The sequence below is a fragment of the Rosa rugosa genome, chromosome 6, assembly GCF_958449725.1.
Source record: "Rosa rugosa chromosome 6, drRosRugo1.1, whole genome shotgun sequence".
NCBI lineage: Eukaryota > Viridiplantae > Streptophyta > Magnoliopsida > Rosales > Rosaceae > Rosa > Rosa rugosa.
Window position 1 is genome coordinate 14,140,828 of NC_084825.1, and position 140,765 is coordinate 14,281,592.

The 140,765-nt window shown below is 38.5% G+C and overlaps 11 protein-coding genes and 5 long non-coding RNA genes across 37 annotated transcripts; 6 read left to right on the plus strand and 10 right to left on the minus strand.

The window, feature by feature from the left end:
- Nucleotides 1-15,571: 15,571 nt before the first annotated feature.
- LOC133717856 (uncharacterized) lies at nucleotides 15,572-19,214 on the minus strand. 6 transcript variants are annotated; one of them, XR_009849978.1, is made up of 6 exons: nucleotides 18,956-19,214; nucleotides 18,650-18,838; nucleotides 18,030-18,132; nucleotides 16,723-16,802; nucleotides 16,016-16,233; nucleotides 15,572-15,726 (listed from the first exon to the last, which is right to left on the minus strand). It is a non-coding gene; the product is annotated as an uncharacterized LOC133717856 (long non-coding RNA). The 6 variants fall into 6 exon arrangements; XR_009849975.1 differs by having other exon boundaries at nucleotides 16,016-16,261; XR_009849976.1 differs by having other exon boundaries at nucleotides 16,016-16,271.
- Nucleotides 19,215-23,290: 4,076 nt separating this feature from the next.
- Nucleotides 23,291-26,057, plus strand: LOC133716271 (methyl jasmonate esterase 1-like). The gene is made up of 3 exons (XM_062142980.1): nucleotides 23,291-23,824; nucleotides 23,885-24,013; nucleotides 25,788-26,057. The coding sequence occupies exons 1-3, from the start codon at nucleotides 23,291-23,293 to the stop codon at nucleotides 26,055-26,057; spliced, it is 933 nt and encodes a 310-aa protein (XP_061998964.1).
- Nucleotides 26,058-35,860: 9,803 nt separating this feature from the next.
- LOC133713430 (uncharacterized) lies at nucleotides 35,861-41,253 on the plus strand. Of its 2 annotated transcripts, none has more exons than XM_062139451.1 (8): nucleotides 35,861-36,004; nucleotides 36,493-36,572; nucleotides 36,656-36,751; nucleotides 37,285-37,388; nucleotides 37,489-37,625; nucleotides 37,741-38,517; nucleotides 38,797-38,928; nucleotides 40,693-41,253. In XM_062139451.1, exons 2-6 carry the CDS (start codon nucleotides 36,513-36,515, stop codon nucleotides 37,821-37,823), a joined length of 480 nt encoding a protein of 159 aa, XP_061995435.1. In that variant the 5' UTR covers nucleotides 35,861-36,004; nucleotides 36,493-36,512; the 3' UTR covers nucleotides 37,824-38,517; nucleotides 38,797-38,928; nucleotides 40,693-41,253. The 2 variants fall into 2 exon arrangements, with proteins under 2 accessions (XP_061995435.1, XP_061995436.1); XM_062139452.1 differs by having other exon boundaries at nucleotides 37,741-37,849.
- A 980-nt stretch (nucleotides 41,254-42,233) lies between these two features.
- Nucleotides 42,234-46,459, plus strand: LOC133715959 (pentatricopeptide repeat-containing protein At2g19280). Of its 7 annotated transcripts, none has more exons than XM_062142669.1 (6): nucleotides 42,234-42,386; nucleotides 42,498-42,617; nucleotides 42,704-44,940; nucleotides 45,189-45,363; nucleotides 45,468-45,782; nucleotides 46,177-46,459. In XM_062142669.1, exons 2-3 carry the CDS (start codon nucleotides 42,505-42,507, stop codon nucleotides 44,628-44,630), a joined length of 2,040 nt encoding a protein of 679 aa, XP_061998653.1. In that variant the 5' UTR covers nucleotides 42,234-42,386; nucleotides 42,498-42,504; the 3' UTR covers nucleotides 44,631-44,940; nucleotides 45,189-45,363; nucleotides 45,468-45,782; nucleotides 46,177-46,459. The 7 variants fall into 7 exon arrangements, with proteins under 7 accessions (XP_061998653.1, XP_061998654.1, XP_061998650.1 ...); XM_062142670.1 differs by having other exon boundaries at nucleotides 45,506-45,782; XM_062142666.1 differs by having other exon boundaries at nucleotides 42,234-42,396; nucleotides 45,189-45,782.
- A 445-nt stretch (nucleotides 46,460-46,904) lies between these two features.
- On the minus strand, nucleotides 46,905-49,580 carry LOC133717655 (MATH domain and coiled-coil domain-containing protein At3g58210-like). Of its 2 annotated transcripts, none has more exons than XM_062144365.1 (4): nucleotides 49,428-49,565; nucleotides 49,162-49,302; nucleotides 48,683-48,858; nucleotides 46,905-48,039 (listed from the first exon to the last, which is right to left on the minus strand). In XM_062144365.1, the coding sequence occupies exons 1-4, from the start codon at nucleotides 49,460-49,462 to the stop codon at nucleotides 47,162-47,164; spliced, it is 1,230 nt and encodes a 409-aa protein (XP_062000349.1). In that variant the 5' UTR covers nucleotides 49,463-49,565; the 3' UTR covers nucleotides 46,905-47,161. The 2 variants fall into 2 exon arrangements, with proteins under 2 accessions (XP_062000349.1, XP_062000350.1); XM_062144366.1 differs by having other exon boundaries at nucleotides 46,906-48,039; nucleotides 49,162-49,299; nucleotides 49,428-49,580.
- Nucleotides 49,581-51,854: 2,274 nt separating this feature from the next.
- On the plus strand, nucleotides 51,855-52,697 carry LOC133716272 (pentatricopeptide repeat-containing protein At2g19280-like). Its single transcript, XM_062142981.1, has one exon. It carries the CDS (start codon nucleotides 51,855-51,857, stop codon nucleotides 52,695-52,697), a length of 843 nt encoding a protein of 280 aa, XP_061998965.1.
- Nucleotides 52,698-53,556: 859 nt separating this feature from the next.
- Nucleotides 53,557-56,312, minus strand: LOC133717281 (MATH domain and coiled-coil domain-containing protein At3g58210-like). 3 transcript variants are annotated; one of them, XM_062143970.1, is made up of 5 exons: nucleotides 56,186-56,312; nucleotides 55,926-56,066; nucleotides 55,390-55,565; nucleotides 54,579-54,680; nucleotides 53,557-54,485 (listed from the first exon to the last, which is right to left on the minus strand). In XM_062143970.1, the coding sequence occupies exons 1-5, from the start codon at nucleotides 56,218-56,220 to the stop codon at nucleotides 53,788-53,790; spliced, it is 1,152 nt and encodes a 383-aa protein (XP_061999954.1). In that variant the 5' UTR covers nucleotides 56,221-56,312; the 3' UTR covers nucleotides 53,557-53,787. The 3 variants fall into 3 exon arrangements, with proteins under 3 accessions (XP_061999954.1, XP_061999952.1, XP_061999953.1); XM_062143968.1 differs by having other exon boundaries at nucleotides 53,558-54,680; XM_062143969.1 differs by having other exon boundaries at nucleotides 53,559-54,680; nucleotides 55,926-56,063.
- A 21,246-nt stretch (nucleotides 56,313-77,558) lies between these two features.
- Nucleotides 77,559-81,180, minus strand: LOC133717518 (uncharacterized). Of its 3 annotated transcripts, XR_009849690.1 has the most exons (9): nucleotides 81,080-81,180; nucleotides 80,390-80,545; nucleotides 80,032-80,191; nucleotides 79,745-79,842; nucleotides 79,582-79,654; nucleotides 79,203-79,283; nucleotides 78,286-78,339; nucleotides 78,097-78,170; nucleotides 77,559-77,884 (listed from the first exon to the last, which is right to left on the minus strand). It is a non-coding gene; the product is annotated as an uncharacterized LOC133717518 (long non-coding RNA). The 3 variants fall into 3 exon arrangements; XR_009849691.1 differs by lacking the exons at nucleotides 80,390-80,545; nucleotides 81,080-81,180 and having other exon boundaries at nucleotides 79,582-79,657; nucleotides 80,032-80,320; XR_009849689.1 differs by lacking the exons at nucleotides 80,390-80,545; nucleotides 81,080-81,180 and having other exon boundaries at nucleotides 80,032-80,319.
- Nucleotides 81,181-81,434: 254 nt separating this feature from the next.
- LOC133713665 (uncharacterized) lies at nucleotides 81,435-82,408 on the minus strand. 3 transcript variants are annotated; one of them, XM_062139695.1, is made up of 3 exons: nucleotides 82,052-82,408; nucleotides 81,853-81,958; nucleotides 81,435-81,745 (listed from the first exon to the last, which is right to left on the minus strand). In XM_062139695.1, exons 1-3 carry the CDS (start codon nucleotides 82,235-82,237, stop codon nucleotides 81,558-81,560), a joined length of 480 nt encoding a protein of 159 aa, XP_061995679.1. In that variant the 5' UTR covers nucleotides 82,238-82,408; the 3' UTR covers nucleotides 81,435-81,557. The 3 variants fall into 3 exon arrangements, with proteins under 3 accessions (XP_061995679.1, XP_061995678.1, XP_061995680.1); XM_062139694.1 differs by having other exon boundaries at nucleotides 81,435-81,763; XM_062139696.1 differs by having other exon boundaries at nucleotides 81,837-81,958.
- A 1,889-nt stretch (nucleotides 82,409-84,297) lies between these two features.
- LOC133713564 (uncharacterized) lies at nucleotides 84,298-86,081 on the minus strand. The gene is made up of 3 exons (XR_009848089.1): nucleotides 86,018-86,081; nucleotides 85,269-85,351; nucleotides 84,298-84,587 (listed from the first exon to the last, which is right to left on the minus strand). It is a non-coding gene; the product is annotated as an uncharacterized LOC133713564 (long non-coding RNA).
- Nucleotides 86,082-91,009: 4,928 nt separating this feature from the next.
- Nucleotides 91,010-93,113, minus strand: LOC133713416 (uncharacterized). Its single transcript, XR_009848008.1, has 3 exons — nucleotides 93,050-93,113; nucleotides 92,301-92,383; nucleotides 91,010-91,619 (listed from the first exon to the last, which is right to left on the minus strand). It is a non-coding gene; the product is annotated as an uncharacterized LOC133713416 (long non-coding RNA).
- A 4,928-nt stretch (nucleotides 93,114-98,041) lies between these two features.
- Nucleotides 98,042-100,145, minus strand: LOC133713406 (uncharacterized). The gene is made up of 3 exons (XR_009848004.1): nucleotides 100,082-100,145; nucleotides 99,333-99,415; nucleotides 98,042-98,651 (listed from the first exon to the last, which is right to left on the minus strand). It is a non-coding gene; the product is annotated as an uncharacterized LOC133713406 (long non-coding RNA).
- Nucleotides 100,146-106,195: 6,050 nt separating this feature from the next.
- LOC133713535 (protein NCA1-like) lies at nucleotides 106,196-110,540 on the plus strand. Of its 3 annotated transcripts, none has more exons than XM_062139576.1 (4): nucleotides 106,196-106,640; nucleotides 106,728-106,971; nucleotides 107,087-107,232; nucleotides 108,217-109,448. In XM_062139576.1, exons 1-4 carry the CDS (start codon nucleotides 106,423-106,425, stop codon nucleotides 108,320-108,322), a joined length of 714 nt encoding a protein of 237 aa, XP_061995560.1. In that variant the 5' UTR covers nucleotides 106,196-106,422; the 3' UTR covers nucleotides 108,323-109,448. The 3 variants fall into 3 exon arrangements, with proteins under 3 accessions (XP_061995560.1, XP_061995561.1, XP_061995562.1); XM_062139578.1 differs by lacking the exon at nucleotides 108,217-109,448 and adding an exon at nucleotides 109,488-110,540 and having other exon boundaries at nucleotides 106,208-106,640; XM_062139577.1 differs by lacking the exon at nucleotides 108,217-109,448 and having other exon boundaries at nucleotides 106,199-106,640; nucleotides 107,087-107,604.
- Nucleotides 110,541-119,099: 8,559 nt separating this feature from the next.
- Nucleotides 119,100-120,544, plus strand: LOC133714070 (UPF0481 protein At3g47200-like). The gene has a single exon (XM_062140084.1). The coding sequence runs from the start codon at nucleotides 119,101-119,103 to the stop codon at nucleotides 120,472-120,474; it is 1,374 nt and encodes a 457-aa protein (XP_061996068.1). The 5' UTR covers nucleotide 119,100; the 3' UTR covers nucleotides 120,475-120,544.
- A 5,102-nt stretch (nucleotides 120,545-125,646) lies between these two features.
- LOC133716274 (uncharacterized) lies at nucleotides 125,647-126,919 on the minus strand. The gene is made up of 5 exons (XM_062142982.1): nucleotides 126,687-126,919; nucleotides 126,355-126,582; nucleotides 126,049-126,284; nucleotides 125,881-125,959; nucleotides 125,647-125,688 (listed from the first exon to the last, which is right to left on the minus strand). Exons 2-5 carry the CDS (start codon nucleotides 126,406-126,408, stop codon nucleotides 125,647-125,649), a joined length of 411 nt encoding a protein of 136 aa, XP_061998966.1. The 5' UTR covers nucleotides 126,409-126,582; nucleotides 126,687-126,919.
- Nucleotides 126,920-129,087: 2,168 nt separating this feature from the next.
- Nucleotides 129,088-134,528, minus strand: LOC133716275 (uncharacterized). The gene is made up of 7 exons (XM_062142983.1): nucleotides 133,513-134,528; nucleotides 133,005-133,191; nucleotides 132,690-132,917; nucleotides 132,369-132,601; nucleotides 132,158-132,285; nucleotides 129,212-129,831; nucleotides 129,088-129,099 (listed from the first exon to the last, which is right to left on the minus strand). Exons 1-7 carry the CDS (start codon nucleotides 134,526-134,528, stop codon nucleotides 129,088-129,090), a joined length of 2,424 nt encoding a protein of 807 aa, XP_061998967.1.
- Between the last annotated feature and the right edge of the window lie 6,237 nt (nucleotides 134,529-140,765).

Sequence of the window (140,765 nt, forward strand, 5' to 3'; positions counted from 1 at the left end):
GTGCTTGTAATGCTCACGCCCACATGGATTTACAAATGAACGGTAGTGGGAAAGTCACAATATTTTTGAATTTTCATAAATGAAAAATAAACTAACTAATTAACTACGACATAAAAATAAGATAGATAAAAGGATGGGATGCATCGCATCAAGGGTCTGATGGAATACCTGCAAGTATACAGGGTGGATGTAGTATAGAATGGAAGAGAATGGGTTGTCGTTCCCACGAGGATATTAAGTCAATTCACAATATGAAAACCTAAATTAATTAAAACCAAAAACACACAAAACAAGAAGCACAAATCGATTAAGACACACACAATGACTCAAACTAAGACTATGATTTTCACGGTTTTGAAAAGAGTTGTTGATAATGGGAAAATAACTTGAAAACAGAAACTTAAAAAGTGAATCTAAATAAACTGAAATTAAAAAGAGTCTATAATGATTGAAAGTAAGAATATGATGATGATGAGCCTAGGGTGTCAGAATCAACCACAAACAATCTTATCTACGTTTTGAACCAACCAATGGGTTCTTTTGTTTCTCCAGATGATAATTCTCGTATCTAAGTCTTTCTCAGATACTCTAGACCATAGTTTTCCTTAAGTGCATGATTCTCTCCCTCTCGGGTAAAGGTCGTATATCCTAACTATGCAGTTTATCCTTCTTAGGTATAAATTTAACATGCCGGACTCATTACGTTTTAGAAAACAAGGAAATCAAGCAAATCATTATTCTTTCTCAAGTAATAATGTAATTTACAATTCTTAATCACATGAAGCTAATATGAATTATATTGCAGCTATGCCTCAAATTCATCTTCTGATAACTAGATGCAAAGCCCTAAAGGTCGCGAATCAATAGAACTTTAACATAAGCAACAATTCAAGCAGAGATTAAGAATTCATCTGAAAAGAAACTAATAATCCATCAATTGAATATCAAAACATGTAAACAATCATGCTAGGGCCTCATCCTAGCCTAGAAAAGGAGTTTAGCTATTCATGTTTGAAGAAAACATAGTAGAAATTCTTAAAAACATAGAGGAACTTATTGAATGGAGATGGAAGGTGAACACGTGATGGCAGCAGCTTTCTTTGATGAAATCTGATGGTGAATTCTCCTTCTCTATCTTGACACATTCTCCTTTTATAAGATGCAACTTTTCCTTCTTGCTTTAGGCCTATGGAACTCCGTAATCACTTAGCACAAAAGAAAGGTGATGTGGCACTCCTAGAATTCTAAGGAAACATATGTTGGGCTCTCAAACGGTCCATAATGCTATATCAATTTTCCCATAATTTTGCGAAGTCATTCAGGCCTTGAAAACTCGAGCTCTTAGAAACACATCACAGATTCGCGTATCGACTGAACTGCCTGTACTTAAATGGCCATATCTCCCTCTAGGGATATCGAAATCATGAACCGTAAAATTCTCCAGAAACTAGACATTCGGGGCTTTCCGTGCATATAAGGCTCGTTTTCTGGTTGTCTCTGGATCAGTACAGTTTAATCCTCAAAGTTAGCTGTTCTGCAGAGGCTGCTTCAGTTGTTAGGATTGCAAACCACCCTTCAATCCTTTTCCTCTCGTTTTGCTTCTTTTTCTCATCCTTTCTCTTCATACCTATAAAAATACTAAAATAAGTAAATGAACCATAAACAAGGAGAACTAGACATAAAAATCAAGATTAAGAGGCATAACAAATTAGGAAAATATGAGCACATCAGGGTCACCATGGAATTCAAGGTTCTCCACACAAATCTAAAATCATATGGAATGATGATGATTAATTCAAATGATGCTTCAAATGTTTTGTCGGATTTCCATTTAGCATTAAGAGGTCGAAAAGAAAGCTAAATTGATTGTCATAAAATAGTAGTCAAACCCTAAGCAAAAACAAGAAGAAGAAAGAATACTTAGTTTTTGGCTACCCTATACTAGTCTCAAACCTTATGCCTTGTTAGGGCCACAGGTGCTCAAAACTAAATGCTTTATGTTTCGACAATCGATTGTAACACACTCTAGCAACCATCACCACAAATAATAAGGTCGAAAAGAGTACTTGTGATAACAATTACCCTACCTAACAATTCTGAATACTATTCCGACAATCAGGGGTAAAAATAGTCAAAATTGGGTGATTGGACAACCACAATCTAAATTCCACCATACTCACGCCATAATCTAAATTGAAATATAAATTCCCCAATTTAATATTCCAATTCCAACACACCAAACATAGATTAAGGAGGGGATCAGAAAACCTAAACCATTCATCTAGAGTGAAGAAATTAAAGCAAGAGTACATAAATCATATGAATAAACATCAATTTTATTAATTCCTCAACAAAACCATACAAAACTAAACTTGGGTTTCAAAACCCTAAAACCATGAGAGGTCTCACACAAGTATATATCAATACACATCAAACAACACCATAAGCAAGAAATAAGAAAGAGAAAGAAGAGGAAAGAGAGGAGAAATCCATGAAAGTTAAGGCAAAGCTTGTCACTAGCTATTGCCATAACTTCATGGCTTCTCTTGCTACCCTTATGAAGCCATGGTGTAGAGATGGTGGCCTAGATACCGTAGATGTGTGTGCCTTCTCCTTGTGCAAGCCTACATGTGAAGAATGGGGGATGAAGAAGATAAGAAGAGGTGAGAAGGGAGAGAAGTCCCCAAATTCGGCCAAAAGGCCCGTGAAGAAAAATGGGTCTTAAGCTTGTGAAATGTGTGTGCAAATGTGCTTAAATACCCCCTTGGGTTCAAGGGTCAAGATTGGACTTGTACCCTAGATCCAAGGGCTCAAAAACAAGTAGAAAATGGGTAAAATGAAAAGACTAAAACAACCTAATAAAAATGTAGAGAATTAGAAGATTAGAAAACATTTTGGAAAATATAAAGAAAACCGGAGGGTAAAAGTGTAAGTGAGTGTGTGCCTAGTGTGAACACAAATAAATATCTCCATCCACATGTGTGATGTGTGTGAGGTGTGTAGTCCACTAATTATTATTATCATTACATCAATTTTGAATTTGAAATTTGAATACAAAGATGTAATACAAATGGGCTTGGGTCTTCACTTGTGTGCTTCTTTGGTCTTGGGCCTTGGACTTCTTGCTATTGGGCCAAGTTGACTTGGTTGACTTTTCGTCTTTTAGTCGGAGTTGACTTTTTGCTCGAATTCGCTACTTCTTTCGTCTTTTTCCCCTCTTGACCATAATTTCCTACAAATGAAGAAAACAAAATAATACTACAAAATAATGCTTGAGTATTCGCTAATTTCAAGGTAGTTAGGGCTAGAAATACACGTAAATTGCTTGTGAATCAATAAGGGGTTACGTACAATGTATTTCTGACCCCCTCAAAAGACTAGGGCTGGTAACTTTAATACAATTCTTAAGCTAATATAGCACAACTCGAATTCGTCTATAATTTAATTGATTCATCCTGATAGATAACAAAAATAAGCATCATCTTTGTTTAACAACTCTGTTTCTCAAAAAATCTCTGACTGGCAGACATCAGTATATAATGAGAGGCGCATAGTACATACCTGAAAACCATGACATGTACGTGTGGGATGAACCAAATACAAAATATACAGATTTCAAAATCAATAGTGTAATTAAGTAATCGTTTTTTTTTTTTTTTAATATCCGCTTCACCTCTTGCTTGTTTTTGGGCCAAAGATGAAATTCTTAATGATAGTTAGCGGTAGAAAGTAAACTAAGTAGTAAACCACACCCATGAAAACTTGTATAAATAAAAGAGTGCGGGAGACTTTAAATTCATCAAAGCGGCGGGCGCTATGTTCTGGAGCGATGGAATGGATGTCAGATTTAGATCAAAGTCGAATCACCATATCGACATCGAGATTCGTAGTTGTGATGGGTCGGGTATGGACTGGAGGTTAACCGGCTTTTACCGCCATCCGACCACAACAGAGTGACACCATTCTTGGGCCCTTCTGCGGCAATTGTGCAACCAATCATCGCTACCATGGGTGGTGATTGGCGATCTAAATGAGTTGGTGCATGTAGGGGAGAAGGAAGGAGGTGCACCAAGGAGAGAGAGGCAGATGCAGTCCTTTTGGGACTCTCTTTCATATTGTGAACTGTCCAACCTAGGGTTTTTTGGGTCTCCTTTTACCTGGAAGGGTGGGGGTGTGAAATGTAGGCTCGATAGATCGAGCAGTCACTAATCTTGCTTGGTGTGACGTGTTCACAGCGGCGCGGGTCACAAACCTTGCTCCCATTCATGGGGATCATGTTCCCATTCTGCTATCTGTACTGGCGTCTCCTCAAGCTCGTCGGACAAATAGGTTCAAGTTTGAGAGTTTCTGGGTGGACCATCCGGATTGTGGAACGGTGGTAGCTGAAGGGTGGGATTGTAACACTGTGGGGTATCCCATGTTTCAGTTAGTGCACAGAATTCTCAATACCAAGTTTTCACTTAATGATTGGCAAAGAGGCACTTTTGGTGCACGAGGTAGGGAGATTGAGATACTTAGAGGGAGGCTGCAAGGACTTTTGGACCTTCCCATTACTCCTGAGCTTCATCAGGAAAGTTTGGACCTCTCTTTGAGATTGGAAAGTTTGTTGGCTGAGGACCATGCATATTGGAAAGTGGAAACAAAGATCCAAGGTTATGTGGTTAACTGAAGGTGACTGTAATACTAAATTTTTCCACTGCAAGGCATTGAATAGAAGGGCAAAGAACAGGATAAGTGGCCTTTTTGACTCACAAGGGGAGTGGCAGACCTCTGATAAAGGCATGGAATCGGTTGTGGTGAACTATTTTTCTGATATGTTTACCTCGGCTGATCAAGATTATAACCACATGATGTCTGTGGTGGAGCTTATTCAACCTCGTGTTACTCCATGCATGAATTCTGTACTTTGTGCTCCGTACTCTACAGATGAGATTCGGCTTGCTTTGTTTCAAATGTATCTAACCAAGGCCCCGGGCCCAAATGGCATGCCTCCCTTGTTTTTCCAAAAGTATTGGGACACAGTAGGAGCTGGTGTGGCTAGTGCAGTTCAGGATTTCCTTCATACAGGTTGTTTACTTGGTGAGATAAACTATACTCATGTTTGCTTGATTCCTAAGGTGCAAAATCCGAGCTGCGGCCAATTGCCTTGTGTAACGTTATTTACAAAATCTATTCTAAAGTGTTGGTTAACAGAATGAAGGGTTTCTTATCAGAAATAGTGTCACCATTTCAAAGTGCTTTCATTCCGGGTAGGCTTATTTCGGATAACACTTTGATTACTAATGAAGTTTCCCGTTGCATTCACAATACGAGGTCAGGGGGTGGTCTTTTGTCTCTGAAGCTGGACATGAGTGAGGCATACGACCGAATGGAGTGGAAATACTTGCGGGCGGTCTTGGTCAGGTTGGGTTTTGATGAGTCTTAGATTCAAGTAGTTATGCAATGTGTGACTACTGTTCATTACTCTTTCCTAGTTAATGGTAAACCTCAAGGCTATGTTACCCCTTCTAGGGGCCTGAGACAGGGTGACCCTCTGTCACCGTATCTGTTCTTATTATGTACCAAAGGCTTCTCTGCTCTTCTTGCTCATAGGGTAAATCAAGGTTTATTATCAAGTATTACTATCCGTCCAGGGGCTCCTACTATCAATCATCTTCTCTTTGTTGATGATAGTTTGCTATTCAGCAAACCTCAGTTGAGGAGTGTGTACAAATGAAGTCTGTCTTATAGGAGTATGAGTTAGCTTCAGGGCAGAGAATTAATTTTGACAAGAGTGAGGTTGTTTTTAGCAAGAATGTTGTAGAGGAAGAGAGATTACATTTGGCCAATTCGCTGGGTGTTGTGGTTGTGCGTAAACACAAAAAATATTTGGGGACGCAAAAAAACTGAAACTTTTGCTTACATTATAGAACGGTTGAGTAAGAAACTAGAAGGGGGGCAAGGAAAATTACTAAGTAGCACAGGGAAGGATTTGCTTATTAGGGTGGTGGCTCAAACCCTCCCTACCTATGCCATAAGTTGTTTTCTTCTTCCAAAGCAATTCTATGATAAACTTCAGTAGATGTGTGCCCATTTTTGGTGGGGTAATAAGGGTGATGGTAGGAAAATTCACTGGCTAGCGTGGGATAAGCTTTGTCTACCACGAGATCAGGGTGAATTGGATTTTCGTGATCTGTTTGCACATAATTTGGCATTACTAGCGCAACAAGGTTGGCGTCTGTTACGTCTGTTGGGGTTGAGCTATTACTCACCTCCTTTGATCCAAGCTTGCTGCGTGCCTTATTATGCAACTGCTCTTTACAACTCCAATCAGGTACGTTGCCTTGATTAGCATCTTAGATCAGTTGATCTTTATCTCCTGCACTCAATCACACACATACACCAATATATATTTGATATAGAAGTGATGGTATAAACACAGATGCAAGAAGATGATTTTGTTGAAAGAAGAGGTTGCATCACTCTCTGATGCTCAGTCCTCTGTTCTGATATTTCTTGATCAGATTCTCTGTTTCTCTTAGAGTGTTGCAGCTGCCATGTTAGACACACCACACCCCTAAGTACAAAAGTCAAGGAGCATTAAATGTCTTACAACAACTTATTTAACTAGAGTTAAAAACTAACTAGCATAAGGTTAAAGTAAACTAAGCATTAACTTTAACACTCCCCCTTAATGCTTTGTTTCTTGACTCATAGTAGCCCTCTGAAATACTGGAACTTGTCTTTTGGCAATGCCTTGGTGAAAATGTCAGCTACTTGATCTTCTGTCCTGCAATATACCACATCAATTTCATTGTCTTCAACAGCATCTTTGATGAAGTGATGTTTGCGAGCTATGTGCTTGGTTCGGTTGTGAAACACCGGATTCTTAGCCATTGCAATTGCAGATTTGTTGTCACAAAGTATTGGAGTAGGTTCTCCTTGCTTTTCACCAACATCTTCCATGATACTTCTCAGCCATATTGCTTGAGAAGTTGCCAAAGATGCTGATACATACTCAGCTTCAGCAGTAGACAAAGCAACTGTCTTTTGCTTCTTGGACTGCCATGAGAACACACCTATTCCAAGAGTGAAAGCATAGCCAGAAGTACTCTTTGAATCATCAATACTGCCTCCCCAATCACTATCACAAAATCCATATAGTTTTGGCACCACATTTCTTTCAAACATAATACCAAAATCTATTGAACCTTGTGTGAGATCCCAAATTTTGAAGTTGGTCGAATTTTATTTTTGAGCTTAGAAGTGGAAAGTAGAGGTCACCACGAGTTCACAGCATTTTTTGGTGAATTTTTCGAGTTTCCGAGCTATTTTTAATGAATTTTTGAAGTTTAGTTGGAAATCAAATTAAGTGGCGACGTGGCGTGTCACTATTGGTCGATAGGCTGACTTGGAGACCAAGTAGCAGCAGCCAAACATGTCTTGCATGTGCAAGATCAGTTTGACATGTGTCAAATGGTGGCATCATGTCTGTGTGCTTGACAAGTGGCATAAGCTTGTTGGTGTTTGACAAGTGGCACCAAACTTCATGTCTTGACACGTGGCAGTTCTCTCCCTATAAATAGGAACTCGGCCACCCCATTCTTCCGTACCAATTTCGAAGAGATTTCTGTCTCTGCTTTCTCTCTCTAATTTCTCTCTCTAGCTTTCTCTCTCTCTAAAATTTCGGCGGATCATAACTTTTGATCCGTAACTCCGATTCAGGATCCGCAAAAAGATACGGATTCATCTTGATGTCATCTTCCTATCCATAGAGGTTTGAGTTAGATCCAATGGTGATTTCTAGAAGGCTCGTTTTAGGAGGTTCGGTTAATTATCGATATTCTAGGAGGCGATTTGTATTATCGAGGTGAGTGGGTTTGCGTAATATGTTTCAAATATTCTTATTTTCTACAAAAATGGTGGAAAAGCATGATTTTATCTATTTACTAAATATCTCTCTATTTTCAAGTGAAGCATGTCTATTTGCGAAATATGCGGAGTTTATATATATTATGTGCTGGATCCATTGTTTGACTAGTCATGGAATGGAACATGAGAACTTCTTGATTGATTATGCCGAAGTAAGGATGTGTCACACGGTGGTATAGGGCTAGAAAAGGCCATTAGGGTGCCCGTGGTGGTCACTAAATTGAAGGATAATCAATAAGAAGGGATGATGCGATGTGATAAATTGCTGTGAAATGATATGTATAAGATATACTACTTTCTAGCGTGTATAAAATGACATGGCTTTACTGGCATTTTACATGATCTACTCACTGAGCGCGTGGTTTTGCTCACCCACCCATCTCTAATACCTTTTGCAGAGAAGTACTTAGATTTTGATGAGCCAAAGTGGGTTGGACGAGCCTAGAAGGAAGAGCTTATTTACATTCTGCTTTGTAACACTCACACCTCGGATTAGGGGTCAGGTGCTTAAAATCCACCGACACCGGGTCCGGGGCGTGACACCTTGAATGTACCTTAGTACCCTCTTTGCTGTCCCAAAATGAATTTGAGTAGGCTTGTGCATGAATCTTGATAGTAAACTTGCAGCATACATGATGTCTGGCCTTGTTGCAGTCAAATATAACAAGCTCCCAACTAAGCTTCTATAAATTGATGCATCCACTTCTTTGCTTCCATCTTCTTTTTGAAGTTTTTCATTAACCACCAATGGTGTAGGAATAGAATTGCATCCTTCCATCCCAAACTTTTTCAGGACAGTTTTTGCATACTTCTTTTGAGATATGAATATGTCATCTTCATTCTGACAAATGTCAATTCCAAGAAAATAATGCAACAGACCCAAATTACTCATTTCATATTTTTTCATCATTTCTTCTTTGAACTTCTTAATCAAACTCTCATCACTTCCAGTAAAAACTAAATCATCAACATATAATGAAACAATGAGGATGTTAGTTTTACCTTCAATCTTGATGTAGAGAGTAGGTTCGTTGTGGCTTCTTTGAAAGCCTTTCCCAATGAAATAAGAGTCAATCTCCCCATACCATGCTCTAGGTGCTTGTTTCAAGCCATAAAGAGCTTTCTTCAACTTGTACACCTTTATCTCTTCTCCTTTAACAACAAAGCCCTCTGGTTGATCAACATAGACCTCTTCCTGTAGGACTCCATTTAAGAATGCAGATTTCACATCAAGTTGGTGTAGAGACCAACCTTTTTGAGCTGCTAAGGAGATCACACTCCTAATTATATCAAGCCTTGCTGCGGGTGTAAATGTTTCATTGTAATCAATTCCAGGTTGTTATGCATACCCTTTTGCAACCAACCTTGTTTTGTTATTCCTTTGAATGGAACCATCTAGATTCAACTTTGATTTGTAAATCTACTTCACTCCAATGACTTCTTTGTCACTTGGGGTCTGTCCACAAGCTCTCATGTGTTGTTCTTCTCAATCACATTTATCTCTTCCACCATTGCTTTCTTCCAAGCTTCATCTTGCATTGCTTCTTCAAAGTTTTGCGGTTCTGTGACACAGAAATTGCAGCTTGCATAGACTTCATTCAAATCCCTCATTCTTATAGGAGTTGAACTTGGTGATGAAGATCCGGATGATTGTGATTGTGGACTGCCCATTGGAGTCACTTGTTGTGGAGTTCCTCCAACAACTTCAACTTCATTTTCTTGATTCTCTACCTCTTCTTCCATGTCAATGTTGGAACTTTGGACTGCATTTTGCTTCCAATCCCAAGAGGCTTTTTCATTGAAGATAACATCTCTACAGATTATCACCTTTTTTTTTCTTCAAATTGTAGAGTCTATAGCCTTTGCTTTGTGTGCTATAACCCACAAAAATGCACTTCTCACTTGTATCATCAAGTTTCTGCCTTGTTTCTTTTGGAACATAAGCAAAACAAACAGAACCAAACACCTTGAAGTGATTCACTACTGGTTTTCTGCCACTCCATGCTTCAAATGGTGTTTTATCTTCCACTGCTTTAGTATGACACCTATTCATTAGGTAAACAGCAGTATACACCGCTTCACCCCAAAATTCATGTGTCATCCCCTTCTCATGCAGCATAGACTTAGCCATTTCGACTATGGTTCTATTTTTCCTTTCTGCTACTCCATTTTTTTGTAGAGTGTAGGCCACTGTGAGTTGCCTTTGGAGCCCAATGTCTCCACAGAATTTATTAAACTCCTTTGAGTTATATTCTTCACCTCTATCACTTCTCAAGACCTTGATAAGATACCCACTTTGCCTTTCCACCATCACTTGGAACTTTTTAAACACAGTGAACACTTCTGATTTTTGTCTCAAGAAATACACCCAAGTCATTCTAGAGAAATCATCAATAAAGGTTATGAAGTACCTGTTGCCACCATGAGTTTTTGTCTTCATTGGACCACACACATCAGTATGGACAAGCTCTAATGGTGTAGATGCTCTTCAAGCTTTTCCTTTAGGAAATGATTCTCGATGATGCTTCCCAATGGCACAACCTTCACACACTTCATTAGCTTCTTGAATTGTTGGTAAACCATGCACCATATTCCTCTATTGTAGTTTCTTCAAACTCTGAAAATTTAGATGCCCAAACCTCCTATGCCAAATCCAAGAGTCATCTAGAACATCAACCTTCAAAGCCATGTTACTTGGATATTTGAAAGAGATAGGAAAACTTCTGTTCTTCTCCATTTTGATGGTTGCCACAACCTGCATTTTCTTTTTCTTTTCATAGATTGTGCACAAATTATTATCAAAAAGTACCGGGTAACCATTCTCTTGAAGTTTCCCAACACTTAGAAGGTTTTGATCCAATTCTGGAACCAACAACACTTCTCTTATGAATCTTCTTCCTTTCTTTGTTTTAACAACAAGTGTTCCTCTTCTTCTTGCTTGTACTAGATCACCACTGCCCATCTTTACTCTTGTGATCACAGATTTATCAATATCCACAAGAATGGACTGATTTGCTGTCATATGGTTGCTGCAGCCACTATCAACAAACCAAACATTTTCATTTTTCGCACTACTACAAAAAGTGCATCACACAACGGTGGAAATCTGTTGTGATTTGGACCATGTCTGTCGTCTATCTCTGTAATACCCCGAAAATTCGTAATTAATTCCTAAATGTTTCGGGAATTATTTAAGAGTTCGTTGATACGATTTCGTGGTTCGTGGATGGAGCGGAAGTATTTCGGACGATTATTTATTCGAAAAATATGGTTTTAGGGGGGGTGCGAAGGTTGACTTTTATACATTAGGATTCTGTGAAAGCTTCCTTCACGGAAGTCATAGAGCGCGTCGATACGAGTTCGTGGACATGCGGAACGCGGAAATCGGAGTTCGTATGAAGAAGTTATGACCTTTGGGAAAAGTTTCCATTTTGGTTAAATAGGAAAAAAATCCGAAAATATCAGAAAAATCCCAACTTTCCATTTTCGGAAAGTTTTCTCTCTCCCCGAGCCGATCGGCCTCTCACCTTCGCCGGCCGATTTCTTCCTCCTCCGGCCACCTTTTGCTTCGATTCCAAAGGGAATCCTGCTCTCCTCAGTCCCCTCTACACGTCTGTGGTGGTGATTCGTCGTGGGAGGCACCGTAGACGACGCTACAAGGCCGAGAAGTTGCACGGTGGAGTTGCAGATCGCCTCAAATCGCCGGCCTTGGTTCTCCCATCTCCGGCCACTATAGCTCGAGTTATTTGAGGACTTTTCTAGCCCATTGGACGTTGATGCTTCCCTCCAAGCGGCTTGCAACGATTCAAGGTGTGGATGTCGAATTTTGATGATTGTGATTCTAGGGTTCATCGGTTTTCTAAACTTGCGAGGTAAATTCCGGCCAAATGGCTTTGATTCTGACTTTGTGCTAGTTATGAATGTTTCAATTGGAGTTGAGATGAAGAACTTTGATGTTGGAGGTTTTGTCAAATTTTGACTTTGGTTTGGTGGCGGTGCCGCCACTGTGGTGGTGGTTTCCGGCGGCCTCCGGCCACCTCTGGGGCAGTTTCTGCTCTTCATTGTGATCTACTCGTCGATACGAGCATTTCGATATTTAGTTTGTAATTTTTGGAAATCGTATGAGCATGTTATGAATTTTCCAAGTTTTAGGGTTTTCGATTCGTTTCGGTTTTCGATCCGTGAGGATTTGGCCGTCCGATCGACTTGTAGTTTTGATTTGTTGATCGTAGAGCTGTTCCGATGACTTTGTGTGGTCACGGATGAGGATCCGACCGTGGGATCGTCGTTTAAGTGTGTTTTATGAATCGGTTGCTAAGTTAAGGTCGTATTTGTTTAGGTGATTGACAGTTTTGGTTGGGCGAACGGTTGTGATTGTGATTTTGGGCTGTATTGAAGACGCAGCTGGATTTAGAGGTGAGTAAATCTCACATGGTTCATTTACTAACCGAATTATTTAATTGTTGGAAATTGTTGTTATAATTGTAAATCGTTTTCAAATTTAATGCTTTGTTTGAAATAATATGAACTTGATCGACTACGGTTCATAGGGCTACGGCTCCCAGGTAAAAAAATGAATTTAAGTATAAAATGAATTTCTTGGTTTTAAAGTGTGTGAACTATAGTTGGTATTAGTGGTCATTCCTGTGTGGATGATTACGTATATATATATTTACGTGGTATATATATATCTGGATGGTGTGGCATTGTGATATGTAGACTTTTGATATTTTCATTCACATTATTGAATTGAACTTCCACTTATGCCGGAATTATATTTGAGGACTTATATTGTTGAATGAGTGATTGAAATTATGATGTGACAATTGAGAGTCGGGTGGGATTTCTTTAAATGGTTGGATTCTAAAGGTTACTGTGGTTAACCTGGGTGCAATGTCATCGTAAGACTGAACCTCGACGGAGGCAACAAGTTACGGTATGGTTAGAGCTCTAGTCATGTTGCATGCACAGTTTCATGATGGTAACTGGGTTACTGCATCATGGGTGTGTAGTCTGTGGTTGCATAGTTTCATGATGGTAACTGGGTTACTGCATCATGGGTGTGTAGTCTGTGTTTGCATAGTTTCATGATGGTAACTGGGTTACTGCATCATGGGTGTGTAGTCTGTGGTTGCATAGTTTCATGATGGTAACTGGGTTACTGCATCATGGGTGTGTAGTCTGTGTTTGCATAGTTTCATGATGGTAACTGGGTTACTGCATCATGGGTGTGTAGTCTGTGTTTACGTACCGTCATGGTGGTAACGACGTTACTGCATCATGAGTACGTAGTTTTCGGAGAATGTTCTGGTGTTCTTTTCTTAATTCATATGTGAGAATTGGAATGCTATGAATTCTATTGTTGATTTAATTGTAATCTCCTGAACTAAACTTTCGATGCAGGGATTACTATAATTTGAATTGGGTGACTTTAGTGATCTCCTGAACTAAACTTTCGATGCAGGGATTACTAATTGTTACCTAGTGTGATTATATGTTTGGTTGTGTTTGTGGAGTTAAATGTTGTTGCTTTAATTTATCTCACGAATTGAGAAATTATAAGCATAAGTGACGTGAGTCATTTTAATTTAGTTTACTCATACGGGCTGAAAAGCTTACCGGGTTTGTTGTTTACATTCCCGGTGCACTATTTCTATGGTGTAGGGGTTATTGTGCAGGTTAGAATATCGGGTGATCGTTATCGAAGCTGAGGTGGACTTTCCGTCACGTGGTGTAGAAGGGCGCTTTTACTTGTAGTCTTCCGCTGTGTAGTGAGTTGGTGAGAGTGATTACACGTTGAATTGATATTCAGTTTAATTTGTAAACTATTGTAATGTAATATGTGACTCTAAAGAACGAGTCGGTATTAACATTGTGAGTTCAGTTTGTTTGGTGCTTAGTTTATTTGAAAAATTTTCTAAGAGTCTTCTTGTGATTGTTTGTTCTCGCGTTTCGGATTTGAATTCCTTTATTCAAAATTCGGGGCGTGACAATCTCGGTGTTGTGTGATGAGCACACTCCAACAACAGTGAAACACCGTTGTGTGTATACCATAGACACAACGCATAAGTTAAAACCGTTGCACCGATTCTGCACATGCCAATGCCAGAAATTGGATGTGGCGCATTCAATTGTTGTTTTGATGGTGATCAGACAACAGAAGTAAGTACATGCTGTTGTTGGTTAACTTTTCACACAATAGAAAAATGACACTCAGACAACAGAAATAATACCATACTGTTGTTGGTTAACTTATCATACAACAGAAAAATATGGCAACTGTTGTTGGTTGTTCCTTCACACAACAGATATCATAAAGTAACTGTTGTATGTGTGAGGCTCAGTGTTGAATTCTTCACAAGTCATACAACATATTGTTTCTATACCGTTATGTGATTTAACATGGGACAACTGACATCTATTGTTTCTGTTGTGTGAGTACTAATGAGACAACAAAATTTTATAGAGACCGTTGAGTGATTTTAGTGGTTTATTGTGTGATTGACGACAAATGTGTATTCATACAACGTTCATTCATTATCGATATTCTACCTAGAATATTTGCATAAATATAATGCTCAATATATATTACATAATGAAGTATTCTAATTCAAGCGTCTAGTGTACCAAAAGAGAATCATATATATATACATTCATGTATCCAAAAGAGCTAGCATTTGCACAAATATAATGCTCTATATACTTCCGATGACCTTGAAGCTTTTGCTAGGTCCAGGATCTGGTCCAGTACCTGCAGATCATGACAGAAGCTTGCAATGCTCTGAACAACATTATTATCTTCAACATAACCTCGAATGTCTCACTCACAATTGGCCTGCACCATGATCAGATCATTGTTAGAAAACCAAAAATGCAAAGAAAAACACCAGATCTTTAAGACCACCAGATCTTTAAAACCCAATACTCACTTCACAATTCAAAACAAATCAAACACAAACAAGAAGGAAAAATTGAAACTTTCAGAGATTTGAATGCTCCTGCAGCCATCATAATGAAAACCCACAACAGTTATATAAATGAAGACAATTTCCAGGGCGGCGGCGGCAGAGCCGGAGGAAGAGCTCGGCGGCACAGTGAAGAGGGCAGGTGGCGCAGAGGAAAGGGATCTTGGGTTTTAACAACAAGGGGCCTTTACCCTTACCTAGATCAGCAAACTCAGTTTCTCTCAGAAATCGAAGCCAGAAAGCAACCAAGAATTTCTGCTTTGCTGCTTGAGGAAGAGAGAGAGAGGCGGTGACAGAGAAAACGCTCGTTCGCTTTGAAGATGTGGGAGACAGAGCGATCTCTCGAGCTGGGAAGATATGTTTTGACGGCAGAGGAGGCTGGGAAGAGCGAATGGAGACGCTAGGCAACCCTATCCGGCTCACAATGTAATTGTTAGAAAAGAATGAGGACAGAATAAGTCATTTGGTAAATTTCATTAAAAATACTGTTCACTCCGTGTTTTCCACAGAAGCAGAATCCAAAAGCTGGTCCTTGGTTGCTTCTCACTTTCAGCTGCCGGGAGAAGCTATTTGGACCAAAAGCAACTTCTAGAGAATTTACCAAACACCATACCATTACCGCAAAAGCAGAAGCACCCCCAAAAGCAAGTCCAAAATCAATCCCAAACTGGGCCTTAATCTGAATAACCAACAAGATCAACGAGAACTCAAGTACCTTCCCAAGTTGATCAAATCCATCTAACTGGTTAAGCAACTCCATGAGTGTTCACTGGATTTCATGGTCTGCACTGGTCCCTTAGCTAAAACGCTGTCCACCAATAGCATCGATCTCATCCATAAAAATACAGGGCTAGACATGAAGTCAACAAATAAGGTATGCTTTTTAACAGTAATATACAGAGAAAATGCTGAACAAATTTCAAGCACAATAATCTGACCACGCAATTGGCCTGCAAGATGCAAACTTGTTTAGTGATTTGAAGAAATTTGACAATGTCTACATCAGGCACTTGTGTGTATTCAAGCAATAACAAATGCAAACTCTATACAGTTGACAATTGACAGTTGTGAAAGACTACATATTCATGGTTAAGTATCAAAGCATCACCAAAGAAGCAGTCAACTGGATAATCATATACCTTGGGATAGGTTGATATGCATTTCTGCACTGAGGAGGAGATTCCACATTTAGACATTCTGGTATACCTGTGCCAAGTAGTTTATCTTCTTCCAATTGTGGGTCCTCATTTCTTGACAAAGTTCTAATAGAGATCATCTCTAAGTTGCAAATGCGGAGGCAATCTATGACTCACATGCCAATGCTCTTGCACTACTTTGCAGCTAAAACTGTCAAAAACTTGTGCAGAGCCAACCCATAACATGGTCTGTTAAAATCTACTCATAGTTAATTTCACCCAAAAACAAAAAATGCACATAGTCAATTAAGTTTTTAATTGCAATTGACACAATCATCCAAGTGAATGCATTGTTGGAAACTAAAATCATAGATGAGTAAACTTATCATGCACATTACCTGGAAACTAAAATCATAGCCAAGGCAGCACATTGATCCATGTGTCAAACTTGTAAAAGTACAAAGATGCATAGTCCGCCATATTAGTTTAGCGAGGATCGAGGAATGATCAATTACCGTTCAACTTAAGTTTGAAAAGTTATACCATACCAATTTATTTTGTCTATAACTTAAAACAAGGGAAAGTATGGTTCAGAATATACCACAATTATTTCTAGGTTGTAAGTTTCTTTTCTTTGTTTTTTTTTTTTCCCGAAAGTGCTGGTACTATAAAGTGGAATATGAAAATGCAGACAAGGACTAGAGAATTACTTCTCTTTTGAACTCAGCCAAAGCAGCACCCAAGAAATCCTGGTCTAGGAACTTCTTCACAGCAACTTCCTGTAACTCAACTACAATCCACCAGCCAAAACTAATAGTCAACAGTTAATCTTAATTCCTCTTGTAATGGCTGTGAAATTAAATACAAAACAATTTCAAGCCTCAGCTAATGAATTAAGTAGATGCATAGTTCCAGGAAGTAATGGCAATATCAGAATCTACCATTAAAATAATGAGAACAAGAGTCCCAATCATGAAAAGAAACAAATCTTAGGTAGCCTATAAAAAGACTCGAATAAACTTGCTTCCCAATAAACACCAGAGCAATTTAAACAACATAGCAATTTGCCTACTTTACCTGATGTTGCTAATTTACATGCAATTTTATGACCTGCTAATTTACATGCAAAATTTCAAGCCTAATTACATGCAATCTTAGAGAAAATGCTGAACAAATTTCAAGCCCAATAGCATCGATCTCGTCCATTTTCTACTTAGAGGCTGATCAATCCTAACAAATTAAATCATAAGGGCTAAATACTGGTTACTACCTTGTGGTTTAAGTTCAAAATCAATTCAGTCCCTGAACTTCTAATTTCATCAAAAACACCCCTATACTTTCAATTTTGATCTAATAGGTCTAATTCGTTAATATTCTGCTATGGGTTCAACTTATAGTTGGATTATTTGATGAAAAACTTTTTATTTGATAGATTTCTAATAGTAAGACCCACTCCTAAATTGACTATGCATGTCACGTCAACACCACATCATAAAACATAGACCATATATGAGCCACGTCAACAAGTTAAATGACTCAATTATTGGAAGACTAACAGATTAGACCTATTAGATCAAAATTGAAACTGCAGGGGTGTTTTTGATGAAATTAGAAGTCTAGGGACTGAATTGATTTTGGACCTAAACCACATGGTAGTAACCAGTATTTAGCCCAAATCATAATAACCAAGAGTTTCCAGGAACTATGTTTATGTTTTAAACAAAGAAAGGTCCAAACTTTACTTACAACGTTCATTATCGAGAGTTCTCAGAAGAATCACTGAATCAAAAACTATCCAAAACAGCTCGAAGAATCACTAAATCAAAAACTATCCAAAATTAGTAATTCAGATTACCCATTAATTAGTACAGCAACTTCTTCTTCGTGTTCTAATGTTTGACTACCCATTAGTAAATAGCAACTTAGTAATTCAGATTATCAAACTAATATACATAACAGAATGTCAGAAACACAGTAAATTTCTAAATTGGATCAAGAAGGGTGAACTGCATAATACCAATGGTGATGAGTGACTTGATTGGTGAGGACGAGTTTGACTTGGGCTGCTTTAAGAACTTTTTCGGGTTCAACAAGATCCTTTGGTGCTCTCGTCAATAATTCTGATTCACCCAAAACCCAAAACAAAATCAGAAACAAAATACTTTACCAGATTACCAGCAAATCAGCGACTACCCATCACTCCATCAGTTAAATGAGTAAACAAGGGAATCTAAATGCAATCATATAAGAGGAAAACAAAACCAGGTGCATTACTGAAACAACATGTGTAGTGAAAGACCCAAATGAAAAATAAGCCAGAGAGATAGCAACTTAGACACGCAAAGGTCCCAAATCCCAGAACTCAATGGTCAACTTATCCAAATCATCCCCATACTCCATTTCCTCCAGAACCAGACAATTCATATTGAAGACCCACAAATTCTTCAGACCCATCAACCAACAACCGGCTAACTATTTCTTTTTAGCTAAGTTCGAAAAGAAATGTGTTCCCAGACACACACACACACACGCGAAATCACAAAAGCAATACAGAAATTCATGAAGTCTGTAATAAAACTGAAACAAAGCAAATTGGGGGAAAACAAAAGAAAAAAGAGAATTAGGAAAAGATAGTACCTTGGCTAGATAATGAGCTCTGTCAGTGCCTTCGACTTTCAAAAAGGTTGAAGCTTCCCTGAAAACGAAACCTGAAATAGCTTTGAGAACGACCTCCTGAGGCGGGCCTTGTTCATCCTTGGAGAGAGCGGGTTGGTTCTCGTTGTGGAAGCAACTGAGTTGGGTCCGTCTGGCGAATTGGCGGGTCAGCTGCGGAGAGGAGAAGTCATTTCGGGTTAGGAGTCATTCAAGGAAAAGCAATGGCAGATGACAAAGGCAAAATCAGATCTAGAAGATGATAGAATTCGTTAGAGATAGGGACTTTACCGGATCGAGAAGCCTTGAATTGATTTGGGTAATGCAAAGCGGAGCTTTGATTATCGACTAGGTAGATGGAGTTGGAGGCAGATTTGGAGAACTGAAGAGCGAGCCCCAATTCGAACCCTAATTTCTCGCTGGAGACTAAGAACAACCGGTGAATTAGGGTAGAGGATTTGGGTCGGTATATCGGGGAAGAAAGAATAGAAGCGAGGAGCTGGACTGAGAGAGAGGCTTAAGCTCAGCATTTTGACAGAGAGACTGCCCCCGGGGGGGAGGGGGGGGAGGATGGGAAGGGAAAAATACGTTTGAGTGGTTGTAGCCCTCTTCTTCTTTTGTTTTTCTTCCTTTCCTTCTTTCTTTCTATCGAACATATATATGGGGTTGGTGGCCATAATTTTAGTTCATCCCACAACAGATGGTAAAAACTGTCGTAGGAGAGTATACATAAAATGATATGTGCCAAAAGAAGGAGGGAAATTTGCCGCTGCCTAGGTTTGGTGGGAGGATTTCAAATCGATTTGAGCCAAAATGAAAATATTACTGCCGCCTATGTTCCTCATTCAGACAACAGAATGACAATATCTATTGTACAAGATTTTTCATCTTGCCCTAGGTACACCTAGTAGAAATTGTCAAATTGTCATACAACGGAAATAACTAGACCATTGTACCATGCAACACATTTCCACAACAGAACATGCATAATTCTGTTGTGTGATAAAGTTGGTGAACTTGTCTTCGGAGGGAATTTTGAGTTCAGTGATGGCGGGATATCTACCTCTAAATTTTGTGTCATTCATACAATGGAACATGCATAATTCTGTTGTGTGATAGAACTCTGAAGAAAAAGTTCTCAATTTGGTAGCATTCCCACAACAGAACTTCATTAACACCGTTGTACAATGGAGTTCACGTTATCAGACGACAGTAAACTTTTATTCTCTTGTCTGATGGGTGTTGTGTGATGCACTTTTTGTAGTAGTGTCGGTATAGTTACTGCTTGACAAGCAAAGAACATGTTGCCATCATTGTCTTGCTCTTCAGTGAAGTGTTCTTGATGCTTGTTTAGATTGCAATCCTTTTGCACATGTCTAAACCTGTTACAGTTTTGACATTTTGGCTTTCCTTTAAACCAACAAACACCAATGTGAAACTTTCCACAAGTTTTGCATTTCACCATAGCAATATAACTTGGACTACCTTTTTCTTCATTGCTGCTCTTCTTTTCCCACTTCTTGTTTTTGCCTTTCCAATTCTTCTTAGGCACATTGCTTTTTCCTTGAGAGGAACTAGATTGATCAGAGTTCTTTGAACTAAGGTTAAGTGTTTGAAAGGCACTCTCCATTGCACTTTCAGCATGCTTATTCAACCTTTGATCATAGGCTTTTAGATAACCAATGACTTTTTAAACCCCAAAAGTTTCAATTATATCTTTTGTCATATCAATAACAGAAACTATGGAATCAAACTTCTCTGATAAGCTAATAAGTATTTTTTGAACTACTCTCTTATCATCTAGAGTTTCTCCATAAGCTTTCATTTGGTTCACTATATTTGTTAGCCTAGTGAGATAATCTTCAAGAGATTCACCATCTTTCATTCTAGTATATATTCAAAATCTCTACATAAAGATTGAAGTTTCACAGCTCTAACCTCAGTAGTACCTCTGTACGTACTCTTCGTCTAGAACATCCCACGTAGATTTTGAAGTCTCCTCATTTGAGATTCTGGGGAAGATTTCATCTAAGACTGCTCCATGGATTATTGCAAGAGCTTTAGCATCCTTCTTCATGTTTGATTTCAGCTCCATCTTCTAAGCTTCTATCAAACCTTCCGTATTTACCGGAGTATCAAAACCATCTTCAACTAGATACCAAATATCATAGGATTTAAGGATTATCCTCATCTTGATTCTCCAGAAATCGAAATTTTCTCCAACAAATATTGGAGTTCGAAGATCACCACTTGAGCTTGAACTTGCCATGGTTGATTCTTCAAGAAATTTGATTAATTTCTCCTTCTTCTTCTTTTTTTTTAGAAATCACAACACCCAGCTTAGCCTTGATCAGACTAAGCTATGATACCAGATGTTGGGGTTGAGCTATTACTCACCTCCTTTGATCCAAGCTTGCTGCCTTATTATGCAACTGCTCTTCAAAACTCCAATCAGGTACGTTGCCTTGATTAGCTTCTTAGATCAGTTGATATTTATCTCTTGCACTCAATCACACACATACACCAATATATATTTGATATAGAACTGATGGTATAAACACAGATGCAAGAAGATGATTTTGTTGAAAGAAGAGGCTGCAGCACTCTCTAATGCTCAGTCCTCTGTTCTGATATTTCTCGATCAGATTCTCTGTTTCTCTTAGAGTGTTGCAGCTGCCATGTTAGACACACCACACCCCTAAGTACAAAAGTCAAGGAGCATTAAATGTCTTACAACAACTTATTTAACTAGAGTTAAAAACTAACTAGCATAAGGTTAAAGTAAACTAAGCATTAACTTTAACAACGTCATCCTTCTTCTTTACTGTCAAGACTTTACTGAGCTAAATATTACCCGGAAGAGGATGTTAGGGCTGCTAGTCTAACTTCTTCTCCCTCAGCTTGTTGGAGAGGAATTTTTTCAGCTCGTAATGTTTTAAAACAGGGCCTCTGATGGCAGGTAGGGGATGGGTCCTCTATCCACATCTGGAATGATCCATGGATTCCGAGACCACATGCTTTTAGACCATTTGTTCGACATGTTGAAGCACCTAAGTGGGTGAAGGATTTGATTCTTCCTAATGAAGGATGGAATGTAGGTCTCATATCTAGGTGCTTTGACGAGGATGATGCTGCACTTATATTGTCTATCCCTTTGAGTACTCGAACTGTTCAAGATCAGCTTGTATGGCATTAAAACAAGGAGGGTCTTTTTACAACCAAGAGTGCTTATAAGCTTGCCTTTGCTTCCTTACATTCTAATGTTGCTATTGCCTCTAGGCCGGTTGAGGAGGTTACTCTATGGCAACGTATTTGGCGGGTGCATGTTTGGAAAACATGTTCTATACTTCCTACTACTTCTCAATTGCTTTCTAAGCAAGTTTTTACCGGTGATGGGTGTTTTTTTGCAACTCTGAAGAAGAATCAATCTCACATATACAACGTGATTGCTGCTTTGTCAGGGTTCTTATGAAGCTTTTCTCTCCCCTAGCTCCAGGTCTCTCTGACAACGTCATCTTTAATGATCATGTTGAATGGTTAGTGTACTGTTCTAAACTCTTGTCAAGTTACAACTTTGCTTTATTGATGTTCATCTCTTGGTCGGTTTGGAAGGAACGAAATCAGAGACTTTGGAATGGCAAGTTTTTGTCTTCTTCTCAATTATATTTTCAACTCCAAGCCCAATTTCTCACATTCCAAGCTCTACGGAAACTTTCTTCTTCCCCAAGGCTCTGAGCTCAGAGGCCTTGGACGCCTCCACTAGTGGGTTGGATTAAATCCAACATTGACGGGGCTTTCGACTGCAGTGCCAAGAAAGGTGGGCTGGGAGTCCTTTTTTGAGATTCGGAAGGTGAAGTGGTGGCTAGTGGTTGCCGGTATGTGAAGGTCAAGATGAGAACAGACAGATGGGCATGTCAATTGGCTGTTACCCATCAGTTGACTCCGATTATCTTCGAATCCGATTGCTTGGCTTTGGTTCAAGCTACCAAAGATCACAGTGGCAATCTGTCACTTCTTGGTCGTCTTGTGGATGACATTGTAGACTCCTTGCATTCTCTGCCAGGGGCTTACTTTGCCCATGTTTATAGGGAATCAAATGTTGCAGTAGATAAGCTTGCTAAATTAGCATTATACTCTAGGTTAGATGTTTCTTGGGTGGATAACATTCCTATGGCTGTTAGGGAATGTGTAGCCATGCATTGTAATATTAATCTCTTTTGAGTGCTAATAAAGTCTGACGTCCTTCTTTCAAAAAAAAAAAACTATATATTCAATCCACCAACAGTAACATTTGCTTCTCTACAATTAAAAATTTAATTGTAAGTAATGAAATTTAGTTTGAAAATAAAGAAGTACGTCTTAGTTTAAGGCTTAAGTTATTAGCAAAATAAAAGGGCAATAATGGCCAATGGATATACTCCAATGCGTACATTTTGAAAGTCTATATATATTACTTGTTACTTTGTTAGTGCGTATTAGGACGTCAAATTCTGATCAATTGGTTGAACTCTTAAACTAACTCATCCCCTTAACATGTGCACACATGCTAAGCCAAGTTGCAACTATTTTTAAATAAGCCAGCAAACCATCCCAATTAGCATTTTTGGAAACTAGTTATATAATAAGATGGCACCAAATGGTAAATGCATCAAGCCAAGAAATGAAACCGGAGAAAATGAGAGCAAAGCATTTTGTGCCCGTTCTTTTGTTGTTGTTTTTATTACCTTGGCAACAATCTGTGCCTCAAGCACACCTCAAAAACCGAACCAAAACCCAAATAAGATGAAGCATTTCGTGCTTGTTCACGGTGCTAGTCACAGAGCATGGTGCTGGTACAAGCTAACAACCCTACTGACCGCCGCTGGTCACAACGTCACAACCCTAGACCTTCCTGGATCAGGCATAGACCCAACGCAGGTACAACAAATCCATTCCATCACAGACTATTCCGAGCCCTTGATCAAGCTCATGGAGTCTCTGCCACCGCATGATAGGGTTATCCTAGTAGGGCACAATTTGGGTGGGCTCCCAATATCTCTTCTCATGGAGAGGTTCCCTCGTAAAATTGCTGCTGCAGTTTTTGCCACCGCTAGCATGCCTGGTCTAAATATCAGTTTGGCCACTATATCTGAAGAGATAAATAGTTCTACACATGGATATGTTTTTGGAGTACAGATACTACATGGTGATATTAAGAAAAAGTATTTTTGAAATTTGCAGCTTGGCAGAAATACAGATTTTATGGACACTCAATATAGATTTGATGATGGATCCGACAAACCTGCAACCGCAGTATTCTTTGGGCCGAAGTTTTTGGCGTCATCATTGTACCAACTCTCGCCACCAGAGGTATCAATTAGTCATCTTACTCATCTTTATTTCATTGATAAAATTAGATATAAACCCAAAAATATAAGATTCTATTGAGAAAAACCCCTAGATATTTTTCTTTCAATTTACACCCATTCTACATAAGCAAACCTTCCATATAGAGTATATTATGTCTATAATTAATAGTTTTTCTCATTCTTTGATATATCTAATATGCCCTTCTGATTATGGAGAGTTAAATTAAGTATTTTGCTTAATTTTATTATCCATTTGAATTTGAAATATTAAGCTAAAAAATCAATTCATTCATGACTTTATCATAATCAATTACGTCCTTAATTTCTTCCTTACTTTATATTTTTATTACTGACTTGAGTATATATTTCTATATATGCTCATTACAATAGTAGTTCATTTCCAGCACAAATTTCAATTTTGGTCATTTTCTTTATTAGTCACGTAATTAAAAGTCATTATCTGTTAGTTCACCAATCACATGGCCAATAACTTGGCATAGAGGAACGAAATCACGTGATGATTTGTAACAAGAAAAAAAAGTAGATTAAAGTGTCAAAGTTGGCTGGTGTATAAAATAATGTCAAAATTGAGTGATTTAAGTAATATTTTCAAAATTGAGTGATCAAAGTGTCCAATGAACAAAATATATAATGAATATTGTTACGTCTACACATGTTAATCTATGTGACCACCGGCCTTTTTGCAAAAATGATATTACAATTCCATAATAGAACCATTCCTTATATATTCAAGATCATTCATGCAAAAGAATCTTTCTTGTTTGAAACTATTTTTGCTCCCCCATTCCATTGCTTCCTTTCTGAATTTTGCTCCTGAGATCAAGGCCCGCTGCTAAAAGAAGATAATCGATCAGATTCCCTCATTTTTTTGAGGGAAACGGAATCTGGTTCCATTAATATCAACGACCTCACTCGGTCAAGCTATAATGATCCGAAAATCCTTCATAGTACAACTCAAAGCGCAATACAGAATCTAAATAAAGCAAAAACCGAACTAAAAGTCCAAAAGCAAAGTCCAAACTAGGGAAAGCAAGGAAAAAAGCATAAACCTACACAACACCATGCAAGCAACCATCATGCCGCTTTGACGCCTAAGACCATTATGGTGTACACCGCAGCAAGCATCACAGCAAAAGCTTCCACATGGCCAATGTAGGTCAACAAACCTAACCGTCCAGGAGAGGGGTATCTTCCTCCACGACAGCCAACTCCAGAGCTGGTACAGGCTTGGGCTTGTTCCGTTGACCATGAGAACGACCCTTCTTCTTCGGCACCTTCCCCACAACAATAGGAACCTCCACCAATCCGTTCGGCCCGACTGCCAACTTCAGCCGCTTCCCAGCCTCAGCCTAATCATCCTCATGTGATTTGCGCAAGCCCAAAACCTTTTGTTGAATCCCCCCCCCCCCCCCCCCACAGCAAGGAGCCCAACATCAGTGGACCAAATTTCATTGAGCCCAGCAACCTGTCCCACAGGCCCACACGGCCCACTGCCTCTTAGCCCCACAGTCAACCCTAGTTTGAAACTAGGATTGCCCGTGTTTCCCGCCAAGAAAATCGGAGCACCAGCTCCCTGAGCCTCCTTTTCTCATTTGGGAGCCTTGCCTTCTTCTTTGTGAAACATTGAAATGGGAAGAAAGACTAAACAATCTCATTCGGTCCAATTGGCCCGTTTAATATATATCATGCACATTTTATGTAGACTAACACTAATTGATCAGAGAAACACTTCTTCTTGTGTTATTAATCGACAGGATTTAACACTAGCACTGACATTGGCGAGATGGGCGCCCCTGTTTCATGAAAAATTAGTAGTGACTAGGAAGAAATACGGATCCATTTCTAAAATATTCATCATGACCGAACAAGACCGTTCAATAAAACCGAACCTGCAATTGTTGATGATCGCCAAAAATCCACCAAATGAAGTCAAAGTGATTAATGGTTCTGATCATATGGTCATGTTTTCCAGACCAATGGAGTTGTTCACCAACCTCCTTCAGATTGCTCAAAAATATTCTTAAGAAAAAAAAATAATTAAAGAGCAATTGTTCTAACGATCTTTGTTGTGGCACTGTGTATCTGCAATAACAAGTTTCAGCAAATTATGCTCATGTATATATATGTATATATAAAGCATTGCTTCATGTATTACTTTGTAATCGAAATGAACCATATCGAGGATTTGCGTATTGAAGAAATGAGAATCCTAGCATGCTATTAATAATCAATTAATTATCATAAAACTCATAGTAAAACAACTAGAAGGTTTAGTCTAATCCCCCTTGCTACGTATATATTTTCTTGATTATTAATAAATTCGGGTAAGAACATTGAGTTAGCTCTTACACCGCCTACTTAAAAAAATGTGACGATCTTTAAGAGCACAACTCGATATAACCCAAAATAAAGTATGTAGTTTAGACTTTGAATCTTTATGTATGGCATCATCTAGTAATACTTGTGTTGCATAAAATGGGGTTTGTGATTAATAGATAGGATCGATATTAATTTTACTAATGTACAAGTTTGTATTCGTTTTGAAGAAAATGATCAACAGGTGTATTGATATAGCAATGATAAAGCAGTTTCTCTTCATTAGCTTCACCCTGATTTCCACAAACATACTTTTTGGTGGTTTTGCTCTAGCATAAAAAATGAACAAGTTGAAGCTTTAGCATAAGTTGTTGATCATAATGTCACACTTCAAGCAAGTGTCGAAGTGTGCTCCACACCAATGCTGTGGAGGCCTATCCTTATCTACAAAACAAGCATGAGAAGCCATTAGTCATATATAGGTCAAGTTAAAAAAAAAAAAAATCAAAAACTTTTGTAATCTCGAAAACTTACGTGTCATCCACTTGTACGCTTCATTATCTAAAGCTTTCATATCCTCCATTTCCTTTGCAAAGTAAGGAAGTGTAGTTGACTTTGCACATCTCCACATTTGATCCTTTAGTACATTTCCAGGAAAGAGCTAATCGAACTAATATTTCCTATGTTTTTAGCGTCATTTTCCCTACATTTTACTTAGTTATTCTCTTAACAATATCATTTCTAACTTACTTTGTTGTAGTTAGGTACATTTGAGCTCCAAATACAGGAAATGAGCTAAGAAGAGCTAGAAATGAAAGAAATGAAGGCAAAGAGGAAATGTGGCGCAGACATGGGAAAGAAATGGAGAAATGAAGCTTTCTTAATCCTACTAGGAAAATGACTCCCAGTTGAAGTAGGAATCCTAATGCAACTAGGAGTGAGCTCGGAAAAATGGTGTTCGGAGATGAGAAATGACAGAATCCCAGTTGGACTAGGAAACCTGATGACACTAGGAGACCTGGTGGTGTTAGGAGATGTTGTGGCTTCAAGATGACTCAAGAATGTTCTAGAATGCACAAGAAATTTCGGCAAAAGAAGAATGGGCTTTGAAATTGTCCAATTGAGAAGTCTGACCCAAAGATTGAAGCATGTGACTTGCACATGAGTTTCTAGACCCTCTTCTTGACGTCTTGGAGGAATCCTAAATAAATTATTTTTGATTTTTGCCGAAAATGTATAGAAGATTTCGGCAAGAGCAATTATGGAGAATTTAGGAGAAAATCTACTTCGTATGCAATCAGGAAAAGAAAATAAAAGAAGATAAAAATCACTTGAGGTTTCCTGGTTGTATTCTACATGCATGGTGGCCGAATTATGGCTAGATACATGGAGGAATTTCGGCAAAGAGAAGATGACTTGTTCTCCAATTCAAATGGAATTTTCTCATTGGTTGGATGATGCAAACAAGGAGAATTCTTAGGGAATTAAGCCCTAGGCCATGCACTATATGAAGGAGGGATATAATGCCGTGAAAATCATCATGAAACCCTGAATCAAAATCGCTCAAAGATTGTTACATTAGGATGCATGCTTTCCATATTAGATTGTTACATTAGGATGCATTAGGATTCCTACTTCAACTGGGAGTTCTTTTCCTAGTAGGATTAGGAAAGCTTCATTTCTCCATTTCTTTCCCATTTATGCGCCACATTTCCTCATTGCCTTCATTTCTTTTAAGAGCTTCGTAAAATTTGTCCACATATGGCGCACACAAAATCTAATCTTGGCCGATGGAACCACTTCTTCAAAGGCAGGGATTAAACCATTTTGCTTATTGCTGATGAAAGTCCAACCAACTCCATCCTCAAGTATACTCATGTCTTTGCACAGAAGCTCTAGAAACCAAATCCACGAGTCTTTGCTTTCCATCTCCACCATTGCGTAGGCAATCACCCATGAAGTGTTGTTGGCATCAATTCCAAAGACTGTCAAGAGCTGACCCCCATATACAGACCTCAAATGGCAACCGTCTAGCCCAATCACAGACCTACATCTCGCTTTGAATCCATTTTTAAGAGGTCTAAGGATTTGTACATCCTTTTGAAGATAGGAAGCTTCTTGCTGAAATCAAATTTTATGCCAACGGTTGTAGAAGGGTCCACCCTTTTCAGCTCATTCCCATAATCTCGGAGTTTGGCATACTGCTCCATGATGGTTCCCTCCAACACTAAAAGGACTGCTTTCTTTACTCGATAAGCCATCTGCTTTGAGACCCTTACTCTAACTTCTAAAGACATAGTTTGAGCCAAAGATTCTACAACAAAACAAACAAAAAAAGGGTACTAACAATACCAGGTTCAGCAACCATTAAAAAAAAAAAGAAGCAAAAATATATAGCTCTGCAAACAAAAAACTTTAACTTACGAACTTTCAGCAACCATCAAAACAAGCAAAAATATCAAGCATCGTAAAACTGTAGTCTGTTGGCATCAACTTTCAACAACAATTGAAACATTTGTACTCTAACTTTTCAACTTTCAGTAACCATCGAAACAAGCAAATATATCAAGTAAACAGGTCATTACTCTAAAACGGTACCCTAACTTGCAGGTTTGACTGCTCTAAGTAGCAAAATAGTACACAAACAAAACTACTCTAAAGATAGTACACAAACATGGCAGGTACTCTAACTTGCAGGTTTCGCCTCATATAACACAAACTTGCAACAACTGCAACCTTATCAACTTTGCTTGATCAATTCTGAAAAAAAAAATCCCATAACACTTCTATAACACTACCTGCAACCTTATCAACTTTGCTCAATTTTTTTTCTTAAAACAATACCATAACAAACAATAGTAACTTATCAAGTTTCCGCATCTCAACCAAACTGAGCAAAAGCATGAAGAGATTAGAAATGGATACCTGGCTTCCATTCGGTGTTTAGCTTGATCCTTTCCATGAAGCGCTTAGTTAAATACTTAGCACTGACCATGCTGTTATCAAAGACTCTAGTGCACTTGTGTTTAGGTTCATAAGTCTTGATCATAAGAGAGTCCTCATGTTGCATCCTAGATGCATACAGCTCGAATGGACAGTCTTGGGACTTGCATATAGCCTTCACCATTTTCCTGTCATTTTTGATAAAAAGTACCTCCCAACCATCTCTAATAGCCCTCTCCCTTATAGCCTCTCTCAAAATGGCAAAGCTGCTAAATATCATCCCTTTCTTGAAGACTGGATCCTTCATAGGCCTCATCATATGGCCCTTGGGCCCTAAGCCTGCCCGGCCCGTAGGGCCGAAGCCCGGCCCGGCCCTTCCATTAGGGCGGGCTGGCCCGACCCTTTTTTATTTAGGGTAGGGTATGGGTCACACAAATAAAGCCCGGCCCTACCCTACGGCCCGGCCCGATTGAGCCCGTAAAGGCTAGGCCCGGCCCGGCCCTAACCCGGCCCTAAAATTTATATTTTATTTTTGTTATTTTCTATTACATGTGTTATATGTATAAAACTATGGAAGTGTAGAAAATTATTTCAATCTTCCATATTAGGAAATGAGTCTTTTAAATTGAGCCATATTTTCAGAAGAAAAAAATAATTTTTTTTAAAGAATTAACCGTTAATTCGGCAAAAACGCCGCCGTTTTAATATAATCTTATGGGTATTTTAATATTTACCAATAATTACTGTTAACTAATTAACTGTAATAATTACAAAGCTATTATTTCAAATTGGACAGTATATTCATGTAATACCAATTTTGAAATAAATCAAGTAATCAACATAACTAAAAATAATCAATTGGTCGAGTTGAAACCATTTTACCAATGTAATGTTAACTTCTTAATGAGCAAAATGGGGGACGAAATGGAATTTTTTAAAATGCACCGCTAGATGTTATTTGCATATGAATATATGTTAGTGGTAGAAATTTCAGCAATTTCCGCCTTCGTTTGGACCTCGATCTACCCGGTCAACTCAATACCCTAAATAGAACATAAAACAAATATGCTCTTAACCGGTCCTTGGCAATTCACTTTTTTCGATCTTTCAGCTCCCACACTCTCATGGGTAGGGGGTCTACTTATGGATGTCAAAATTCCGCAACGTTTGTCCGCGCATGGTGCCGCTCCCCTTAGGGAAGTTTGCTTGTGCAAAGCGTTGATCGCTCCGTTAGGTGCCTTATTCATGGCGGATCAGCCTAATTTCTTTACACAATACCTATCACTATTGTATAAACATATAAGAATTTTCCGATTGATCGATTTTCATTTCAAAATTTTTGGATCGCACATAATCCTTATATGCCTATTAATGTAGTATAACTAGTTTATTAGGCTTGTTACCCTCCATGAGCAAAATGGGGGACGAAATGGAATTTTTTAAAATGAACCGCTGGATGTTGTTTTCATATGAATATATGTTAGTGGTAGAAATTTCAACAATTTCCACATTCGGTTGGACCTCGATCTACCCGGTCAACTCAATACCCTAAATAGAACATAAAACAAATATGCTCTTAACCGGTCCTTGGCAATTCACTTTTTTCAATCTTTAAGATCCCACACTCTCATGGGTAGGGGGTCTACTTATGGATGTCAAAATTCCGCAACGTTTGTCCGCGCATGGTGCCGCTCCCCTTAGGGAAGTTTGCTTGTGCAAAGCGTTGACCGCTCCGTTAGGTGCCTTATTCATGGCGGATCGGCCTAATTTCTTTACACAATACCTATCACTATTGTATAAACATATAAGAATTTTCCGATTGATCGATTTTCATTTCAAAATTTTTGGATCGCACATAATCCTTATATGTCTTGTAATGTAGTATAACTAGTTTATTAGGCTTGTTACCCTCCATGAGCAAAATGGGGGACGAAATGGAATTTTTTAAAATGAACCGCTGGATGTTGTTTTTATATGAATATATGTTAGTGGTAGAAATTTCAACAATTTCCGCATTCGGTTGGACCTCGATCTACCCGGTCAACTCAATACCCTAAATAGAACATAAAACAAATATGCTCTTAACCGGTCCTTGGCAATTCACTTTTTTCGATCTTTCAGCTCCCACACTCTCATGAGTAGGGGGTCTACTTACGGATGTCAAAATTCCGCAACGTTTGTCCGCGCATGGTGCCGCTCCCCTTAGGGAAGTTTGCTTGTGCAAAGCGTTGACTGCTACGTTGGGCGCCTTATTCATGGCAGATCGGCCTAATTTTTTTTACACAATACCTATCAATGTTGTATAAACATATGAGAATTTTCAGATTGGTCGATTTCCATTTCAAAATTTTTGGATCGCACATAATCCTTATATGCCTATTAATGTAGTATAACTCGTTTATTAGGCTTGTTATCCTCCATGAGCAAAATGGGGGACGAAATGGAATTTTTTAAAATGCACCGTTGGATGTCGTCCGTATATGAATATATGGTAGTGGTAAAAATTTCAGTGACTTCCACCTTCGGTGTGTGTATTAAATATGTTCAATAAAAAACAATGAGTCTTTTATTACCAATATATACCATTAAGCCATATTTTGAGAAGAAAAAAATAATGTTTTTTTTTTTGTTAAACAAAATAAGACCCTTTTTTGGCCCATTTCGGCCCTATTTGGCCCTATTTGAGGGCCGGCCCGATCCGGCCCTTTCGGCCCTAACGGATCGGGCTTTTCGGGCGGGTAAGGGTTAGCATATTTAAGCCCTGGTCCGACCCTACCCGACCCTAAATTTTGTTGACTTTGACTAGGCCCGGCCCGGCCCGACCCTAAGCCCTAAAATTTAGGGTAGGGCCGGCCCTAGCCCGGCCCATGATGACCCCTAATCCTTCATATCTGTTTTGAGATTAAACTCAGGGAATAGCACTTCCTCTTCACCATCAGAATTCAAAGCATGCCACAATCTCTCTTCATTGGACTCTGCTGGTCCAAACATACCTTCATGATTAACAAACTCTTTTCCACTTTCCATCTCCACATTGTTCAGAGCTTCTTTACTTGGTCTTACCCATTCACCATTTCCAATAACCTCAAACCCTATATCAGCTTCCTCTAACCAATCATCGTCATCAACACCATACTGAACATATTCATCATCTTTAGCTGCAGGTATGTAGTCATCATCCTCATCACTCTCACTGCCATCAAACTCCACTTCATTTACTTGCTCAGGGTTGAACCCGAAGGACTGCATGTAGTCAAGAATATCTATATCTTTCAACAGCTCCTCCTCTAAACCACTTACACCGTCAATACTTTTATTTACAACACTTCCCTCACGGTACATCTTTCCTTTTCCTTTGTCTTTAGGATCTGCTTTAGCCACCTTGCTGCCTTGAGTAGGGATGCCATCATCAACCTCTCTAATGACTATACCTAACTGCCTTGTCTCCCTTGTCTCACAAATAGGCAGCTTTTTTTCATCAATGATCTCCTCAATAACACATGTAGGCTTCTTTCTTGGCTCATCAGGGAGCTCTTTAATCACCACTCCAGAAGATCCCGACTGACTAAACACATCAAAACTAGCTGGATACATGTAGACCTCGTCTTCATTTAAGCCTTCATCACCTCTATGAATGTGATATAAGTAGAGAACAACTAATCTCACTTCTGGTATACAACATAACATAGTCATCACATCCGCATCTAAACTTATTTTTGTCATAGCATCATCTTCACTTCCTATACTAAACCAATAATCAATCCTAGTACCGGCATAATCTGGGTTCAACCCTTGGACCATGTTATCTAACTCGGTCAACGACATCCTATCCTTGTCGACATGATCATAGAAGGATATCTTCCCACCTACGTACCTGTTTCCTAATATGTTCTCCCCATGATATATCTTCATTGTGAAGTAATCAGGATTATCTGCATGGAAGGAAAAAAAAATTAATAAAGCATGTCAGTTATTACCACAACCAACAGTTGGACCACTTATAAAAGCACTGCTACATGGGTAGTAGTAAACAATGACCACAACCAACAACAAACACATCAAAACCATAACAACAGCAATATTAAAACCCTCATTCATTATCCCCAACAACTTTCACATGCACCTGCATACTTTAATCACCTACTTTAAAGGTCAAGCCTTCATAAACAGACAACAATTGAAGCATAAATGACCCTAAGATAAAATATCTATTAGTGCTATATGCAGGCATCATCTTCATAATTATTAGGATTGAATAAGTATGAGACAAAAACAGAACCTAAATCTATCATATGAGACAAAAATAGAAGTCAAAATAGAAAAGGCATGTTTCTGGAAAGGGTAAACTTATTGTTTTATATTGTACTTTGCTCTATCGGAATTCAAGCATGTTCCTGCAACATATAAGCTACTTTTAAACTTCTAAACCCTATATTACAAACATACAATATAAACTTCTGAAGTAGAATAAATTTCAGTTCTAGTTTTGAAAAATAACACAAGTAAGCACTTTGATCTGGTTGAAAAAGTACACGAGAATTTTGCAACTTGGAAAAGCAAAGACAACGTTATTCACTTATTCCTACTGTTACTGCTATCCCTCTACAAAGCATCAGAAAGTGGTTTGAGGTTACATTACTGACAAAATTGACTTAAAAGTTCCACTTTCTGATGCTTTGTAGAGGGATAGTAGTAACAGTAGGAATAAGTGAATACGTTGTCAGCAACTTAACGTCTGAAATTGACAGAATTGAGTCGGAGGGACCTATTGGACGAGAAGATGATATTGTGGGGGTGCTTTTGTTGAAATTGAAAGTCACGGGACTGAATTGATGTTGGGCCCATACCACAGGGTACTAAACAGTATTTAACCCGATGATTTAATATGTTACGTACTGTGTTTATTGTACAGAACAAGCAGTCAAAGACACTACTTCGATTGAGAAATGCAAGCCTTAAAGGTTTCAAAGGCTGCAAATTAAGACCTCTACGGGTAGTGATGCAGCAAGGGCTTCAAGCTAAAAAGATGGAGGTATGAACATTTGAATCATTTCAATGATTATACTTGATACTTGTAATGCTCTAAAAATCTTGCAGTTGTTTCTACTTTCTTTAAAATTGTATATTTAGGACTGAAAAACCAAGAGCCCTAATTAAATGTCATTGATTTAAGTTTTTGTCGATTTAAAAAAATAAAAAATAACAAACCATAAATTTGAAACTGGCCGGATCAATTCTGTGAAAATGACAAGTGTTGTAAATATTTCAAATATGTGGCTGTCCACGTAAATTTTCATCTTTTATGTCTTTAAGATGTAAACCTAACTCCTATATAAAAGGTTCATGAGAATGAAGTGTGTATCTACCTCCCATATTCTCTCTCTCTCTCTCTCTTTTTTTTTTTTTTTGAGAAGTAGATAATTTCATTACTTATCCATGGCCAGAAGGCACGTACATCATATGCTGTCTTACACCAAATGAAAACCTAGATGGTCTAAGCTGTTAAGCACATAACATGTAACCCTCATTGGGGAACAACTTGAGCACAAATTTTTGACCTAGCCATAAGGAGACAATCTAACAACTATCTAAACCCTTTCTAGAGTAACCCTAATTGCCAAGGACCTCAATTGGTGTACAATCAGAGAAACTAAACCTAAATAGTTCTAGACTGGAATCAAATGCTAGGTATCGACACGGGAAGCTTAGAGCTTTCCTTTGCCCTTATTCGTAGGGCTAACACACTCAAAGAGAATGGGCTTGGAGATGTCATGCAGGAAGAAGATGCGCATAGATCCTCTTCGAAACTCCTTCTTGTCATAGTCCAGGAAACCCCCCAAGAGATTCCCAATGAGGACAAGGTTATCAGGCTCTTCATAGAGTGGGGGGATACCCGAAACCCTAGCCCAGATTCGAACATGCTTCATTGAAACTTCAGCAATGGGTAGAGCTCCGTCGTACTCCTCCAGGCAGACTGGAGCACGATCAAAGCACCAAACTCCACCTTTGAGAACCTTATTCCGGTCTCGGGCTGATTCGAAGGTTTTTCCCTGAACCCTAAATTCCCTTTCCACCATCCAAGTTCGCAGGAAGTGAGACTTGAAAGTGGCAGAATCCACAGGTCGGCAAGTGAGAGGGTTCCCAAGAAGAAAAGATTTCTTCATAGGACCTCCCCCAATTTTTCCAAGATCTGGGGCTTGACCACCCTCAGCAAGAGCCAAGGAGGCAGCAAAGCTAGCGGTAACGGCGTCTAAGGAAGCCATGAGGAGGCGTGGGAGGGAGGCTGTAGAGGGGAAGCGGCAAGGAGGCCGATAGCTAGGGTTTGGGAGAGAACTAGGGTGAGAGAAAATCTCGTGGTAGAAATTACCTTACCTTAGAAAAGAAAAGGAGTCTGCCTAATTCCACTTCAATTTGTTATCGGATGTATAATTTTTTTTCTCTCTCTCTCTCTCATTTTCTAGTTCATAACATAAAGAAATATATTTATTTTCAAGAATTTTTATTTATGCAAAGGTGTAAAACAGGATTTACACTAAAAAAAAAACATTTATGCACCTTTCAAAAAAAAAAAACATTTATGCAAACACCAGTTGCCCAAAAACAAGACCAGATTCCAGAACTGCAGGGTTTAACTCAAGCAAGCAAGTTAACTGGCCTCCGGCTTCTTTGGTCGTCGGAGCACTACCAGCTGCTGAATTATATTTCTGTTTCGGTAAAATTGCTATTCCCAAGACCATGCCATTGATTGTAACTGTAAACACTTTTGGTTTGGTCATTTTATGCAATGCATCATCACCAATGTATTAATTTGAGAATTTCTGTCTTTGTTAAGGTTGTTCATGAAGGTCATTTTATGCAATGCTTCTTCTTATGAACATTTATCTTTCACTCCAGTTCAATTCAATGCTTGTTGTTATCTCCATGTGGATTTGAAATACGCAAGTCTCAATATTACTAAGTAAGAAAACCCAAAATCCCTACACCGAAATGAAATGTAACTTCAATTTGGCGAACCCACTTATTAAAATCAGAAAAATGGCCTTATTTCAGGATAGTATTAGTTGTTTGGCGAACCCACTTAGTAAGCAAGGAATCTATGCTTGTATTAGTTGTTTATTGTGCTGTGGGATTTCAAGTGCTTTTGATCTACTATGTAAGAGCACATTTTTTGGTGTTAATAGTTGCGCATGGCTTCTGCAGATAGCTGATTTTTGTTTCTAATGGGTTGGAAAGCAGCTGAGAAACTTATTAGGCACTGGAAGGTTCTTAGAGGAGACAATGTGAGGCCCATGATTCTTCCTTCTCTGCCTCTTTATCTTTTTTCTATATTTGTAAATTAACTGTGTTCCAATCTCATTTGCAGGTGATGATCATAAGAGGCAAAGACAAGGGTGAGACAGGTGTCATTAAGCGAGTCATTCGCTCACAGAATCGTGTAATTGTGGAGGGCAAAAATCTGGTATCACTCTTGCTTTATCATTGGTATATTCTTGATTAAATCTTATTTTGTCTTACAGTTGTTTTGGAGCAACTTATGTTCTGTTTCATTCTCATAACACTTTTTCGCGAGACAACTTGTCCATCACTTCTGTTACTCCATTGAACAAGAGGAATTTGTCATTGTGAATGCTTGATAGTCTAAAGGATTTTGGTTATCTGTGCCATATGTCTTTAATGAAAGTTCTGTAGTTCTCTATTTGATGCTCATCTTAGTCCCATCTTGTTGTAAACATCCAATGGGTTTAGACTTCAAATCTAGGAACATTCCCCATCAACGGCAGGAAGGATTTAAATTTCAGATCTATCCCCTTTTATACTAAGAGCTGGAAGTATATCATCCAGTCAACAATTTGCATAAGATTTTCGTTGAACCATATGAGAAACCCTGATCTTTTGATATTTTAGTTTTATATAAGTTTGATCCAATACTAAGGCTTTTGGGTATTCCCATGAATGGGATGGTTTTGGTTAACAAGTATTCTGCTTTTTCAGGTAAAGAAACATATCAAGCAAGGCCAAGGTCACGAAGGCGGGATATTTACTGTTGAAGCCCCTCTTCATGCCTCAAATGTGCAAGTAACAGATCCAGTAACAGGGTAGGGAAGTAATATAATATTGTACATTGGCAATTGGTGGTGAGTTTGGTTATTTACTTACTCTTCTAGTGTGGTGATTAATTTTTTTCATCATGTACAGGAGGCCTTGTAAGGTTGGGGTTAAATATCTTGAGGATGGAACAAAAGTTAGAGTAGCAAGAGGCACAGGAGCATCGGGATCTATAATCCCTCGTCCTGAGATCTTGAAGATAAGAGCTACCCCAAGACCTACCGTTGGTACTTATCTGAAGTCCTGAGATCTTTAATCTTTTATTGCTACTTGAAAAAAAAAAAAAAAGAATTTATTGGCAATATCTTATGCTGATATTTCTGTGGTAATCTTTGGTTGCAGTTGGTCCAAAGGATACTCCTATGAATCTTGTGTTAGAGAAGACGTATGATGCCAAAACAGGGAAGGGCATGCCTGAACTTTGAGAGAACTAGTTTTAGTGTCATTGCAGGTTAGATGGAAAATTTTGCAGAAAAAAGATGGGAGCCATATTAGTTGTCGTAGTCTGGCGAATGATTAATAATTTCTTGTACTCAACTTCTGCTTCAGTTCATATTTTGATTGGAGTATTGTACAAACTGCATAGCCAGATTGCCAATTTGCTATAGGAACTTCTAAGATTCAAGGCCATGAGTTCACTTACAACCATAATGAATCACTCTGTTCTTGCATCAAATAATTGTATGAAGCTTATTGGTCTTCCAGTTCCTTTGTGAGTACTTGATCCAGTAGGTGTGCAAATTCAATTTCTTCAACTAGATTCTGGGAAGTTCATGTATAAGATGGCTCTTACCATCTTCATCCTGACCAGAAATTCTATCCACTATAATCACTTGTCAGAAGTCTACAGAGAAATTGTTTGGTAGCCCATACTATCCGTACTGTTGCTGCTGCCATGTGAGCTCACATGGACTTGGTTAAAGTCTTATAAGATAGACATAGCTATCCCAACTCTATGGGTTATTTTGTTTATTTACTCGCTTTTTCTTGGATATGCCTTTTCATCTGCTGTGTTCTTGATGGCGTAATTGTGGTCTGGAAATAGTTAGATATCTGGGTCCAGGGCAGGCAGTAAATAAAGAAAAGACTGACAAGGGTCTGAAGTTGTGACTGAGATGGGTACGTTCTGAAATAAGGTTAATAATGGTTTTACTAGGTCATATTAGTTGGCTAGAACCAGCAGCAGTGAAAATAATGCTTGTTTTTTTTTTCCTTCTTCTTCTTTTCTTTAATTGTTTGTTTGAGACTGTAGAAGACAATATGGCTTGGTCAATTGCAGTACATTCAGTTTAATATTGCTTTTTCTTAGTTGCTGTGTCCTCGCTTTCCTGATTGAATATTCAGTATCTCTTAAAAAATATGTTAGCTAATTTAGTATCTTGCTGCCGAACAACACAGCTCTTGCTGGAAACTACATCAACTTTGGGGTGTTTGAGCTATATGGAGACAGACCACTTTCTGATGCACTTGAGATTGCACTAAAGTTGGTATTATCAAATTCCTTTGGCTGATATATTGGCGTTCCGGAAGGTACATGAGCCTTTGCTTCATGTCTTCTTTGCAAATCTTATATTACCAGTTTTTTTTTGGGTAGAATCATATGATTTCCATCGACTGCTTGTTTGTTTTGGATCTACATAATTCTATTTTCTCGTTTTTTTTTTTTTTGCTTTCCGTTATGTGGAATATGAGCGGGTCAGTAATGTGAAACAATGGGAATGGAGTGGCTTGGAATTTAGAAAAGACACATGAAGCCTCTAGGGTACATCCTTCGACCATATTGTTGAATTTTCGTGACACCTAATTCTCTGGAAATTGGGTTAAAATGCATTTTCTACAAAATTTTCTTGAAGATTGGTGGCTGTTTGACTATAATAATAACAATAATCCACATTGTTGACGTATGTTTAAGATATGATGCCTCTTCATTAAAAAAGCAGCCAGGCAGTTATTCTCTTACTGGAAGTTATCTGAAGTCTGAACATCAGTAAGACTTTATCTGGCTTGATCCAACTACATTTGATCTCTATAGTTTTTATCTTTATACAACTTAAAACCTAGGAATCCCACATTGGTTCTTCATAATGATCAGTCCAGCAGTTGAATAACATAAATGTTTTAGATGAAAAAGTTTGCAAGAAAATTAGAAACAAGTGCTCAACAATTTTTTCTGACTACCTGGATTCAAAAATTGCAAGCAGCTTCTGTAGATTTCGAGAAGAACTTGTGTACAAAGATTCTGTCTGGCTTCATTTGATACTTATATAGCCTTAGCTACCTCTTCTAGTAAGTGAAGAAATTTCCCAATTAAAAGAGTCTATCAGTATGAAAATCTTTAATTTGGTTGACCCCCATGGTAATATATCCTAGTCTTGAAGTGAGATAGATTGTTAATTTGCTTACATCGTTTCTGTTTGATCTTTGAGAAGTAGCATATGCAATATATCAAGTTTGAAATTAATGTTGTAGCCTACTCTTTAGCAGTCCATGCTGGAATCTATGATATCAATGCTTTTTGATGCTATAAAAGTTTTAGTGTGTTTGCATGAGTACATTAAAGGATTAAATTGCCGACCCCCTGTTTAGTAGAACTGGAAGATCAATAAAAAAAAAATTTCCTAGCAGAAGGCAAGGGAAGCTTAAAATTTGGAAAGTAATATCTCCCCTCTAGGGCACAACTGTTGCTTTATAGTGAGCTTAAACCTTCCACGGTCGTCATTCTCACTTGAGCACTTCTCTTCCAACACTTGCCAGTTCTAATAAATTTTAACTGTTACCTGCCAGTCAGGGGCAGCAGCCCAAATGGCACGGCTGTTCCGTGAGAAGTGCTGACTCCCATCCAGCCAACATTTATGGTAGCAAAGTTTTCCTCCATTTATGAGATGAATAGCAGGTTTTAAGAACGATAAGTTTCATGTAGAACAGGTGTCAAAGATAATTGAAAAATATGTGATTTCTGCTGACGAACTTTCTTTTGGTGATAATATGTTCTACCAAAGAAATTATTTTCTAAAATCCAAATGTGAGTCTGGACTTCAAATGTTTGAAGCATATCACTTGATCCCTTGATCAATGCCAACTATTCTTGTTTTACCTACCGCATAGCTTCAACTATTTTTCATTCCTGAAGCCCCTAGTTCACTTTTTGCTCCAGTGTGCTTCAAGGGAAAGAGTCATCTATTTTATGGCCACTATCTTATCATTTCATACTCCGTATTGTTATGGGCTATTCCAGGAAGGGTTCATTATGCATCTCTCTAGTGAAATTAAATATCTGTCTGCATTGACCTGCAGCCAGCGGATCATCACCAGCAGCTTTCCCTGTGCTTTGACAAACTAATGGCAGATGTTACTAGGAGCTTGGATTCAACAGGGACAAGTTCACTCAATACCTCACTGTATTCAGGAATGATTTTTAATGTGAAATAACTCAAGCATTGCAGAATATTATCTGTACCGGCAGCAGATGTTAGAGGAATATAATGTTGCATATTCTCTAAATGTAAACACGGAATCTCTGGTTTTCGGAGCAGGCTTCTCTAGTTTAAACATGGGACTCTCTGGTAACAGATAAAGGGAAGCTAACTTTTTGAAGTTAATGGGTTTATGGAACTTGAAGGAGCATTGTGAATTTTTGTGGTGGTTGTATACTCAACTGTAGCTGAAGGGGGAAGATACTAAGATTTTTGCCGTGCTGGTGGTTTGTAGATGATAGTGGTGGGTTTGATATGTAGTCAGAAATGGCCAGTTCTAATATTAGTCAATCATTCTTTTAGACCAAAGGTGTACAAATCTCCTCCAGTTTGTGTTTAGGAATGGGAAGTTGTAAGTTGATCTCCTGCACATTAACCTCTACATATTCTTTGTATTTGTTGATAATAGGAAGGAAAAGCAAGGGTTTGTTCTTGGTTCCCTAGACTTTGTTTTCTTGGCCCTTTACCTTCAGTTTCATGTGAAATTCCTACATTGAAGTGGCGGATTTTATTTTATTTTATTATTTTTTTTTTTTTCCGGTTGAAAGAAGTGGATAGTATTTTTAATCTTTCAATCTTTTTTTGACACACCATGTGAGTAGCAAGTGTAATCTAATTTTGTTGCTTGAATGATACAGGTTAGTCCGTTATTGTAGCCGGAAGCAAATTTGTCAATTTTGATTGCATTTAAATCTCAATTTATTCTGAAGGTGTATCTACAATTGTACATGTTTCATTCCCCTTGTTCCAAACTGGAATGAGGGTATGTGATCTACAATCGGAAAGTAATTGTCACCACAATTTGTAATGTTTTAGTATGATTATGGAAGAGTTTAAAACCAACGTAGGTTGGTATTTGAGACATTATAGATTTGCTGAATTAGTATACTTAAAGGTCAAGACATAAAGTAGATTCGAGATTTTGAGGCATTATAGATTTGCTGAATTCGTATACTTATGATTATCTAGATGGAAAATTCTTCCATGCACCGGCGGTGCAAGTGAATCATCAGATCTTAGCCGTTAATATTTATGGATAGTGATGCAGTAAGAGCTTCAAGCTAAAAAGATGGAGGTATGAACATTTGAATCATTTCAATGATTGAAAACTTGATAATCGTAATGCTCTAAAAACCTTACAATTGTTTCTTCTTCCTTTAAAATTGTGTATATATAGGACTAAAAACCCGAAAAACCCGGACTAAATATTATCGGATTTTGTCGTTCTGAAAATGAAAAATAACGAACCATAAATTATAAAACCGACCCGACGCGACCCGATCACCTCTAGCCCAAAAACAAATGAGAGAAAAAATGTTTATTTTCCAAGATTATTATTTTTCCTTCGTCCCTCGTCACAAATGAAGGGCAAAACGACTTTAATGTAAAGGCCGCAAAGATATGAAACGCCCAGTTGCCCAAAAACAAGGTTGCTGAAACCCTGAAGAAGACTCAAGTGGTCAACTCAGTTAACCGGCCACCGGCTTCTTTGGTCGTCGGACGAATTTGGCAAAGGTAGGTTCTGGTAAGGTTTTCTCTTCTGATTTCATTGATTATAACTCTAAACTTTGGTTGTTTGGTCATTTTATGCAATGAGTCATCACGAATTTGTGTGTGTTTGTTAAGGTTGTTGATGAAGGTGTTGTCGTGGATGATTAGAAACGTGGCTGCTACTCGCTTGAAGTTGAAGCCCATCATGTTCAGAAAAAGTACAATCAGACCTCTTTCTTCCATCTCTATCTCAAGGTATGAACACCATACTGTTTCTCCTCATAATGCCTCTTTCTTTGCTCAATCCAACTGTATTTAGACACTAGTTCTTTGCTTTCCAGTAACCAGACAGCAGATGATGATGATGATGAAATGAAAAGAATCATGTTAATACTCGCGAAACGTCCGTGGATTCTTGGTTGTCAAAATGGGTATAATGTCTATCGGAACCAGTTCAATGTAATACAGATTTTGAACTATTTGTTTGAGGAGAGTTTGGATGCTAATCTTGCTTTATACTTTTTCAAGTGGTCAGAATGTTGCGCCGCATCAAAGCATACAGTTTGGACTGTATGTCGAATGGTACATATTTTGGTTTCTGGGAACTTGAATCACAGAGCAGTGGACCTGCTACTGCGTCTTGTGAGAAATCATGCTGAAGAGGAGACAAGTAGTTTGTTACTAGAAGTTCTTTATGGAACCCACAGCGAAAGAAGGGTTTTAGAAACTGTGTGTAGCATGCTAGTCGATCAGTATATTAAGGAAGGCATGGTGAACGTGGCTCTGAATGTCACATATGAAATGAAGCACCTAAACATTTTTCCTTCTGGTGGAGTTTGCAACACTCTGCTACGAGCATTATTGGAATCAAACCAGTTGGACTTTGCATGGGATTTCTTGGAAGTTATGCAGACAAGAGGACTGGGTTTGAATTCTTCTATCATAAGTCTCTTCATTCATAAGTACTGTAGTGAGGGTGATCTGGGAAGTGGTTTCAAGTTGCTTGTTGAAATGAAGAAGTATGGGATTCAACCTGATGTTGTTTCATATACAATTGTTATTCATTCCCTTTGCAAGATGTCTTATTTGAAAGAAGCCACTACTTTATTGTTTAAGATGACTCAGTTGGGTATCTCTCCTGATTCGATCTTGATTAGTTCAGTTATTGATGGCCACTGCCAGTTGAGACAAACAGCGGCTGCAATTAAGATACTGAAGATCTACCGTCCTCCCCTTAATATTTTTTTGTACAATAGCTTTACTTCAAAGCTATGTACAGATGGCAACATGTTTGAAGCTTCTGAACTTTTTCTTGAGATGTCTGAGTTTGGCTTGCTCCCAGATTGTGTCTGTTATTCAACCATTATAGGGGGCTACTGCAAAGTGAAAGACATGAATAGAGCTTTTCTGTATTTTGGGAAAATGTTGAAAAGCGGAATTACACCATCTGCTACCACATACACGTTGCTCATCGATGCTTACTGCAAGTCTGGAGATATAGAAATGGCCGAAGATATGTTTCAAGCAATGCTTTCAGAGGGTCTACTACCTGATATTGTGACTTACAACACTTTAATGGATGGCTTCGGAAGGAAGGGACACTTACAAAAGGTTTTTGGGGTCTTAGATATGATGAATTCTTCTAATGTTTCCCCTGATGTTGTTACATATAACACTCTCATTCATAGTCTTGCCACAAGAGGATTTGCCAATGAGGCAAAACAAATCATGTTTGAACTTATCAAAAGGGGTTTCTCCCTGGATGTAGCAGCGTTCACTAATGTTATAGACGGGTTTTCAAAGAAGGGGAACTTTGAGGAAGTCTTTTTTGTGTGGTTCTGCATGAGTGAGCATGAGGTCAAACCCGATGTAGTGACATGCAGTGCCCTTCTCAATGGATACTGTAAGAAACATCAAATGGAACAAGCCAATGTTTTATTTCGCAAGATGCTTGATATTGGATTACATCCAGACCTGATACTGTATAACACTTTGATTCGTGGATTTTGCAGTGTTGGAAGCATTGATGATGCTTGCAACTTGATATGTATGATGGTTGAAAATGGTATCCTTCCCAATAACATTACTCACCGGGCACTTGTCCTTGGGTTCGGAAAAAAGAGGGTTAGGAATCCTGTTTTAGTGGCAGCTCTTAAATTGCAAGAAATTCTTCTCAGATATGGTATTCATGCTGATTTTGATGAATATTTAATACCAGAAAGCTGCACCCATTTTGGAGCATCTTTAGCAAATCAATCTGTAGATTGATACACGAAAAGTGTTTAGTTTCAATTGAGTAAATTCAATCTTCAATCAGAACAAATCATGTGGTGCTGGCACTGTGCTTGGCTGCGAGCAGAAGAGAAATTACCAGCATGGGCCAGGGATGCTATCTCATGTCCTGAATACATGCATTCACTTCGAGGACTTGATGACGGAACAGGTCTAGATTGGATCAAGAAACATCTCCATTTACCTGATGCCAGCTTTAGATTATGAAAGAATTGAGTGATACTTTAAGAAGAGAAAAAACCAACTCTTTTTAATGCTAGACCACTGCGAACTTGGACTTGAAAAGGTAACTTTTCATTGAAACTGTTCATGTTCTGATTGTTTGATTTGTGCAGTCAATTCCGTAGTGTTCTCTGCTAATATTGGTGCCTCAAGGCTCAAACCGTATGATTTATGATTTTTTTTTTTTTTTAGTTTAAATTGATTCTTGTTCCTTCATTATATCAAACCTTTTTTTTTGTCCTGGTAATGTACACAACATACAGCCTAAATTTATCTAATATATCTCAACTTCTTTTCATTTTTGGTGAAAAGCACTACGTATATGATGCAGCACAAAACTCCACAGATAAGAATGTCAATTCTACTCCTGCAAAAATCATATAAAACGGTGATCTGAGGTCAAAGAACATGAGTGTGGTGTTTACGAAGAACTCTTTTAAAAGTTGGTGGATTTGAGTTGGAAGGCATGTGAATTGAAGTTACAGAGGTCAGTGTTGGTTTGAAGATAATCATAACACCCTTGCATTTTGTTAAAAAAGATGATTATATATACTCTAAAAGAGTTTCCAAAATGGGTCATCCTTGGATTAGACTATTGGAGAGTGAAGGTTATGATGAATGATGACTAGGGGTGCAAGCGAAGATCTTAGCCATTCTGGGATGAACTGATGGAGCTCCCCTGCTGTCAAGGCTATCTGGTAGATCCAAGGAATATTCTGTGTGCATTTGACTGAAGTGAGCATGAGTCAATTCACCTGTTGACTTGGCAGCGCATAATTTTTGTTGAAGATTGTATTCATGTGATGGTATTTTACTGGTCAAAACACAGAAGAATAGGCAGGGTCAACAGTGAGGACACGACAGACAATACTCCCTATGAACTATGACATCCATAAGATATGAAAGGTACTTTTAATTCTATTCAATCAAATAACAATATAGAAAATGGATAACAGTAAATGCTACTTTGATGAAAGTTAAATGTGTTTAGAAAGATGAAAAAAGCTTTATTTGAAATGATCAGGTCATTAAACAAACCAATGCATGAAGGGTAAAGAGTAAAAGTGTAACTAAATAAGGTCCATAGATTAATGCGTTGGTTTATGTAATATGTTTCAGAAGGTTATTTGGTTTGTCTAAACGAGGGGCTAGTAAGTTTATACCCTCTTAGATAACTTAAGTTTCCATGATGATTTAGGTAATTAGATTGCTTTCGTTGCACTTACTTTCTCCTTCATCAATATTTATGTTTTCATCATGTGTATTAATTCCAAAGTTTCATTTCCTATTTTTCTTGGAGGTTCCTGTTCCAAGTGAGGAGGTAGGCTTGGAGGAATGATTGCTGTTCTTGTAACTACTCCTACTTCTGAGCTCTATGAGGTTCGTGTTGGAGGAGTGATTGCTATTCTGGCTGAGTATCGAGTTCTGGGTGGAAATCCCTACTCAAGGAATAGCATTTTTAAGGAGTCAATTACAATGGTTAATGTATATATACATAATTAGAGTGTTTGCAGTTTCTTCTGCCCTCTTCTTTTTCTTCAAATTCATTTACTCTCATGTTTGAAAGGGGCAATTTTATTTCACAGGTCATGAAAGACGTTTGCTTTCATCATAGGCAATTTGTCATGTATGGATTGGAGTGGTGTAATCAAACAATTTAACCTCGTCATAAATCCTTGGGTCTGGGCTATTGCCAAGAATCAATATCAAGTATCAACTTCTCGATGAGCAAAGCCGCTATCTAGTGACAGACATTCAGCTGTTGAAATCTTATATCATCTCCATTAGCTTCATAGAACTGTTACAGGACAAGATAAACAGCAATACTGGTTTTCACGGTCAAGTATATTATGAACAAGTTGGAAACTGAAAACTCTGCCATGAATCATGAGTGATAACGAGATAGATCCTCAAGGCAAACCTGACAATCCTACCAATGCGTTCAATCGAAACATGAAAAAAAAATCAAGGCGTCACTTGCCTAGTTTTAAGAATAACCTTGCGACTTGATGATGATAAAAATGCATTTTGAACAAAAGTAAGTTCAAATACATGGCTTGAACAGAGGCATAATATCAGGGAATCAATGCCAGAATCCTTCTACAGATTAGTATCTTAGAACACTAAAATATAATCGATAAAGTTGAAATATGTGCCACACATATTGGTCCTGCAACTGATATTAACATAAAATCTACCATAACGGTACGGCCTCCATAACCTAGTTGTCAATGTCAAACATATCTGCCCTACTATTCATATCTAGAGAAACTCCTACAGTAAGGCTAAGGCATCCCATAACCTAGTTCAGTTTCCATATCTATCTCAACGAGGCCCTCTTCCTCCTTTGACAAGTCCTTCTTTGCTGCCTCCAGGTCCATCTCTGTAACAGCTAGTGCAAGAGTTCGCCTCTTATGTTCATTAACCAAGCCTTCCACATCTTCTCTCATTCTTTTCACCTTCCTTACCTTTTCCAAAAGCTTCTTCATAGCCAAAGCAGATTGAACGTGAGGCTCAAGCCAAGCCAAGTCAAATTTGAAGATCTCAAGATCCTCCCACAAAGTTTGAAGGTGCTCACAGGTCTCTTGAGTCATATCCATGATCTTTGTAGTCTTCAGAAAGTGCAAGAGTTCACCCAAAGTTTGGAATGCGCATTGTGTTATGCTACGGCCTCTCCTTCTTTGGCACTCAATCAATGAAGGATGCACTGAACAAACTTCCTCCAGCAATGGAACAAAAGCTCTCTCTATCTTTCCAAAACCCATAAAATCTATAAGCTTGCCAGTTGGGTTGGTTGGGACTTCCGCAACGTCCTGGACTACAGAAGGGACAGTAGAGCTTATTGCTGAGTTGTCAGAACCTGGGGCATCCTGCAAGGGAGGTATCAGCTCAATATATGTGGCCTTAGTTGCTGGTGAAGAGTCTGGAGCTTGCATAGGATCCACATTTGGTTCCGGCCCTTCATGTTCTTTCCTTGAGGACTCCTTAGTTACAGAAACATTAGACCCTTGATCTTCAATCTTTAGTGGGACATCAACCTTGGCTTTAAGAATACATATATCATTCAAAAGATAACCTGCACTGCATTCATATAGTTCACTGAGGGGCATGAAAGCTTTGAACCCCCAGTCAGTCTTGTCTGCATCAAATTCTCTTTGAATGCCTGTGAACCCAAATAATTAACAGAGTTAACACACAGTCAATAACAAAAGAATGCGATGTTCATCACCAGGTCACAAGCACACAATCTGTTTGAGGTTACTACAGATACACATTTTTGGTTTTCTAGAAATTCAATGACACTCGGAGTAAATGCTAGTAACAATAATAACAAATTATATAAATTTTTGTCTCACCACAAAGGAGATGGAAGAATGAGATGAGACGCATACGGTTAATCTCTAAAAGATAATATGAACCAACCAACAAGAGATGACTTTCTGTAGTGTACACCAACTGGTTTCATTTTAAATAAATAACCAAGTTTGTATATTTCCTTCCTTTTCCACACATTGCAAAAGCAAGCTTGTCAGTTAGGTTACAACCAATAATTTCTACATACAATGGGAGTTGGATCCTCTGGCTGCTTGCTTTTGCATGTTCCAGAGCTAGTCGTGATTTGAATTCATAATACACGACTATAAGATTGAAATCAAGAAAATGAACAAAATGGTGCATTGATGGCAAATTGACATAGTATGCCAACTTACTAAGTTGTTCCAAAGCATCATAAGTTTCACACATGGAAGAATACGAAATGACGAAAAAACCAAACAAAACATAGACAGGTACCAGAAACTATTTACCCTTTGTAGGCTTTGTGACTGACTTGTTAATGTCAAGTTGATTAACCACAGTCAATCTGAAGTGTGCAAATAGAGTCCACCCTGGTGGCAAATCATGAGCATTTGCAACCCCCAAATACAAAGACAAGTGCTTTCCCAGACTCTTATCATTGCCAGTCAGATACATAGAGAGCTGCCTGAGATATCAAATGCCAACCAAAGCTAGTAAAAACCAAGTAAAACTATTAACAATATTTAGCTACCAAGTGAGCTAGACTAGAAGCTTCTGGATGATTCTTAGTTCCATCTTTCTTTGATTTAAATTTGCAGCTTGTTGCTTAGTTAGTATCACATCCAAAAGGAAAACCCATGATTGGGGTAAATAACGAAAAAAGACATCATCTTGAAATAAAAGATTGCGTCTTTGGTGTCTTGAAATAAATATTGCATCTTTGGCATTACACAAAAATCAATCTTGAAACTTGTTGAGAGGGGCGTACCATTTGATGCCTCCAATGGTGAAAATGTTAGAAACATACTTGCCGATCTTTAAGTTAGAGAAGTTTTCGATTCTCCAAGTGAATGTCCCAGATGGTGCAAGATCATCTTGCTCTTGATCCCCTTCCTCATTCTTCATTCTGCTACTTCCAACAACAAAAACCCACATAAATATATTTGGTAGCAAACAATAACAATTTAGTACAGCTCAAAACAGAACACCAAAAATCCTTAGTGGGTTACATAAGCTAAGATTCAAAGACATTACCTTACAACGGCCGTTTGGTGATCGGCGAGGGACATGGTTTTGGAGAGAAACAGAGGAAGAACCCTAATGCTAGAGCTAGAAGAATAAATTCGATCACGAATCTGGTTATGAATGTGGGGGCAGCTCACTCACTCCAGACATATATATAATATAGGCTCAAGCTCCATTTTTTATTTGGCCAGTCAAAGTCATGTGGATTTGTTCTAAACATAGTCAAAGCCACTTGTCTTAAATGCTCAATTGGTTCAGTTGTAGAGAGAAAATTGAAGCCGGTGCCACGTGGCTGGACGGCTGAGTTATGATCGGGTTGCTTTTGCGGGTCATCTTGTTGACAAACGGGTCGCGCGTTCTAACTTGGGATGGGGCTTCGGGGTCGTTAATCTGATCTGGATCTTTTATATATTCGAAATCAACGGTCCATTATTCTTTTTTATTTTTTCAAATTAAAAATATATTCTGACGCAGCATGTGTGGAGGAAGACTAGTCTTTAATAATAGGGGAAATGATCATTTACCCAATTTCAGCTTAAAATTTGCCCACTTGCTCCACTAACAGTTTTTTAACCCCATTTACCCAAAACACTCTAAGAGATTATATCCCCTTTACCCAATTAATTCTTTTTTTATTCTTTTTATTTATTTTTAGGACCTTTTTGCCCTCTCCTTCTTTCTCACTTAAAGAGAAAAGTCATCCTCCACCATGTTGTGCTCCGGTGACCAGTGGCCGGCCGCGGACTCCGGCGACCGGTGACGGACTCCGGCGACCGGTGACCGGATTCCGGGGGCTGAATTTATTGCCCCCCTCCCAATAATACCCATTAACCATATTATTGCCCCCATTAATCATATTATTGTCCCCCAGTAATCATATTATTGCCCCACAATACTCATATTATTGCCCTCCAGTGAATTGTATAAACTCCCGAAACCAAAATGAATACACTACAGACACAAATGATCAATTTATATGCATATTATTGCCCCCCAATACTCATATTATTGCCTCCCAGTAATATTATTATTGCCCCCAATAAAAACATCACTGCCCCCTAATAATATGATTATTGACCCCAGTAATATGATTATTACCCTAATAGAAACATTATTACCCCTCAATAATATTATTATTGCTCACCCATCGTCACTAATTTTGCGAGCATTCCCGAAACACCCACATTATCATCCATCAATTCATGCATGGGAGGGAGAACATCATCATCCATCAATTCATGCATGGGACTATGGGAGAGAGAAACGGTCCAGACTCCAGACCCAAAGCTTGAATTTAATTGATGTCAATATTATGGGGGACCCTCCTCCACCGAAAACCAACTGTGCCCATTGAAAACAAGCATTAAAAACACACTGAAGTTTTGTCTGGGTAATTGACGAATCCACCGCTAGCCCATTGCATCACCATAATTGACTAATATCCCGAGACATCGATCGGAGTTGAGAAGCCATCCTCCAGCAACATCTCGGAAGGAACAGCACAATCGGATCTTTCGATTTGGCACCGAAGATCAAAAACGAAAATGGAGCCTCTGTTAGGCGTTTAGAAATCGTTCCCGATGCAGCCATCCAGACGTCGTTTCGGGGGAAGGAGATGTAGGAGGCCGGCGGTCTGAGGTCGTGGTATGAATCGCCGGAGGTCTGTGTTAGAGAGAGAGAGAGAGAGTGATTCTGAGAGGAGAGAGATGATGAGTTTTAATTTGTTTAATGGGGGCAAAATTGTCAATGAATTTTAGATTGGGTAAATGGGGTTAAAAAACTCTTAGTGGAGTAAGTGGGCAATTTTTAAGCTAAAAATGGGTAAGTGGTCACAGCCCCTTTATTAAAATGCCTTCTCACCAAAGTAAAGCAATTGTGAGTCATGTATCCCATACAATAATGGGTCTCACATACTGTAAAACCTCGATAAATGAATGTTCGATAAATTCATAACCGCCATCTTCTCCAGTCCCGACTCGGGACGTCGGGACCAGTGTATATTACTAAGAACCTCTCTAAATGCATAATATAATAATTTTTCTAGACATCCTTAAAGACCCCGTGAATATATAGAGTAATAATTGGTAAAATAAATTAAAGAAATATTATAAAAATATTAATAATTGATGAAATACATGTAAGAAATAGTATAGAAAAATTCAAAATACATAATAATTAAAGAAATTTTAACAATTTATATTTTCTCAAAATATCCTTTTATAGTCTTTTGCTTTTTTCTTGTGTCTTAACCGAATTGAACTTCATCCTTAATTTATTGCAATGCTAATGCATACACCAGATTTGGTATATTATTTTTCATCTTGTAGCAATTAGTTATTCAAAGTTATTATGTCTCATTCAAAGAAACATTTGGTATAGCTCCCAGATTGTGTTTATTACTCAACCATAATAGGGGGCTACTGCAAAGTGAAAGACATGAATAGAGCTTTTCTGTATTTTGGAAAAATGTTAAAAAGTGAAATTACACCATCTGCTACCACGTACACGTTGCTCATCGATGCTTACTGCAAGTCTGGAGATATAGAAATGGCCGAAGATATGTTTCAAGCAATGCTTTCAGAGGGTCTACTACCTGATATTGTGACTTACAACACTTTAATGGATGGCTTCGGCAGGAAGGGACACTTGCAAAAGGTTTTTGGGGTCTTAGATATGATGAATTCTTCTAATGTTTCCCCTGATGTTGTTACATATAACACTCTCATTCATAGTCTTGCCACAAGAGGATTTGCCAATGAGGCAAAACAAATCATGTTTGAACTTATCAAAAGGGGTTTCTCCCTGGATGTAGCAGCATTTACTAATGTTATAGACGGGTTTTCAAAGAAGGGGAACTTTGAGGAAGTCTTTTTTGTGTTGTTCTGCATGAGTGAGCATGAGGTCAAACCCGATGTAGTGACATGCAGTGCTCTTCTCAATGGATACCGTAAGAAACATCAAATGGAACAAGCCAATGTTTTATTTCGCAAGATGCTTGATATTGGATTACATCCAGACCTGATACTGTATAACACTTTGATTCGTGGATTTTGTAGTGTTGGAAGCATTGATGATGCTTGCAACTTGATATGTATGGTGGTTGAAAATGGTATCCTTCCCAATAACATTACTCACCGGGCACTTGTCCTTGGGTTCGGAAAAAAGAGGGTTAGGAATCCTGTTTTAGTGGCAGCTCTTAAATTGCAAGAAATTCTTCTCAGATATGGTATTCATGCTGATTTTGATGAATATTTAATACCAGAAAGCTGCACCCATTGATACACGAAAAGTGTTTAATTAGTTTCAATTGAGTAAATTCAATCTTCAATCAGAACAAATCATGTGGTGCTGGCACTGTGCTTGGCTGCGAGCAGAAGAGAAATTACCAGCATGGGCCAGGGATGCTATCTCATGTCCTGAATATATGCATTCACTTCGAGTAGGAGTCAATTACAATGGTTGATTTATTTATACATAATTAGAGCGTTTGCAGTTTCTTAGTTGGTCGAGTAGGGTACTAGTATAGTTGAGAAGGATTTACAACCGTGGAACATTTTGAAACAAACAAAAGCAAAAACAACACATTTTAAATAGCATGTCTGAAAGGAGTGCAAGTTTATTTACTGCCCTCTTCTTTTTCTTCAAATTTATTTACTCGCATGTTTGAAAGGGGCAATTTTCTTTCCCAGGTCATGAAAGACGTTTGCATTCATTTTAGGCAATTTGTCATGTATGGATTGGAGTGGTGTAATCAAACAATTTAACCTCGTCACAAATCCTTGGGTCTGGAGCAACTGCCAAGAATCAATATCAAGTATCAACTTCTCGATGAGCAAGGCTGCTATCTAGTCTCAGACATTCAGTGTAGAAATCTGAAATCATCTCCACTAGCTTCATAGAACTGTTCCAGGACAAGATAAACAGCAAAACTGGTTTACACAGTCAAGTATATTATGAACGTACAAGTTGGAAACTGAAAACTCTGCCGTGAGTCATGTGAGTCATGAGTGATTATGAGATAGATCCTCAAGACAAACCTGACAATCCTACCAAATCCAAACATGAAATAAAATCAAGGCGTCACTTGCCTAGTTTTAAGATAACATTAAGACTCAATGATGATAAAAATGCATTTTGAACAAGTAAGGTCAAATACATAGCTTGATCAGAGGCATAATATCAGGGAATCAATGACAGAATCCTTCTACATATAGTCGATAAAGTAGAAATATGTGCCACACATATTGGTCCTGCAACTGATATTAACATAAAATCTACCATAAAGCTACGGCTGCCATAACCTAGTTCAGTGTCAATGTCAAACATATCTGCCCCACTAATCATGTCTAGAGAAAATCCTACTGTAAGGCTAAGGCATCCCATAACCTAGTTCAGTTTCCATATCTATCTCAGTGAAGCCTTCTTCCTCCTTTGACAACTCCTTCTTTGCTGCCTCCAGGTCCATCTCTGTAACAGCTAGTGCAAGAGTTCGCCTCTTCTGTTCATTAACCAAGCCTTCCACATCTTCTCTCATTCTTTTCACCTTCCTTGCCTTTTCCAAAAGCTTCTTCATAGCCAAAGCAGATTGAACGTGAGGCTCAAGCCAAGCCAAGTCAAATTTGAAGATCTCAAGATCCTCCCACAAAGTTTGAAGGTGCTCACAGGTCTCTTGAGTCATATCCTTGATCTTTGTAGTCTTCAGAAAGTGCAAGAGTTCACCCAAAGTTTGGAATGCGCATTGTGTTATGCTACGGCCTCTCCTTCTTTGGCACTCAATCAATGAAGGATGCACTGAACAAACTTTCTCCAGCAATGGAACAAAAGCGCTCTCTATTTTTCCAAAACCCATAAAATCTATAAGCTTGCCAGTTGGGTTGGTCGGGACTTCCGCAACTTCCTGGACTGCAGAAGGTACAGTAGAGCTTTTTGCAGAGTTACCAGAACCTGGGGCATCCTGCAAGGGAGGTATCAGCTCAATATATGCAGCCTTAGTTGCTGGTGAAGAGTCTGGAGCTTGCAAAGGATTCACATTTTGTTCCGGCCTTTCATTTTCTTTCCTTGAGGACTCTGTAGTTACAGAAACATTAGATCCTTGATCTTCAATCATTAATGGGACATCAACCTGGGCTTCAACGATACATATATCATTCAAAAGATAACCTGCACTGCATTCATATAATTCACTGAGGGGCATGAAAGCTTTGAACCCCCAGTCAGGATTGTCTGCATCGAATTTTACTCTGCATTCAGTGCATTGAATGCCTGTGAACCCAAATAATTAACAAAGAGTTAACACAATAACAAAAGAATGCGATGTTCATCACCAGGTCATAAGCAAACTATCTGTTTTGAGGTTACTACAGATACACATTTTTGATATTCTAGAAATTTAATAAAACTCAAGTAATTGCTAGTAACAGTAATAACTAATAACCATATATATGAATTTTGTATAACCACTTGAGTCTCACCACAAAGGAGATGGAAGAATGAAATGAGACACATACGGTTAATCTCTAAAAGATAATGAACCAACCAACAAGAGATGACTTTCTGTAGAGTGTACACCAACTGGATTTATTTTAAATAGATAAACAAGTTTGAATATTTTGTTCCTTTTCCACAGATTGCAGAAGCTTGGTAATTAGGTTACAACCAATAATTTCTAAATACAATGGGAGTTGGATCCTCTGGCTGCTTGCTTTTGCATGTTCCATAGCTAGTTGTGTATTAGAAACCCAAGAGTTCTGGAAATTTGTTACTAATCCAATCCATTTCTTCCTTTTGCCGGCACCTTTGGATTGATAATACACAGCTATAAGATTGAAATCAAGCAAATGAACCGGGGGGTGCATTGATGGCAAATTGATAGCATACTTAGTTGTTCCAAAGCATCATGAGTTTCACAAATGGAAGAATACGAAATGACGAAAAAACCGAGCAAAACATTAACAGGTAAGAAACTATTTACCCTTGGTAGGCTTTGTGACTGACTTGTTAATGTCAAGTTGATTAACCACAGTCAATCTGATGTGTGCAAAAAGAGTCCACCCAGGGGGCAAATATGGAGCATTTGCAACCCCCAAATACAAAGCCAAGCGCTTTCCCAGACTCTTGTCATCGTCAGTCAGAAACATATAGACCCGCCTGAGAAATAAAACCAACCAAAGCTAGTAAAAACCAAGTAAAACTATTAACAATATTTAGCTACCAAGTGAGCTAGCCTAGAAGCTTCTGGATGATTCTTAGTTCCATCTTTCTTTGATTTTAATTTGCAGCTTGTTGCTTAGTTAGTATCACATCCAAAAGGAAAACCCATGATTGGGGTAAATAACGAAAAAAGACATCATCTTGAAATAAAAGATTGCATCTTTTGTTACTCCAAGTAAGAAAAAAAAACACCCATCTTGGTGTCTTGAAATAAATATTGCATCTTTGGCATTACACAGAAATCAATCTTGAAACTTGAAATAGTAAATTGTATAGGAGATGTTGAGAGGGGCGTACCATTTGGTGCCTCCAATGGTGAAAATTTTAGAAGCATACTTGCCGAACTTTAAGTTAGAGAAGTTTTCGATTCTCCAAGGGAATGTCCCAGATGGTGCAAGATCATCTTGCTCTTGATCCCCTTCCTCATTCTTCATTCTGCTACTTCCAACAGCAAAAACCCACATAAATATAGTTGGTAGCAAACAATAACAATTTAGTACAGAACACCAAAAATCCTTAATTAGTGGGTTACTTAAGCTGAGATTCAAAGACATTACCTTACAATGGCCGTTTGGTGATCGGCGAGGGACATGGTTTTGGAGAGAAACAGAGGAAGAACCCTAATGCTAGAGCTAGAAGAATAAAATCGATAACGAATCTGGTTATGAATGTGGGGGCAGCTCACTTCAGACATATATATATAATATAGGCTCAAGCTCCATTTTTTATTTGGCCAGTCAAAGTCATGTGGATTTGTTATAAACATGGTCAAAGCCACTTGTCTTATATGCTTAAAGAAATCCACTTCAGCCACTTCTAGCTATAAATCATCTCGATTCTTAACTTAAGGGAGCGCATTGTATATGAAATTAGTAAAAATTTTAAAGAAATTTATAGAATTTAAAAGTCTGGGCATATTTAATACAAACTTTTAGCAGTTTATGAAAGCATTGGGGTATTCAATTAAGATTTTTAAAGACTTCATGAATTCCATCAAAATCTAAGGGTATTTAATTAGGATTTTTAAAAATGAATGAAAGTACAAAGGTAGAAAATCATAGATAATTATAGACTTTGTAGTGTTAACTATACATTATCAAACTTCAATATTTTTCCAGCCACCAGACTAAAAATTTGAAAAAATCTATGAAAATTCTTTTTTTCAAGGAAAAAAGAAAAGAAAAAAGTCTATCGAAATTCTCATTTGTTAGTTTGTTAGATGATTCGCCAGTGAGATTGGAGGACTTGCGATGGAGAATGTTAGACGGAGACTATGTTGATGAGGAAGAATCATCGCGTACCAAGAATACTTCAAGCAGACCTGTTCCACCCATTCTCAATGCACAACCGATTTGGCCAGGAACACATCAAACTCATATATCCAAATTTGCAAGAGCAAGAGACTCAAGCGGCACTTCGAAATAAGAACTTAGACATGCGTGATGGCCAAGCCTCCCACTCGGTTCCAGCCATCGAAAAAAAAATTACTTTTAAGCATTATTTTTCTTTGTTGGATTGAAAAACTGATCGAGTCAATATTTCCTATGTTTTTAGTGTCATTTTCCCTACATTTTACTTAGTTATTCTCTTAACAATATCATTTCTAACTTACTTTGTTGTAATTAGGTACATTTAAGCTTCAAACGCAAGAAATGAGCTAAGAAGAGCTAGAAATGAAAGAAATGAAGGCAAGGCAGAAATGGAAAAGAAATGGAGAAATGAAGCTTTCCTAATCCTACCAGGAAAAGGAATCCCTGTTGAAGTAGGAATCCCAAGTCAACTAGGAGTGAGCTCGGAAAAACGTTCGGAAATGAGAAATGGAAGAGTCACAGCTGGACTAGGAAACCTGATGACACTAGGAGTCCCGGTGGTGCTAGGAGATGTTGTGGCTTCAAGATGACTCAACATAGTTCAAGAATATTCTAGAATGAACAAGAAATTTCGGCAATTGAAGGAATGGGCTTTGAAATTGTCCAATTGAGAAGTCTGGCCCAAAGATTGAAGCATGTGACTTGCACATGAGTTTCTAGACCCTTCTTGACGTCTTGGAGGAATCCTAAATCAATTATTATTGATTTTTGCCGAAAATATATAGAAGATTCAAGAAGAGTTTTGGCAAGGAAGAGGTTTCCTTGTTCTCTAATTCAAATGGAATTTTCTCATTGGTCGGATGATGTCACAAGAGGAGAATTCCTAGGAAACCCTAACCTAGGCCGTGCACTATATAAAGGAGGGGATGTGAAGCCGTGAAGATTATCATAAAATCCTGAATCAAATAACGCCATCCTCCCCTTTACTCTCAAAATTTCGGATACCTCTCTAATTGTTCAAGACTTGAAGCCGTGAAGCAAGTTGATCCTCCATTCATCCATCCTTTCCGTGAGCCTCATCATCCTCCACCACCTTTGAAGATCTTTTTGCGTTCTTGAAGCTCCTTTAAAAGTGTAACCATGAACCTTAACTTGTTATTTTCGGTTTTGATGTTTTGTACTTTAAAAATCAAATTCTATAGCGTTCTATGTTTTTGGTTTTATTGGATGTTGCGATTTCTTGTGAGATTAAAGTGTATGTTTTGATGTTTAGTTTCCAATAACCTTGAAGCATGAATTCGTTTTAGGATTTTCAGATTTATAGTTTTCGAAATCTTTTTATGTTCTTGAATGTTTGTTGGTTTTGTTCTTCAATCCCACCTATCATGTTTTCGATTTATTTGATGGCCAACTTAGGTTTCGAATTGCATGATTGAATCCATAATAAGATGCTAGCGTTCTAGGTCTTGTTAATTAAAGTGGAAAACCTATAATTCCTTAGGTAAATCAACAAAGAGAATTGCAGGCTTGATTAGCGTTCTAACTTGTGTGTTTTTCTTAAATCAATCAAACTTTCTAAGTGTCTAATGCGTTGAACATGTTTCTTATTGGATTGATCACTCATTAGCATTGCATGTTTAATAGGGTTAACTATGGTGCGTTCATCTAGTTAATTTAACTAAGGAAAGTAATAAGCACTTATGCATGCGTTCATGGTTTGTTCTTGATTGATTTCGTTCAAGTTGGTGTTTTGATTCGTGAACTCTAATTTGTAATCTTGAATTCATGTTAAAGGTTGTTTACTTCATCATACATCTTATCCGTCCATTTTATCCTTGATTCTTGGTTGATTGGTCAATGTAATTAGTTAATTAGTTTAGTAAATAAACAATTTTCAAAATCCCCTTTTAATTCCTTATAATTTTCTTAAATATTGTATACTTCTAATTATAAATCTTTTCTTTGACGTTTAAATGACAGGAGCATCCTCAATCTCTGGATAGAACGATCCCTACTTGCTATATACTAACAATTGTCAACAGGGTTAATTTTGAGAACTCACTTTGAGCTTATCAAAAATTCAATTAATTTTTAAGCAGTAATGACAATTTATTTTTATTTTATAATTTTTGTTGAGATTTTTATTTATGGTATGGTTATCTATGTATTATTTTTCCATAATTTTATTTAATATATGTAATTTATTTTAATTAAAATTAGCTTATATATCTTAACGTACCGCGTATCCTAAAGACTGGCGTACCGCGTACCCGTACCGCAACGTTCTGCGTTTCATGTGACTTTGCTGTAACACAACTAATACAGAACAGTAAGAAGGGAAGGAAACAGAAGATTCCAGTGAAAATCCTGGGGAAAGGATATTGAGAAATAGGATGGCCTCTGTAGTGAAGGTCCTGTGGAACCATGATGGGCTGGAAAGAACAACTTGGGTTTCATGTGACTTTGCTGTAACACAACTAATACAGAACAGTAAGAAGGGAATGAAACAGAAGATTCCAGTGAAAATCCTGGGGAAAACCGAAAAGGATATTGAGAAATAGGATGGCCTCTGTAGTGAAGGTCCTGTGGAACCATGATGGGATGGAAAGAACAACTTGGGAATCGGAAACGGAGAAGATGAAGAAATATCCCCATCTGACTTGATGAGGATTTTCTCTGCAGCAGATTGCATTCAGGTGAAGACTACATGCATTCTTTCAAACTAAGAAACATATCAAGTGCTCTAGAAACATCATTTTTTCTTAGGTATCCATTGATGATAATCCCATAGACATTTCCATCAACAAAATCTCTTTTCTTCATAATATCCAAAATTTCCAAAGCATCGATCTACAATTCTATCAGCCCTGCACAGTCCTTTCACCAAAGTCTCAAAATACTCAGGAAGAAGCATAACATCTTTCCTCATAATTTTTACTTTTTACAGAATCTCTCCATAAAATGATATTATCTACATTTGGTATATGACTACATGCAATGTCTCTTTTTTGCCTTTTCTTTATTGGTATCTTTATTGTAAATGTTTAATGGTGTATATTTGCTGGCAACATTCTTGACTACTGGTGGTTGAGAGTGTTACTAGCTTAGTATTCAGGCCCATAGCCAGCAAGTGATTTAAAGTTAGAATGCAGTTGATCGAGTACAAACGTATGCCAAGACAAGGAAAGACAATTTGCAAGAAAGTGGTCTTTCTGAACCTTTAGAGTATAATCACAACATATACTATTATTTGATAGTTATTGTTTGGCTCCAAAACCAGTTGGCTTGCAAACTGTCTCTTTTGAGCGTGTGCGTAGGCGTGCCAGCACCGTGGGGTGCAGTCGTCGGGGTAGTCCCTTGATCTGACTTCTTCTTCAAGCGTTTGTGGACGAGGAGAGCACTAACCTCGCCACAGGATTCTTCTCTAGCCTTACGGATAAGGACTTTCTGCCTTACGGATAAGGACTTTGGGTGTGATCTCTTCGCGTCACCGAATCGATACTTAGTATTGCAGACTAAGCAGAGCAATCACTGGGAAGTTTGGAGAAAGCACGGGTTGCGCTAAAGCGTGACTTTAGCTTCGCTGGGTTGCGAGGGCGTTACCCTTGCTTCGCTGGTAGTAACGGTGGCGGTTGCGCTCGCAGTCGGCTCGCTGGGAGACTGGGACTGGAAGTGCGGTCGCCGGGTTGGTCTGGTGATGCTGACAGTCGGCTCTTGGAGAGACTAGGACTGGCGCGCGGTCACCGGGTTTCAACAAGGTTGAAGGTTTGCTCCGGGGAGGCTTTGTAATCGCTAGGATTGATTGATATGAGAGAGGTCCTTAATTCGTCCTTGAAACCTGGTATATATACCTAGGGTTTTGACTGCTCCTTGTTGTAGAAGGATTATTGATTGAAGTTTCCTAGTCAATCTCTGCTACTTGACTCCAATAAGGTTTCGTTTTCCTCATGGATTCCGGAATGGGCGAAGCTGTAACCCAAACCCCAGTAGGCTTATTTTTGGGCCGCAGGTATCGGCCCGCTGTGCTAGATCCACTAAAGGATATTGCCAAAATTACTTTTGGGCTCAAACAGTTATGAATGTATTGCATGCTTTGCTTCTCCAAGAAAATATACAAGCGATGGAAAAGTTTCTAGGTCATATATTTGCTTTTATATGAATGTGTCTTCCAATGTGTTGTAATAGCTCCTTGTATGGACACCTTATTGAATATCCAAACATTTCTACAAAAGAGTTGCTCTACGATGTTGTTTCTTTTTCTATCGATCTGTTCTTTTCTGAGTTTGAAGTGACTTCTAATTTTTACTTTATTATTGATTAGTTGTTTCTTAATTTTAAACAGATCTAAACTCGGATTGGAGCCAAGATCTGACCCAAGTTCAATGTATCATGTTGGACAAGTTATCAAGTGTAGAGTTTTTTTTTTTTTTTTTTTTTAAACGGGGTTTGGTCAAGTGTAGAGTTATTGGCTCTAATGCTACATCGAGACGAATCAAACTTAGCTTGATAATACGGCCTCCAAGGTTTGACTTCTGGTCCAATGACTTTTTATCGCTGCATTATCAACAAGTCGTGTGAATTTTGATATGATCACGGATGCGCTAATGTTTTTAGTCTAGGAACGATGTCAAAAGTAATGTAAACACAGTTTCACTAATTTTTATGTTATCAAAGTAAGCGCTCAATTCAAAAGTAAGCGCTCAATTTGAAAGTAAGGATTGTTCAAGTCAAGGATTGAGAGGGGAATTTAGCTTTCACATTAAAACCTACAAAACAAAGACAAAGAAAACATTATAAACAAAATGCAAAACAAATTAAAATATATAAACTAAAAGAATATGATATTCAAAGAAAGAAAACAAACAAAAATCTTTTGGGGGTTTTAAGTTTTAGAAAACGAAAAAAAAATGAAAAATACTTTTAGAATTTGTTTTAGGGATGTGATCAATGAGATGAACAAGTTAGAGGCACTACCAATTCACCACCTTTTACATACAATACTTAGAAAAATAAGTTAGAAACATTTAATTGACATGTGATTTACAACAAACAAGAACAACCATGAAACGCATAGAAATTGTCCTTATTACTTTTCTTAAGCTATTATTTCGTTAAAAGCATTCCTAAGCATCCAAACTAGATTTGAAACGCAATTCTAATAAGTCAAACAAGAATCATAAGCACAAAGAAAGTTTATTCGTTAATTAAGGTTCTCTTAGTGTGAAACGCACTAAACTAAGAAAATCATTAAGTAAATTTCGATTACACTTTTGTCCAAAGTGGTTACTATTTAGTGGGGAAAAAAAATAAAAACGATTAGGTGAATTGTCTATTTAACCCTAGCTCCAATTACATGCAAATAAATCCAAGTATGCATCCGAAGCAAACTGACATGCAAAAGTTATCTATAAACCACATCGAAACATACCAATCACAAAATCAATCAAATAATATCTAAATAAAAATAATTATATAAGTATGCAAATAAATGGGGCTTCATAGCTAGCTTCTAACTAACAGAGAGTTTTTTTTTTTTTTTTGAAGAAGAAAATATTCTAACTAATAGAATGTTAGTTACACATAGTGACAGGACCCGCCCTGGATTTCACCTTAGAAATCCGAAGTGGCCCTGCGGGGCCCACCTTAGAAGAAATTCTACAAAAAATTTGGCGGAACTTCCTCTAAAAGTGGATTACCCAAAACCTGTAGAAAGATATTTACATTTTTAAAATAATCCACCCTTAATCTTCTGGAGCCACCCTGCTCCCTAAATCACCACATCTCCCATTTCAGAAAACAATTATAAACTTAAGAATATTAATCTCATAGGTTATCAGAGCAATCTAATGCAACTATGTCTCAACCTCATGTACGCTCGACCTCAAGCTAATCTGCCCTACAAACTGGGCATTTGAAACCGAAGGGCCCAGGGGAAAAACATTTGAACATCGTTAGAGTGAGTGGATGAAAAATAACTAATCTCAAAGGAAAACAATTATAAGATTTAGTGCTTTCCCAAATTATTCTCTTAAAAACCAAGCATGCAGTAAAAATCTTGAAAACACTCTTAATCATCATCTTTACTGAAATCTCAATCACGTAAAATAGAACATCTCGAAATCTCTTAAAAATCTCAAATCCCTTAAATACATAATGATATTTCAAACATCTCGTTAAATTACTCATATCTCAAATCATATCTCAAAATAGACGATGACTAAAGGGGACTGCCGATTAGTCATCTCATGCCACCTGGAGGGGACTGCCGACCAGTGACGCATCGGAGAGGACTGCTGACCGGACGAGGAGGTGATGGTTAGAAGGGACTGCCGACTAACCATAGGTAGTTAGAGGGGACTGCCGACTAACTACCTCATGTCATCTAGAGGGGACTGTCGACCAGATGACGCATCGGAGGGGACTGCCGACTGGAATATTCTGGAGGGGACTACCGACCAGAATATTGTCTGGAGGGGACTGTCGACCAGACTATTACCTGGAAGGGATTGTCGACCAGGTAATGCATGCATACGCTGACTTATTTACCTCCTCAATGAACTGAAATCAATCTCTTTAAAATAATTGCTATCGGAAAGAAACCCGATATTAATTCAATAAATCATCAATAATTCACTGAAAGTATAACTTAAGAATATCTCGATAACTCAAGGCTCAATATCTCAATAAATCCTCGAAAGCATAAATCAAATACTCGGTAAATCAATAAATGCTTTCGAAATGAAATCTCAATATAACTTCAAAGCTGATAAGTGCGGAGCTCAAAACTCAAGAAATCTCGATAATTCATTCATGCTCAAGTATTTGCTAAATCATTCGTACTCATATATCATCATATAAATCGATATTCAAAAAAAAAATTCTCATAATATTTTCTTAATCAATCACTTCCCGAAACTCACTTCTCAACTCAATAATCCATTAATAAATAGCTCGAAAATTTACTGAAAGCCCTCGGGAAGGAAATTCACTAATAATCTCATAATTCATAGAGCATAAGTAAATCTCAAGAAACCAAAACTCATAAAATCATAAAACTCAATAATTCAAATCATAAATTCAATCTCAATAGGAAAATAATAATATACTGCATGCACAATTAATTTAAAATAAATGTCCACTCACATTTTGCGGCTACGACGGCCGTCCAACTATCCCTTCCTCAAACTCACATATCTGTCGTCCTGAATAATCAATATACACTACACCAATTTTTCAATCAGACAACACATATCAGACGACAGCAAACATTTTAACTGTCGTCTGAAATAATCAGACAACAGCAAAAAAAAATATGTCGTCTGAATTTTCGAATCCAACGACAGTCATTACTTGGCTCTTGTGCAATTACTTTTCAGACAATGGTTGATATAATAGATGTTGTCTGAATGGATCAATTCAGACAACAGTTATTATTTCAATGTTGTCCAAGGTTTATTCAGACAATGGTTGATTTTTGATGTTGTCTGATTGTTCAATCACACAACTGTTATTCATTGTCTGTTGTGCAATAACTTTTAAGTCAATACTTACTTAAAGATATTGTCTGATTTGGTTTCACACAACTGTTTTTATTCATCTGTTGTCACATTATCTTCAGACAATGCACCCTAAATGCTGTTGTCTGAAGTTAGATTCCCCTAGGGGTCATCATGGGCCGGGCTAGGGCCGGCCCTACCCTAAATTTTAGGGCTTAGGGTCGGGCCGGGCCGGGCCTAGTCAAAGTCAACAAAATTTAGGGCCGGGTAGGGTCGGGCCAGGGCTTAAATATGCTAGCCCTTACCCGCCCGAAAAGCCCGATCGGTTAGGGCCGAAAGGGCCGGGTCGGGCCGGCCCTCAAATAGGGCCGAAATGGGCCAAAAAAGGGCCTTATTTTGTTTAACAAAAAAAAAACATTATTTTTTTCTTCTCAAAATATGGCTTAATGGTATATATTGGTAATAAAAGACTCATTATTTTTTATTGAACATATTTAATACACACACACACTTGTAACTTATAACATTTATTAATATTAGTTAAGGTGGTTATATTCAATTAAGAGCATAATTGTTTTATGTTCTATTTAGGGTATTGAGTTGACCGGGTAGATCAAGGTCCAAACGAAGGCGGAAATTGCTGAAATTTCTACCACTAACATATATTCATATGCAAATAACATCCAGCGGTGCATTTTAAAAAATTCCATTTCGTCCCCCATTTTGCTCATGGAGGGTAACAAGCCTAATAAACTAGTTATACAACATTACAAGACATATAAGGATTATGTGCGATCCAAAAATTTTGAAATGAAAATCGATCAATCGGAAAATTCTTATATGTTTATACAATAGTGATAGGTATTGTGTAAAGAAATTAGGCCGATCCGCCGTGAATAAGGCACCTAACGGAGCGGTCAACGCTTTGCACAAGCAAACTTCCCTAACGGGAGCGGCACCATGCGCGGACAAACGTTGCGGAATTTTGACATCCATAAGTAGACCCCCTACCCATGAGAGTGTGGGAGCTGAAATTTCGAAAAAAAGTGAATTGCCAAGGACCGGTTAAGAGCATATTTGTTTTATGTTCTATTTAGGGTATTGAGTTGACCGGGTAGATCGAGGTCCAAACGAAGGCGGAAATTGCTGAAATTTCTACCACAAACATATATTCATATGAAAATAACATCCAGCGGTGAATTTTAAAAAAATCCATTTCGTCCCCCATTTTGCTCATGGAGGGTAACAAGACTGATAAACTAGTTATACTACATTACAAGACATATAAGGATTATGTGCGATCCAAAATTTTTGAAATGAAAATCAATCAATCGGAAAATTCTTATATGTTTATACAATAGTGATAGGTATTGTGTAAAGAAATTAGGCCGATCCGCCGTGAATAAGGCACCTAACGGAGCGGTTAACGCTTTGCACAAGCAAACTTCCCGAAGGGGAGCGGCACCATGCGTGGACAAACGTTGCGGAATTTTGACATCCATAAGTAGACCCCCTACCCATGAGAGTGTGGGATCTGAAATATTGAAAAAAGTGAATTGCCAAGGACCGGTGAAGAGCATATTTGTTTTATGTTCTATTTAGGGTATTGAGTTGACCGGGTAGATCGAGGTCCAAACGAAGGCGGAAATTGCGGAAATTTCTACCACTAACATATATTCATATGAAAATACATCCAGTAGTAAATTTAAAAAAAATCCATTTCGTCCCCCATTTTGCTCATGGAGGGTAACAAGACTGATAAACTAGTTATACTACATTACAAGACATATAAGGATTATGTGCGATCCAAAATTTTTGAAATGAAAATCAATCAATCGGAAAATTCTTATATGTTTATACAATAGTGATAGGTATTGTGTAAAGAAATTAGGCCGATCCGCCGTGAATAAGGCACCTAACGGAGCGGTCAACGCTTTGCACAAGCAAACTTCCCTAAGGGGAGCGGCACCATGCGTGGACAAACGTTGCGGAATTTTGACATCCATAAGTAGACCCCCTACCCATGAGAGTGTGGGAGCTGAAATATTGAAAAAAGTGAATTGCCAAGGACCGGTTAAGAGCATATTTGTTTTATGTTCTATTTAGGGTATTGAGTTGACCGGGTAGATCGAGGTCCAAACGAAGGCGGAAATTGCTGAAATTTCTACCACTAACATATATTCATATGAAAATACATCCAGCGGTGAATTTAAAAAAAATCCATTTCGTCCCCCATTTTGCTCATGGAGGGTAACAAGACTGATAAACTAGTTATACTACATTACAAGACATATAAGGATTATGTGCGATCCAAAATTTTTGAAATGAAAATCAATCAATCGGAAAATTCTTATATGTTTATACAATAGTGATAGGTATTGTGTAAATAAATTAGGCCGATCTGCCGTGAATAAGGCACCTAACGGAGCGGTCAACGCTTTGCACAAGCAAACTTCCCTAAGGGGAGCGGCACCATGCGTGGACAAACGTTGCGGAATTTTGACATCCATAAGTAGACCCCCTACCCATGAGAGTGTGGGAGCTGAAATATTGAAAAAAGTGAATTGCCAAGGACCGGTTAAGAGCATATTTGTTTTATGTTCTATGTAGGGTATTGAGTTGACCGGGTAGATCGAGGTCCAAACGAAGGCGGAAATTGCTGAATTTCTACCACTAACATATATTCATATGAAAATAACATCCAGCGGTGAATTTTAAAAAAATCCATTTCGTCCCCCATTTTGCTCCTGGAGGGTAACAAGACTAATAAACTAGTTATATTACATTACAAGACATATAAGGATTATGTGCGATCCAAAATTTTTGAAATGAAAATCAATCAATCGGAAAATTCTTATATGTTTATACAATAGTGATAGGTATTGTGTAAAGAAATTAGGCCGATCCGCCGTGAATAAGGCACCTAACGGAGCGGTCAACGCTTTGCACAAGCAAACTTCCCTAACGGGAGCGGCACCATGCGCGGACAAACGTTGCGGAATTTTGACATCCATAAGTAGACCCCCTACCCATGAGAGTGTGGGAGCTGAAATTTCGAAAAAAGTGAATTGCCAAGGACCGGTTAAGAGCATATTTGTTTTATGTTCTATTTAGGGTATTGAGTTGACCGGGTAGATCGAGGTCCAAACGAAGGCGGAAATTGCTGAAATTTCTACCACTAACATATATTCATATGCAAATAACATCCAGTGGTGCATTTTAGAAAATTACATTTCGTCCCCCATTTTGCTCATTAAGAAGTTAACATTACATTGGTAAAAAGGTTTCAACTCGACCAATTGATTATTTTTAGTTATGTTGATTACTTGATTTATTTCAAAATTGGTATTACATGAATATATTGTCCAATTTGAAATAATAGCTTTGTAATTATTACAGTTAATTAGTTAACAGTAATTATTGGTAAATATTAAAATACCCATAAGATTATATTAAAACGGCAGCGTTTTTGCCGAATTAACAGTTAATTCTTTGAAAAAAATTATTTTTTTCTTCTCAAAATATGGCTCAATTTAAAAGACTCATTTCCTAATATGGCAGATTGAAATAATTTTCTACACTTCCATAGTTTTATACATATAACACATGTAATAGAAAATAACAAAAATAAAAAATAAATTTTAGGGCCGGGCTTTAAGGGCCGGGCCGGGCCTAGCCCTTAAGGGCTCAATCGGGCCGGCCCGGGCCGTAGGGTAGGGCTTTAAGGGCCGGGCTTTATTTGTGTGACCCATACCCTATCCTAATGGAAGGGCCGGGCCGGGCGGGCTTAAGGCCCAAGGGCTATATGATGAGGCCTATCCTTCCCCCCCCCCCCTCTCCCTAAAAAACTTTTGTTAAAATTTTTGCGGGAATCACAAAAACCGGAGCGGTGAACTTAAAATTAAAACAGTTGAAGGTGGGAACAAAAATTTTAATTCCCACACTTGGATATATTTTCCCACACTTGCATTTACTCCCCAAACCCTAACCGAGAACAACTCATTTTCTCCCAACTCTCCTCTTCATCCTTCCCCGCCTCCGACCAACACTTTTCTCTCTTCTCCTTCTCTCTCGCTTCCTTGTCCTTCCAAACCCTACTCTCTCTCTCTCTCTCAGTTTCTAGTTCACCAACCTCGAGAAAATCAAGAGCTCCGCGGCTCTGATTCATTTCACAGAGATCGAGGGATTCGAGGTCGGAGATTTCCCGACGGTGAGTTTGAATTCGGAATTTGTGCGGAAGCTGGAGTCGGCGCTTGGGGTTTCGCTGGGAGGCTCGGTGATGGACATGGCGGTGGTGATAGCGACGACTTCAATTGAGTTGATAATTGGGTTTTTGGTGGTGCTGTGGCGGAGATCGTCTGATAAGACTAGTTGGGTGGTGAAGCAGTTGGCTCTGAGCTCCAGCAGTTGGCTCTGGCTCAAATCGGAAATCCTCATCTATAGCAGATCTCTCCTTACTACTCCTTTTGTCTCACAGCTTCAATTAGCCGCTCCAACTTTTCTTCAACATATGCCCAGAAACCCTAATCCCAAAATTCGCCCTATTCGCTGTACCAAATTGAAATTCGTTTCAAAGCCGAAGGATATAAATGGGTAAGTTTCTGTACAAAAATAGGTAAGTCGCTCTCCGAATCGATGTGCTCTGATTCTCAATCACCCAGCGCGCATCACTGACTTCGATCTATAGCTTTTCTTCCTTGAATAGCCTTCTTCTGTTGTTCTCAAGTGCTTATGAAAAATAGGCTGGTTCTTATTCGATTATGCTTATATATCTCTACTCTAAAGGTACCAACTTCGCTATTTTTTTCTCAAATAATTTCTTCGAGTTTGTTTGTAGGATGTTTATTTTTGGCATTGATATTGATGATTCTGAAGTGGGTATTTTAAATTCATAGTTTATTGCATATTTCTTGAGCTCAATTTTGAAATGGGTCTCTGTGCTTCGCTTCTGAATTAGAGTAATCATGTTAAAGATTAGATTTTGTCAAAATTGGTTTGTCTTCTCTGTTCTTCCCAGCAAGTCTTAGACTTTAATTTATGTAATTGTTTATGTCTGCCATGTATACCTGGAAGCAACTTGAATAAGGTGTGTTTACTTGATTTCCCTTACTGCATAACCTTAGTAATATGAAGTCATACGGTTTCTTAGTTGATTTACACACAAATACGAGGGTATGACTTTTTATTACTTTATTTTGAATCAACCTCCTTCTGTGCAACCTGTATGAAAGTAGTAATCTGGGAGTGGTTTGAACCGGCATGGGAATCTTTAAGAGAAACTAATCTGGAAACCAACCAAATTGAGACCTATGGTGCTTCAGAAATATTAGATATTATTTAGTTGAGTTTGCAGATAGTGAATTGGAGATTAAGGTTTTGAGTTGAGAACAAGTTCATGGCCGGTGATATGAATGAATTGAGAAGCCTATACCTACTATTCTGCTAAGCTGGTTTCTTTTCAGTTCCCTTGCAGATAGTAGGCAATATATATATATATATATATATATATATATATATATATATATATATATATATATATATAAATACAAAATGTGTCATTGAATACACTTCCTTACTATTATGTTTCCCCCTGTGTGATACTTGGTGGTTTTAATTTTAAGTTGGTCAATTTGAACTTATTATATGTTCAATGGAGGGTCGCAGAAATAATCAAGAGAAGTAGTACATGGTGGAGAGATGGGTTCAGCCTTGGCAACAGAGGGATCAAATGAATATAATTCAAGGTAAGAAGGCAGTGAGTGATGGAAGTCTCATTCATGCATTTTTCTGCACTGTTATTGTTTTGCAGTATAATTAGAAAATTCACTCTAAGGTAGCGAGTTACTACTTATTAGTTTCTCTTGTAATTTTCAAATGAAACTCAGGTTCACTTTCCCGGGTTTTCTCTTAATAATATATTTTAGGCCCTAGCTAACTTGCTGGAAATATGTACATGTTCTAAACATTTTTTCTGCTTATAGGAAGAAAGACAAGCTTGGTGAACCAATAGCAGCTCCACGACGGCTTGTTTCTTCTTTGTGGAAAGGTACACAATGATCCCTATTATGTCTCAATCACCTTATTCAAATTATAGGTCTTCATTGATCATTTTATGAATATTGTTTTTCAGCACAAGGTTCTTAGAATTGCAATTAGTAAATGCATTGTCATTTATGCAACTCATTTGGAGTTCGACTTTAATTTAAATAGAGTAAGGATCTTTGTCATTCAATTTGAGGACAGTTGTAACCAATCTCATCTCTTAATATTGCATTAAGTTTAGGGGCTGAGTTATTAGTTTGTTGCATTAGTGTAGTCTAATTCTTTGGTTTTGGTTTTAGTAATAAAAAGGCTGATAATCGGTTTTGGTTTTTTGGATTGCTTCTGGGATCAGCATCTTGAACAGGGAATGGAAGATCCATAGCTTGATAGAAATCTAAAGACACAAAAAGAAGAAGGTAACTTTTGTCTAGTATTTCCTGGATCTATTGGCACTTGTTTATGATTGTCAATATCAGTTGGTACTTGTCTTCATTTCTATGATAAAAATTGGAACACACTTATATCGCTGTCTTCAATAGTAATGCAAGGATTTTACAAAGTCCTAGCAATAATTCCTGCGCATTAACTATGCCTTTTGTTTCAGTGGCAGCGACGATCCAAATTGTTCTACACCCAAAAGGATGTTGATGTTGTGAGGTCAGAGTGGGCTAAGTTTGTGATGAAGTATCATATTGCATAGCTGTGATGGTTGTTCAAGGCAGGGCTCTTATTTTGGTATTTTGATCACCTGCCTCCTGCTAGCTGGTTTTAGTTTTTGCTTTAGTTATAGGCATGGTTAATGCGCAGTTGAAGGCATTTTTGTTTTGGTATTTTGATGAGCCTCCTGCTAGCTAGTTTTAGTTTTTGCTTTAGTTATAGGCATGGTTAATGCAATGTGGACGCGTTTATGTTTTCCGGCTTTATGCAGTTATAGCCACTTAGGCAATTTTAATTCTTATGTAAATGTTGGGATGAATATTGCTGATGAATGAAATGGCTTTTGGAATCAAGGATGTGTTCAATTGTACAGAATGTATGTCTTCTCTTATATCTCAGACAATTCAAAACCAACAGCAAACCATTGTCTAACAAATGAACATGATGAAAAAAGAAAGAAAAATCTGTTGTCTGAATCATCTATCTACAATAGTTATTAAACATATTCAGTTGTCTAACAAGATATAACACAAAAAAATAATAATATGTTCTGTTGTCTGATGAAAACGAAGACCACAGAGAATTGAAAAGCTACAATTGTATGAATTGATCAACTAGTACAGCATCTTGGGAGACCATATGGTTGAAAAGAGACTTTAAGGATCCATGAAGCAAGAAAGCTGTAGTTCAAGAAAATCTTAGACAACAGTTTATTTTAGGATGCAATAGTATAAAGCAATGATACACAATGGCTTTAATAGTTTTGCTCTTGTCTTGTTCAAAGTCAGTAAATAGTATTCAATTACTTTGCAGATGTACAAGCTTCCTTCAGACAACAGTTTTTTTACAAATCAATGTTCTCTAAATTTTCATTACACGTCCATATTCTTCTAGGGTCTGTCAACTGAAATTACTTTGCACAAGAGTTAAGTTGTCAATTGCTGTTGTTCTTCGTGGTATTCAGACAACAGATAATATAGTAGTCGCTGTTGTAGTAAACTTTATCAGACGACAGTTTTTTGGTATTATTGCTGTTGTTCTTCGTGGTATTCAGACAACAGACAATATAGTAGTCGCCGTTGTAGTAAACTTTATCAGACGACAGTTTTTTGGTATTGTCTGATTATGTATCAGACGACATTGAGATAAACAACAACAAACTCTATAATCAGACGACAGTGAAAAACTGTCGTCTGATTGAAAAATTGGTGTAGTGATAATAAATAATTGTTTCTCAAGAACCGAGACTTCATTTACGATAATAAATTCAATACCCTAAAACCAATAAATCATTGGATGATCGAAATCAATACGGAACGAGCCCAAACTTCATACCTTATCTCCAATCAATAATTATAACAACATATCGAAAATAGGATTGATCCAACGGTCGGATCTTCCCAAATCAAAATCCAAACTTTCCAAAATTATGAAAATTCCGATTAATATCCAAACCTCCTCCAATTTCCACCAAACACCTATTTAGATATTCGTAACAACATATACTACCCAACAGACCAACACCAGCCACCAGGAACGACCGGACGCGCCTTCACGCGTCGCCACAGGCGGCTGCGCCTGGGCCCCACGCGCCGCCGGTTAACCACCATATCTGGCTACCAAATTTTACCAGCATCATCAACTCAACATTCTAAGCATCTTTCATAAGTGTGGCCAAGCTCAATTTCAAGTCTAGATACTCGAATTTACCTCAAATCCATGTGGAGGTTCTCGTCCTCGATTCGCTGTAATCCGGAAAAATTGTCGCTACCCACTGCCATGGTTCGTCCCAGGATTAAGAGAACTACAAGAAATGGGTGGTGGTGCGGCTGGACGTGGCCGGAAAATAAGAAATCGCCGGAGACCCGAAATGGCCACCACGTTCACCGCCTTGCTGCACCTCATACGACCCAAATCGTGCCACCAAAGTCCTACAGACGTGAAGAGGAGGAAGATAGGGTTCCATAGCCGCCGGCATTGTCCAAATCCGTTGCCGGACGAGGGAGAAACCGTCGGCTAAAGCCGACGGGGTCGGGGAGAGAGAAACGGAGAGGAGAGAGAGAGAGTGGTAGGTTATTATCTACCACAGTAACTTTTCAAATATATATACTAATTTACTATGAACAATAACTTTACCTTTTCGCTTATAACTTTTGCATACAAACTCTGATTTTTACGTACAACATATGCACGCGTTCGGTTTAATGTCCGCAATGACTTTCATGAAGAAAATTTTCTCAAATTTTGACCCGAACAAAAAGTCAACTTTTAGGGCCCCCTAAAAAGTCGATATGGAGCCGAAAATAAAAATAACTCTCATTTACCGTCCGAAAGACTAGTAAAACGGTAACTTGAGATCCGGGACGTAACACATAGTCTTAGGAAACGCAAAACAAAGCATAGTATAATAAGCTAATCCCCATGTCAATTAATATGTTATTAATCCATTTTTATTTATTTTGTAGAAAATAAGCGGAGTTGCGGAAACGAGAGAAAATTGTGCGAAATTAGAGCAAATTGGAGTTTCCAACAAAATGATGAAATAGTCAATGCTGGTCAACCGTGGTCAACACCATTAAGGGAGCGGAATTCAATTGCCTTTGATAGTATACGCGAAAATGGATTGAGAAGAGAGAAGAGAGAAGAAAGAAAAGAAAAGAAAAGAAAAGAAGAAGAAGAAGAAGAGAGAAAGAAAGAAAGAAAAAAAAATCCTGAATTGTGCTGACGTCAGCAGTGATTACATCATCAGCCTTCATCTTTTACTCTCTCCTCCCCACGTGCTGCCTCTCTTTTTATTTCTTTTTTCATTTTTTTTCTCTCTTCCTCTCAATTTTGGACACATGTCCCTTATCTCTCTTCTTTTGGGCTGCATGGGGCGGTCCTTTGGGCTGTTCTCTCTCCCTCCTTCCCTTCCATTTTTTCTCTTTTCTTTATATTTTGTTTTGAGATTTGAGGATTACTCACCCCAAAGCTTCAAGGATTTATCAAAGGCTTCTCCTCTACAAGATTCAAGATTTGGGTAATTGTGGGAGTTGTAATTCAAGACTAGTCATGCTAGCTTTTTAGCTATTTGTGATTATTTTTGTTTTCTCCTACACTTCTCTTCTCTTTTCTATTTGAATTTTGTAATTTTGATGTCTATGATTATGGGTTGTGAGTAATTTCCTTGTTGGGGGTTAGGGTTGTGTGCCCTAATCCAAATTTGATGTAATGGATGCTTAATTTAATTTATATATGGAATTTGTTAATTATTGGATGCTTGTGTTTTGTGATAATTGATTAGAATGCATGCTTAGGAATTGTCAACTCTTGGGTATGTGTTTTAATATTTCTAGATTGAAATTTAGGGGATGACATCCTTAGATTCTAGAGCTAGAACCCCGATTTGATAATCGTGGGAAGTACAAGCATGGTTCACTACATGATTAGCTAGATCGCAATTATGGTGAGCTTGGTTGCCTTATTCCTCGATCTCTAGGTCTCTTGATGTGAATTAGTGACCCTTGAACCGGCTCCAATTCATGTCAAGTGAGTTCCTACGGCCCTTGAACCGGAGTAGGAATACCATGAAAGGGAATTTCGACCCTTGAGCCATGAAAAGCCTTGGGTACGGCTTCTACCATCTTTAATAAATTGCATGTAAATCAAATTAGCATCTAGAGCATTGAATTAGGGTTAGGAATCATCCCTAACTACCAATCCCATATTTATCTCAATTTCTTACTTTGCATTACTTTATTTAATTTAGTTGTTAGTTAAAGCTTTCATTTAAATTCTTGCAACCTAGCTTTTAGAAATGCAAATTATATTTTCGGTGACACATTCTACTTCATTGTAAATAGTCATCACTAGGCTCATAGCTTTGATTAGGCTTCGGTGCGAACCAAAGCCGAGCATTGCTAAGGCTTGGTGCCTTAGAGTAGCATTTTTATTTATTTTCTTTTTCTTTTTCTTTTGTTTGCTAAGTGTCTTTATTTCCGATTACCCAAGGATCGTGGGTTAGCCACTAATCCCCGCAGTACGATAACTTTGGGCATAATATTTCCCTATCTTGACAATGATACGTACGCTTGCGTAAATGTGTATCCAAGTCAGTTGACCAAATAGATCGAAGTCATAACCATAACGGAATTTTCCGAATTTTGAACCAGAAGCCTAAAATTATGTACTTGGCACATCTAACGAACGGTTTCTCAAGTGTATGATCCAATGACACACTTACCCTTTGAAGCTTGTAGTGAATTAGTTGACCGAGTGGATCGAAATCATAACTATGACAGAATTTACTGAATTTTGAACTTGAAGCCTAAAATAATGTACTTGTCACATCTAATTGTCAGTGTCTCAAGAGTATGATCTAATGGCACCCTTGCCCTTTGAAACTTGAAGTGAACAAAAATATGGTTATTAAGCATTAATCGATTGACTGAGTCAATCAAAGTCATAACTATGATGAAATTATTTGAATTTTGAATCTGAAATCTAAATAATGTACTTGGCTCATCGCACAAAGATTCGAGAATTAAGGGGTCTGGGTCTTCTAAAATACCACAAATCTTTGACAATCGTCAAATTATTTTGTACACAAACACATATAACAAGAATTGTTTCCATAAAAAAAAAACAATAATTGTTCCAAAAAAAAAATACAAAATAACATTTAGGGTTTTAGGATTTGGGGTTTAGGGTTTGAGGTTTGGGGTTTGGGATTTGTATTAAAAATAAAAAACAAAAAAAATTTAAGTTTACCGCCGCTAAAATTCTTCCCGCTGCCTCAAAAATTTGATCTTCCTGCCCATATCCCTAAAATTGTGGAGCCTCTACACACTACTCTTCTACTACCTCTAGCGATGAAACTCCAATAAACCTAAAAGATCTAAAATTTCACGTCTTCTCTCTCTCTCTCTCTCTCGTAATTCTTCTTTTTTCCTCTTATTCTCTGTCTTGGAACTTCTTATTCTTCTATATCTTCTGGTTAATCTGAGCTCTAATCCTCTTGGTATTTCTTTGCAGGGGTGCCTCCATTCCAGATCTACTCGAAAATAAAAATTGAAAGAAGTTTGGCAGTTGGGCAATAGTACTAAAGCATTGTTTCGATTCTATGATTGGTCTTTTTTAGGATTTGAGGTGAGTGGGTTCTCTTTTCTTTACATTTTGACCTAAATCTAAGCCCACTCTTATATATCTTTTCTTTTTGGACGACACGATTTATGTTCACAAATTTGCAACACGAATTTGACAATTACCAGCAATCGTATCAGACATCTGCTAAAAGGAAAATTCTCTTTTAACCAAAATCTAAGGCTTGACTTGACTTCCTTATATTATTAAAGGTTATCTTCCTCATAACTGAGAGAAAAGGGCTATTTGGCTGATTGGCTCAAGTGATGCCTCTTTGCTTTGTCTATGAAAAAAATGTCTTGTAGCTGAGTGTTTGCAGTCCATAAATGACAGAGTTTTTTTTTTCATTTTCATTTTTGTATGATTTCTGAATGCGGTGGTAGATGCTTAACTATGGAGTACACAGACAGAGTGGGAGAGATAGCCATTGACAAAATTAGATGGTTTGAAGTTTAGACTGCAAATAAACTAGTTATACTTTTTCAAGTAAAATGTTGAACTTAGATGTTGACCAGGGCAAATATATATATAAATGATTGGTTCCTATCTTTTTTTTTTTTTTTTTTTTATCTAGAAACTGAATTTAAGATCTGGGTTGGTGTCTGGGTCTAAGGTGGTAGGGTTTTGAGATCTTGGAGTAAATTTGGGGCCTTGTTTAGGTTTTTTGGTTTTAGGGGATAGTGTTTGAGGGTTTTTGTTATGTATCTGTTGTGTTTGTGTTTCTAGTTTGTTGATTGGAATTTGGGATTTTGGTGATTGTTTTATAAAAAGGGAGAAGTGAAGTTTCAATAAAGGAGTGATGCCTTGTGAATAAGCAATCCACGGCTGTGTCGAGCTCGGATTCCGAAGGAAGTGAGAGTCCACTATGCCAATAATCTCATCAGACGACAGACAGTGACCGTCGTCTGATATGCAAAAAATCTGTCGTCTATTAAGCTGATATCTGATTGATGTTCAGACGACAGTCAAAGCCCGACGTCATAAATTCACTCAGACGACAGACACCTAAAAAAAATATGTCGTCTGAATGTGCTTAAATATGTACAAATTGTAAGTATATGTGGTTAGATATGAAATATAACGACAGTTAAATGTTGTTGTTGTCAAACTCTAGCAACAGACTTTACAAATAATCTATTGTCTGTTTTAATGCGAGACGACAATAAAATGTCGTCTGAATGTGTAGGATTTCCATGTTTCTTTGCCAAATCTGTTGTGCGAACTTTATTGAGACAACATCCACTATTAGTTATCTATTGTCTCTCAAACCATAGTTGTTGGTAACTTTCTATTAATGTTTGATATTATTTAAAAAGACATAACTTCCAATGTATTATCATATATCCCAATGATGAAAGTCATAATCAAACCATGAAATATAGTTTGTTAACATCAGCATAAACTAATCTACCCCATTGATAAAAGGTTTAGCACATTGCTCCAACCTCCTCAAAAGGTCCTTCATGAAGAGTGTACTTGTCCCATGAGAAATCAGCAGTGTATCTATTGCGCAATGGTCAAAGACTTCACTACTTGTTTTCTGATTGCCTTCTGCAGACTACGTACTGTCTCTACTTCCTAACCATTTATGCCCGGATAGATCTTTGCTTCCTAAATGAGGACTACTTTTCTGTGACAACATCAACCAACATTAGTTTAGTCACCATTGGGCTAAACACATGAAATATAAGTCAAACTTTTATAGTCAAATTGCTTGATTAACAGTATCAAGCAGAAAACTCATTTGCAAAACTCAATCGAGATGCAAATGTATAGTTGACTATACTTCATGAATAGAGGTAACAAAAAAATGAACTGGGAAAGGTAGTAGTGAGTATATACCTCAGTCCCTACTTTTCTCTTCTCTTCCAAGTCAGCCTTGTTTCCAGCCAAGAACATTATTAAAGTTGGATTTGCTAATATCAAACGAGAAGTAAAATAAACTTGAGTGAGTTAGTAGTCTTGAAGAATATTAGTTACTCAAGTTATATCAATCCAAAAAGTGGTCACTCCAAAACTTTTCAAATGTACCTTGTCTTTGCAATTCAAAAACCCACTTCTTAGCTTGCTAAAAACAAATGACTCCTGCAGCCAAAAACAATATGCATCGAACTGATTACACTTAAAAAGTGCATAACTCATATTACAAATCACCAAAGAGTCTCGTATCATTTGACAGATAAAGTCTAAGCAACTCATATTTTAGATCATTAATGACATAGTCTTCTATCATTTGATAGATAAAATTATAAGGCTTACAATGAGCATGTCACAAGTGGCTCATTCTGCTTTCGAAAGTTATATATCAAAGATGCTAAAGTCTTTGCTTCAAGAGTATCGAAAACAGAAAAACTTCAAGTCAATTACATCTATAAGGGCTAAATACAAATTACTACCCTGTGGTTTAGGTCCAAAATCAATTCAGTCCCTGAACTTTCAATTTCATCAAAAACACCCCTGCACTTTCAATTTTGATCTAATAGGTCCAATTTGTTAGTTTTCCGACAATTGAGTTATTTAACTTGTTAATGTGGCTCATATATGGCCTATGTTTTATGATGTGGTGTCGAGGTGGTCTGCATAGTCAATTTAGGAGTGAGTCCTACTATTAAAAATAAATAGTTTTTCAACAAATAATCCAACTATAACTTAAACCCATAACAGAATATTAATGAATTGGATCTATTAGATCAAAATTGAAAGTGCAGGGGTGTTTTTGATGAAATTAGAAGTCCAGGGACTGAATTGATTTTGGACATAAACCACAGGGTACTAACTAGTATTTAGCCCTACATATAATCTGCAGATACTTATAATGGAATCATTGCAGGGACTATATAATGTTGAAACTTGAAAGTCTAATGTTCTGTGAAATTACAAACACGAACTTGCAAAAACCAGCAACACATAAGGACATCTGAACCTAAATTGGAGAGTTGAATGATTACCATGCTTGTGATATCATAGACCAACAGCTGCAGCTGCACCGCAGTAATACATGGGAGTCAGGCTATGGTAACGTTCCTGACCTGCAGTGTCCCATATAATAGAGTGAATCAACCAACATATATTCCTCTTGCTATAAAACAAGTAGACTACTATGGACCACAAGAATTTATTACTACTACATCAATTTATCATTACAACATGTAACTGCTCCTACATGCTTCAAATGAAAATGTTCAAGACCTTTTTTTGTTAGTCATATTTGAATTAATGATCATGTCACTACAACAAATAAACCACGTAGCGAGCATGAATCTAGTAAGCACCAGTGCAGCAAAATCTGTACTAAACCAAAATAAACTAATGATATAAATAATTTACCACAACAGAGCATCCGAGGAAGAGTCATCATGGGGGCAATTGTCCACTAAGTACATAGAATCATTTGATTGTACTGCTAAGAAGATAAAAATAAACTGTTTCATATCCAGATAAGCATACATATACACTATGCTCGAAAGTAATCTTGAGAACCAAGACTTACAATTACCAACCCCAGCCTTTGTTGATAATGCCTCTTTGTCCAGTAATTTTCAGAGCTTGAAGAATAATATTGGTCATCTTCTCTGGTTCTTGAAGAGGCTGATACAAGGAACAATGAAAGAAAGAAAAAAAAAACATTAGCATATAGTGAGCCAATTTACCACATCAATGAAATGTTCAGCTTAGTAACCTTTAGAATGCAAGTAGTGTATAATTAGTGCATAATTAAAAATTGAAACCATATTTGCAAAAACGTAAGTGATCGATGACATGAAGATAGTCACTAACCTTTAGTAGAATGCACTAGTCCGATCAATCCCTCTATCATTATTGGAACATCACTATGAATAACTGCAGCACTCGGACTCGGTGTGGGGGTCGTCCCTATGCTAGAGTCTGCAGTTTCAGCTGGTATAGAAGTCGGAGTTGCAGAAATCCCTTCCATAATCTACAAGTAGCCATGAAAAAAAATGAAACTCAATCAACAACAAATATGCAGTTCAACTCTCTAACACTGCATTATATCTTAAATAAACCTGGAAATTTGAAAACCTGCAAACTTGAAAAAAAAAAAAAAATCAACTAATCATCAAATCAGCAAACTTGAAATAAACATACAGTTCAAATCTGAAATAAACATACATACCAAATTCCCAACAAGTCAACAACTAATCATCAAATCTGAAATCTGAAATTACACAAATTACACAACTAATCATCAAGTCAGACTTCAAGCTTCCTCCAAGCAATCCAGCTCCTTCACTTCATTCCTCAGTGTCACTAACAGTAGTATCCCCTCCATCTGTCCATCAAAATGTCAAATTCCCAACAAGTGCAGAATTAACAATGCAAAACACAGCTATTTTACAAAACATTAAGTTCAAAAAAAATTTAAAATGGTGAAACCCTTACCAATACTATGAAATAAGAAAGCCCCAAACTAGAACAGAGAACACAAACTAGTCACATTTCTTGATTTCAAAACAAGAACAGAGGACACAAAGTCACAAACTAGTCGCATTTCTTTAAACTAATCTGATAGTCTCATCATTGAACTATCACACAAACTAGTCTCATCAGTTATCACACATTCACACTCTCATCAAAGTATCAACTGATTTTGATAATAACTGGAAAAAAAAAAAAAAAAATACGCATGAATAGTAACAAACCATCACCAGTTCACCACCATAGTTACAAAATAATGAAACATAACCAGCATCCGATTATCTAAACCAGATATCTAATCAACCTAGCATCCAGAAAAATAACCAGCATCCAATTATCTAACCATTAAAGCTAGTTTATAAGTTATACCCACAAGCAGAAGCATTACCGAGAGGGGATGGGTTCTGTCCGTGAGAGAAGGGAGGCGCCGGAGGCGATGGGGTTCTGGTCGTGCGAGAGGGGACACGTGAGGGAGGCGCCGGAGGCGATGGGGTTCTGGCCGTGCGAGAGGGGACACGTGAGGGAGGCGCCGGAGGCGAGGGGTTCTGGGCGTGCGAGAGGGGACACGCGAGGGAGGCGCCGGCGGTGGTGGGTAGTAGTCTGAGAGATGAAGGAGAGATGCTGTGGGACTCTGGGAGAATAGAAGAGTAACCTATCTGAAGATGAAAGTCAAAAATGAAGGAAGCGGCGGAAGCTTCAACTAGGGTTAGTAGAGTAGAAAATACTTCTTTCTTACCATTTGAACTTACCTCAGAGTCAGTCACTTTTGAACTATTATCCACATGAGATAAAATCACATTAATTATCCAGAATCAAAGAAAGGAACACAACCCAGAAACCAATGCAAGCAATTACAGATTTCACCGTTAACTATAGAGAAAAAAAGCAATTATAGTTACCCTCTGCTCTTCTCTTGTTGAATGAAACAGACTCAGTTTTATCCTCCATTGCTTCGTCTCAGTGTCTGAGAGTGCTTTTGCTTCTGGGTCCAAAATCGAAGGGTTTAAGCTTGGGTTTTTAATTTGACCAAAATCGGAGCAACTTCTAACCTCAGCTAAAGAATGGTCAAGGACTGGAGATTAAGCGGCTATGGTTCAGATCCAGAAAGAAAAGAAACAAAGCAATAAGAAATCAATCCATAATACCATGAAAGATAGATACCAGGACAGTGATTGGCATCGAAAGCCGTATCAGTGAAGGCTCCATCCGGTTCATCAATAGCTACAGATTGCCCAACTTTAATGCCCACAAACAAAGATTCATCAAGCTGCAAAATCCCAATTAAAGATTGAAACTTTAACCCAAAAAATGAAATGGGCTACTGTAAAAACATGTAAAGTATCAAAATTGAAAGACAAACCTTGAGGTAGTGTTGAAGGACGGTTTTGGTGCGTTGGGTTGAGTAAATCGGGTAAGAAAAGTGGGAGGAAATCCCAGTGGAGTGGTCTTTGTGGGCGTGAGTTAAGAAATGGTGCCTCTTTCTCTTTGAAGAAGAACTCCACGTATCAACTGAAAAGGGGAGCCCTTTGGGCATTTCGATCGACATGTTTGGCTCTCTTGCTCTGTAGAATGAATCTGGGTAAGAAATGAAATTTCGGTTTGAGAGAGAAAGCTGAGTGTATGTGTCTTGAGTTGGGGCTGCTGGTTTCTTCTGTGCCTAAGGGAGAGCGAGATAGATAGGGTTTCTGCGGAAGAGAACAGTATTCAAAAGGTTAAATTTGTCGGGAAAGAGAAATAGCTAGCTTTAAAATTTGCCACATATCCCTTCACATTGTGCCAAAAAAAAAAACAGCTACGAAAAAATTCAAAGCGAATTTATCTCCTTTGACAAGACGACAGATATATGTTGTCTAAACACAAACAAAAAAAACAGCTACAACAGGAATCGAAATCAATTTATCTCCTTTGATGAGACGACAGATAACTGTTGTCTGAAAACAAACTTAATTCTCAAAACTAACTTTGTATGGTATGTTGCTATATTCAGACGACAGTTTTTACATTGTCTGTCGTTAAAATATATCAGACGACAGAAACCAACATGTTTGTCGTCTGAACTCTGTCGTCTGATAAGGTTATTGGCATAGTGGTCTTGTCCTCAAGTCCCCGGGGATTGGCAGCAGCCCGCCAAAGGCTTCTCCAATTAACAAGTACTATCCCTCGAGTCCTTAACAGCTGCTGTTTTAGTTGTAACTTTGGTTTAATCTTGTTAGTTACATCCATTGGATCTTTGGATTTTTGTGTAGTGGAGAATCCATGTGCTAATTTAATTTGCCTCGTGATTAATTTCCTTTTGCTTTTCTATTTTCGTCAATGTTGTGGGAAGTTAGTGAGCTAAATTATGTGTAAACTTTACTGTGCAGGAGGATTACTGGTCCTATTAGGCGAGCAAAGGGTGGTTGGACTCCACTTGCAGGAGGTTAACATTTCATCTTTAGGCATCTGTTCACTTGTTTGTATTAACAGCTAAGAACACGAATGTTACTCAATATACTTTCTTGTGTATCTTCATATTATATTGTAGTCATGACAAAGAAAGGAAAATGACACAAAAGGGCAGCATGCACTTTACATCCCGAGTCTTCTACACTTTCTCCGCATGAAGACATTCCTAATGAATCAACACATGATGACGAAGAGGTGAATGATGTTAGTTTAGTAACAAATTGAATAAGCACTTTTAGTTTAGTATTTTCTCTCGTACTATTTCTGGAGTTGTGTGATGACCAGCCTCACTGTGGTCTAAACGAGTGTTGTGTGAATGTGTGACAATACTTTGCTCAACAGAATACCTGTTTCCGTTGTGTCAATTCTACGCAGGTATGTGCCTGGCATGGCATGCGCGAGGATGTGTCGACACATTTAGACAACAAAATAAGGAATTCACCGTTGTCTGAGATTCATAACACACAACAGATATAACTCATTCTTTGTTGTCTGAGGTTCATAACACACAACACAGATATTACTCATTCTTTGTTGTCTGAGATATTGCCTCTAATAATCATATTATTACCTCCCAATAATCATATTATTACCCTCCAATAATGTGGGTTGAGATTACCTAATAGATACTGTGTCACTCATCAGACTACCGATGCATACAAGAATTTTCGAGAGGGGTTAAAAAGCAATATTAGTAAGAATAAAAATTAATCTATAGTTCTACACCAACATCCAATCAAACCAAGTAACCAACTACAGATCAGCTGTCAACTGCAGATCCAATCGCCTTCAGCTTCTCCGCGTGCAATCCCAGCCCTCACTTGCCAGCCCCAGCAGCTCCTCTGACAGGACCCGCCCCTGGATTTCACCCCGAAATCCGAAGAGGCCCTGCGGGGCCCACTTTAGAAGAAATTCTACAAAAAATTTGGCAAAACTTCCCCTAAAAGTAGGTTACCCAAAACCTGTAGTGTGGTGACCCGAGAGGGGAGTCCCACAGCGCCGCGATTCCGAGCCAGTGAGAAACCGACATGTCACGAATGGCATCCCGATAACTCATTAACCCGAAAACGCAAGGCCTTTTGGGTTTGGACTGTTGGTTCACAAAACACTTTCTTGGACAAATCATTCTAGCAACCTAACAACAGATTTTCAATTGCGGAATTCAAAGTGGGCTAAAGGATTTGGGCTTATAATAGGAGCCCAATTTGGAAAATAACAAATCACTAAGTAAATGCAAGTATGAGAGACGCGCCCCAGGGTTACGGGTCTCCCAAAGTTTTGTAAATAAGGGAGTAGAAAACAAACAATTAAATAAGAAGTAAATAGGTAGGTTACTTCAAAATCCGATAAGGGACCAAAACCATCTCTTGATAAAGCTAAAGAGAAATGCGCCAAGCCGGGTCATGTGCCTCCCCTGTACGCCTCCCGACCACATGCTCGAAACCTGCACACTATAGTAGGGGTGAGCTTTCGTCCTCGCATGCCCAGTAGGGGCCGACCCAACCATGCTAGGTTTGAAAAATAATATACTTGAAAATATTTACTACATAATATTGTGCACGTTTATCGAAAAATGCTTTAAGAAAAGTGGCAACCACAAACATTCGTTTTCTTTTATAAAACATGTGCAGTATGCTTCACACACTTGGAGCTCCGAGATACTTACCTGCCGGCTAAAGTAAAATAAATCAGTGACCGATCTGGTTCGTCCTGAGTAAGAGAACCAGCCAACTACTTTGTAGTCCTTGTGACTACAAGTAGCGAAAGTGTCCATTTCCTGGCTCTGAGTCTCCTATGACTGGTTCACTGTCTGTACTTACCTTTCCCCGACAAACATAGGAGCACAGCCCCCTCCGGAGGTTCACGGTTATCGACACCGTGGGATCCCTAGGAATCAACGCGTCTAGGTCCCATTCACTTTCAGGTCACAAACATACAAAGGGTACAGTATCTCAACATGCAAGTCTAGCCTCGGTTTTCGCAATTAGCAATTATCAGTTCTGAAAACACATGTATCACGAGGCATCGACTGATGAACAACCAAAAACGTTCTTGCAGGCAACATACTATCTTAGTATAGTATTCCACATATACTGAAAAGCCTCTAACAAGGAAGGGACAGCTCACCCTACCTGGAATTGGAGTGCTTGCCCTCATTCGGGTTCGTTCCCGACTTTCGATCCTTTATCCAAATCCAAGTGCACATGCTCGGGTCCTTTATAATAAAATTAAACCAGTGAGTAACTTGACGTCACTATAACCAATTAACCGAGCAACCAAAGCATTCATTTAATTCTCTTTAAGTCCATCGAATTATCTTTTGATCAAAACAATGATCTAGAACTTATGCTTGAAGGAATTTCTTTTAGTAGATAAAATTTATTACCCATTCCCAAACAATCCAAATGATGTATCATTTGATCATTTGGGATATGGTGATCAAACTTAACACTTGTGTCCATTAAGCATAGTTCGGCTCCACTCATTTAACCTTTCTTTGTTTAGTACTCTTTCGATAAGAAAAAACAAAGGATAATTTACCATTCCCGAATTCCGGGATATGGTAACTAAGAAAACACTTTAATTGTAATTATTTCCTTTACTTTAATCGAATAACTTAAATCATAAGGGATCCACCATTTTCTTGACCAACTGCTTCTCAATATTAACATCAATCACAGCATCTAGTTTACTTAGTAAAATTGATCCAATCTCAATTACCAAACTGTTTAAGCATTTAACACAAAATAAAAAGTCACCTCAATTCAACCTCCATTTAATCCATTTTCCAATCATCTTACAACATGCTTAATTCACCATGAATTCACAATTTGTTCAATTCAACCACAACAATTCCAAGATCACCAAACCAGGCCCTTACCAATCTTCTCTCCCAAACTAGAAGCCGTTTTAACATGGCTGCACCAAAACACCATTCGAACCCCTAACATGTAGAACAAAATCAATAATCAACCCATCACCAACTTTCGTATCCAAAACAGAAACTGCAGAGTGTCCTTACCATTTCTTCTTCAAGGGTGACTCAATCGAAACCTCAGCTCCAGGCTCTCCTCTTCAAACCCAAAACGCAGACTCTCCAACCTCATACAATCCAATTTGGACAACAGAAAATTAGGTTTTTCGATTCTCAACGTCTCATGGTATTATCCAAAGGGAGAGGACAAAATATAGCTTACCAGACGAAAAAGGTAAGCCGGTGGCTCTCACGGCGGTGCTGGGTGGCTCCGGTCAAAGTCAGAAGTTGGGACTAAGGGGTTAAGGCGGTTCGTGCAGCCCTAAGCTTCTTCGAGGTGGTGGCTTCGTTCAATCGTGGCCGGAGGCGGTATCCCTAGTTTTGCAGAAGCCCAGATCGCCGGCGCGGGTGCGTGCGGTGTCCTCCAGCTTCGGGTTAGCGACGAGGCTTTGGGGTGATGCTTAACAGCCTACCCCGAGCTCGTAGGTGGCGGCGGAGTGTTGGAATGAAGGCCGGAAATCGACGAGGCTCGAGGAACAGTGGCGTCGCGGTCATGGGTTGGCGAGTGTAGAGGCTGCCGGCGATGCATGTCGGTGCTGAGGCTCGGGCTTGGGTCCGATTTGGATGTAGGTTCGATTGGTGGTGGCGGTGACATGAGGTGGTGGCCGGAGATTGGGTTTCCGGCGTTTGCAGAGGGAAGGAGACGAGAGTGAGAGGTCGGGGGAGAAAGGGAGAGATGCGGCCGAGAGGGGAGAGAGGAGAGTTGTGAGCTCCCTAGGGTTTTCTAACCCCTTTTTACTCTTAGTTCGTGTGAAAAGTCCTTCCTACCCTCGCGTCAAATTACGAATTTATCCTAGCTGTTTGCTTTAAGGTTTTTGGGCTCGTAACTTCTATTTTATTCGTCTTTTCGTCAGAAACTTCCTATGTTATTTCTCGACTTCGTCTTAAGCCCAAAACTCGATCTTGTAAAAATCCAAAATCCGAAACTTTGTTACAACTCAATTTATCATCTTCGAAAATTCAACAAACTGTCGACTCACTATACTTATGTAACCTTCTGGCCCAAAACGAAGGACTCTGGCCCAAACTTAAATTATCAGCCCAATAGGTGGTCTCGATACCAAAATAATTTCCAAAATAAATTCCTTCACTTAAATTACCTTGCGAAAAATCTTATTGGCGAAAAATTACATTCCAAAAATTAAACAAAATTTTTGGGGGCCCACACTCTACCCCCCTTAAAATAAATTTCGTCCTCGAAATTTGCCCAATGCATGAATAAGAGAGGTTACTTCTTTTCACCTCGGGCTCGTGCGCCCACAAGTCATAGTTTCACTTTCCCCTGTTACCTTTTAGACCTTCACATTTCACGTGGTACATCTTACTTCACTTATAGGGACGACCTCATCAAACTCTATAACCATTTATTTTTCGCAAATTGCACTTTTCCTCTTTCACATTGTGTGTGTATGTGCAAACATTTGATTTCATAGTCTCACCCAACTCCTTTGAGCTCCATACAATGGGCTATGGAATTATCGTTTCAACATTTTTGAAAAATTCAATGAGCCTTAAAACAAATCGGGGACTAACACTTAGTCACCCAATAATCTCAATAACAACATACTGCAAAGCAGTGCCAAATCCACTCGTCGACCTCATTTCCACAACTAAATGACCAACATTTTAGTGTAAGAATCCTCAAGCATTACTTGTAAACAATTCGCGTGGAATGCCCCGTCACACATTATCTTACACAACACAATGACATTCGTAAAACTTTCACAATTCGTGCTTCCATTAATTTCATATCCCCATTCCGGAGCTATCTTTATCAATTCAATAAGTGTTCCTATCATACGTTCCATAGGATACACTTTATTCCGTGAATCATGCTTCTTTTCGATTAGCAACTTGCTAAATAGTAACTTCGTTGCAACCATGCAATAATAGCTTACTTTTCAAAATCACTGAAAACAAATTGACGTCTACGCTCAATTCCCATTTAACGAGAGTATAAAATTACTCGGGAATTTGAGCCTTAAATATAAGTGGCAACCAAGGAGAGAAACCGAGCTTTCTCCATTGGTCAACCTAAATAAGTTTCGTAAAGCGTCACTACGAATGACACGTCAACGATGTCATCACTGTCATCCGCCTCGTAGTTATCAACGATCTTGGTTGTCATACCTCATGCACACTTATACGTAGCTTAGCGGATACTGTTTACTCCATGAACAAACAATTGTGGCAGCTTGTACATATGACGTCGAAACCAAGCAAACGATTCAGTAAATTCGATGTCACATTGTGAAATCGCAACACCTAAGTACCTACAACACGTCATGAGACACCAATCAATAGGTCGCTTGGCATTGACCAAACAAACCGTCCAATGCTCAAGGCATCAAGTTGCAACAATACTTTTCGCCAAGTTTCAACGAAATTCGAGGATCACCAATCGAAGTTGACTCCTCGAGATTTGTAAAGTTCGTAGCATTTCCATTAACGGTCTCGACCTTGAACTATCATTTTCATCATACGAACTCGTTTGATGTCAATACTCAGAAACCAAGTCATAAGCGCTCCTTCAATTTTTGGTCAAGCCAAAACAGTTGAATCGGTTACAAGCACTTTATTTTCTTGTGTCCTCGTCCGACAACAAGAAAAAGTAATTTCTATATATTCTCCTTTAAAGTAATCCTTTACTTTCGAAATGGGTGCCCTGAGTAATTCCGAAGGTGAACTAACATTCTTCCAACCACCAGTTTACATAAAAGATAACTAATGATAAGAGAAAGCCACAATGAGATTAACATTTCAAGTTTCCAAGAAGTTGGAAAATAATTTCAAAGGAGTTTACGACTAAAATTTTGGATATGCAATTTCAACCCAAACAAGACCCGTAAATTCAATGTAGAGATGCTGACTGAGACCGTCGTCAAAATTTCAGAAATTTAACAGTAGTAGAGGTCGGATAAAACTAAATTTGAAGTAGTTGCGGAGACAAAATAGTAAAATTCTCGGAATTTCAATTTTGCTTGAAAACAGATTTGGGGAAATTTTCAACTTTTGTACTTTTCGAACAAGATTTGTTGACAAGAACCTTTTGGTAGGTAAGGAAATAATTTCAAAGGCTTTTCACTGGAACAGGAAAATAGTTTGAGTTTGTTTTCAAATTCTAGGCGGCAAATTTTTTTTTTTTTTTTTTTTTTTTGAAGAACCCAAAATGTTCGAGCTTTGTAAAATAGAACACTTTAGTAAGGAAAACGCGATTGTCTAAGGTGTAGTCTCTTGACTTATGAGGAAAACATTTTGAGTAATGCAAGAGACGAAAATCAACTTTTGTACTAAGAGGCAAGAATGTAAAATAGTTAATGTAAACTCCTGGTGTGGAAGAAATGTTACAAATTCTTTGTCTCAAAAGTGAACGCATAGGGTAAATGCGTAATTTTTCACCTCGATTCTCGAGTTCGCACTCGTACTCGTCTTTTACCTTGTCATGCCTCGAATCCCGGGGTAGTGCCACAACATGTAATTCTACATGGCACATTGATCGCCTTTCTCCACATTCCCTATAGAAGGCATTAATTCAACTTTCGAATTTTCAAATACTCCTTGACGTCACCATTTCAGCGTCATTCTAACCACGTAATCAACGTTGTCTTTCAAGAGTGTGCTACCAACTTGCTCATGTTTCGAAATTCGTAGCGTTATTGACTTCAAAGCAATCAAAGATTCCTTGAAGTAAAGAAAACTGGCTGCTAAAGGTATAATCCTTTAAAGATCCCTTCTTGACCACTCTTAGAATCGTTGCTAGTGATCCTACTAAATACCAGTACAAGGTCGTGACCTTGTGATCTCAAAGCATACTAACATCTCCAAGTACGTTGCTGGTACCGCAATCATTTATTTTCCCAACAATTTACCAGATTATAGGGAACATAATTTCTCAACTCTATGCAATCAACTCAATAATAGTTTCTATGACTCTACTAGTCATTCCTCAATTTCGTGTGTTTCCCAACAAAATAATATTGTCAACACATCAACACAATATTAGATTCTCCCGAAGCAACAAAGCTTCATATCGTTCCACAATTTAACAACAAGATTGGGGAGATGCCAAGCTCAAGCAATAATCAATTTCATGTTTGTGTTGCCACTGTAAGTTTCCCTATCAATCCACCACTTGGGAAACACTTGAGTGGTGTCTACCTTACTCGAAAATCACACATTCTTTCCGTAGAGCATCGATGGGGAACCGCTGCAGTCGGGCCATCGCTCGGAAGGAAGAAGAGGAAATCGAGTGAAAATATGAACACCACTGATCCAAATGACTATATAGGGGTCATTATCTCACTTTTTACTCAAGTTTTCACTTTGCTCCACACAACACTCTATATTTTTCAATACGTGCAACAATATATGTAGTACAACAACTTTAATCCATCAATAAAATTTACTTTATAACACTAGCATGGGGGTACACAAACATTCCTTTCAACTTCATCTCGATTATACTTTTCCGAGTATCAACTCACCTAATATAACCTCATTAACTCCTTAATGCTCAATCCCCTAATAATTTACCCAATACTTTATCCAATGTTCATACTTACTACCTTTGGAGCGTTTGTGGTCGAGTGGCATCATGACGGCATTGGCAATTTTAAAATTTATACCAAACTTTAAAGCAACACAAGGAAACAAACAAAATTACTCTCTTTTTTGTATCTTTACTTTTTAAATCCATTGGAAATACTCTGAACGACTCGGAAGTAGCCACAATGAAAAATATTTGCAAGTGAAATAAGGCAATAGGGTGTCCTCCGGGAAGAATAAAATAAAGGAGGGACGTCGAAAACATATTTTTGCAAATTTTTTTTTTTTTTTTTTTTTGCCCAAGAAAACCAAGCGTTTTGCTTAACCAAATTCGACACTTGAAACCTTTGAAAAGAGTTGCTAGATTTGTAAAAACAATTTCAAAAGTACTTCGGAACCTAGGGCTCTGATACCACTTTACTGTGGTGACCCGAGAGGGGAGTCCCACAGCGCCGCGATTCCGAGCCAGTGAGAAACCGACATGTCACGAATGGCATCCCGATAACTCATTAACCCGAAAACGCAAGGCCTTTTGGGTTTGGACTGTTGGTTCACAAAACACTTTCTTGGACAAATCATTCTAGCAACCTAACAACAGATTTTCAATTGCGGAATTCAAAGTGGGCTAAAGGATTTGGGCTTATAATAGGAGCCCAATTTGGAAAATAACAAATCACTAAGTAAATGCAAGTATGAGAGACGCGCCCCAGGGTTACGGGTCTCCCAAAGTTTTGTAAATAAGGGAGTAGAAAACAAACAATTAAATAAGAAGTAAATAGGTAGGTTACTTCAAAATCCGATAAGGGACCAAAACCATCTCTTGATAAAGCTAAAGAGAAATGCGCCAAGCCGGGTCATGTGCCTCCCCTGTACGCCTCCCGACCACATGCTCGAAACCTGCACACTATAGTAGGGGTGAGCTTTCGTCCTCGCATGCCCAGTAGGGGCCGACCCAACCATGCTAGGTTTGAAAAATAATATACTTGAAAATATTTACTACATAATATTGTGCACGTTTATCGAAAAATGCTTTAAGAAAAGTGGCAACCACAAACATTCGTTTTCTTTTATAAAACATGTGCAGTATGCTTCACACACTTGGAGCTCCGAGATACTTACCTGCCGGCTAAAGTAAAATAAATCAGTGACCGATCTGGTTCGTCCTGAGTAAGAGAACCAGCCAACTACTTTGTAGTCCTTGTGACTACAAGTAGCGAAAGTGTCCATTTCCTGGCTCTGAGTCTCCTATGACTGGTTCACTGTCTGTACTTACCTTTCCCCGACAAACATAGGAGCACAGCCCCCTCCGGAGGTTCACGGTTATCGACACCGTGGGATCCCTAGGAATCAACGCGTCTAGGTCCCATTCACTTTCAGGTCACAAACATACAAAGGGTACAGTATCTCAACATGCAAGTCTAGCCTCGGTTTTCGCAATTAGCAATTATCAGTTCTGAAAACACATGTATCACGAGGCATCGACTGATGAACAACCAAAAACGTTCTTGCAGGCAACATACTATCTTAGTATAGTATTCCACATATACTGAAAAGCCTCTAACAAGGAAGGGACAGCTCACCCTACCTGGAATTGGAGTGCTTGCCCTCATTCGGGTTCGTTCCCGACTTTCGATCCTTTATCCAAATCCAAGTGCACATGCTCGGGTCCTTTATAATAAAATTAAACCAGTGAGTAACTTGACGTCACTATAACCAATTAACCGAGCAACCAAAGCATTCATTTAATTCTCTTTAAGTCCATCGAATTATCTTTTGATCAAAACAATGATCTAGAACTTATGCTTGAAGGAATTTCTTTTAGTAGATAAAATTTATTACCCATTCCCAAACAATCCAAATGATGTATCATTTGATCATTTGGGATATGGTGATCAAACTTAACACTTGTGTCCATTAAGCATAGTTCGGCTCCACTCATTTAACCTTTCTTTGTTTAGTACTCTTTCGATAAGAAAAAACAAAGGATAATTTACCATTCCCGAATTCCGGGATATGGTAACTAAGAAAACACTTTAATTGTAATTATTTCCTTTACTTTAATCGAATAACTTAAATCATAAGGGATCCACCATTTTCTTGACCAACTGCTTCTCAATATTAACATCAATCACAGCATCTAGTTTACTTAGTAAAATTGATCCAATCTCAATTACCAAACTGTTTAAGCATTTAACACAAAATAAAAAGTCACCTCAATTCAACCTCCATTTAATCCATTTTCCAATCATCTTACAACATGCTTAATTCACCATGAATTCACAATTTGTTCAATTCAACCACAACAATTCCAAGATCACCAAACCAGGCCCTTACCAATCTTCTCTCCCAAACTAGAAGCCGTTTTAACATGGCTGCACCAAAACACCATTCGAACCCCTAACATGTAGAACAAAATCAATAATCAACCCATCACCAACTTTCGTATCCAAAACAGAAACTGCAGAGTGTCCTTACCATTTCTTCTTCAAGGGTGACTCAATCGAAACCTCAGCTCCAGGCTCTCCTCTTCAAACCCAAAACGCAGACTCTCCAACCTCATACAATCCAATTTGGACAACAGAAAATTAGGTTTTTCGATTCTCAACGTCTCATGGTATTATCCAAAGGGAGAGGACAAAATATAGCTTACCAGACGAAAAAGGTAAGCCGGTGGCTCTCACGGCGGTGCTGGGTGGCTCCGGTCAAAGTCAGAAGTTGGGACTAAGGGGTTAAGGCGGTTCGTGCAGCCCTAAGCTTCTTCGAGGTGGTGGCTTCGTTCAATCGTGGCCGGAGGCGGTATCCCTAGTTTTGCAGAAGCCCAGATCGCCGGCGCGGGTGCGTGCGGTGTCCTCCAGCTTCGGGTTAGCGACGAGGCTTTGGGGTGATGCTTAACAGCCTACCCCGAGCTCGTAGGTGGCGGCGGAGTGTTGGAATGAAGGCCGGAAATCGACGAGGCTCGAGGAACAGTGGCGTCGCGGTCATGGGTTGGCGAGTGTAGAGGCTGCCGGCGATGCATGTCGGTGCTGAGGCTCGGGCTTGGGTCCGATTTGGATGTAGGTTCGATTGGTGGTGGCGGTGACATGAGGTGGTGGCCGGAGATTGGGTTTCCGGCGTTTGCAGAGGGAAGGAGACGAGAGTGAGAGGTCGGGGGAGAAAGGGAGAGATGCGGCCGAGAGGGGAGAGAGGAGAGTTGTGAGCTCCCTAGGGTTTTCTAACCCCTTTTTACTCTTAGTTCGTGTGAAAAGTCCTTCCTACCCTCGCGTCAAATTACGAATTTATCCTAGCTGTTTGCTTTAAGGTTTTTGGGCTCGTAACTTCTATTTTATTCGTCTTTTCGTCAGAAACTTCCTATGTTATTTCTCGACTTCGTCTTAAGCCCAAAACTCGATCTTGTAAAAATCCAAAATCCGAAACTTTGTTACAACTCAATTTATCATCTTCGAAAATTCAACAAACTGTCGACTCACTATACTTATGTAACCTTCTGGCCCAAAACGAAGGACTCTGGCCCAAACTTAAATTATCAGCCCAATAGGTGGTCTCGATACCAAAATAATTTCCAAAATAAATTCCTTCACTTAAATTACCTTGCGAAAAATCTTATTGGCGAAAAATTACATTCCAAAAATTAAACAAAATTTTTGGGGGCCCACACTCTACCCCCCTTAAAATAAATTTCGTCCTCGAAATTTGCCCAATGCATGAATAAGAGAGGTTACTTCTTTTCACCTCGGGCTCGTGCGCCCACAAGTCATAGTTTCACTTTCCCCTGTTACCTTTTAGACCTTCACATTTCACGTGGTACATCTTACTTCACTTATAGGGACGACCTCATCAAACTCTATAACCATTTATTTTTCGCAAATTGCACTTTTCCTCTTTCACCTTGTGTGTGTATGTGCAAACATTTGATTTCATAGTCTCACCCAACTCCTTTGAGCTCCATACAATGGGCTATGGAATTATCGTTTCAACATTTTTGAAAAATTCAATGAGCCTTAAAACAAATCGGGGACTAACACTTAGTCACCCAATAATCTCAATAACAACATACTGCAAAGCAGTGCCAAATCCACTCGTCGACCTCATTTCCACAACTAAATGACCAACATTTTAGTGTAAGAATCCTCAAGCATTACTTGTAAACAATTCGCGTGGAATGCCCCGTCACACATTATCTTACACAACACAATGACATTCGTAAAACTTTCACAATTCGTGCTTCCATTAATTTCATATCCCCATTCCGGAGCTATCTTTATCAATTCAATAAGTGTTCCTATCATACGTTCCATAGGATACACTTTATTCCGTGAATCATGCTTCTTTTCGATTAGCAACTTGCTAAATAGTAACTTCGTTGCAACCATGCAATAATAGCTTACTTTTCAAAATCACTGAAAACAAATTGACGTCTACGCTCAATTCCCATTTAACGAGAGTATAAAATTACTCGGGAATTTGAGCCTTAAATATAAGTGGCAACCAAGGAGAGAAACCGAGCTTTCTCCATTGGTCAACCTAAATAAGTTTCGTAAAGCGTCACTACGAATGACACGTCAACGATGTCATCACTGTCATCCGCCTCGTAGTTATCAACGATCTTGGTTGTCATACCTCATGCACACTTATACGTAGCTTAGCGGATACTGTTTACTCCATGAACAAACAATTGTGGCAGCTTGTACATATGACGTCGAAACCAAGCAAACGATTCAGTAAATTCGATGTCACATTGTGAAATCGCAACACCTAAGTACCTACAACACGTCATGAGACACCAATCAATAGGTCGCTTGGCATTGACCAAACAAACCGTCCAATGCTCAAGGCATCAAGTTGCAACAATACTTTTCGCCAAGTTTCAACGAAATTCGAGGATCACCAATCGAAGTTGACTCCTCGAGATTTGTAAAGTTCGTAGCATTTCCATTAACGGTCTCGACCTTGAACTATCATTTTCATCATACGAACTCGTTTGATGTCAATACTCAGAAACCAAGTCATAAGCGCTCCTTCAATTTTTGGTCAAGCCAAAACAGTTGAATCGGTTACAAGCACTTTATTTTCTTGTGTCCTCGTCCGACAACAAGAAAAAGTAATTTCTATATATTCTCCTTTAAAGTAATCCTTTACTTTCGAAATGGGTGCCCTGAGTAATTCCGAAGGTGAACTAACATTCTTCCAACCACCAGTTTACATAAAAGATAACTAATGATAAGAGAAAGCCACAATGAGATTAACATTTCAAGTTTCCAAGAAGTTGGAAAATAATTTCAAAGGAGTTTACGACTAAAATTTTGGATATGCAATTTCAACCCAAACAAGACCCGTAAATTCAATGTAGAGATGCTGACTGAGACCGTCGTCAAAATTTCAGAAATTTAACAGTAGTAGAGGTCGGATAAAACTAAATTTGAAGTAGTTGCGGAGACAAAATAGTAAAATTCTCGGAATTTCAATTTTGCTTGAAAACAGATTTGGGGAAATTTTCAACTTTTGTACTTTTCGAACAAGATTTGTTGACAAGAACCTTTTGGTAGGTAAGGAAATAATTTCAAAGGCTTTTCACTGGAACAGGAAAATAGTTTGAGTTTGTTTTCAAATTCTAGGCGGCAAATTTTTTTTTTTTTTTTTTTTTTTTGAAGAACCCAAAATGTTCGAGCTTTGTAAAATAGAACACTTTAGTAAGGAAAACGCGATTGTCTAAGGTGTAGTCTCTTGACTTATGAGGAAAACATTTTGAGTAATGCAAGAGACGAAAATCAACTTTTGTACTAAGAGGCAAGAATGTAAAATAGTTAATGTAAACTCCTGGTGTGGAAGAAATGTTACAAATTCTTTGTCTCAAAAGTGAACGCATAGGGTAAATGCGTAATTTTTCACCTCGATTCTCGAGTTCGCACTCGTACTCGTCTTTTACCTTGTCATGCCTCGAATCCCGGGGTAGTGCCACAACATGTAATTCTACATGGCACATTGATCGCCTTTCTCCACATTCCCTATAGAAGGCATTAATTCAACTTTCGAATTTTCAAATACTCCTTGACGTCACCATTTCAGCGTCATTCTAACCACGTAATCAACGTTGTCTTTCAAGAGTGTGCTACCAACTTGCTCATGTTTCGAAATTCGTAGCGTTATTGACTTCAAAGCAATCAAAGATTCCTTGAAGTAAAGAAAACTGGCTGCTAAAGGTATAATCCTTTAAAGATCCCTTCTTGACCACTCTTAGAATCGTTGCTAGTGATCCTACTAAATACCAGTACAAGGTCGTGACCTTGTGATCTCAAAGCATACTAACATCTCCAAGTACGTTGCTGGTACCGCAATCATTTATTTTCCCAACAATTTACCAGATTATAGGGAACATAATTTCTCAACTCTATGCAATCAACTCAATAATAGTTTCTATGACTCTACTAGTCATTCCTCAATTTCGTGTGTTTCCCAACAAAATAATATTGTCAACACATCAACACAATATTAGATTCTCCCGAAGCAACAAAGCTTCATATCGTTCCACAATTTAACAACAAGATTGGGGAGATGCCAAGCTCAAGCAATAATCAATTTCATGTTTGTGTTGCCACTGTAAGTTTCCCTATCAATCCACCACTTGGGAAACACTTGAGTGGTGTCTACCTTACTCGAAAATCACACATTCTTTCCGTAGAGCATCGATGGGGAACCGCTGCAGTCGGGCCATCGCTCGGAAGGAAGAAGAGGAAATCGAGTGAAAATATGAACACCACTGATCCAAATGACTATATAGGGGTCATTATCTCACTTTTTACTCAAGTTTTCACTTTGCTCCACACAACACTCTATATTTTTCAATACGTGCAACAATATATGTAGTACAACAACTTTAATCCATCAATAAAATTTACTTTATAACACTAGCATGGGGGTACACAAACATTCCTTTCAACTTCATCTCGATTATACTTTTCCGAGTATCAACTCACCTAATATAACCTCATTAACTCCTTAATGCTCAATCCCCTAATAATTTACCCAATACTTTATCCAATGTTCATACTTACTACCTTTGGAGCGTTTGTGGTCGAGTGGCATCATGACGGCATTGGCAATTTTAAAATTTATACCAAACTTTAAAGCAACACAAGGAAACAAACAAAATTACTCTCTTTTTTGTATCTTTACTTTTTAAATCCATTGGAAATACTCTGAACGACTCGGAAGTAGCCACAATGAAAAATATTTGCAAGTGAAATAAGGCAATAGGGTGTCCTCCGGGAAGAATAAAATAAAGGAGGGACGTCGAAAACATATTTTTGCAAATTTTTTTTTTTTTTTTTTTTTGCCCAAGAAAACCAAGCGTTTTGCTTAACCAAATTCGACACTTGAAACCTTTGAAAAGAGTTGCTAGATTTGTAAAAACAATTTCAAAAGTACTTCGGAACCTAGGGCTCTGATACCACTTTACTGTGGTGACCCGAGAGGGGAGTCCCACAGCGCCGCGATTCCGAGCCAGTGAGAAACCGACATGTCACGAATGGCATCCCGATAACTCATTAACCCGAAAACGCAAGGCCTTTTGGGTTTGGACTGTTGGTTCACAAAACACTTTCTTGGACAAATCATTCTAGCAACCTAACAACAGATTTTCAATTGCGGAATTCAAAGTGGGCTAAAGGATTTGGGCTTATAATAGGAGCCCAATTTGGAAAATAACAAATCACTAAGTAAATGCAAGTATGAGAGACGCGCCCCAGGGTTACGGGTCTCCCAAAGTTTTGTAAATAAGGGAGTAGAAAACAAACAATTAAATAAGAAGTAAATAGGTAGGTTACTTCAAAATCCGATAAGGGACCAAAACCATCTCTTGATAAAGCTAAAGAGAAATGCGCCAAGCCGGGTCATGTGCCTCCCCTGTACGCCTCCCGACCACATGCTCGAAACCTGCACACTATAGTAGGGGTGAGCTTTCGTCCTCGCATGCCCAGTAGGGGCCGACCCAACCATGCTAGGTTTGAAAAATAATATACTTGAAAATATTTACTACATAATATTGTGCACGTTTATCGAAAAATGCTTTAAGAAAAGTGGCAACCACAAACATTCGTTTTCTTTTATAAAACATGTGCAGTATGCTTCACACACTTGGAGCTCCGAGATACTTACCTGCCGGCTAAAGTAAAATAAATCAGTGACCGATCTGGTTCGTCCTGAGTAAGAGAACCAGCCAACTACTTTGTAGTCCTTGTGACTACAAGTAGCGAAAGTGTCCATTTCCTGGCTCTGAGTCTCCTATGACTGGTTCACTGTCTGTACTTACCTTTCCCCGACAAACATAGGAGCACAGCCCCCTCCGGAGGTTCACGGTTATCGACACCGTGGGATCCCTAGGAATCAACGCGTCTAGGTCCCATTCACTTTCAGGTCACAAACATACAAAGGGTACAGTATCTCAACATGCAAGTCTAGCCTCGGTTTTCGCAATTAGCAATTATCAGTTCTGAAAACACATGTATCACGAGGCATCGACTGATGAACAACCAAAAACGTTCTTGCAGGCAACATACTATCTTAGTATAGTATTCCACATATACTGAAAAGCCTCTAACAAGGAAGGGACAGCTCACCCTACCTGGAATTGGAGTGCTTGCCCTCATTCGGGTTCGTTCCCGACTTTCGATCCTTTATCCAAATCCAAGTGCACATGCTCGGGTCCTTTATAATAAAATTAAACCAGTGAGTAACTTGACGTCACTATAACCAATTAACCGAGCAACCAAAGCATTCATTTAATTCTCTTTAAGTCCATCGAATTATCTTTTGATCAAAACAATGATCTAGAACTTATGCTTGAAGGAATTTCTTTTAGTAGATAAAATTTATTACCCATTCCCAAACAATCCAAATGATGTATCATTTGATCATTTGGGATATGGTGATCAAACTTAACACTTGTGTCCATTAAGCATAGTTCGGCTCCACTCATTTAACCTTTCTTTGTTTAGTACTCTTTCGATAAGAAAAAACAAAGGATAATTTACCATTCCCGAATTCCGGGATATGGTAACTAAGAAAACACTTTAATTGTAATTATTTCCTTTACTTTAATCGAATAACTTAAATCATAAGGGATCCACCATTTTCTTGACCAACTGCTTCTCAATATTAACATCAATCACAGCATCTAGTTTACTTAGTAAAATTGATCCAATCTCAATTACCAAACTGTTTAAGCATTTAACACAAAATAAAAAGTCACCTCAATTCAACCTCCATTTAATCCATTTTCCAATCATCTTACAACATGCTTAATTCACCATGAATTCACAATTTGTTCAATTCAACCACAACAATTCCAAGATCACCAAACCAGGCCCTTACCAATCTTCTCTCCCAAACTAGAAGCCGTTTTAACATGGCTGCACCAAAACACCATTCGAACCCCTAACATGTAGAACAAAATCAATAATCAACCCATCACCAACTTTCGTATCCAAAACAGAAACTGCAGAGTGTCCTTACCATTTCTTCTTCAAGGGTGACTCAATCGAAACCTCAGCTCCAGGCTCTCCTCTTCAAACCCAAAACGCAGACTCTCCAACCTCATACAATCCAATTTGGACAACAGAAAATTAGGTTTTTCGATTCTCAACGTCTCATGGTATTATCCAAAGGGAGAGGACAAAATATAGCTTACCAGACGAAAAAGGTAAGCCGGTGGCTCTCACGGCGGTGCTGGGTGGCTCCGGTCAAAGTCAGAAGTTGGGACTAAGGGGTTAAGGCGGTTCGTGCAGCCCTAAGCTTCTTCGAGGTGGTGGCTTCGTTCAATCGTGGCCGGAGGCGGTATCCCTAGTTTTGCAGAAGCCCAGATCGCCGGCGCGGGTGCGTGCGGTGTCCTCCAGCTTCGGGTTAGCGACGAGGCTTTGGGGTGATGCTTAACAGCCTACCCCGAGCTCGTAGGTGGCGGCGGAGTGTTGGAATGAAGGCCGGAAATCGACGAGGCTCGAGGAACAGTGGCGTCGCGGTCATGGGTTGGCGAGTGTAGAGGCTGCCGGCGATGCATGTCGGTGCTGAGGCTCGGGCTTGGGTCCGATTTGGATGTAGGTTCGATTGGTGGTGGCGGTGACATGAGGTGGTGGCCGGAGATTGGGTTTCCGGCGTTTGCAGAGGGAAGGAGACGAGAGTGAGAGGTCGGGGGAGAAAGGGAGAGATGCGGCCGAGAGGGGAGAGATGAGAGTTGTGAGCTCCCTAGGGTTTTCTAACCCCTTTTTACTCTTAGTTCGTGTGAAAAGTCCTTCCTACCCTCGCGTCAAATTACGAATTTATCCTAGCTGTTTGCTTTAAGGTTTTTGGGCTCGTAACTTCTATTTTATTCGTCTTTTCGTCAGAAACTTCCTATGTTATTTCTCGACTTCGTCTTAAGCCCAAAACTCGATCTTGTAAAAATCCAAAATCCGAAACTTTGTTACAACTCAATTTATCATCTTCGAAAATTCAACAAACTGTCGACTCACTATACTTATGTAACCTTCTGGCCCAAAACGAAGGACTCTGGCCCAAACTTAAATTATCAGCCCAATAGGTGGTCTCGATACCAAAATAATTTCCAAAATAAATTCCTTCACTTAAATTACCTTGCGAAAAATCTTATTGGCGAAAAATTACATTCCAAAAATTAAACAAAATTTTTGGGGGCCCACATGTAGGAAAACATTTATACTTCTAAATCATCCATCCTTAATCTCCTGGAGCCATCTGCTCCCCAATCACAACTCCAATTTCACAAATATCAGTCTCAACCCAAAAACAATATTAATCTCATAGGTTATCAGAGCAATACTAATCCACTAGGTAACAAAGAAAACAGAAATAGAATGAGTACGCGGAAGCAATGCTGTTGGCTATGCCTCGACTCCATGTACGCCCGACCTCAACTAATTTCGCCTGCAAACTGGGCATTTGAAACCGAAGGGCCCAGGGGAAAAGTATATGAAAACGTTAGCGTGAGTGGACAAAAATAAATAATTGAAAAGAAAAAGGATTTTATACTTTCCCACATTTATTTCATTAAAAACCCGATGCATGCAACAATTAGAAAACACAATTAGCTAAAAATCCGAGGATTTCAAACGATAAACCGACTAGCCTCGCTAGTCACAACATTCGAAAAGATGTATCGTAAAACCGAAATCTCATTTCTCAAGAAGATAAGACTAGCCCCGTTGGCTATAGTGAAAAATCGGACTAGCCCCGCTAATCAAGCAACGATAAGAAAAGATTGGAACTCCGATACTCAGGAAATAAGACCAGCCCCGCTGGTTAAAAGAATCGGACTAGACCCTGTTAGCCCAGAAATAATATAATGAGTAGGGGAAGATGATAACCATACGAATAGGCCACTTAGGCTCGGGTGATAGCCTCCCAGGCTAAAGTACTCCCATATACTCCCGTTATATACTCACACGCCACTATGTGTAGCGATTAGGATACTGGGCTTCAGCATTACTGTCACAAAGACAGTAACCAGCGCCACAAACGCGGACGGGCTTCGGGGATCCCATCACCTCGCCACAAAGGCGGAAGATCAATGCTAGCAATGATAATAGTCACCCAAAGTATGGCAAAAGGGCAATCCAATAACCACATAAATCCATAAATACATAAGACTTCCCCAACTCTCGCAAATACATTTCCAACGACGTGTCCCACACGCCAAGATAAATCAACGGGTGTCCCACACGCCAAGATAATCTCAAGTTCAAAAATAAATAGGAGAGAAAATAATAATAAAACATAATCTCCGTAAGTTGAAATAAAACCAAATCCAAAATCATCATCAAGGCATTCCCAATGCCAAAACCGAAAGTCGATAAATAAATAAGAATATAACTCCATCGAAATCCCATTTTGAAAATCCTTTAAAAATCTCAAATCGACGAATAGAAATAGAATTAAAAAGTATAATTCCGGAAATCACCTCGGAAATAAATAATTCGTCAAATAGGATTATAAATCATAACCAACTTCGGAAACAAATCATTATCAAAAGAAATTATATGAGATAAAGCGAAAACAATCTCCGAGATTAAATCACATGCTCGAAATGTCACTTGATAAATAAATAGAGCATATTCAAGGAAATAAATGCATGCATCATTTACTTAAAAATAAAAGTCCACTCACAGTACTATTCCGACGATCACGCATACGAGTTCCTTCATCGAGCAATAGCTCGGTACGTCGCCCTGTACACAATTATATTCTGTGAATAGTTATTCAACAAAATAATACGATTCCTAAAATCAATTTCCTCATAATTACATCTCCACTTCTCCTCGGATTCAACCCAAATTATACCACTAATACCAATTCGTTAATTTAAAGGTTCCAAGGCAGAATCGAGAGATATCCGACTGTCCGATTCTCGTAATTCGATAATCGAAACCCTAAACTTCAAAAATTCATAATTAATTCCAAGTTTCTCCAAAAATCACCAAACTTCACATACAAGCTCTACAACATTTCTAGAATTTAATGGGCTAAAAATTGGAATTAAAACACTGCCCTACACGCCTCCACGCGCCACCCACATTGGCGGCGCGTGGGGCTCACGCGCCGGTGGCCACCACCTTCAATGACCACCAAATTTTGGCAGCACCACCTACTCAACAGACCCAACAATTTTCATAACTACAACATGTTCCAATTTTACCTTTAAGTGATCGAATTTGGCCGGTGAAGAAAACCCAGAAATTCCAAGAACCCTAGGATCGGGTTTCGATCAATTCTCCCTCTACACTGCAAATCGTGGCTCAAGGCTAGGGGGAAAATGATCCTTGACGAAAACCGCACCTTTGACGCCGGTTTGGTGGCTGGAGACGGTCGAAATCGCCGGAAATCGACGGAACTTCCAAATTGCTACAGTGAGCTTCACGGCTCAAATCCGAGCTCCACCGGTCGAGTCACCGCAAAACACCACCACAGGTGTGACAAGGATGAAGAGGCGAGCTTGCCGGTGCCCGGATTCCATCGTGGGGTGGCCGGAGGAGGAAGAAATCGGTGGAGGAAAAATCAAGCCGAAGAGGAGGAAAGGTTCGGGGGAGAGGAGAGAGAAAAGCTGGGTAAGTTTTCCAAAAATGGAAACTTACCATAGTAACTTGGCTATTTATAGAAACTTACCACATGAACAGTAACTTTAGTATTTCGCTTATAACTTTTGCATACGAACTCCAATTTTTACGTACCACATATGCACGCGCTCGGTTTAACGTCCTCTACAACTTTCATAAAGAACATTTTCTCAAATTTTGACCCGACCAAAAAGTTAACTTTTAGGGCCACTACAAGTTCTGAAACGATAGTAAAAGTTAAAGATCGTTTACCGTCCAAATGACTAGTAAACCAGTGAATTCAGGTTCGGGACGTTACATCCTCTGCCAGTCGTTGGATCTCCTTGTTCCACGCCACAATTTCATCTCTACAAATCTCCGGAACTTCGTCAACGGCCATCGGAACAGGGCTGAGCCTTACCTGAAGCCTGTCGCGTCAGCTGGTTGCTTTGGAGGTGTACAGGTCGAAGTTGGAGAGATACGATACTCCTTGGCCCATCTCTCTACGGTAGAACCGCGCCTTGACCGCCGTCGGCTGCTCGTGGGAGGCCTTGACGGCGGCGATCGTACGGTCGAGAACCACTGACGGTATGCCGTGGTTGGTGATCTGGAAGAAACCGAAGTTGCGGCAAGCGCCGCTGACTTGGTCGATGATGGCAGAGCGGCGATCGGAGTGGAGGTCGGAAAGGTCGATGGTGGGGATTGGTTGGGCGTCGGGTCGGGTCGTGGGCTGCAACTGCTGTAAGGTTTCAGGTGGCTGGATAAAGATTTTGGGGATGGAGGAAAGACCCGAGTCGACGGGGACAGTGAAATCGGTGAGGGGGAGAGAAAGAGAGAGAGAGAGAGTCTGATAGGAGGTGTGAGAGAGAGAAGTTTGTAATTTATTAATTGAATTGGGGGTAAAAATGTCACTTGTATTTAAATTGGGTAAATGGGAGTAAAAAACTCTTAGCGGAGCAAGTGGGCAATTTTTTGGTTAAAATTGGGTAAGTGGTCACGGCCCCTAATTCTATTATTAAATTGCTTGTTTTCTTTTGTAATCTCTTGAACTAAATTATATGCAGGGATTACTGTTTTCTGAATTGTTTGGTTTTAATGTAATCTCCTAAACTAAACTATATGCAGGGATTACTGTGATTTCTATTGTTTGATTTTATTGTAATCTCCTAAACTAAAACTATATGCAGGGATTACTATGATTTTGGATTGTGTGTTTTTTGGTGATTTCTTGAACTAATTTTCTATGCAGGGATCACTGGTTTTTAGTTAGTTAAACTGTGAGTGCATTTGTTGTGGAGACTCGTGGTGAGTCGAGAAACGTTTTATCATGTCATTATGGTGATAAATGCTTCCTGTTGAGAGGAAGTAAAAGTGATTTCTTGGATTTGTTGTTGAGATTTCAAATGATTTGATTTGTCACAGTGGTGACTTGTGTTTTCCTTAAAAAGAAAAGGATCTTGATTTTGGAAATGATCATTCTGTTGATTTGTTTCCTTGAATCGAAAAGTGTTTGTTGTGGTTATTTGGGTTTACTCACACGAGCTTGCAAAAGCTTACCGGGTTTGTTGTTTCAACCCGGTGCACTATTCCATGGTGTAGGGGTTATTGTGTAGGTCAGAGTAACAAGTAACCGTCGTCGAAGCTGAGGTTTTATTTGCTGTCGTAGCTTGGACGTAGAAATGTACTTTTGGGTTTAGTCTTCAGCTGTGTAGTGAGTGTGATGGGTGGGTTACTTATTGAATTGTGTTAAGTTTAATCTGTAAACTCTATGTAATGTAATATGTGACTCTAAAGAACGAGTCAATATTGACATTGTGCACTCGGGTTGTTTAGTTAGAATGAAAAATTTTCTGAGCGTTCTTTTTGGACTTGTTAGGTCATCGTGTTTCAGATTCGAATTTCTTTATTTGAAATTCGGGACATGACAGTTTTTAACTTAGGAACTGGGAAGCTTTCAAACTTTGGTTTGAAAGTGAATTATAGTGAATTATTGAATCAAAGATATTGGCTTTTACTAAGTGGAGTTCTGTATGAAATTTTAACACCTCGTTGTTGGACATGAAACATCTATATTAATTGATGCAGTTCAAAACAAACCCAAATTCATAACATCTAAACTCAAACATGAATTTGAATCATCATTCCAAGACACTGCTTTCTCTCTTGCTTGTACATTTAGATCCACTTCAAAAACAATATGAATAGAATTAAGTGATCTCCCCATGAGCGGGTGAGAGAAAAGATACAAGAACTAAACAGAATAACTGAATAAGAGCAAGAGTGAGGTTTTACAACCTTTTTATAGCTCAAGTAATGTGGAGGTCTAAACAACCTTTTTCTAAACATTTGGTATTTTTACAATTTTTTAAAGGGGCATAATGAGAAATAAATTTATACAAAAATTTATGAAGGTCTAATGTGAGAGTACGAATACCCATCACTAGAAAAATATTGAATTGAAAGGAGGATAATCACTAATCACACAATTCCCCGTTCCCATTTCCAAGACGATCAAGTCGAGCTAGAATCCATACGGCGTCGTATCCGCAAGCCTTTATATCTTATATCAATCCAAAAGGGGAAGGGAAGGATTGGAAGAAGAAGAAGAAGAAGATGAGACCGGTGTGTCCGTTCGTGAAAGCCGCTCGACCGGCGGAGCCAATCAAGAAAGAGAAAGAGCCGTCGTCGGCGGCGGCGGCGACAGTCTCCCCAAAATGCCCCTTGGGTTACGATTCGCAGACCTTCAAGCTGGGCCCTCTGAGCTGCATGATATGCCAAGCCCTTCTCTTCGACTCTGCCAAATGCGTCCCTTGTTCTCATTCCTTCTGCAAGTAAGTAACCTTCTTTCCTCTCAAATTGAATTGGGTTTCTCTCAATTTTCTTGATTTTGGATTGGGTCTGAACTGGGTTGGTTTTAGAGTCTGTGTGTCGAGATTTAAGGACTGCCCGTTGTGTGGAGCTGACATTGAGAAGACGGAACCCAATTCGGAACTCCAGGGTTTGGTGGATCGCTTCATTGAGGGGCATGCCAGAATCAAGAGGTCTCATAATGCAGAGGAGGAGACTAATACTAATACTAATAGTGAGAGCCATAATAAGAGAGTGATTTATGAAGACGTGTCTTTGGAGAGAGGTGCTTTCTTGGTGCAACAAGCTATGAGGGTCAGTTGTTGTGTTTTTATTATTATTTTTTCCCTTTGAAATCTTGATATGTTTCGCATTTCGGCTTTTTTTTTTTATTTTGTTGTTGTTGAATTTGGTGGTTGTAATTTCGTAGGCATTCCGAGCCCAGAATATAGAAAGTGCCAAATCAAGGCTCAGTCTCTGTGCCGAAGATATCAGGGGTCAGTTGGAAACCATGGGCAACACTTCAGAGTTGTGTTCTCAGCTAGGAGCTGTTCTCGGAATGCTTGGCGACTGCTGGTTTGTCCCTCCCTCCCTCCCTCTCTCTTTCTCTCTCTATATGTATCTATACAGTATGCGTTTGGATAATTGGATGTTTCCTTTATAGAGTAATTAGTGATGATAATACATTTAGTCAAGTGTTAGCATAGAGAAAGAATTATGTAAAGAAAAGCAATACCAGCAATATCCTAGTACGATCTAAGCGTGTGAGTTTATTCAATCTATTGGCTCTAAGTTACCAAATGATGGAGAAAGCCTACAGGATTGGACTTTGGGAAATGCTTAAGGAATTATTCTTTTGTTTTGGTTCTATTTTCTTATTGTTTATCTCTATAAGATTCTTGTATGTCTCTGCCTGTCCCCAAAAAAAAAAAAAAAAAAAAATTTGTCCTCCAACCACATATGTGTAGGTATAAAGGACAAACGCTGTCATCTGTATACAGGGAAACAGAAAACAATGGTTTCATCAAAAAAAAAAAAAAAAAACAGAAAACAATGGTTTCATCTAAGGATGCTTCCAAACAAATTGCGTAGGAGGTTTAATCTTTTCACGACAAATTGATTCTACTCACCTCATATCACAGTAGTATATTCAATATAATATTTATATAAAGTAATTTATGTAGAATTGGATTGAATATACCAGTCTTCATTTATGTCACTCCTCCTTTTCATCTTATCAGAATTTTAGTGCTCATTTTTAAGTTTAGTTCATGCTTTCCCTGTGGGTAGACCCAAAAAACACATAATTCACTTCGGCTTTAATATGTCGCCTAAACCTTGTTTCTTTTGTTACACCAGATGGCTAGTTTGATAGAAAGTAGAGTGTGTGTGACACATTATGTTTTCCAACTTGAAGTGTAGAAACCAAGTGGTGAAATGGGTGAAAAGACTGTCACCTCCTTTTTACTCCATGCTAGCTGATATTTTAGTTGTATTGAGCAGTTTAAGTCATTTTTCCATTGTAATAGATAGTCACAATATCATTTTTTTCATTGCTAGGATGTGTACTAATTCTTCTTTTGAGTTGGGATTTTGGGTGAGAAGAAACTTTAGGGACGAGTTGAGGAACTTCTTTCATTGTTCTCTCAGTTTGATGGTGTTGTGAAATGAGAGACCTTATTAAGTATTGCAGAAGAAAGGGCCTGCTGATACAGCTGGGCGGGAAGAGCGATACTAGTTATCAGGTCAGAGAGACACCTGGCCTGTAAGATGGCCCTCTAAAAAACCCATTATTTAGTGAGGATCTGTTATGCACAATAGCACTAGTGGATAATACAAAAACGTTTTGCCTACTTCCTACAATCTGGCCTGAACCTCATATAGACCAGAAAAGAGAAGGAGGTTGATGGAGGCTTCAAGATCATCTGCTTGAAACTCCTATTTTTGGCAGTTGACGGACAACCTGTCCTCAACATACTGCCTTTATTTTATCAGTGGACTTGTCCACTGCTCTGTATAGATCCTCTCTGTATTAATTCACTTTCTTTACCTGTAATGAAGTACTAGTGGCTTTAATTTAGTACAGTTATACCACGAGGAAAGGTCTTTGAGATGCTTCTTGTGCATATGCTTTCTCTCTCTCTCTCTCTCTCTCACACACACACACACACACACACACGGCTATGGTGGTCATTTTCGGATGGCTCTTACAAAGGGTGGAGCAGTTGGATGCCTAAACTATAAATTGGCTCGCTCGTCATCGTAGGTCGACTTTGGTAATCTTTTAAGAGCCAGCCTGCGGGTTTAACTGTGTTATGTGGTGAAATCTGCCATTGATTCTTTGGCTGTCTGTAGCTAATGCGTCATGTTGGCTTCTCGTGCGTTGAAGATCATGCAGGAAATGAGCCTACTTTTTTTCTGGTCGAGTATTTGTAGAGCCCATGAAGTTCATTCGATGTGGATATATTTGCTCATTGGGCTTCATGTTCTTTGGTTGTGTGTAGATCTCATTCCTTTCGGTTATTATAGGGCTGCTTGCCTTGTGTTTTCTTTGTTTCAATAGTTTTTTTTTTCCCCTTCTCTTTCTTTTCTTTGTGGTCTGAAGAATTATTTTGAGGAGGTTATGACGCAGTGTTGTGTCTTCCATGGGTTGCACAGAAGCTTGCAACTAGTTTTTTTTTTGTGGAGAAGTAATGTTATTTTTGTTGAGAAAATATCCACATTTGACTGAGACGATGGTCAACATGCTCTCGATCTCCGTCGGCGTGGCCATTGCTGCTTATGGTCAACATCCACATAAAATTGCATGTTTTGGCTTGCATGGTTTGCAGGTGCTATCGTATTAAATGAGGTTTTAAAGTTATTTCCCTGAGGTCTCGTTTTATCAGCCTTTGGATTTGCAATCAACAGATGAGATTAGAAGTCAAGGCAGCCAACAGAAGGAAAGCTGGCCAAGGAGAGGATCCTGCAATCGCGCGAAACACCGTCACTTGTGGGGCACATATATGATCAGGAAACTGACCTTGGATTTGACCCAGGTCAAGAAAAGTGATTATAATCATGAAAGGGATTATCTTCTGTTTTTTTTTCCTGGAGAATGCATGAAAGGGATTATCTTGTAACTTTTTCTTAGATGAAATTGATTTCACGCACGCGGCTGTTTAATTAAGTGGCGCTGGACCCGTGACACACAACAAAACAAAAACATCGGAGGCTGCGGAAATTAATTTCAACAATAATATGTCAGATCTGTCCCCGGCCACTTCCTAAAAACCAATTGAGTCCAGCTGTTATAATAAAGACTTTCGGGCCTACGACGACGACGAAGACTTCGGTGACGGGACGACGAAGACTTTGGTTGTTACTTATATCTATAGCCCATGACTGAAGTTGTGCCATGTATCTGGCTGGCAATCTGTCATTTATTTGTTCTTATCGATCTGTCTCACGCACCAGAATCCAAGAGCACGCCCTAAACACTAGTGTATCTTGAGCGAGCTTTTTCAGTCGGTAACAAACTTGCTTCATTTATCACATACAAGGTGCGTACTCACTTGATGAAGTTTCTGTGTTCGAATATATTTTTTCTTTTTTCTTACACTTTCTGATACATTTTACTACGATTGTTAAATGAGTGAAAATACCGATTACCATATGCTGTTCTTCAAAAAAGAAAAAAGAAAAAATAAATTACCATCTGCTGTACTTATATCGGACATTATATATGAATTTTGGTGTTGTTAGAAGCCAACGCATGCATCAGTTTTAATGTTCCAAAGTTATTAATATGATGGTTATGTTGAGCTTCATACCCTCCCACATCCTTTCCAATTTTTTTTTTCTTTCTGAAATTTACTGTCTCACGTACAGACTCATACATTAGTGGATTGAGATGCAGAATATCCAAGACAGAATTGTGTAGTATTGAAACATTATCTACATGTGTTGTATAATACGTATAGTGTTGATTGTTTCATATTGAAATATAATAACTTTGTATATGTGATGTAAAATTATTGAAACTACTAAAATATATCTTTCACAACTAGTGAAAAACTTTTCATATTTTAATTTTGGATTAACTGCTCTATTTACTTTCCGAACAACTGGGGTATTTCAGTTTCATACTCAAGATTTGATTTGGTCATTTACGTATCTAAATTTACCTCCATTAGTCGTTTTCACACCTGGTTAGAGTTAAAAATTATATTTAAAAAAATCTATAAATTTTTTTTTATAAAATAGAACATACCAATAGTATGCTCCGGTTCATGGAGAAAGAATAGTACAGATGACTACTCCCTTGAAACATTTCTACTCAGAGTAGTCTATGCTGTCTATGCCACATAAAAATACCTCGCCTTGCAGGCAATCTATTTTACCTAACTTTACACGCCAAGCACGCACTTGTGGTGCGCTAAAGCTAAGCACTTCCATAAGACTCATAGAGACATTCCTACTAGCATAGACAATTGTTCAAAATAAAGCAACTAGATAACTATAGGCTCCTTCCCTTTAAAGAGGTCAGAGCTCTTATCGTCGACGGTCACGAGAACGGCCAGAGTGTTTATCGTCGTTGTCTTCCGTCTAACTCACGCGATCGTCGTCGTCGCCTTCTGTCAGACTCGCGAAAGAAGGTGGATCTGCTTCAGCGGCTCACCGTTCTTATCTTCACCGACAACCTCACCTTCAGCACAACCTCATATCAATTCCGACGACCATGTGTGTCTCGGAGTAGTGAAGATTGTACAGAGATTGTGCAGAGGAGATCCTCTGTGAGTGAGTCTCCAGTAGAGGAGGAGGTGGATCTGGCCAAAGTAAAGCATTTTTTCTACAGTGATGATAGAGAGCCTATGTTGTTTCTTCTCGGTTAAACAAGCACCTTCTCGGTCAAATATGCTACGTGGTGGCATGTGATGGAAGAAAGAGCCAAGGTACTCCTATTAATTAATGAAGAATCGCAGCAATATCATCTTTCACTTGCCTATTAATTCATAGAAGAAATGTCTAGCAATATGATCTCATTAATTAATTAATAGAAGAAGCAAGAAGCTGAGGAATTGGGTAAGAATGGTTCGCAGGCCTCAAGTGTAAACAATATGAATAGATTTGGGCTTGCAAGGTCACTGCGCCGACCTAGAATTAATGAACAAAAAGAGGCTCATAAACTTTTGGTTTTTATTTTTATTTTTTAAATAATGCATTTTTGGTTTTAGTGGGTTTGTATGGGTAATAAAGTTTTTATTGGGAGCAGAAGGCTTAGAAAGAAAGAAAAAAAGAAAAAAAGAAAAAAAAAATTATCTATTGAGGGGGCAATAGACGTCTATTGGGGGGCAATAAATATTTTGAATTGATGTAATCTCCTCATTTGTTCTGTGATCAAAGTTTTATTTGTTTAATTTTACGAAGATTAGTTTTCATTCCCGCGACCGAATGTTCTATTGGGGGGCAATAGACGTCTATTGGAGGGCAATACATAGCTGATAATCGTCTATTGGGGGCCAATAGACGTCTATTGGGGGGCAATAAACCTTTCAGGTGAGTGCGGCGGCCTGTGACTGGAATCTGGTGAAACTTGACCGGATTTCGGCGGGCGGTGACGGGGTTCTAGCGAAGTCTCCTATGGTTTATCTCTTTTCCATTTTCTCTCTCTCTCTCTCTAAGTAACAAAAGGGTGAGGGTAAAATGGTATTAAAAAAAAAGGATTAAATACTTGTTACTCCTCAAACTTTTCCCTGAAAAACAGTTTAGTCCCTCGCCTTTCAAATTAAACTGGATAATCCTTATTCTTTCTAATTCTCACACAACAGGTCCAAAACAGGTCTAAAATGACTATTCTACCCCCAAGATCCTTTTTTATTTTTTTCTCTCTTTTTCTAATTTTTTTCTCCTTTTTTTTTTTTTTTTTTTTTTTTTTTTTCTGCTTTTCTCTCTCTCCCTCAACCTCTCTTCTTCTTCTCTTCCTCTGCCATCATCGAAGACCACCACTTCCGGCCACCATCTCACAGCACCACCATCACCAGTCGAATCCAGACCGAAACCTGAGCCAATCACGACCATACGTCGATCCCGGTCCCCACACGTACACCGCAAGCTCCAGCGCCACGTCTCCTCACCCTTCATCTTCTCCGGTGCTCCGATCATCAAACCGGAACACATCACTTCCTTCACTCAATTCCTACACCACGGCCGGTGGATCAATCACTCTTCCTCCATCTTTATTCTCCAAAACCTCCCTGAAATACTCACTGAAAACCCTACAATTCTCATCCAAAACCCTCTCGTAGCTGCTCTCCATCTCCTTCAGCCCCGCCGTCTGGTTCCCACTCATCTTCAACAACGAATTCGACCCCGCCGGAAAAGCCACCGACATGTCGTTGATCGAAACGTCGTCGTTTTCGTAGCTGACATTTGGGGACTGCGACGGCAGAATCTGCGATCGCCGGCGATTGTACTACTGGAGAACCAGGAGGAGGTGGATGAGGAAGAGCTCCTCGAACAGCACCGGAGCCAATTCCGTCTGGGCGAGCGCCAGCTCAGATCGGAAGATCTCGGGGATGTAGACGGCGGCGTCGATCGAGTGGCGGCAGAGGTCGTAGATGAGGGAGAGGAGGATGGCGGAGAGGGATTGGATTGCCTCCGCTTGGGGTAGAGAGAGAGATATATATATATATATAGAGAGAGAGTGGGGGGGGGGGGAGAGAGAGAGTATAAAAAAAAAGGGAGAAAAATAAAAAAAAATAGAGAAAAAAATAAAAATAATAATAAAAAGAGAAAATGAGGGGCATAATAGTCATTTCAGATCATTTTGGACCTGTTATATGAGAATTAGAGAGAATAAGGACTATTCAGTTTAATTTAAAAGGCGAGGGACCAAACTGTTTTTCAGAGAAAAGTATGAGGAGTAACGAGTATTTAATCAAAAAAAAAATTAAAAACAAAAAAAAAAAATCTTAATGGAGTATTAGGGAAGAACTCCTTAGAGTGTTTTGGGTAAGAGGGAAATAAAAAAACTTAATGGGGTAAATTGACAAAAACCCGTTTTAATTTTGGGTATGATATTGACTAATGAAGGTACACTTAAGTCCATAAATGATAAGATTTGAAATTTGAGTATGTAATTGAAATCGCCCCAACAATTTGGAGAGTAGTAATATGTAACTAATCTATTTATTTTTATAGGAAATTTCCCTATGATGTTACACTTTTCAATCATTTTAGAATTAATCATTTCAGTTAACTTTGGACATGCACTGCCACCGGAAGAGAGACCGTTGCGGTAGTGTCATGTCAACAGTTAACTGTCACATCTGCATTATTTAACATAGTTTTAATTGGGTCCTTGACCCAAAGCACCAAAATAGATTAAAATAATCTCACTTACCCCATCATTAAATTTTTATTCCCACTAACCTAATTTAAAATGCAATAACAATTTTACCCTCAACCTAATTGATAAACTACTTCCATTGCCTCTCTCTTTTCTCTCTCCCCATCACGACGCTATCTCTCTGTCTCCACTCTCTCTCTCTCTCTCTCTCACAGTCCTCCACGCCATCTCTGTCTCCCTCATTCTCCTCCTCCTTGTTTTTCTCCACTTTCATGGTGCTTAAATGACGTCGTCGTCTCGCTTTGGATGGGCGTCGACGGTCACGAGATCGGCCAGAGTGTTTATCGTCGTTGTCTTCCGTCTAACTCACGCGATCGTCGTCGTCGCCTTCTGTCAGACTCGCGAAAGAAGGTGGATCTGCTTCAGCGGCTCACCGTTCTTATCTTCACCGACAACCTCACCTTCAGAACAACCTCATATCAATTCCGACGACCATGTGTGTCTCGGAGTAGTGAAGATTGTAAAGAGATTGTGCAGAGGAGATCCTCTGTGAGTGAGTCTCCAGTAGAGGAGGGAGGAGGTGGATCTGGCCAAAGTAAAGCATTTTTTCTACAGTGATGATAGAGAGCCTATGTTGTTTCTTCTCGGTTAAACAAGCACCTTCTCGGTCAAATATGCTACGTGGTGGCATGTGATGGAAGAAAGAGCCAAGGTACTCCTATTAATTAATGAAGAATCACAGCAATATCATCTTTCACTTGCCTATTAATTCATAGAAGAAATGTCTAGCAATATGATCTCATTAATTAATTAATAGAAGAAGCAAGAAGCTGAGGAATTGGGTAAGAATGGTTCGCAGGCCTCAAGTGACAGGACCCGCCCCGAATTTCACCCTGAAATCCGAAGTGGACCTGCGGGGCCCACCTTAGAAGAAATTTTGCCAAAAATTAGGCAGAACTTCCCCTAAAGTGGACAACCCAAAACCTGTAGAAAGAGAATTTACACTTCTAAATCACCCATCCTTATTCTCTTGGAGCCACCCTGCTCCCCCAAACAACATCAACCAAATTCACAACACACAAATCTCAACTTAATAACCTTAATTCCGCAGGTAATCAGAGCAATTCTAATAGAAAGGTAAATGAGGAAAACCTAATTCAAGGCACTCGCGGAAGCCATACTGTTGACTATGCCTCGACTCCATGTACGCCCGACCTCAACTAATTTCTCCTGCACACTGGGCATTTGAAACCGAAGGGCCCAGGGGAAAGTACATAAAAACGTTAGCGTGAGTGGACAAAAATAAACAATTTAAAACCAAATATATTTTATACTTTCCCACATTTATTTCTTTAAAAAACCCGATGCATGCAACAATTTAAAGAAACACAACTTTAGTTCAGCTCAAGAAAACCGACTAGCCCCGCTAGCCACAACCAAGCAAAGAGGAAAGAACTCTGATACTCAAGAAAAATAAGACCAGCCCCGCTGGTTAAGGGAATCGGACTAGACCCCGCTAGCCCAGCAATAATATAATGAGTAGGGGAAGATGATAGCCATACGAATAAGCCACTCAGGCTTGGGTGATAGCCTCCCAGGCTAAAGAACTCCCATAACTCCCGTAATATACCCTTACGCCACTAAGTGTAGCGATAGGATACTGGGCTACAAAATTACTGTCACAGAGACAGTAACCTGCGCCACAAAGGCGGAAGGGCTACTGTGATCCCATCACCGCGCCACAAAGGCGGAAAATCAATGCTAGCATGATAAAATCACCCCTCAGTATGGCACAGGGAAACATAACCGAAAACCAAGTAAATCCATAAATACATAAGGCTTCCCCAACTCTCGCAAATGAATTTCCAACGACGTGTCCCACACGCCAAGAGTATCATCATGATTCGAAACAAAACCAATTCCAAAATCATCATCGAGGCTTTCCCAATGCCAAAACCGAAAGTCGATAAACAACCAAGAAATAATTCCATCGAAATCTCATTTCGAAAATCTTTCAGAGATCTCAAATCGGTGAATGAAAAATAAATATGAAATTCCGAAAATCACCTCGGAAAAGAATTCATTGAAAATCACAATATCAGAATTTCAAATAATAATTATAATCAATTTCTGAAAATCAATTCATATTCTCAAAAACAACTCATAAATCCAAATCCGAGCATAATAAGTTCATATCCGAAACTCATGAAAAATCAATGTCAAATTATAATCCAAGACAAAATATCATGCTCGATAAATAAAACGATAATTAAATAAACCAATAATTTCAAAATAAATGCATGCATCATTTACTTAAAAACAAAAGTCCACTCACAGTACTATTCCGACGATCACGTATACGAGTTCCTTCATCGAGTCAGGGCTCGGTACGACATCCTGTACACGATTATATTCCGTGAATAATTATTCAACAATTTAATATAATTCCTAAACTCAATTCCTCATAAATTACATCTCCCATTCTCCTCGGATTCAGCCCAAATTATACCACTAATACCAATTCGTTAATTTAAAGGTTCCAAAGCAGAACCGAGAGATATCCGACGGTCCGATTCTCGTAATTCGATAATCGAAACCCTAAACTTCAAAAATTCATAATTAATTCCAAGCTTCTCCAAAATTCACCAAACTTCACATACAAGCTCTACAACATATATACAATTTAATGGACTAAAAACTAGAATCAAAACACTTCCCTACATGCTGCAGCCGCCGCCCACAGTGGCGGCGCCGCCGCCACCGCCACCAGCTCCGATGGCCACCAAACTTTGGCAGCACCATCATCTCAACATTTCAAACACTTTTCTCAACTACAACACATCCCAATTTTACCTGGAAATGGTCGAATTCGGCCGGTGAAGATAGCCCAGAAAACTCAAGAACCCTAGGTTGTCGATTCGGCCTCTACACTTCAAATCGTGGTTCGAGGCTAGGGGCAAAATGATCTCCGTGGAAAACCCAAACTTCGACGGCAAGATGGTGACCGGAGGTGGCCGAAATCGCCGGAGATCGGCTAAAATAGCTAACTGCCACCGTAGCTTCCTCCGCTCCAAATCGAGCTTCTCCGGCCAAATCGTCGTAAAATACCTCCACAGACGTGACAAGGGGAAGAAACCGAGCTTGGGGGTGGCCGGATTACGTCCTGGGTCGGCCGGAGGAGGAAGAAATCGGAAGGGGAAGAGATCGGGCCGAGAGGGGAGAAAGAGTCGGGGAGAGAGAGAAAGGAGAGTTACCCGGTTGGGTAGGTTTCCAAAAATAAAAATCTACCAACAGTAAATTTCCATATATATATACAACTTACCATGAACAGTAAATTCTACATTTTTGGCCATAACTCTCGCATACTAAGTCCGATTTTTACGTACCACATATGCACGCGCTCGGTTTAACGTCCTCTACGACTTCCATGAAGAACATTTTCCCAAATTTTGACTCGAACAAAAAGTCAACTTTTAGGGCCACTAAAGTTGCTGAAAAAGAGTAAAAGTAAAACAAATTACCGTTTACTGTCCAAATGACTAGTAAACCGGTGAATTTGGGTTCGGGACGTTACATCAAGTGTAAACAATATGAATAGATTTGGGCTTGCAAGGTCACTGCGCCGACCTAGAATTAATGAACAAAAAGAGGCTCATAAACTTTTGGTTTTTTTTTTTTTTAAATAATGCATTTTTGGTTTTAGTGGGTTTGTATAGGTCCAATTTGTTAGTTTTCCGACAATTGAGTTATTTAACTTGTTAATGTGGCTCATATATGGCCTATGTTTTATGATGTGGTGTCGAGGTGGCCTGCATAGTCAATTTAGGAGTGAGTCCTACTATTAAAAATAAAAAAAAATTCAACAAATAATCCAACTATAACTTGAACCCATAACAGAATATTAACAAATTGGACCTATTAGATCAAAATTGAAAATGCAGGGGTGTTTTTGATGAAATTAGAAGTCCAAGGACTGAATTGATTTTGGACCTAAACCACAGGGTAGTAACCAGTATTTAGCCCAAAAAATTATCTATTGAGGGGGCAATAGACGTCTATTGGGGGGCAATAAATATTTTGAATTGATGTAATCTCCTCATTTGTTCTGTGATCAAAGTTTTATTTGTTTAATTTTACGAAGATTAGTTTTCATTCCCGCGACCGAATGTTCTATTGGGGGGCAATAGACGTCTATTGGAGGGCAATACATGGCTGATAATCGTCTATTGGGGGCCAATAGACGTCTATTGGGGGGCAATAAACCTTTCCGGTGAGTTTTTCAGAAAATTCCGGTGGGCGGAATTTGGTGAAACTTGACCGGATTTCGGCGGCCGGTGACGGGGTTCTAGCGAAGTCTCCTATGGTTTATCTCTTTTCCATTTTCTCTCTCTCTCTCTAAGTAACAAAAGGGTGAGGGTAAAATGGTATTAAAAAAAATTAAAAACAAAAAAAAAATCTTAATGGAGTATTAGGGAATACCTCCTTAGAGTGTTTTGGGTAAGAGGGAAATAAAAAAACTTAATGGGGTAAATTGACAAAAACCCATTTTAATTTTGGGTATGATATTGACTAATGAAGGTACACTTAAGTCCATAAATGATAAGATTTGAAATTTGAGTATGTAATTGAAATCGCCCCAACAATTTGGAGAGTAGTAATATGTAACTAATCTATTTATTTTTATAGGAAATTTCCCTATGATGTTACACTTTTCAATCATTTTAGAATTAATTATATTCCCCCCCCCCCCGAACTATCAGGGTTTCAATTTCATACGCATATATTATATGTTGGCCTCAACTTACCTTCGTTAGTCATTTTCATATCTGTAGTAAAAAGTTTGTTTCAAAAATATATTAACTGCTTAGGTGATATTTAACTGATGAGGTAAGTATTAAGTAATGACATGGAATTGGTTTTATTCCACTTGTGCTGTTTCCAGTTTTGAAGTTTGATCTTTGTTATTCCCAATTTTTTTTGTATATGTTTAGGTTTTCAATTTTCATTGGTAAATATTGTTAAAAAAAAAAAAAAAACCCTCCCTCAATAATTACCTGCTTGATTGCGGTTCCAGTGATATGTAATCATCATCAACCATTGCAGCCACAAGGAAAATGGGAGGAAGTATTGTAGCTGCTCCAACTGACACAGACAACCCGTACTATACATTAGAAACTTCAATTAAAAAGGGCTTGGATAGCTTGACTGACCTGTCCCCTTTGCGTTGTATCTTCCGGGTTCCTGATAGACTCCGCCGTGTACGCGAAGAGGCCTACACACCTCGTGTAATCTCTATAGGCCCATTTCATCATGGGAAAAAAGCCTTGAAAGCCATGGAAGATCACAAAAAGAGATACCTTCGACGTTTCATGGGTCGATTCAATTTAGAGCTGAAGGATTACATAAGAAAGATGAAAGACCAAGAAGCAAAATTGCGAAGTTGTTACCCGGAGAGTATTGAGCTTTCAAGTGATGATTTTGTCAGAATCATTTTAGTGGATGCCATCTTTGTCATTGAGTTCTTACTAAGGAACTCTAAAGTTGCATTCCGAGATGAAAATGACTGCATCTTTGGAAAACCACGGATGATAGAGGACGTACTGCCTGACTTATTGATACTTGAAAATCAGCTGCCATTCTTCATTCTTAAGGACCTTTTCGACCCGGACATATTTAAAGTCCCTTCTGAATGCTTTAATAGGCCTGATGACTTTGTTGAGAGGCTTTCCATAGGGTTTCTTTATAACGTGGTTTTAGTTGGTGGCACAGCTTCCAGGGGAATGTCATTCGAAGTGTTATTGAAGAAAATATGTTCTTCTAAAGAAGAAGTACAACATTTTGTTGATCTCTTAAGAAAGCTATGGTTGGCTTCTTTATCAAATAAACCACCTGCAACACTAGTCGAGACCCAAGAAGTGGCTCCAAGACTAATCAAACGTAAAACAGCACCTACCATTGAAAAGCTACACCAAGCTGGAGTCAAATTTGAGGTGGGATCAACCACGAACTTGTTTGACATACAATTCAAAGATGGGATTCTGAAGATTCCAAAATTAAAGACGGGGGATTCAACGGAGCTTAAACTTAGAAATTTAATTGCCTTTGAACAATGCAGTACTACTTCTGACGATTATTACATAAGTGATTATGTTAGCCTCATGGATGAGTTGGTGGACACTCCAAAAGATGTGGAGTTGCTTGTTAAGTATGAAATTGTTGAAAATGATCTCGGAGGTGGCGATCACGAGTTGTCTAGCTTGATCAACAGCCTTTCAACTGGGATTATATATGACTCAAAAAACTTCTATTATGGTGAGATTTGTGGAAACCTGGACAAGTTCATCCGTTCGAAGTGGCACAAAAGGATGGCAATTTTGAGACGCAATTATTTCAACACCCCTTGGGCAACTATTTCTTTCGTGGCAGCAGTTGTTCTCATCATATTCACTGCCATTCAAACTATCTGCTCAATTATCTCTCTTAAGTGAGCGTTCCATCATTCTGTCGACTCTGCTATCTCATCATTTTCCATCACTTTGGAGGAAAAAGGTCTTAGTTGAGTCCATGACTGTACGAGAAGTCCAGCTTTTCTTGTAGTGTGAATGCAGAGAGTTGCTTTGTTATTTGAAGTGTGCTTGTAGCTAGGTTGATATCAACTTATCAAGTATCATTGTTGAGTTGATTGATGCTAGGGAAGTGCTTGTTCAGTTTGCTACGTTGTTTAATGTATTTGCAACTTAATTCGTTGTTATAATGAGAGAGGAGTTCTATTATTGGAGGAGAATTCTCTCGATCTCCTTTCTTTGTTCATCAACTCCTCTCTAAATTAATTGTATCTTCTATTGCATCTATTAGTTCATGTTTAAGGATTTCAGACCAAAAAAAAAAAATGTTTTAAGGATTTCACATGTATATCCACATATTGGGCGCTCTGCTATTTTCACTTTTGCGGACCTTAACCCTAAATCTAATTAACACGTCCAAGTCCATGATTTTCTTGATTTTTGAGGAAGGGCAAATCCCTCTTGTGGTACCTGCCTACCATTTTTGTTTTTGTTTTTGTGTTTTGTGTCTTGTGTCTTGTGTTTTGCGTTATATATATATATTTATATATATATATATATATATATAGGATTTTTCTCAGGTAAGGATATCCTTAGTTTTTCTTATGGAACGGATTTACTGTTTTCACTCACTTTCCGATCACATTTTCACATCTTAACCGTTCAGTTTTTAGGTCCTAATGTATGGATCACCTCTACAAAATTTCAGCCAATTTGGTGATTGTTAAGGCGTCCAAAACTGCAATTTACACGAACGAACCGAATCTGTCGAACCGGAACCGTTCGTTTACATTGTTGTAATTTGCAGTTTTGGATGCCTTAATGATCACCAATTTGGCTGAAATTTTGTAGAGGTGATCTATACATTAGGACCTAAAAACTGAACGGTTAAGATGTGAAAATTTGATCAGAAAGTGGGTGAAAATTGGAAATTCGTACCTAAGAAAAACTAAGGACATCCTTAGTGTAGCCGGACTGTATATATATATATATATATATAGGGAAATGATGGAAAATGTCACTTTAGAGAGTGAAATGATAATAAGGTCACCTAGTTTCCCACTTGATAAGAAGGTCCATTGTAAATTGTTATTAATATTAGTTTAGTCCTTATGAATAATGAGGTCATGTTAAAAAAGGTCAGTTTTTAATTTTTATCATTCCGATTCTGCCCCTAAGGTAATAAACCTTTATAACCTTCCATTTCAATATCGTGGAGCTCAAATTTTCTCTCTCATTTGATCAGAAAGCTTCCGATTCGATTTGATCGGAGATCTCTTTCCGAGATTCTTTCTTCGCTGCCCTCTCCGTCGGAAGCTTCCGATTTATCTTTGTGCCTCTGCGACGATCTGAAAGTGGTTTTGGAGCTTCCTCAGGTCTTTTCTCTTTTTCTGTATCTCTGGCTTCGTCGGTGTTTGTCTTGATCACGTTATTGTGTTCTTCTTCTTCGTTGACTCAGTGCTTAGTTACAGTCTCTCTATTTCTTCCTCTCTCTGGTTTTCTCTGATTTGATCGGTAAGCCATCTCTCTGTGAATTTGTTCGTTTTGGATTTTGCAGTGTATTTTTGTTGTTTGTGTTAAATTGTTGAATTGTTCGTTTTGGATTACTGTTTTCTTCTCCTTCGTCGAACTCAGTGCTATGTTGAATTGTTGATGATGTTTTGTGCTATTGCTGTACTATATTTGTTCTATACTGTGATTTTTTATCGGTGACATGGCCAGTTACATTTTTAATACTGCTGTTTTGTTCAGGAATTATCATTTATTTTGCGAGTATGATGTTGTTCTTCTGTTCAGGCATTAACAGTTACTTTGGCAGTGACTTGTTTGTGTTGATTCTGTTGATTTCCTTAGTAGTGACATGGATAGTGATTTGTTTTATTCTTGTGCAGTTGTTATGGATACTAGCTATGTTGTCAAGTTTATTTATTCTGGTGAAGCAGCGACAGTTCCATTGTTTCATAATTGGTCGTTTGTTGACCTATGCAATTCCATACGCTCTCGTTTTCCGGATTTGATTCAAGGCAATTTCATGTTGAGGTACATTATTCCTCCGGATTCTACTTCATGTTTTCTAGAGAGTGAAGTTGATATGAGAATGATTTTTAGGAATTTGGTTCGTTACAATTCTGATTTTGTTGAAGTGTTTGTGACTGATTTGCCTTCTATTAGTGAAAGTGTGGTGAGTAATACAGTGTGTGAGGATTCTAGTACCATGCTTGAGGAGAATGATTATTTGGGGTGTTATAGGGCAGAGGCACCGAAGAGTTATATGACGAAAGGTTGGGAGAGTTATATTCATTCTGAAGGCCAAAAGTTTGAGGGTGGGGTTGTTGAGTTTAGGGATAAGCTGCGTAAGTATGCTATAGAAATTGGCTTTTCATATGAGTTTGTTAGAAATGACAAGGTTCGTGTTATTGCTCAGTGTTCTAAGAAACATTCTCAAGGCTGCAATTGGCTGGTGAAGGCTTATTTATGTAGGGCTAATGGTTTCTTTATGATTAAAAGGTTGGTTAATGTTCACACTTGTCATGGTGTGATTTGTTTGCAGAAGAGTAAGATGATGGGATCCAAGGTTGTCAAGTCTATTGTGCTTGATAAGATTCGTGCCAATCCAAACAAAAAGCCAATTGATATAGCTGATGAGATCAAGAGTGATTATGGTTTGGATGTTGCTTATCGTACAGTTTGGTATGGTACGGAGTTGGCAAAAACAGCCCTACATGGTGATGAAGCTGAGTCTTATGCTCAGCTACTTTGGTTCAGTGAGTCTGTTATGAAGTCAAACCCCGACTCTAAGATAGTGGTTGAGTTTCATCGAGAAACACACAGGTTTCAGCGTATGTTTGTGAGCTATGGTGCATGGATGAAGGGTTTTCAATCTTGTAGACCTATTCTTTTCATTGATGCTACATTCATTACCAACAAGTACAAGGGGCAGATTATTGCTGCATCGGCAAAGGATGCCAATCAAGGTTGAATCTCCTTCATTACTTGTAGTTTTTTATTTTTCTTGTTTTCTATTTGCTGCCATGTCTTGTTTTTTTTTTATAATGTAAGTGACATGGTTAGTTACATAGCTACTGACATGGTCACTTACATGTTCATTGACAGTTACATGTCCAATGACCTAAATGTTCTGTGATTTGAATGACATGTCTCTGGCCATGTCACTGTCAAGTAATTTGCAGTTATGTCAGCGACATGGTCAGTGACATTAACAGTTACATGGCAGTGACATTATTTTGTTTTTCTGTTCAGGCTTGTATCCAGTTGCTTATGCTATTGTGGATTCTGAAAAATGAGAGTAATTGGAGATTTTTTCTTGAGGTTTTGGCTGAAGAGTTTGCAAAACACCCTATGAGGAGGGTGACATTCATTTCTGATCGTCATGTTGGGCTTGTTAGTGCTTTCCCTAGAGTGTTTCCTAATAATCCACATGGGTTTTGTTTTAGACACCTGATGTCTAACCTTTCTGACAAATTTCCAGCTTGATCTTACCTCAAGGATCGGATTCCTTACTTGTTTATGTGTTGTGCTTATTCTTGCACACCGGAGATGTATGAGTTCAACATGGAAATCTTGAGGAGTGAAGGCGGTGACATAGTTGCTCAATTTCTGGAGGATCTTCCCAAGGAGAACTGGTGTATGGCTTACTTTAATGGCGAAAGATTTGGTGAAATGACAAATAACTTGGCTGAGTCTTTCAATAATTGGGTGTTGCCTTTGAAGAGTCTTCCTATTCTTGATATTAATGATGGCATTAGAGTGAAGTCCATGGCTTCAATTGCTGCTCGGAAGCAGGATGCTCATGAATGGTTGTCTGAGCTGTGCCCAGTGATTGAAAAGAAGTTGAAGGACAATTTGGAAGTCGGAAGGCATTGGAGAGTGAGCAGGTCTGATACCTATGTGTATGAAGTTCACTGCCAGAAGTACAATAGCATGGTAAATTTGGAAACTCGATTTTGTTCGTGTGGAGAATGGCAGCTGTATGGCTTCCCATGTTCCCATGCACTTGTAGTGATCCAACAACATGGTTCTTCCCCGTATTTGTATGTCAATGAGTTGTACAAGGTGGATAAATATCGAGAAACTTTTTCTTTCCCAATTAATCCTCTTCCCTCTATTTCGAAGCAAGTGCATGATTTTGGTAGAGATGCGGTGATCTTGCAGCCGCCTTTGACTAGAAGACCACCGGGAAGGCCTAGAAAGAAGAGGTTCAGAAAAAGGAGCGAGAAAACCAGGGTGATCAAGTGTGGTAGGTGTGGAAAATGTGATGGTCACAACAGAAAGAGTTGTACAGCTCCGATATAGGTTCAATTCTGCCTACATGCCTTTAACAGTGACATGGCAAGTGACATAGCAAGTGACTCCAATACAGTTTGAATTTTTGTTTTGATTTTTCATTTTTTTCAATAAATGATAAGAAGTGCTTGTAAGGTACTTACTCATTGGAATTTTTTTTTTGACTATGAGACAGTGTATCTGCTTTCTTCTTTTATAAATCCTTCAGTATTCTTTGTGTCTACAGGTTTTTAATAGTTACATGTACAGTGACATAACCATTTGTAAACTAATTGACATTAGTTTTTAGTTATCTTGTCGGTGACTTGTTCTATGCCTTGTAGTTGGATCACTGCATATAGATTTGGTCATTGGCAGCGGAACGCTGCCGTTGCGGTGCAGCGGCACACTGCAAATATTAATGAAAATTAAAAAATGAAGTAGCTACGATAACTTTGGTTTATTAATTGGCAGCGGAACGCTGCCGTTGCGGTGCAGCGGCACGCTGCAAACTGAAATAGGAATATCATTTTGTCTGTGACTTCTCTAGTGACTTATAGTTTTAATGTTTTTTGTCCAGTTACATATTCAGCTACATGCTTAGTTACATGTTCAGTTACATGGTCAGTTACATATATTGTAAGTTACATGGTCAGTTACATGGTCAGCTACATTATCAGTGACTTGGTCAGTTACTTGAGTTTTACAGTAACTTGCCTAGTGACTTGGCCAATGACATTCAGTTTTTTTTTTACTTGGCCAGTGACTTAAGCAGTTACATAATGGGCAGTAGTGAATTTAACAATGACACTTTCAATTATATGCGGCCTTCATATTTACATAGTCAGACTTGCCCTATGAATTCAGAAGATGCATTAATCTTGAATAAAAAGATCCATACAAGTCATAGTCTGAACTAAACAACAAATTTCTGAAATTCTGAACTAAACAAACAAATTTCTAAAATTCTTAATTTGCTGAGTTCCAGCTCTGCTTATGTTCTGCAAATTTTTTGAATATTTGAGCTTTGAACTTAATCATCTGAGCTTTGGTGACTTTGTTTGGCAGCTTCTCCTCTTTTGCCATTCTGTCCATGTAATACATTACAAAAGGTCCGCAATCTAATCTGTTGACAATTAAAAATTTCAAGTTAATGATTTTGACCAACTTAGTAACAGTAAAGTTATCATTTTAAATTTTTGAATATAGACTTACGATCCTTGGTCTTGTTGGGGGCAGATTCTGGCATGGTTCAAAGGGATCCTTCCACCATCATAATTTTCCTTTATCCAGCTTATTGTTCTTATTTCGTCATCGCTCAAAATACTTTCAACCATCTTTAATTTTGTGTGAGTGCTTTGACTCTTGTCAAATTTCATTCGGCAGCCTTGCTGCAGCATATCATCTGCTTGATCTTTCACTGCTCTCATCCACAGCTCGACCATTTCAACCTGTAGTTTTTAACAGATTAGTGAGTGATAGTTACATGGTAAGTTACATGGTCAGTAAGAAGTTTCTTACCAATTTTTTTATACTTTTAAAGCACTCCCCTGTTCCTGCTCTTCTTGGTTTCATTGAATCAAAATGCAGTCATTGCGGTATGTCCTTGTCAAAGACCAAGAGCGTGTGGTGAAATTCTTCATTATGGGTAATTGGGAAGAAAAGCATGCTGCATTTTCCCATGTTTTGGAACAGCGGCTCACACAAGTATTGATGGAGGTTTCTCACAGTTAAATGTATTGTCGAATACTATTTAAAAAAAGAAAGAAAGAAATACATAAAACGAGTTATAAATAAACAAAGAATGAGAGATAAGGATTCAATGTTTATGAGAAAGTGCTCGTCATACTTACCCAACACATGCTATGCATAAAAGCAGATCTTCCCAAACTTTGTGAACTTTCGTTTTGCAGTTCATCCTTCAACATTTCCCCATAGCAATCAATCCAGTTGTTTGCTATTGATTGATCGCTTATGAACATTTTGACATCTGCCCTTGTGATTTCGCTTCCAGGCTCTTTTCCCTCCCAGAATAATACGCTGCATAACATAGAACGTTGTTAGTCCTGTGACTTAGCCAGTTACTTTTCACTTGCCAATGATCTGGACAGTGACTTGGCCAGCTACATGGCAATTGCCATGATCTGGACAGTGACTTGATCAGTGACTTAGCCAGCTACATGGCAATTGCCATGATCTGGACAGTGACTTGGCCAGCTACCTGGCAATTGCCATGATCTGGACAGTGACTTGACCAGTGACTAGGCCAGCTACATGGCAATTGCCATGATCTGGACAGTGACTTGTCCAGTGACTCAGACAGCTACATGACAATTGCCATGATCTGGACAGTGACTTGTCCAGTGACTCAGACAGCTACATGGCAAGTTAAGTCACTATCTTGTGAGCTGTAACATGAAACATTACCTTTGTTCTGCCTTGTTCCAGTACTTCTGTAATTTGCTTTTAGTTGGGCTGTCAAGTAGGTTGTACAGTTGTCGTTTTTGCCAATCTATCACTTCAATTTCGTTTTTTTCTGTTTGTTCCTCGTCATCCACATTAATCGTCAAATCATGTATCACTTCCTCCTGTGGCTTCTGTTCAGCTGTCTGTCCTTTTTTCTTTTCCTGTGCTGTGATTCTGGTCATTTTCGCCCTCTGCCTTTGCTCTTTCACCTCGTCCCACCAGAAAATATGATGTGTTTTTTGTACTCTCTCCTTTCTCTTCGTCCTAACCACATAACAATAGAGGCCAATAGATTCTGAGTCCTGCCCTGATATCTCCTCTAAAATTGGCTTGATGAACTCAGCTCTTGTCATCTGTTCTGTAGGAGAAATGTAATTGACTGGTTCGACGTCAAAAATAGGCTGAACCTCTGGTGATATAATGATCTGATACTTGTTTGGCTCTGCTTGCATATCTTCCAAACTGACTTTTCTTGGAGGTGGAGTTTGAAACACGCCCGGAGGTGGAAACACAAACAATACATTAACCCAAGCAGTATTCAGTGTGCAAGCATCTTCCGTCATTCTCAATTTAACCTCAGGAGAGGTTGGTGAATGAATCTGTGCAGCTGCTTGGGCAAGGCATTGAAGTGGTGACTGATGTCCTTGGTCGGTTGAGTGAGGTTCCGCAGATGCCATCTCAGATGCGCTTGCTGTGGAGCAGGCAGGTTGTGATTGAGTTCCCTGACTACCACCTTGAGATTTTGTGTTTTTGGAGTGCTTGCTGTCAGTTGGCTTGTCCTGAGGGGCCTTTGGTTTTGGCGGAGGGAAACTAGGTGGTGGGGGAGGAGGAGTTGAGTCGTTGTCATCACCTGGACGTGCTATTGGCGACTCAGACTTCTCAGTTAGTGCCATCACTATGCCCTCCAAGTGCTTCACTCTGTTAATTAGTGAGGCTTTCTCAATTTTCAGCACCTCATTTTCCAATAACACATCCTCATTCTCTTCTTTTATTTTGCCAATTTCCTTTTCTTTCTCCTCAACTTCTTTTTTCAAAGCACTTAGCTCTTCTTCCTTTCCCTCCAGCTTTCTCTGTAATTCGTTCTTCTCTTCATTGGTCTTCCCTATCTCTGTCTCCATCTTCTCATCCTTAATGTTTCCACTGGTTCTATTTTCAACATTATCTTCTTGCCCATCATTCTTTTTTTCTTTACTTTATGTGTCTGTATTAGACTCAGAATCTTCTTCCTCTGCATCTTCTTTAACTTTATCAAAGATTTTCTGAAACAAAATTACAAAAGTTGTCAGTGACATAAGCAGTGACAGAAATAAATCAACAACACAATCATAGACATGCAAAGATACATGCACTGTGACATGAAAATATAACAATAACATGAGCAGTGACATAGTCAATGACTTGGTCAGTGACCTGACCAAGACCAGGTCACTGAGCAAGTGACAAGACGCAGTGACAAGACCATTGACCTAGTTTATCTACATCAAATTAACATACCTTCAACTTTCCCATGGTGTTGAAATCCCCTTTTTTTTCTATCAGGGTCTTTAATTGCCACTTTCTTATTCCGTGTTTTTCGGTTTCTCTTCCAGAGATTGGCGGCACTACTCCCGTCTTGTGGCAAAACCAATACTGTTTGGAAAATAAAAAATAAAAATAGAAAACTAGTTAGTTATTTTTCAAACAGCTGCTTACCCATATGAATATCACAAACATAACCAATGACATATGCAAATACATAAACAGTGACATTGTCAGTGACATAAACTTGACAGTAACATTAACAGTGACCTAGCCAGTTACCTGTCCAGTGACCTTAACAGTGACATGACACTGATCTAGTTTTTGTACTTACAACAGCATACGACAGCAAAATGATGCATAAACAAATTTTTAACAAGTTACGGGAATTTACCATCACCAATATCACGCAACCTGCCATGTTTTGGGATTCTTTTGCCTTTCGTTTAATTGATTTTTTAAGGAAGTCGCCAACTTCCTTTGCCCAGCTATATTTTCCTAGACTTTCCACCTCTTCACATACTCTTATATAGTCCCAAGATATTGTTCCTCCAGAGTTTGGGAACAGGAGTTTGATGAAAAGGTTCAAGAGTACTAATACGGCAACATTTCTTTCCCGTTTCATTTTTTCATCCCCTGTTTCTGGAGTTTCTGCCAATGCCTTCTTCAAAGCTTCCTCTGCAGCCGTCTTGTTGATCCTCTGCTTTTTGTCAAAGTATTTACTCACGAACTCAGATTTGTATGCCCCTTCTTTGGTCTTTGGTACTGATAACCCGGATGCCGGCACTCCTAAAATCATAGATATATCACTTGTTGACATTCTGAATTTCTTGTTCCCAAACACAAAAAGGTCTGTGTCACTGTTGTATGCTTGTAGCAGAAGTGTGATTAAATCATCTGATTTCTTTGCATCCTTTTCTTTAATTGAACCTCCATGGAATGCATCTATCAGCGTTGCAAAGGGTGTTTTCTGCAGCAGCTCTAAAGTACCTTCAGTCAGGTTATTTTTGTTTTCTGCAATTGTTTTCAGAAAAGCAAGCATTGTACAGCGATACTGCACATAACCCTCTTTTACATATCTTTTCCTTTTCCCTGGGACTTTTTCCTCTTCATCATCCTTTGTATCTTCTTCCTCGTCAGTTTCTTCCTTCTTCGTTGTACCCTCTTTTTTTGTCTTCCTTTTATCCATTTTCTTCTTCTTCTTTGCACGAACTTCTTCTTCATCTTCATTTTCTTCCCTTTTTCTTCTTTTCTCCTTTTTAATCTTATTCTTCTTCTTACTGCGGATTTGTTCTTCATTAGATTGTTCTTCATCTTCAGTTCCTTCCGGTTTTCTTCTTTTCTGCTTTCCAGTTTTCTTCTTTTTATCCTTCTTCGTCTTGTTACGCCGGACTTGTTCTTCATCAGATTCTTCTTCATCTCCAGTTGTTCCTTCCTCATCTTCACTTGATTCTTCTTCATCTTCAGTTTTCTGCTTTCGCTTTTTTCTCTCTTTCAGTTTCTTCCATTTTATCACTTTCAACTTTTCCGCAATTGTTTCTTCTGGACTTTGTCCTTCAGATTGTTCTTCTCCAGATTCCTCACTTTGTTTTCTTTTTATTTGGTCCATTCCTCGAACTTTTTAAAAAAAATCCTGTAAACAGTTAAGAAAATTAGAATTCAATAGTTATTTTTGACAGTTACTTAACCAGTGACATATTTATGCACATGTTTATGATAGTGACATGAACAGTTACATGACCATAGCCAGTGACCAGTGCAGCGACATGGGCAGTGACAAAGACATTGAACAATGACAAAATGCTGAAATTTTCTCGCATCATCCCACATGTAATTCAAACAAAACTAACATGGAAATTCATTTTGTCATCAAATTCCACATGTAATTCAAACAGAAATCATCATTTTCTCTTATTAGATTCCGCATGTAATTTAAACAAGTCTCACCATTTTCTCATCAGATTCCACATGTAATTCAAACAAATGTCGCATGCAAATTCATTTTCTGATGAGACTCCACATGTAATTGAAATATGTCTTTTCTAATTCAAACAAAACGCAAGCTATTCAAATCGAAATTATATGAAAGAAGGAGGAGGAAGTTACCGGTAAATTTTCGGTAAATTTGTAGAACCCTAGAATTTGGGGCTTAGTCGGTGAATCACTCTTGCTTACCCACCGTTCACGGTGGAGGAAAGCAGTCGTTGTCCGCTGTTTTAGCCGGAGAGAAAATCTTTGAGCAGGTTCTCTGAGTTTAGGGCAAAAATCGTATAAAGTTTCTCTGAGTTTTGAAATTGTGAAAATGAACCAAGAGAAATAGTCGCGCTCGGGTTAGATAACTGCCACTGGCAGTTTACTTGTAGTTGAATGGTTAGATAGGTAATTTCAAACATAGAAAGTGACATAAGCAGTGACTTTAATTTTTACAGGTACTTGTTCTATTTATTGGCTCATGACATTAGTTTTTAAAGTTACTTGGCCAGTGACTTGGCCAGTTACTTTATAGGGTACATAAGGACATGAATTTTTTTTACAGTTACTTGCTTTATGTATTGGTTCATGACATTAGCTTTTACAGATTTTTAATTGAAACTTAAACTTTGTTTGTTGTTGTGCAGCGGAACGCTGCAGTCGCGGTGCAGCGGCACGCTGCATTTAAAAATAAAAAGATCAGTTTGGTAATGTCTTGTCTTTTGCTAGTGAGTGACTTTGTCAGTTACTTTGCCAGTGACTTGGCCAGTTACTTTATAGGCTACATAAGGACATGAATTTTTTTACAGTTACTTTGCCAGTGACTTGGCCAGTTACTTTATAGGCTACATAAGGACATGAATTTTTTTACAGTTACTTGCTTTATGTATTGGCTCATGACATTACCTTTTACAATTATTTTTGCCAAATCATGGCTGATTACTTGTTCAGTGTCTTGCTATAAGATCTGTAGACTTTTTGATTTTCTCGTTTAGTGTCTAGGCTAGTTACTTGGGCAATTACGTTGTCAGTGACATTGCCAGTTACTTGAGACGTACAGTGACTTGACCAGTGACTTGGTCTATGACATACAGGTTGCCATTTCCAGTGACATTCAGTGTCTCTGTAACTTAGCCAGTTACTTACTTTAAAAGGTACCTAAGTACATGAATTCGTTTCAGAAGATCATATCAAACAAACTTTTATATACTGAAGCAATATCTGCAAGAAAATATTAAAAAATTGAAATTCCGATTGAACAAATGAATGGATATATATGATGAATCAATTCGAAAAAACTATATAACCTATCCTATTCCCTGAACAAATTTCTACGATTCTTCATGTGTTGAGTTCCAGCTGTGCCTACTTTCTGCAAATGACTTTACAACATGAGCTCTAAACTTCAAAATATCATCCTTTGTGAGCTTCTTTGGAACTCTCCCTTTTTTCGAAATTTTCTCCATTGTGTACATTACAAAAAGTCCGCAATCCAATCTGTTCATCATATAAAAATTGAAGTAAATGAATTTGAACTTTATAATGATTATATTGACATTTTTAAAGAGCTGTGTACTTACGAATCTTCTGCTTGCTGAGGGTTGTCTTTGAGTTCTGTCACTGCCATTTTTGTTTTATAGTTATTCTTGATCCACTTTATGCTTTCTCTCTCGGTTTCAGTCAATGGAACTTCCATCATTTTCAGTTCTTCTTCTGAACTGTTCTTTTCATCAAATTTCATTCTGCATCCCTGTTCCAGCATGTCATCGGCTTGTTCTTTTACTGCTGTCATCCAAAGTTCTACCATGTCAACCTGCATTTCCAACATCGCAACATAATCAATAATATGCTTTCTGCTTAAATTAAATATATGAAATTAGTATGACGAAAGTGTTCCTTACCATTTTTTGTACATTTTTAAAGGATTTTCCAGTTGATGATTTTTTCGGTCTTTTTGAATCACAGTGGGACCAGTTCTTTAATTCCTTGTCAAAAATGAGCAGTGTATGATGAAATCCTGATTCATGTGAGATTGGGAAGAATATATAGTTGGATCTTGCCAGATTCTGGAACAGTGGTTCGCAGAGGTACAGATGTACATAATACACCGTCAAATTTTCTGCAGAATTCTGTTTGTAAGAAAAAAAGAAGACAAGTTATTATCAATTAAGAATTATTTGCTTTGATTGTAGATTGATAATCGTTCCACTACTTACCCAGCACAAGGGATTCATAAAAGTTGGGACATCCAAGCCTTGTGATTCTTTCTCCAACAGCTGATCAGTCAAGAGAATTCCATAACATTCGATGCAATTGCTTGCTATCGGTTCGTCCATGATCATGTCTTTTAAATCCTGTCTTGAAACTTGTGCTCCATACTGTCTTCCATCCCAGAAGTATACTCTGCAAAGAATGAATAGTGTAAGTAACATAGATAGTGATGTCGTTTATTTAACAATCACATGGCCAATGACTTGGCCTGGCCAGTGACTTCACTTGCCCAACTCGTTGGCCAGTGACTTCCACAGTTACATGGACAGTGACTTGGCCAGCGACTTTACTTGGCCAGTTACTTTGTCAGTTACATGGACAGTGACTTGGCCAGTGACAATAAGTTTAAAATAGAACTTTCGTCTTGGCCAGTTACTTTGATAGTTACATAAACAGTTACTTGGCCAGTTACAATAAGTTTAAAATAGAATTTTAACTTAATTAAAGCATTACCCTGATGGTGCATTTTGCCAGTATTTCTGGACTCTCCTCTTTGTGTCCTGGTCCATAAAATTGTATACTTTGCTCTCCTCCCAGTCTACGACCTCAGGAGGTAGCTGTTTCTCCTCTTGCTCTTTATTGATTTGTGCATTTTCTGCAGCGTCCATCTGTCTTATTGCTTCCAGAACATCCTCTGGTACATCGTCCAACTTCTGTTGTGCTACCATCTGTTCTATCCTTTTAATTTCAGCCTCTGGCAGTGAGGCCTTCATCTTCTTTTCTTTTTCTTCTTTTTCTTTCTTTTCAGCCTCTTTCAATCTCTCTTCAATCTCCTTTGCTTTCTTCTTTCGTTTTGCTTTCACATCCCCCCACCAGTAAATGTTGTCCTTTTTCTGTATTCTTTTCCTATTCTTTAATCTCACAACGTAAGAGTAGAGACCCATTGATGATACAGTTTCACCAGAATGTTGCTCTGTAAGGCGCATTGTTAACTCGCCTTTTTTGTTCTCCTCTGGTGTCTTCTGCTCTTTCTCTGGGCTCAACGTACAAAGTGGAAGGCCACGCGCAGCTACAGGACTTTTCACTATCTGAAACATGTCAGGTTGTTTTTCCATTTCTTCGACTGTGAGCATGCAGACTGTGGGGCTCTGGAACAGTGAGTCCTTTTGCGATGGAGTTGTCGATTGAGTTTCTTCTTGCACTGTGCAGTGAGGTGGAGATTGAGCTGCTGCTGCTGCTGCACATTCTTCGACTGTGCAGATGCCATGGGACTGAGCTTCCTCAACAGTCGATTGATCTTTATTTTCTGCGTTTTCAGCAGCCTTAGATGCAGCTCCATTTGATTCATTTTTTTCATCTGCAGAGGTAGGTGGTGGGGAGCTGTGCTGCTGAGCTGCTGTTGAGGTGTGAGTCTTTTGGCTCAACATTTGCTCCAATTCCTTCAATTTTATCTCTAACTCCTTCACCGATGATGCAAGGCAGAAATTCTCGGTCACAAGTGTAGCATTTTGTTCCTCCAGATTCATCATGTCCTCCGTGATTTTCCTTAGTTCCTGTTCCTTTTCGTTCAGTTTTGTCTTCAAATTATCTTTCTCCACAGTGATATATCTTATCTCCTCCTCCTTTTTCTGAAGCTCTTTCTCCCACTTGTTTTTTTCTGAAGTTGTTTCCTGTTCAGCCACCTCAACTTGTACGTTATCTTCTTTGTTTTCACAATTTTGATCATCAGTTCCTTTTTCCTCTCCTTCCGGAACTGTCTTTGCTTCATCTGATCTATTCTCCTCTTCCTCGGATTCTGATTCCTCTCTATCCTCCTTCAGGTTTTCAAAGATTTTCTGAAAGAAACATATTCAATATGTCAGTGACATGCTATGTGACATGAGCAATGACATGTTTACAACAGTTATGAAGGCCAGTGACATGAAGTGTGAATTGGCCATTGACATGCAGTGTGATAGTGACTTAATCGGTGACTTTTAACCAAGATAGTTGCTTGGCCAGTGACGTGTCCAGTGACAACTACTTTGACAGAGAAGAAAATACCTCTAGTTTTTTCAAGCTGTTAAAACTTGTCCAATTCTATATCAGCTTCTGGATGTCCCATTTTCTCATCCCATGATCTTCGTTCTCCCTTCCAGATATTGGCTTGATTTTTCCAGTCTTTTGACAGAACCAATACTGCTTGCACAAAAAAAAAAAAAAAAAATAGTCATAGTGACTTGACGAATGACATGCAGTTTGTCTTGATTAGTGACTTGACCAGTTACATTTCAGTCTGACAGTAACTTACCAGTATTATCAGAACGCAGCCCCCCATATTACCATATGGGCTGCTTGACTCCGTTTTCTTTTTCAAAGTCTTTATAGACTTTTTTAAGAAGCTTCCAACTTCCCTTGCCCAGTCATAAGATCCGATCTTATCCAAATTTTCGCAGGCTTTGACGTAGTCCCATGAAATTGTTCCTCCTGCGTTTGGGAACAGAAACTTGATGGACAAGTCCAGCAAGATTAATCTTGCCACATTTTTGTCCTTCTTCTTAATCCCATCCTCTGTTGTTGGATTGTCTTTCAGCGCATCTTGCAGAGCTTTCTCCACGGCTTTCTTGTTAATTCTCGCTGTGTTTGAAAAAAACTGCTGGACAAAGTCGGACTGATATGCACCCTCAGAAGTCTTTGGGACCAAGTCACCTTTTTCTGGCATTCCTAGGATCTTTGAAATATCTCTTGTCGAGATCCTGAATTTATTCTTTCCAAAGAAGAAGAGGTCAGTTTCATGGTCGTAGGCCTGCAGGAGGAGTGTAATGAAATCATCAGATTTCTTGGCTGCCTTCTCCTCTATGTAGCCACCATGGAATGCATCGACAATATTTCCAAATGGTGACTGCCTGAGCAAATCTAATGTTCTTGCACTGAGATTCTTCTTGTTTTCTTTAATTGTGTTCAAGAAACTTATTAATGTGCACCTGTACTGCACATGTCCTGGTTTCACATTTCTCTTCCTCTTTGGTGCTGCTTCAGTTTTTTGAAACAGCACCAAAGAGGAACCCTTGTTTGGTGATTGTTCTACTTTTTCTTCTTCTTCTGTTTCTTCCTATCTTTTTTTTTTTGATTTCAAGCTCTTCTTGAGAATCTTCTTCAGTGATGGTTCTTCTTCTTCTGTTTCTTCCTGTCTCCTTTTTTTTGATTTCTTCAAGCTCTTCTTCGAATTCTTCTTTCTGTGTATCGTTCGATCGTGTTCTTCATCTTCTGATTCCACCTCTTGGTAGTCTTCGTCATCATCGCTTGGTTCCCTTTCTTTTCTTTTTGTTCTTGCCATTTCTGATGTTTAAATTCTGTTGAAAAAATAAGAAGGTTAGCATTGAGTTTGCAGTTACATAATCAGTTACGTAGTTAGTTACTTGGCCAGATACATATATTGTAAGTTACATGATCAGTTACATGGTCAGTTACAGCTCATGTCAATGACAACGTCAGTTACATGATCAGTTACTTGGCCAGTTACATATGTTGTAAGTTACAACGTCAGTTACATGATCAGTTACATGTTCAGTTACATGCATTGTAAGTTACATGGCCAGTTACATGATAAGTTACATGTTCAGTTACATACATTATAAGTTACATGGCCAGTTACATGGCCAGTTACATGATCAGTTACATGATCATTGACAGAAGCTTAACACACGTTGCCAATGAGTTGGCCTTTTCCAGTGACTTATCTGGCCTTTGACTTGTCTAGCGACCTGGCCAGTGACCTCAAATCACTGGCCAGTTTCATTATCTGAGCCTATAAAATATGTATTTGCACTAGCAGAATTTCCATTCAAGTAAAGCCTAAAGCCTAAACAGCATGACACACAGTCATTATCTCCATATAAATTGTTATGTTACTGTCCATGTCTCTGTATCAAATCACACCAAAATGGAAACAGAGCCCCTCCAAAATCAAATGATACCCAGTCAGTAGCCTATGTCACTGGCTATGTTACAGCATCAAACTAAAATTTGAAGACAGTCATTGATCATCTCCACTCAAAAAAGCTTTAAATCTTCACTCAAACCAAAACTTGGAATCGAATTGTTTTGTTTCAGAATCAAATGCAGAAATACTATATCAAATGCTCGAAAACTAAATACTATATCAAATGCAGAAATACTATATCAATGACTCGAAATTAAGTAAGAGAAGTTTCCGAGAATCGAGGTTGAAAGATTACCCGGTCGAGGTAGACGATTCGAGTTCTGCAATTCTTCAAATCCCTAAAATTTGGGGCTTTTTCTGTGAAGTACTCTTCAGAGTCGGCGCTGCTTCATCGTTGAGCAAAATAGTCGTCGGAGAAGGTATGTGTCTAAGAATGTGGCCGCCGGAGATTAATATTTCTCTATTTCGGAGTAGGTTTGAGCGGTTTTTTGAGGTTTGAATTTCCGAAGTAATGTGGAGAAGACGAAACAATAGTGCCGTTTTAGTCTACCTCTCACAAACCACCAGAGAAAACTGACGGTGGCAGTTTTGTAATTAAATTGAAGTACAGTGGTAGAACGTGAACAGGTGACCTTAATTATCATCGGGACATTTGTGCTGTTTGAATTATAATAAGGCACTTCAAAATGACCTTTTTTTTATCATTATCCCTATATATATATATATATATATATATATATATATACAGCAAGAAATGGATGATCGGATTGGAATTGACTAGCTTTTGAAAATGTTGGCCATATGCTATCATATTTGCATCATTCAAGTCCCACAAAAAGTTCTAAATGAACACATGGACACATACACAAGTCATAACCAAAGTTTCATACATACCTCTGTTAAATCTACATGATGCAACAAACAACACATCAACCACAAGATCATATCATACAACACATATACAATATCAATTAAACCAGCTGCACAACAATCACACAGAAACTGCAGATTAGCTCTCCTAGTGGAACTAGGACTCCACCTGGATCAATGGCACTTTGGATCCCTACAGAAACAACTTGACCAAGGTTAGACATCTTGAGCAACTGGAACGAGGATTGATTTGCAGCAGCAGAACTCGAGGAAGAAGCCTTCTGTATGTCAACACCAAGTGCTTCAGAATGGGGCTGAACAATATGCAAAACTCGGTGATGAATACAGGGACTTTGCTCCCTATTTATATTGGCCAAAACCACGAGTTAGACTCATCCCATAAGGAGTCCAACACTGCTTCATGTTTATCGAGATAGGAGACTTAGAAGTTATCACAAATACTTGATGTAATACAGGTTGATTACTAATGAGTTTCCTACTTCTATTGAAAGATATACACCTCAATAGATAACCAGAAATAGAGTTATATTCATGTACTTCTTGTTATTTACATAGGATTAAATCAACTGGTTTTATCTCAATGTGATTCAGATAATGTTAAGTCCACATATTCTAACATTCTCCCACTTGGACTAACATTGTCTGCGCACAACACAACTGAACCAATAACCCCATATAGACAACAAACTGAAGTGTGCACTGAAATACACAAAAACTCATAGCTCATTCAACTTGGTCAATTTGCAGAAAATAATGCAGAACCTCAAACCAATTTTGATTAATTAACCAGATTGATTAAGATCACTAACATTAAATACTGCAATCACATAAGCTCAAAGTGATAATAAGAGCAAAATTTGGATAAGTATATCTACCTGCAAAAATCCAATGCTCATAGTCCAACAGAATGATTTTGACAACTCAAAATCTTAACAGCAAAACTGAAAACACTAGTGAACTGGTATTTGCTTAACTGAAAACTGAAACTGAGCCTGCAAAATTCCTCAATGCAGAAAAGTTCACTTGATAACACACATTGATATTTTAAAGTTCAAAAACTGTAATTTGCAAGACTGCAGAAAATAAAATAATGTTAAAACCAAAAGGAAACACATATATGAAATACCTCATTTTATTCATAAACTGCACTCCCTATAATCCTATTACACAGAATAAATTCTAAAAATTAAAATTGGCTCCCACTGAACTCAAGCCTCCAAATCAGATAGAATTCCCATGTTCTTGGTATGCTTCTGAAAACTTGTAACTGATAATGCTTTAGTGAAGGGATCTGCAAGTTGTGATTCAGTGTCAATATTCAAAACACTTATCTCACCATGCTTCACTCTTTCTCTAACACTATAGAATTTTAAGTCTATGTGTTTAGAGTTGTTGGACCTTTTATTGTTTTTACCAAAAAATACTGCAGCCTCATTATCACAAAATATTTTCAATGCATTTGAAACAATTGAACTTAATACTTTAGTATGCAATAGAAATTTTTTGATCCACAAGCCTTCACAGACTCCTTCATAAATAGCTATGAACTCAACCTGCATGGTGGAGGTTGAAATCAATGACTGTTTCATGGTTTTCCATGCAACAGCCCCTCCTACAAGCATGAAGACATAACCAGATGTGGACTTTTTAGAATCTGGATAATGACCTGCAAAGTCTGAATCAGTATAGCCAACTAGTTCAAGCTTTTTAACTTGTCTGTAAACCAACATGTGAGATTTAGTTTTCTGCAAGTATCTAAGCACTTTCTTTCCTGCAACCCAGTGTTCATGGCTAGGATTAGACTGAAACCTGGACAAAATTCCAACTGCAAATGATAAATCAGGTCTGGTGCAGACCTGTGCATACATTAGGCTACCAATTAACCTAGCATAAGGCTTGCTTTCCATATCAGACATCTTCCCCCCATTTTTAGAATTTTTGTTTTTAGACAGTTTGTCACCTTTAGTCATAGGAGCATCACCTGATGCACAAGACTCCATTCCAAATCTCTTTAACACTTTTGTGATGTAATTGTGCTGAGATAAGCCTAATAAGCCTTGTTCCCTGTCTCTCTTAATCTCAATTCCTAAAACATAGGATGCCTCACCCAAATCTTTCATGTCGAAATTTTTAGACAGAAAGGCTTTAGTATCTTTAAGCAATTTAATGTCAATGCTAGCTAAAAGAATATCATCCACATACAGTATAAGAAAAATAAAATTATTCCCAACTGTCTTAATGTATACACATTCATCTACAATATTTTCTGAAAAGCCAAAAGATGAAATCACTGAATCAAACTTCTTATACCATTGTCTAGAAGCCTGCTTAAGTCCATAAATTGATCTTTTCAGTTTGCATACATGATTTTCTTTTCCTGTTTTCACAAAACCTTCAGGTTGTTTCATATATATAACCTCATCTAACTCTCCATTCAAAAAAGCTGTTTTCACATCCATTTGATGCAGTTCCATATTATAATGAGCTACTAGAGCCATTATTATCCTAAATGAGTCTTTAGTTGAAACTGGAGAGAAAGTTTTTGTATAGTCTATGCCTTCTTTTTGTGTGAAACCCTTAGCTACTAGCCTGGCTTTATGCCTTTCTATATTACCATTTGCATCTCTCTTTGTCTTAAACACCCACTTGCAGCCTATTGGTTTTTGGTTTGGATTTGGTCTGACTAGTTCCCATACTGAATTTTGCTTCATTGACTCGATCTCAGCCCTCATGGCCTTTTGCCATTCTTCAACTTCATGGCTCTCAACAGCTTGCTTGAAGCTTGAAGGATCATTATCTTCACCTAGGATATCAGTTTCTTGCAGGTATACTACAAAATCACTATCTTCTCCATACACTGGTCTTCTCTCTCTTTGAGATCTCCTAGGCTGAGGTGGAATTTGTTCTTCTGCATGGTTATTTTCTAAATGGACATCATTCATAGGTTCATCTA

Bases quoted from the DNA above. Each gene is read 5' to 3' on its own strand.
- LOC133716271 (XM_062142980.1), top strand. From the start codon at position 23,291: ATGGCACCAAATGGTAAATGCATCAAGCCAAGAAATGAAACCGGAGAA. The intron at 23,825-23,884 runs GTTTTTGGAGTA...TGAAATTTGCAG, and splicing joins ATAGTTCTACACATGGATAT to CTTGGCAGAAATACAGATTT. The intron at 24,014-25,787 runs GTATCAATTAGT...ATTAATCGACAG, and splicing joins ACCAACTCTCGCCACCAGAG to GATTTAACACTAGCACTGAC.
- LOC133715959 (XM_062142666.1), top strand. From the start codon at position 42,505: ATGAAGGTGTTGTCGTGGATGATTAGAAACGTGGCTGCTACTCGCTTG. The intron at 42,618-42,703 runs GTATGAACACCA...TTTGCTTTCCAG, and splicing joins TCTTCCATCTCTATCTCAAG to TAACCAGACAGCAGATGATG.
- LOC133717281 (XM_062143968.1), bottom strand. From the start codon at position 56,220: ATGTCCCTCGCCGATCACCAAACGGCCATTGTAAG. The intron at 56,067-56,185 runs GTAATGTCTTTG...TGTTGGAAGTAG, and splicing joins CACCAAACGGCCATTGTAAG to CAGAATGAAGAATGAGGAAG. The intron at 55,566-55,925 runs GTACGCCCCTCT...TTTATTTCTCAG, and splicing joins ACCATTGGAGGCACCAAATG to GCGGGTCTATATGTTTCTGA.
- LOC133716275 (XM_062142983.1), bottom strand. From the start codon at position 134,528: ATGATGAATCTGGAGGAACAAAATGCTACACTTGTGACCGAGAATTTC. The intron at 133,192-133,512 runs GTAATGCTTTAA...CATTCTTTGCAG, and splicing joins TGGCAAAATGCACCATCAGG to AGTATACTTCTGGGATGGAA. The intron at 132,286-132,368 runs GTAAGTACACAG...TATGATGAACAG, and splicing joins CCTCAGCAAGCAGAAGATTC to ATTGGATTGCGGACTTTTTG.
- LOC133713665 (XM_062139694.1), bottom strand. From the start codon at position 82,237: ATGTCGATCGAAATGCCCAAAGGGCTCCCCTTTTCAGTTGATACGTGG. The intron at 81,959-82,051 runs GTTTGTCTTTCA...GGGATTTTGCAG, and splicing joins TCCTTCAACACTACCTCAAG to CTTGATGAATCTTTGTTTGT. The intron at 81,764-81,852 runs GTATCTATCTTT...CTTAATCTCCAG, and splicing joins CGATGCCAATCACTGTCCTG to TCCTTGACCATTCTTTAGCT.
- LOC133714070 (XM_062140084.1), top strand. From the start codon at position 119,101: ATGGGAGGAAGTATTGTAGCTGCTCCAACTGACACAGACAACCCGTAC.
- LOC133717655 (XM_062144365.1), bottom strand. From the start codon at position 49,462: ATGTCCCTCGCCGATCACCAAACGGCCGTTGTAAG. The intron at 49,303-49,427 runs GTAATGTCTTTG...TGTTGGAAGTAG, and splicing joins CACCAAACGGCCGTTGTAAG to CAGAATGAAGAATGAGGAAG. The intron at 48,859-49,161 runs GTACGCCCCTCT...TTGATATCTCAG, and splicing joins ACCATTGGAGGCATCAAATG to GCAGCTCTCTATGTATCTGA.
- LOC133713535 (XM_062139576.1), top strand. From the start codon at position 106,423: ATGAGACCGGTGTGTCCGTTCGTGAAAGCCGCTCGACCGGCGGAGCCA. The intron at 106,972-107,086 runs GTCAGTTGTTGT...GTAATTTCGTAG, and splicing joins TGGTGCAACAAGCTATGAGG to GCATTCCGAGCCCAGAATAT. The intron at 107,233-108,216 runs GTTTGTCCCTCC...TTTCATTGCTAG, and splicing joins GGAATGCTTGGCGACTGCTG to GATGTGTACTAATTCTTCTT.
- LOC133713430 (XM_062139451.1), top strand. From the start codon at position 36,513: ATGGGTTGGAAAGCAGCTGAGAAACTTATTAGGCACTGGAAGGTTCTT. The intron at 36,573-36,655 runs GTGAGGCCCATG...TCTCATTTGCAG, and splicing joins AGGTTCTTAGAGGAGACAAT to GTGATGATCATAAGAGGCAA. The intron at 37,626-37,740 runs GTACTTATCTGA...CTTTGGTTGCAG, and splicing joins TACCCCAAGACCTACCGTTG to TTGGTCCAAAGGATACTCCT.
- LOC133716274 (XM_062142982.1), bottom strand. From the start codon at position 126,408: ATGAAACCAAGAAGAGCAGGAACAGGGGAGTGCTTTAAAAGTATAAAA. The intron at 125,960-126,048 runs GTAAGTCTATAT...AATTGTCAACAG, and splicing joins CCCCAACAAGACCAAGGATC to ATTAGATTGCGGACCTTTTG. The intron at 125,689-125,880 runs GCTCAGATGATT...CTGAATTCATAG, and splicing joins TGCCAAACAAAGTCACCAAA to GGCAAGTCTGACTATGTAAA.
- LOC133716272 (XM_062142981.1), top strand. From the start codon at position 51,855: ATGAATAGAGCTTTTCTGTATTTTGGAAAAATGTTAAAAAGTGAAATT.